The sequence below is a fragment of the Oryza glaberrima genome, chromosome 12, assembly GCF_000147395.1.
Source record: "Oryza glaberrima chromosome 12, OglaRS2, whole genome shotgun sequence".
In the NCBI taxonomy this organism is placed as follows: domain Eukaryota; kingdom Viridiplantae; phylum Streptophyta; class Magnoliopsida; order Poales; family Poaceae; genus Oryza; species Oryza glaberrima.
In genome coordinates this window covers 20,655,663-20,779,574 of record NC_068337.1, presented here as the reverse complement: position 1 = coordinate 20,779,574, position 123,912 = coordinate 20,655,663, and the positions used below count along the sequence as shown (strand labels likewise).

Below are 123,912 nucleotides of genomic sequence, written 5' to 3'. Positions count from 1 at the left end.
GTCGGTTCGCGTGCGCCACGGTGGCAGGAGGACGGCGCCAGAGAGGCTGGCGCCGTCCCGTTGGATGACGGCGCCAGCCACTCTGGCGCCCCAAAAAGGACTATTTCTGGGATAAGTTTTTTCAGGGGTCTATTTGCGAAATAAGTTTTTCAAAAGGACCAAAATGTGAAAAATCCAGACAATCAACATACACGGACAATCTACACAATCTACACCCACCATAGACGGGAGGGAACAACAGAAGCCACAACATACAAGCCAACATACGCCAAGACAAGACGCCATATATCGACTTCAGGGATAAGCACGGCTAGTCCCCTACGGTGTCTCCGGATACTGTCAGGAGAGACGAAAGCTCTATCTCTGATCTCGCCGGGCACGGATTCGAGGAGGAAGACTACCATGTTGTCGACTACGAGTCAGACCTTCAGACCGCCATGTCGACAACAGTTAGATAGGCTACCCCAAATATTGTACTAGTGTGATTATGATGAATAAGAGCAACGACCGGCTTCGGCCAACAGGATGTAGAGTTATTACCTGACAATTCAGGGGCCCGAACCTATATAAAAATCCTCGTCTCCGTCTCTTTTACCTCAATCTCGCATATACCCTGGTACCAACGATCCCCATACTATGCAAATACCGGAATCGCGACATCAAACGTCGACAGTGGTGCGCCAGGTAGGGGGATTTTTGGTGCTTAAAGGTTTTCGACGAGATGGGTTTAAGAATGGATTCTCTGACAACAAGCTACTCGACGACTTCGCTGTGGGGAGATCCAACCTGACCGGAGTATGTCTCCCGACGAGATTGGAACCATCGTCATCAACAATTCGATCTCTCGAGATCGACCAAGCCTCAAGATACGTGGCGTACCAAAAGACGTCAGATCATATGATGTCGAACGAGTACGCAGTAAGGTATTGTCGGATCCCAAAACTAATGATTCGGAAACCGACATGTTTAACTGTATCAAGCCCTGGATCAGTAAGTTGATACAGCTTCAACAATCTAGATCGTCTTTGCATACGTTTAGACATAGCTTTGAAGGAGATATTATTACATAAAGTAATAGGGTGTTTACGAGATTGTGGCTAACTATTACAACAGAAGCTTTAGAATGACCTAACTCTGCTGTTTTACTATAGACTTAAACCATCTAAATAACCTAAACTTGAAGATTAAGTTAAAAGGGAATTAACTTATGTGATTGAACTCCTGACTTCGGCAAGAACATCAAATGGACTCTGAAAAAGGAGGTTGAAGCAAGGGTGAGTACAACGTACTCAGCAAGCTATTATATTAATCAACAATGAATACATGAAATGGTAATATTTGTGTAGAGCTAGGTTTACTTGCAGAAAGCAAAGAATATAGAGGGAGAAAGCCTGTAATGTTTTAAATGCAACAGTATTTAATAAAGTTTGGAATTAAGTTTCTAACCAAGATGCCATTGTGAGTCCCAATGCCCGATAACCGCGAGCACGGCTATTCGAATAGTTTTGAGAATATTCATACTGCAGTAGATGTACGCTTTACCCGCAATCCATGACGTGCCAAACACATTAGCCTTGTCATGGCAAAGCTTTTTGGTTACTAACATCAGTGGTACCTGTTCCATGAACTATAATCCCCATGTGCTCTGAACGTAACGTTATCAGCAGCGAGAGGAGTTCTGGCGTTCCCGGGGTCTTTAGAGAGAACTGATTGTATGACACCATGTCATCGCAATCAGGGTTCACAAACAAGTTGACGCCAATAAATCTCATATATTTACCTGCGCCTCGGTAAATATCACAATTGCCCTTCGCGGCATAAATTTGCCTCCTGCGCGAGGACTTAAGAAGAACCACTATACAGAGGTACCATATTTGCTAGATAACTTAATCAGCTAGGTCTATGCCCATACTTCTTCACATGTACTTGGCAGTCTTATGTCGGTTGGAACAGTACTAGCCACCCAGAAATCAACCGTTTCTACCGTACTGTCCCAATCTAAGTTCATTAAATTTTATGCATAATCTAACTAGGCAGGGCTAAGCAAAAGCTAGCATATCTGGTTTGCTATATGTTCAAGTTATGCATTCAAAATCATGAATGACTAATGCATAGAAAAGAGATATAGAATATAGGGTAATTATGCTCAAGGGGAGGAATAATAACTTGCCTTGCTCCAACGCAAATAAATCCGAGATAGGCAACCTGATTATCCGATGCTCGAAATACCACATGTTGCCATCCAGAATAAAATAGACTCTATTAAAGAAAAGGAAGAACCAAATTGAATAAAAGCCATAAAATAGCAAGAAAACGATGAAGCGCGAGAAAGGCTAGGTTTGGGGTATAACTATCTCCTTGATGGGTTATTGAGCTAGTATTTTATGTGTAGGCTCTAAGGGGTTGGAGGCTAGGTTGGAGAGGGGATCAAGATTAGGCTTTGGTGGAATAGTGGCTAGGGTTTAGTTGTTCTCGAGTCGATGCTAAAATAGGATAGCATATCGGCTCGTATTTCATGTTTAAGCTATGGGTAGTTGGAGGGTAAATGGCTGGTATGGAGTTTGGATAGCAGGCTGGCTGGCTAGAGTTTCATTTGATTAAGCCAATATCGAGGTAGGATGAATATCGGCTGGGATTTGGGTGTTTGCTAGTCGTCATTAGAATTGGGTAGTATGATGACTAGGTTTGATGTCTAGCCGATGTCAACAGACAATATAACGGCTAGAGGGATAGGAAGTTTGTGTAGGTTTAGCGGGGTGGAAGTGTTACTCCGACAACCGTGGGTGGCGACGGAGCGGCTAGGATTACACAGAGCTTAAAAGCTAACTGTGCGGTGTACAGCTGAGGTCGAGGGAATAGTGAAGCTCTGCTCGTTATACGCATTGAGGCGTAAGGTGTCAGAAGCAACACTTCGACCTTAGGTTTGAGTTTTGTCGAACTTGACATCCAACGGTTCGACGTTGAGGTCAGTAGACCATGCGAACGTCCTCATGGAAGGCGTAAAGTTCCAAACGGTGGTTGTTTAGTGGCTAAAGAGTAATTTTGGGTAAAAAGGAAATATTTGAAAGTCAAACATAAATTCAAATGGCATTAAGGAATTTCAAATAGTAAAATAGCAAATTTGATATCAAAATGTAGCTTTTGAATTTAGATGAATTTAGGTCCAAGTTTCATCGGAATCGGATCTACGGTTTAGGAGATATGGGCTTCTAAAGATTGGGATTTGAATTAAATCTAGAAAAGTATGAAAGGCTACTGTTGATGGGCCCACCTGTCAGGGAGATTCTTTTCTTTTCTTTTTCTCTTCCTCCCGTATCCTCTCTCCTTCTGCTTCTTCTTCCAGCCGAACACAGAGAACAGGGAGAGGAGGGGCGCCGGTGCTCTAGTTGGCGGGGAACGGCGACGTTGACGGGGAAACATGTCCGAGCGACGCGCACCCAAGGAGGCAGTCGTCTGGCAAAGGGAGTGAGGGAAGAGGCTGGAACGGCGGCGGCAAGTGCTTACCTCCGGCCGACATGGATGGTGGTGGTGATGGCTTGATTCAAAGGGGGAGAGAAGGTGGAAAGGGGCAAAATGGATTCACCTCATCGAGGCCGAGCTAATGGCGCAAGGTTTTGGGATGTAGGGCTGTGGAAGAGGAGATCGGCCGGTGGCAATGGTGGTGGCCGGTCATGGTAGAGAGAAGACAGCGAGAGAGAGAGAGAGAGCTCGGATGGATGGAAAAAGGAGGGAGGTTTCTCTGGCTATTTATAGGGGAGAGGGGCGGTGGGGAGAGGCGGTTCTGGAGGCGGTCGACGGCTTGACCACGGCGACGCTGGCGTGAAGAAACAAAAGACGGCGCCGATTACTTCGTGACGACGGAAAGCGTTGGCGGCGGCGTGCGCGTGCACGGCACGCGCGCTTGCGGGAGGAGGGGCGGCTCAGCTATGGGCCGACTTGGGCCGGCTCGGCTTAGCTGGGCCGGCAGCCCAAGAGGGAGGAGGAAATAGAAGGTAAAAGGATTGGACCAAAAAGGAAGAAGGAAAGGAGTTTCGGCCCAATGATAAAAAGGAAGAAGTCTAATTTGAATAATTGATTTGGATGGCTAGGTTTCGCAAAGAATTTGAATTCGGAGAGAATTCATAAAAGAGATTTCTTAATTTATTTGAGTGCAATATTTGGAGGTGGAGTTTGAGGGAATTTATTTGGAAGCACTCAAATAGGAAAGGAAATTAATAATATTCCTCAAAATATTTTTGGGAATATACAAAGGAATTAGTTGAAGGGAATAGATAGGATTTGAATTCTAAAATTGGTATTATGTATATTTGTGGCTAAAAGGGGAAGTTGAGTGAAGAGTATAAGTTGGAATTTTCTTAGCACAAGAGCAATTATTCACAATATTTGCAATAATACTATTCTTGTGCCGAAGAGGAAATCAAGCCACAGAGATTAAATTGGTGGCTAGATAAAAAGGAGGAATTTGGATATTTGGATCGAGAATCAAAGGATGGGCTAACAATTAATTTCAATAAAATTGGAATTGGAAAGGATTTGGTTTGGAATATTTTCTTGGACCATAATTCGTAAAAATAGAAAGGGTTTTCAAACTAAATTTGAATAAAAGAATTTTAGTCGAAAGAAGGTTTTAAATTAAAACCAAATCAAATAAATATCTCAAGATAAATTTTAGAAGAGAATCACAAAGAAATAAAAGAAGAGGTTTTATGCGAGTTAGTTTTAGGAGGTCTCTCTCTAATTATATTTTCCTAGGTTTAGAAGGTTATTAAGAACATAAGACCGGCATGATGCAAGATTAGAAAATAGCTAATTTTCGGTATGTTACAGGTATTTAGTAAGATTAATTTTTTAAATTGATCTACTAATTCCGTACATATATCCGGCATATATCTACAAAGGTACGCAATATTTTATATGTAATTTATCGTACCTATTCAGATCATACAGCATTGTCAGATTAATAATTTATTATGTTTACCTAGAGCATGTTTTTGTACAATATCTATTGCGAGAGTGTCCCCGATGTTAAATCGACTACGGTTTAACGCTGGGGGCTCGCTTCATTTCCTTCCGTATAAATCATGCTTGTTTACGGTTTGCATAATGCCTGATATTTCATCTGCTCGTTATATCCTAATAATACTAGAAGATCCATGCAGTCTTTTGAGTACATGCTCGATATTCTCTGCTATATATCGTGTCTTCTAGAAAATATTTTTTCAGGAACAATTGAGCACTCGAGTAGGTTGTGGTCGAGTACACCGCATTATCGAGAACGATCTCAACAAATGCAGAGTTGTCGCGCCCAACCCACCAACGAAGACCGACGACCTATCTCATGGCACCGGCCATGGCTGGACTACTCGAGAAAAGGTTGTTAATGGATAATTCTCGCGAACGTCGTCGGCTTGATCACCCGACATGATTGCGAGCGGACATCCGGATATGCTATAAGTTGGGTATGTGAGTCATGCTGGCCACATGATATGCACATGTAATAAACCAACTTTAGCGCCCCTATAGGTGATTGAGAGATTCCTAGTCCTGGTTCTCAAACCAGTAGGACGTAGTGATCTCTCTCGCCTCATTTCTAGTGGTCGAGTTACGACTACTATCTGGTCCTCGACCAGCGGTGTAGCGATTCTCCCACTATTTTCACTACTAGTGGTCAAGTTACGACTACTATCTGGTCTTCGACCAGCGGTGTAACGATTCTCCCACTATTTCTACTTCAAGTGGTCGAGTTACGACTACTACTTGGTCCTTGAACAGAGGTGTAGCGATCCTCCCACTACCTCTGCTCCAACAAAGTTGATATCAGGTACACAATATCGCCAAGTATTTTACCCAGAGATCCCTTACCACGACGACACCTAGCGTTGAAACCTATCCTCATGTCCCTTTACGCCGTCCTTACAAGGCCTCCGAGGAACCTAAGGGAACTTTGGCTGGGGACGCCCAGAGCCGATAAGGCCTTGTCGGATCCTGTAGAGACAAAAGACCATGTAAGTCTGGTCATGTAAGAGTTCTCGCCGTACGTATTAACCAAGCCGTGTAATCGGAAATTGGGTTTTCCAACTTCACGGCTGGGGGCTAGGATCAATGCTTGTTCAACCAAGGCAGTTCAAGGGTCCAAGAGCCTTATGCTCCGAGAGCGATTCTCCGACGACAAGGCTGGGGGCTAGGGAGAGTGTATGACTCACCAAACTGACTGATCGAAGTGGGTAAAAGAGAAGACGCTCATACACAAAACATTGGTATGTAAATTTAATTCATTTTCAATTTTTCATACATATTATAACATGTCACCCTTTGAGCGTTCACTCGGGGGCTATTTCTATCTAATATTCTTTTCTGAGTATTGATTTCAGGAAAATTCTATTCAACATTGACGAAGACTCCATGTCTCTATGGTTCTACACCAAGATCGACTAAGGCGAGTACGACAAATGTTAACAAGGCTCCGTCGCAGGCTCTGCACCTTCTCGATCTCTCGAGAATAGTTGGGGGATCTCGACAAGGAATACGGAATGAAGAAATGGTGTACCCGCCGAGATAAAATTTCTTTACTTCAATCCAAATTCTTGATTACGGCAAGACAGGAGACTTAGTCGTATGCTATGTACTTTCTTGGTTGACGTCGGAGATTGACTCAAACAAACCCTTTAGGTGCCCGCACGAGGCTGATAAAGGAAGTCTAACGTTATCTCTGAACTCATCGAGAACGATTACGTGAGCTCGATAACAGTTACTCCAAGGTCTGCGGTTGAGAATATGAATTTGTTCATTTGCATTGAAGTCGGGGCTACTGTCAGGGTTATGGATACCACATACCTAATAGTAGTTGTTTAAATCTCGTCAGGACCCACCACATACCATGTCTTATACGGAAACAACCTTCAGATATAGGAGGAGTTCCGGATAAGGAAAGACAACCAGAGTTCTACATGGAAATGACAAGAACTACTCGGATTGTATCCATATTGGTTTTCCTAGTTCTACTTGGACAAGGGAACACCTATGGGTATAAATACAAGACCCTAGGAGGAGAGGGGACAATCAACATACACGGACAATCTACACAATCTACACAATCTACACCCACCATAGACGGGACGGAACAAAAGAAGCCACAACATACAAGACAACATACGCCAAGACAAGACGCCAGATATCGACTTCAGGGATAAGCACGGCTAGTCCCCTACGGTGTCTCCGGATACTGTCAGGAGAGACGAAAGCGCTATCTCTGATCTCGCCGAGCACGGATTCGAGGAGGAAGACTATCCTGTTGTCGACTACGAGTCAGACCTTCAGACCGTCATGTCGACAACAGTTAGATATGCTACCCCAAATATTGTACTAGTGTGATTATGACGAATAAGAGCAACGACCGGCTTCGGCCAACAGGATGTAGGGTTATTACCTGACAATTCAGGGGCCCGAACCTGTATAAAAATCCTCGTCTCCGTCTCTTTTACCTCAGTCTCGCATATACCCTGGTACCAACGATCCCCAACTATGCAAATACCGGAATCGCGACCTCAAACGTCGACATAATATTTATTTTGTTATGATTTGTGTTATCACTAAAGATATTTTAAGTATGACTTATATTTTCACTAAACATTTAAATAAGAGAAACAGCTAAACATTAAGTTCAATATCAGCAACGCCGTACGTTTGAAAACAATGGTCTTGTAACTTTGGCTTATGGCCTGTTTAGTTCGCGAAAAGAAAATTTTTGGGTGTCGTATCAGATGTTTGACTGCATATCAGAAAGAGTTTTCAGACACGAATGAAAAAACTAATTTCATAACTCGCCTGAAAACCGTGAGACGAATCTTTTAAGCCTAATTAATCCGTTATTAGCACATATAGGTTACTGTAGCACTTATGGCTAATCATGGACTAATTAGACTCAAAAGATTCGTCTCGTGATTTTCTCCCTAACTGTGTAATTATTTTTTTAATTTATATTTAATGCTTCATACATGCATCCGAAGATTCGATGCGATGTTTTTGGGAAAAAAAATTTTAGGAACTACACCTACTCCTGTACTCCTAGCTTTCAATGATAACAGTGCAAGACGGTGCCTAACGTGGGCCGTACTAGAATGGGGATGGGCCGACAACCAATCCATCGATTACTCGCAGAGATTGCTTCCCTACACCTGTCTCACCTTCACACCCCTCTTGATTAACACAAAGTACTAGTTAATCAACTCCAAATTTTTGTTTCATTTTTCGTTAGCACATTTTTAAAATATTAAATGGTATGTTTTTTAAAAAACTCTATGTAAAATTTATTTTAAAAATCAAATAAATTCATTTCTCAAATTTATAATAATTAATACTTAATTAATCATGTACTAATAAACTTTCACGATTCGCGTGCACTGAAAATCTCCCTCCAATTTGAGAGATAACGCAGGCATGATGCATCTCTATAGTACATTGCAAGTTTGCAACAGAAAAAATAGCCTACACCAACTACAATCAAATAATGCTAGCCATGTTAAATTACTTTCTCCATTTCAGAATGTAAGATGCTTTAATTTTGTCCCAAGTTAAACTTTTTTAAATTATATCAACGTTAAAATAATTTGGACCAATTATTGAGAAAGATGTAGTGACATTTAACCCCAACTTAATTTCATCTGATCCACAGTTGAATAATTCTTTTTATCATATATTTATTTAGTGTTGAAAATATTGCTACATTGACTTAGGATGCAAAGCCATCGTCTCCCTTGGAGAAAAACGAAGTACTCCCTTCAAATCATAGATACATATATTTTTGACACAACTGACTTTTCAGTCATTCATTTTTAAAATGCAAATATTAAAAAACTAAACTATTTTTTAAAATATCTTTAATATTGAAATAAATCACTATAAATAAATAATGTTTATATACATTTTCTGAATATGCCGAATGATCAAACTTCGTAGTAAATCATGATCCGAGTACCTCCATGTATATATATATACACAGTGAATGGTTACACATGAAAAATAAGATAATGACCGCATCGAGGAGGAGAATACAAATCAGGCATCCGATGCCCCCCCCCAAAAAAAAAAAACAAACAAAGAAAATCGGGTGCTCTTTCACTTCCTGTAGAAAAATGTTTCACCACTATAAATAAAAAATGTTTCAACTATCAAAATGCTGAAACATAGTTGCATCACGATAACTAACAAATGGAACATCGAGCTTCAACCGTTGAATCATCAACAGATATGCAAGTATCGATGAAACAAGATCAGATTATGAAGTGCAACATTTCGATCCAATACCAAGAAACATCAAAGATATATTAGTTGAAACATAAAAAAACATCGGGTATATTTTTTTCAAAAGTTTTTTTTAGAGAAATTACTTTTAAAAAATCATATTAATCTATTTGTAAGTATTATTACTTTATTAATTATGTGTTAATATGTTGCTCTGTTTTATGTGCATGGGGATTCCCAACTCACGTGGTCACATCAAAGAATACAGCCTAAGGGCAAGTGCTATAAGCACCTAAGCACAATCCACTAGATGCCACATAAGTATAAATGATGAGGTGGAGAAGAGAAGAGAAGAGATGATAGAGAGGATGAATCTATGCAAGGAGCAAACTCTTCACAAATTTTAAGAAAGAAAGGGAAAAGAGTGAGTTGATTGGATAAGAGTGGATAAATAAATAATTATGTTACATTCGGACTAGTATATTAGATGTAATTTGGTGTATGATCTGCCCGTAATAAATTAATTGATGATGTGTATAATATTAGATGTGATAATTACATCAACTGTAAAACTTGCCCTAAGCGAAATAAGTGGATAAGGTGCCTAAGAGAAATGAGGGGATAAGGTAAATTAACCCGAAAGCTATTGGCTTGATAAAGTGAGATATATATTTAACTATTTATCACATTTAGATGTGACAATTAACTATTTACTACTGGACCCATATGTCATAGATACACGTAGACTCATATATGATTGAGATAGGGGCAATCTCAGCCGCCGCGTCCGATCCACGATGAACGAACGAGGTAGTAATTGCTACATTATGGGTGAACAGTGAACCGTCACACTGTTTTAACTGTACCTACAGCGAAAAAATTTCAAAACACAGTTTGACGGTAAAGCATCGGACTCATTCTACTGTTTGTGTCTGCCAATTTGCTCCTAATGAGTAATGACAGACCATGCGAAAGGTAGGATGTCAGCGTCCGATCCGATCACGTCGATTTTGATTAAGGGCCTGTTTGAAAATTTTTTACCCTATCACATCGAATATTTTGACACATACATAAAGTATTAAATACAAACGAATAAATAAATAACTACACAGATTGCGTATAAATTACGCGACGAATCTTTTAAGCCTAACTGCTCTATGATTTGACAATGTGGTGCTACAGTAAACATTCGCTAATGATGGGTTAATTAGGCTTTACAAGCGGAATTTGTAATTTGTTTTGTTATTAGTCTATATTTAATACTTTAAATGCGTGTCCGTATATCCGATATCATACGCTAAAACTTTACACCCATAGATCTAAACACCCCCTAAATAATAAATACTACATCCGTTTTAGGTTAGAAGACTTTCTAGCATTGCCCACACTCATATAAATGTTAATGAATCTAGACACACACATATGTCTAGATTCATTAACATATACTCTCTCCGTTCCATAATATAAGGCACAACTATTTTTTTCAGACGTTCCATAATATAAGACGTGCATGCATGAATGCAATTAATTAGTACCTCTTTTCCATTAAATTATGATTTTTTAAAATCCTCCACCGTACCCTCATGATCTCTAATTCTATTAGGTGCGTGCATTTTATTTATTAAAGTGATATAAATTAGGAGGTGATAATAATTGTTTTTTTGTCTTTGGATTAAGGGTGGTTATGTCTTATATTTTGGAACGGAGGGAGTATATGAATGTGAACAATACCAGAAAGTCTTATAGTATGAAATGGAGGAAGTACTCCCTCCATTACGAAATGTTTGACGCCGTTGACTTTTTAACACATGTTTGACCGTTCGTCTTATTCAAAAATTTTAAGTAATTATTAATTCTTTTCCTATCATTTGATTCATTGTTAAATATATTTTTATGTAGGCATATAATTTTACATATTTCACAAAAGTTTTTGAATAAGACGAACGGTTAAATATGTGCTAAAAAGTCAACGGTGTCAAGTATTTTGAAACGGAGGGAGCACAAGATGTATAGACAGCCCCATATAAATATCCCGTTACAAGCAAAGATGAAGTGAATAATCGCCATGGACGCAGATGGGTCGCCGCCGCTGCGGGTTGTGATCTTCCCGTGGCTGGCGTTCGGGCACCTGCTCCCGTACATGGAGCTCGCGGAGCGCATGGCGTCGAGGGGCCACCACGTGTCCTTCGTCTCCACGCCGCGGAACATCGCGCGCCTCCCGGCGCCGGTGGCGTCGGCGGTGGAGCTCGTGGCGCTGCCGCTCCCGCGGGTGGACGGCCTCGCCGACGGCGCCGAGTCCACCAACGACGTCCCCGACGACGAGCAGGGGCTCCTCATGGAGGCCTTCGACGGCCTCGCCGCTCCTTTCGCCGACTTCCTGGCCGCCGCGTGCGCCGACGACGGCGGCGGCGGAAGGAGGAGGAGGCCCGACTGGGTCATCGCCGACTCGTTCCACCACTGGGCCGCCCCCGCCGCCGCCCGGCACGGGGTGCCATGCGTGGCCCTCCTCCCGAGCGCCGCCGTCATGGCTGCGTGGGTCGTCCCGCCGCCGGCGACGTCGTCGCCGTCACCGGCGGCGGCTATGCCCAGCTACGAGTGGGAGAAGCTCAAGGCACGCTTCCTCGCCGCCACCAGCCATGGCGCGTCGTCGCCGGCGTCGGGCGGCATGTCGCGGGCGACGCGCTGCTCCCTGACGCTCGAGAGGTGCACGCTAGCGGCCATGCGGAGCTGCGTCGAGTGGGAGCCCGAGCCGTTCCGGGCGGTGGCCGCGGGGCTCGGCAAGCCGCTCGTCCCCTCGGCCTCCTCCCGCCATCGCCCGCCGGATCCCGCCGCCGCCGCGCCGTCGCCGGAGAAGAAGACGACGACTCCACCAACCCCCTCCTCCGCTGGCTGGACGCCCAGCCGCCCAGTTCGGTGCTGTACGTCGCGCTGGGGAGCGAGGTGCCACTGCGCGTCGACCAGGTGCACGAGCTCGCCCTCGGCCTGGAGCTCGCCGGCGCGCGCTTCCTCTGGGCTCTCAGAAAGCCCCGCTCCTCCTCCGCCGCCTCCGCCGCCGCCGCCGCCGCCGCCGCCATCCTCCCTCCCGGCTTCCAGGAACGCACGGCGAGCCGCGGCATGGTCACCATGGGCTGGGCGCCGCAGATCGCCATACTGGAGCACGCCGCCGTGGGCGCGTTCCTGACGCACTGCGGCCAGAACTCGCTGGTGGAGGGGATCTCCGTCGGGAACCCCCTCGTCATGCTCCCCATCGCCGGCGACCAGGGCCCCAACGCGCGCCTCATGGAGGCGAGGAAGGTGGGGCTGCAGGTGGCGAGGGATGGCGCAGACGGCTCCTTCGACCGCCACGGCGTCGACGCCGCGGTCCGGGCCGCCATTGTAGACGAAGAAACAAGGAAGGTGTTCGTCGCCAACGCCCTCAAGCTGCGAGAGGTGGTCGCCGACGAGGAGCTCCATGAGAGGTACATCGACGAGTTCATACACCAGCTTAGATTAAGCTCTCCTACGTACCTCGCCAGCTCATGAATGAACCCCGTCTTGGGCCAATGGATCCCTACAAATAATAATGTACTTCCTCTGTTTCAGAATATAAGTCATTTTAGTATTTTCCACATATATATTGATGTTAATAAATCTAGATAGATATATATGTCTAGATTCATTAACATCAATATAAATATGAGAAATGTTAGAATGATTTACATTATGAAACGGAGGGAGTACGTATGTACGTGTGTGTATGTGTGTCTGTCTGTCATTTTGGATCATGCCATTGCAAATTTATTGTATTAAAAAAATGCATGCATGTACGTACGTACGTGTGTCTGTCGGTCATTTTGGATCATGCCATTGCAAATTTTACTGTATTAAAAAATACCACTATTATTTTGATTTCTCGAAGGGATCTCTCTTATTTTTTTTCATGTTACTTAAATGGTTATCAAAAAATTTGAAAAACTTTAAGAAGATGTATTAACATATAATATATCACTCCACAAACATACAAGTTTAAATTCAACTTATATATCTCACAACGAAAAAAATAAATTTAACTGTGAATATACGTCTACAGCGCTGTAGTTTAATTTGTTTAATTTCGTTAGCGAGAGCACAGCCTGTAGCGAAATGAAACCTGCAAAAGCGAGTATGCAAGAGCAAAAAGGGAAACTGGAACACAAGTGTTTGGTGCTGCGTATCAAACTTGCTGCTTTTCTTGGACACAATTGCATCTTAAGTAAGAGCATGCTTAGATCCCTTGGTAAAATTTTTTCACCATGTCATATCGAATGTTTGATACATGCATATAGATGGCTAAAAGACCCGAGGCCCGACGGCCCGACCCATGGCACGACATTTTGGCCCAACCCAAACACGGCATGGCCTGACGGAGGTCAGGCCCGTGCCGGCCCGGCCCGACCACCGGGCCGTGCCTGGGCCCCTCCACCGGCACGTTGGGCTGGCCCGGCACGGCACGATGGGCCGGCAGCCAGGCCCGATACAAAAAAAAATAGGGGAGTAAAAATAGACATATTATATGCTATGGACGAAAGAATAGGGACGTAAAATAGACTTAATTTATCTATACATATGTCAGCCCAAAGAGGAGGGACGAAAAATAAACTTATTTTAGCTATACATATGTCAGCCCAAAGAGGAGGGATGGAAAATAGACTTATTTTAGCTATACATATGTAACAGCCCAAAGAGGAGGAAGAAAAATAGACTTATTTTAAAAAAGGCCTGATGGGCCACCTGTGCCTTCGGGCCGGCACGGCACGGCCCACCAGCCGGCCCGACAGCTAGTGGGCCGTGCCTGGGCGGGAGGTGCAGCCGTCGGGCCGTGCCGGGCGGGCCTTTTGGCCATCTATATACATGCATGTAGTATTAAATATAAACGAAAAAAATAACTAATTACACAGATTGCGTGTAAATTGCGAGACGAATCTTTTAAGCCTAATTGCTCCATGAATTGATAATGTGGTGCTACAGTAAACATTTGCTAATGATGGATTAATTAGGCTTAATGAATTCGTCTCGCTGTTTATAGGCGGATTCTGTAACTTGACGTCAAAATTTTACACCCATAGATCTAAACACCCCCTAATTTGCAAGATGAAAGAACATGGGGTCCCTGACATGCTCGGACATGACTCCTTCACAGTGAATGCCATCCCAGACCAGAACAAAATTCGGCCATGCAACAGACTCAACAGAGGGGAGAAAAACAGGGGAGGAGATAAAGCAACAAAAAAACCGACAACTAAGCAAAACACAAGATTTATTCTGACAATCTCCCCCTAATTCTTGTGGTGCTCATGTTTGGCATTGATGACACCAATAAGCTTGCGTAACTCCTGGAATCTAGCCCGAGACAGTGGCTTGGTCAGCAGGTCAACAAGTTGCAGTGACGAACTCACATTGTCGATGTCGATTTTCCCCACCTCAACACATTCTCGAATATAATGATGACAAATTTGGATGTGCTTACTTCCATCATGGTGGACGGGGTTTTTGGACAGTGCAATGGCGGACTTGTTGTCCACCTTCAACATCGCCGTCGTAGGAGGCGCTCCCATGATTTCTTCAAGCAACCCAGCCAGCCAAACACCTTGGCACGCCGTAGATGTTGCTGCAACGTACTCAGCTTCGCATGAGGATAAGGCCACCACCTTATGTTTCTGAGATTGCCAGATGATGGGACTTTGTGCGAGGAAGTAGATGCCGCCAGTGGTGCTCTTGCGATCATCCGCGTCCCCGACCATATCGCTATCGTTGTAGCCACATAGTCGAAGTTTTCCTGCCTCTCCTCTAGTGTATTGCACACCATACTCCAGTGTCCCAGCAATGTACTGGGGTATGTGTTTGACTGCCACCAAGTGATCCTCATGAGGTTCGGCCATGAACCTGTGAGCTATGAACTTGCTCACATAGCTCACAGAAAATGCCAGGTCCGGCCTGGTATTGACAAGATACCGCAGTGCACCTACAATACTGCAATAAGTTGTGACATCAAAGGTGGGCTTGTACTTGTCTTGATCAATTTCAGCTTTGGCTCCATCGGCACGCAACAGGGATTGCAATTCTTCATGCCATTCTTCTGCAGCAATTTTAGAGCATAGGAGGATTGACAGAGAGATATGCCATGACCACCTTGGCGTACCTCCATCCCCAGGTAATAGGTGAGCAATCCCAAATCGCTCATCCTGAAGTGTTTCATCATCTCCCTCTTGAAATGCCTGATGTCGTCGTTGATGGGCCCGGTGATCAGCATCGTGGTAGGTTTCACTACTACTGCTCAAATTTGCAACTCTGGAAAAGTCTCCTAACAACATAATTGTTTGGGAGTAACTATATTATGGCGCCATATTTTTCACTAAAAACTAGTTTGCATGTATTTACAATGTAAGTTCCTAAATTACATATGTAATTTTAGTGTATTTACAATGTAAGTCTCAAAATTACATATGTAAGTCCCAAAATTACATATGTAATCAGTATGTAATTATAGTGCAAGTACGATGTAATTAGTATGAGTAATTTATCCATCAGTGATATAGTTTAATCTCCAAGTGAAAGCAAATACTAGCACAAATGTTGAAGATAATCGACTGCAAATACTAGCAAAACATGGATGGTCTGTGATCTGACTATAAAATTAACAAATTTGTGGCGACACAAATATAGCAATTTCGTAATTGTTTTGATAATTTATAGGTATTAGTGCATCGATTGTTGGTGCTTTTAGTGGATTGTGTTCTATCATGGGCCTTGTTGTGACATTCATCTCCTCAAGCTTGGTGAAAAGAGTTGGAATTCTTTTTTTTTCAAATGGCCGGTCATATTTGAATGGAGGATAGTGAGGCTGTGGCGGATGTCGTTGATCCATCTTCCATGTTGTAGGGCCTCCTGGACAGTGCGGTTTTTCCTCTTAGAGTGTCTACAGAGGTTCGGCGCTAGACTTTTTAAGCTTTGGCCACCAATCCAGTTTAATTCCCAGAAGCTTGCCTATTGTCCATCACCAATTTGGATTCTTGTCGATGCCGCACTTAGATCCTTATCCAAATCATCACAAGGTGTTTTAGATCCTATCCAAGGCTTTTCTAGCGTCCTCCATTCAAAACATAGCCATCTCAACCGAAGAGCTCTAGCATTTTTTTCTAGGTTTGGAACCCCTAGACAGCCATACCAAATGGGAGAGCAAACCTTAGTCCAATTGACCTTACATTTCCCACCATGCATGTCCTCATTACCTACCCATATGAAGCGTCTCCTTGCTTTATCAATTTATTGGAGGTATTGCTTCAATGGTTTCAAAATCGTGAGGATGTATGTCGGAATGGCACTGAGGACTGAATTCACCCCCCCTCCCAATATGTAGCAATGATGGTTTCCATCCCGACAGCCGACCCTTGATCTTATCCTGGAGGGGCTGGAAGTGTGCCTTGCGCAGTTGGCCAGGCGTGAGTGGAAGTCCTAGATAAGTCAGTGGGAAGCTGGTTCTTGACCCAGAAAAACTGCGCAAAACGACATCTAGATCCACTTCCTGGCATCAGATTGGTGCTACCAGAGACTCTTTTCAAGGTTAACATGCAGCCATGTCACCTTGCCAAAGTCCCTAAGAATGCTAATGAGAACATCCACCTCGTTTTGTGCAGGATTGAGGAAGACAGCTACATCGTTTGCATATAGTGAAGTCCTTAATTTGACATGGCGACTCCCAATGTTAGTCAGTTGTCCGCGCTCGGTTGCCAGACGTAAAAGCCTTTGAAGGGGGTCAATTGCCAGGATAAAGAGATATGGAGAGAGGGAGTTCCCTTGCCTTAGGCCATGTCTATGTGCAATGCATTCCCCATGGTCTCCATTCAAGACTACCTTAGAGGTCACGGTGGCGAAGAGCAAACAAATCCAATTTCTCCACCGGGAACCAAAGCCTATGTGTTCCATCACTTCAATCAAATATTCACATGAAACCAAGTTAAAAGCCCTAGCAATGTCTAGCTTGAAAAAGAATGTCAGCTTTCTGTTGGCACTTAGGTTCCTGACCACATTTTTGACATACAGGAAGTTGTCTTGGATGCACCTTTTTTCTGATAAAGGCGCTCTGTGCAACCGAGATCAGGCCATCTAGCTGTTTAGCAGGTCTCATTGCCAGCACTTTGGATATCAGCTTAGCCACAGAGTGAATGAGGCTAATTGGTCTAAAATCAGTGACCCATGTAGGTGTGTTCCTCTTTGGAAGCAAGGTGATTGCTGCTCTATTGAGTGCTCCAAAGTTCCCTACTGCTAGATCATACAAGCACTAGAAAACATCCATAATATCTTGCTTAATTAGCTGCTAGCATCTCTTGTAGAAAATACCATTAAAACCATCTAGGCCTGGAGCCTTTTCTGCCGGCATCTGCTTTATTGCGGCCCAAATTTCCTCCACTATGAAGGGTCCGTCTAATTCGCCTGGGTTCACCTGGGGCAAATCTATCGCTTCCCAGTTTAGAATACAGTTTCGTGTCTCCTTGCTGCCTAAGATTGAGTTGAAGTGGCGGAAAAGTGCCTCACTCTTCTCTTCATGTTCTGTCAGGATAGCATTTGTTGTGTGGAGTTGGTGGATGTGGTTTTTCCTTCTCCTTGAGTTGGCATGTATGTGGAAAAACTCCGTATTGGCATCTCCTTCCTTTAGCCATGTCAGTCAGGATCTTGTTTGGACCTGCACTAAAGTTAAGCAGATCTTCCAAGCCTCGTGTTTTTTTTATCAACAGATCTCTGCCTCTTCTTTGACTTTGCCATTGCTGCCAACCCTAGGATCCTTAAGTTGAGGTCCTTCCTGAGCAGGTGTTCATCAGAAGAGAGGATCATGTTCTCCTGGGCCAAGTCCAACCGAAGGATCGCTTCCTGAGCCATGTGGAATTGTAGTTTGATCTCTCCAAATAGACTTCTACTCCACTTTCTGAGAGCTTTAGCCGTGGCTGTCAACTTGTGGCTAAGCTCTGTAAAAGGGTGTCCACCGAAGGCGTGGGAGGACAAAGCTTGTTGCACAACCTCCATGAAGCCCGGGATTCGGACCCAGAAATTCTCAAAACGGAAGATTGCCCTTGTGGATGGGCTGACCATGGAAGCTAGCAGCAAAAGACAATGGTCTGAGCAAGATGAGGAGAGTGCCTGCAATGTGTGGTTGGAAAAGAGGATGTCGCCATCGACATTACAGAAAACTCTGTCATTTCTTTCTACGGTGGGTGCTTCCCGTTCATTGCTCCATATAAACTTCCTATTCTTCCAATTCGATAGACTTTTAACAAAACTAGAGTACTAATCCATGTGCATGTTCCGTGTTGTTTTTGCAGGCATTATCTCGGTTGGGGCACATGTCATACGATGTTGTGGGTACACAGATTCTCTAAACATGTGTTCCTGCTTCAAAAGCAAATCTTATTGGTGGAATGGAGGTCTCAATATCAAGCCTTGCAGAGTTAGTCATGCTCGGTTATGGCCATCATCGCAAACGACGTCTCTCATTTCGGTTTCCTGGCAATCCTGTCCGTGTCATCGGTTGCTGGAGCAGCATGGATGTTCTGCCAGTGGCTGGGAAATTCTACAGATGAGCAGAGGGTACTCTTCATATTTGATCCCCATTTCCAAGTTGAACCAATGTAAGTAAAAAAAAAAAAACACCATTCATGCCATCACCTTGTTAGTTGTTAAGAAAGATACTAAAGTTCAGACTATCTGACTTCCATACTGGACTTGGCAAGAACTTTGTGCCACTTTTCTTTTCCAATTTACCATATGATCTTGAATATTGAAATTACAAAATATCAAACTCCATAGAAAGTGCACCACATTTCCTCAAAAAAGAAAGTGCATTGAACAGCCCTAAATTCCTGGTATGATTTACTGAACATTACATCACAATTCGCTGATTGCGCAAAGAAATGTACTATATGAAAACCATGTAAGGTGTCCCTTAAATATAGTAAAATGGCTGAATTGAGCTCCTGTTACATAGAAATGAAACTTACAGAAAACACCACTATCTCATCTTGCAGATAATGAACAAGGCATGATGTTCTAATGCAGCCGGGAAAGTTGCATGCTGCGTGTGCTTGGCGTCAGGAAGAGGGTTTTGCAATGCCCTGAAGATGCTGTGACATTTTGATTCAATATACAATATACACTTAGGATACACTCATTTGTTACTGTTAGCCCCCAGCCATGCGTAGAATTCAACTTGTACACCCATTTTTTTTTCACCTCACATGTTTGTACAGTTCATCTACCATCGGCTTAGTTTGTTTCTTGTAGCCTTGTAGCTGATGTAGAGCACTATAACAATCAGTTGCAATAACAAAATCAAATATCATTTTTCTCTATGCGTGTGTGATACTGGAAACATGCATCAGCATATCATGATGAACTAAAATTGACTACTCCATCGGTTCCAAAATATAGCAACTTCTAGCATTCAAAATTTATCTCAAAATACAACAATTTCACCTACATTACCTTTTTAACCAATCACAACATTCCTTCCATTTGATTACACCTATTTTTTTAATACACTTTAGTAGCACTTTTGCTCTTAATCAATTGAAGTACTGCCAATATGGAGCTTTCTGGATCAGCTGGTCATTCAAAACATAAAATTGAGACTTTTAACAGCAGATGAGCATAAGAACATCAGATGTGTCCCCAAACTAACTGCTCAGTACCTTTACTGGTGTTTTTCTCCACTTCAGGACTTGTAAAAAAGTGCTAATATATCATATTTGCATATGAAAAAAATGACAGTAACCTATTCAAACATATTATTCTAAACCGGCAATTTTAACTTGTGAGCATAAGTAATGAGCAATCATCCATCAAAGTTACATCATATTCCCTAATCCCAACAAAGGTAGACAGCTAGGCCCAAACGAATTACAAAAGGTCGATAACAAAATGAAACCAAGAATGTCTCTTGTCATTGAACAAGTGGATTAGAAAATAAATTTGGATTATCATGACTTACAATATTGATCCTGGCACAAATGCCAAGGCTTTTTACCTGATATGATGAAACTGCCCTTGTGATTCTCTCAATATTCCCTTGTGATTCTCTCAATATTTGTGCAAGCTACATTTTTTACTGGACATTCTAGAGATTTGTTGATTGTGTCCAGGTCGGACCGCGGACAATGGTGGGCCCATTTTAGTTCAACTGAATGAACTGATTTTCAGTTTTGAGGGATTCAAAATAAAATTTAGTTTATTTGATTGAACTAAAGTAGGCCAACAGTTACCCGTGGGTCGGCCCACGCCCATCCCACCATCAGACATCAGTGGTGCTCTACAAGTTTCCATCTCTATAACATATTAACATGGACTCATGGAGGAAGGGCAAAGGAAAATAAAATAACATCTCATGAAACAAAAATTGGAAAGTATTGTGAACATAGAATGTGATCAAAACCCAGACAAGTATGAAGGGAGGGACATGTTCTTGAACAATGGGCTGTTAAGGTTAATGGCAAAGATAGAATAGAAACACTAAAAGAAATTATCTACTAGGGCAGGCCAGTAGTGCCAATTTGATTAAAAGTTTCTCATGTTAGAGTGATTGCAATGGGGCAATCTCACATCATGTTGTGTAGGGGGGACCTTGGTCCTTGGACATTCATCTTTGACAGCCAAGCTGTGGTGATACATGACATTGGATGACCGCTTGACCAGAAGAAATGAACAGTACTGATCACCACTCACCAGCTGTACCATCACATCACACATAGTGAGAAAATGCGGCTGCAGTTGAAGAAAGCATTACAAATTTACAGTACTAAATTAGAAATACAAAACTTCTCTAGAGCCAAGATATGTAGTTACAGGTGCCTAAGAACTTATTTCTGGCACATTGTACAGAAAATTAGTATCACAACTGTTCAATTCTGATACAACCTTACCATTTCAATTATCCTGAAACATTGCATACAAAATATGCTAGGAACTAGGGCTTATTTAGTGTTAGACAATTAATCACTCTTGTCAATGAGTGATGGGTATGTCTTGCATAATAGAATCATTTGTTACTCAGAATTTTCAAATCCCAAGACAAGGATTCCTGATTGATGCATGTGTTTTTGATTGGTTTGCCGCTTGCAACCATGGACTGGATATCCTGTTGAAATTGATGCTTCTTGCATGCCGAGCAGTAGAAGAACTAAGCGTGGTGGAAGCGATAATTAGTTGAACATCAATTCAATCACTTTGGAATTCACTGTTGAAATAGGAATTTAGATTGATGTACTGTTCTTGTAAATCGTCTATGACAGAGTATTTCTCTGCCATTGCCCAGTGAATGTTCTCATATCATGCAGGCTAAAATTCTTGATGAGAAGTGTTTCCATCGATTTGCCGCTGTAGAAGCCTTTTGCAGTTATTCTTTTTCATATTCGGGGAACACGCAAAAGCCTTGCGGGTCATTTCATTGAAGAGAAGAAAAACAATTTATGAAAAAGTTTAGCTCCAAAGCTGCTGCGCCAAATAGCAACCGACAAAAAATGGTGCTGTTTCTTCATTATTTGAACAGCACAAATTGCGGCGCTGCAGCATAGGTCTGCTGTTCAACAACTCGTCTGAACTGCTAGCCATGCAAAGAATTTAACTGTGGAATCAATCATTTTAAGTTAACATTAAATTTCTTTGGAAAACACAATCTTCATTGGAGGCAACAAACTTGGCACAACATTTTGGCAGGTAAGGTAATTTTGTGATAGTTAATTCTTTGTTTCTGTTATAACCTACTCCTTATGATAGTACTTTCAGATTATCAGGAATCACTAGCTTATGATAGATCTTCATTGTTTCAGAATTCAAAACAGAAAGAACATTTCCGGTTCAAATTATCCACTGATTCTTAAAGAAAAGAAGAATCTGTTCTTGATTTTCTGTGCTCCAGGTCAGAATCGTTTTGTCCATTATCTTCTTCAAAACTTAACCTCAAGTCCTCAATGGTGAAGGTTCAGAAACAATCTTATTAGGCTAAAAATTGAACCCCTGGTGATGGTTTTCTCCTTTGCTGTAAATGGTTAATTGGACAAATTTGGTACGACAAATCGCCAAATCCTGACAAATCAAGAATGTTTAAGCACAATGATTTACCTGAACATGATTTGTGGGAACTGAGTCTAGCTAGTTCAAATCCTCCGGCTTAACTTTGGCACCTATTTCTTCCCTATTAATTTGATGCCAAGTTCCTCCTTGGAATACTTATTTTTCTCTAACATGATTAACACTTTGCAGTGACAAAAAGATTACTAAGGGTTGTGTCATCTGGTCAATCCATTGGTCCCATTCAAAGAATGTAGTCCTGCTTGGCTGCTTTTCGTCAGTTTTTTTTTTCGCAAAACTTTCAGAATATGACTGCAAAGTAAGGCAGGACAGCTTCACATCACATGCATAACTGTGAGCCCTCATGGGAGAAGGACTTACCTGGATTTTACACTGCTCCACCTTTTTCAAATTCATCTAACCAGTATGTGATGTTTGATGAATGTGGTAAACATCAAAATCAGTACTTTTCAGTGGTAACGTTTAGTAACTTCATAAGCTGCAGAAATGCAGAACTGAACTTGTCGGTAAGTATCAGAAATACTTCCCTGACTACCATAGAGTTTTGAAAGAACATATTTTGTTCTTCACAGAAAAGAAAGAGCATATTTTGTTATCATTCTGGCATAGATAAGTTCTTCCATTGAAATAGGATGTTTGTCAAAATTGGACAGAAATAGAATACATGTGCCAGTGAAGAAACTAAGCACAAGCTCGGGTTAAGGCTTTCAATATCTATACAATTAAGTTTATTTCTTTCAAAAAAGAAATGCATAAAGTTTAGATGCAATAAAACTAATGGATAAAATAGAACCATGTGAAACATCGCATACTGCTCAGTACTCACAAGTAAATCAAATCAACCAAATCTTGACACTGTGAATCTGACTCATGGTGGCAAGAAACATTGTCAGGAAACAGTAGCCAGACAAAACAATATGCAGAGTACAATTACTGATCTGGATACTTAGCTAGTTTACTTTTATATGGTCTTTGTTTACTTCTGATGCTTCACTGTGCAGAAATAATTGAAAGCATTCAATTAAGTCTTAGCTGTCCTCCCAAACAAAAAAAAGTCTTAGCTGCAGAAGACATTGACAGGCTGATTAGTCTGACACATTAACCTGCAAGTACAGTTTCTTATCAGACAATTTGCATCAATACCAATCAATTAACTGATCAAAATGACATTCCCGCATGCAACAAATTCTGCTGAAAAATTGAATTTACAGTTGAATCCAGGCCAATTGCTGGGGTTCATGATCGTGGGCCGTCAAAAGGAGCCCCGTTCCTGAAACTGAAGCCGACTGATGGGACATGGTAATAGCCCACTGCATCAGATCATTCATGGTGTAGACACCTCAAATCACAAACTTTTGCTGCCCAAAGGAGGATACACAGCATAGTGCTCTGTACCTTGGGTTCTTTGACTGTGTTTGACCAAGCTGCGAAAGCGAAACTTTTATGTAAACCTTGCTTAACTTGTTCACAACTCTTATGAAGGATGATGAGCATGCTTCATCCAACATCCAAAATATGGAAACTTGTTTGAATGCTGCAAGTAAGATTGAAACTTCTTATATACCACCTCCGGCTAGGATCCCTTATATTTTGGGACGGAAGTAACAATGTACAAACGATTCGCTTCTAGAAGTAAGACTAAATTGATTAGTGTCATGCAAACTCTGCTATCAAGTACATTCCGATGAAAAGATTTCTGATTTTTTTTTCAATAAATCCGAGAATTTCCGATGATAAAGAAATCACCGATTTTTTTATTTGTTCAATACAAAATTGTATTTATGCATTCTGACTCTGAGGTATGTGTGTAGATGCCACTCTAATATGAGCAAAAGATTTGGATGAAGTATTTCATTCCAATAATTTTGTTCTAGAGAAATTAAAGGAATAACTTTCTTTCTGCAATAAGTTGCAGTTTGACTTTGTTATAAATTGTACAATGCAAAAGCCTGATGGCTCTACTAGTCCAGAACATAACTAAGATTCTGTATTACTTGCTGTGATATTACTATAAAGACACTCTGACAATTGACATAGATATATTAGCAAGGTTGCAAGTTTAATCAGAAAACAATCTAGTTCTTGTGTCATTAACATCATCACTATTAGCAAAAGTTGCTGATTAGTTCTTGTTGATGTGATCTCTATAAGAAGCAAAGGAGGTGCATGTGAGCAGCCTCAAGCAAACATCAAGCATTTGAAACTACAATTGAAAAAAGGACCACAGATGACAAGCCATCCATGTGCCACAAGACCAAGCAAGGGCAGCATCAGCAAGAAAAACAAGAACATGGCTCTCAATCTCAATGACAGCACCACCGCCATCGCCATGGCGAAGAGCGAGGTCTCGATAAGGGAGTATGACCGGGAACGCGACATGGAGGCCATCGAAAAGCTCGAGAGGAGCTGTGAAATCGGCGCGGGGAAGGGTTTCTCCATTGTCACCAACATGATGGGTGATCCCTTGTGCAGGATCAGGCTCTTCCAGCTCCATGTCATGATGGTATGTTTCTAGACCATATATATATATAGACATGGGTTAACAATGTGATTTTTGTGTGTTTGCTTCATGTACCTAGCTAGCTAAAGCTAGATCTTTGACATCATAAGCTTGACATGATCATAAGCTAGCTATGATATGATACCTCTTGTCTACAATTCTATAACTGCCCTAAAGAGTGGTCTTCATAAGCTAGGAGTTACCTTTTCACTTTAGGCTTTACATGCCCCCAAATATGGAAATGGAATGTTTGTTTCACCTCACTGGCTACTTGCTAATTGCACAGTTACCCTAAGTATATAGCCAATCTTGCAAAGGCTAGTCATATGAATTAGGTTCAGACTTACATGCTACCATCTCTGTTCTTTTCTACTTGACTTTTTTAAACTTTGACATAGTCTTCAATGTCGCAAGTGTCCGACCGTTACATTTCTGACAATATGTTTACATAAATTAATAAAAATATAGTTACATGAAAGGATTTCTCATGATAAAGTCCCATTTGTAAATATTAAATCATAACATTTTTATTGTATCGATGATTTAATATATCGAGGTTTGACTCTATTCATTTTAGGACGTTATATATTTGAGTTTTTTTTTAAAAAAAAATCTATTTGAGAATAGAGACACTTTCAATCAAGTGAGTCTTTGATCTTAATTAGGGATTCCAACTAGGTTTGACCATGCTTAGAAGCTAATAGGCTCATATGAATTCATATGCATGCGTGTTCATAACTTGTAGCAATTAATTCTCAAGTTCTCTAGGCTAAAACATTCAAATCTGTACAAAAATTAGTGAACATTTATTCAAATTTGTCTGAAATTTTCATTATAAATTCTGGCCCTTCCATAAGTAGGTAGCTGAGCTCACAGGGAGAGGAGGGGAGCTCGTCGGCGTGGCGCGAGGCTGCGTCAAGCGCGTCGCCACCGGCGTCGTCGACGGCGACACCGTGCTCGCCGGCTACGTCCTCGGCCTCCGGGTGTCTCCGGTGCACAGGCGGAAGGGCATCGGCTTGAAGCTGGTCGAGTCCGTCGAGGCGTGGGCGGCGCGCCACGGCGCGCGCCACGTCGTCGCGGCGGCCGACGCCGCGAACGCCGCGTCGCGGGGGCTCTTCGTCGGGCGGCGCGGCTACGCGACGGCGGCACGCCTGTCCATCCTCGTCCAGCCCCTCGCCGACGTCAGGCCGCCGCCGGCGGCGGCCTCGTCCAGGAGCGACGTGAGGATCGAGAGGCTTGCCGTCGAGCAGGCGGGGATGCTGTACAAGCGGCGGTTCGGCGGCGAGCCGCTGTGCCCGTCCGACGTGGACGCCGTCCTGGGCGCGGCGCCCAGCCTAGGCACGTGGATGGCGCGCTTCGCCGGCGGCGGCGGCGGCGACGGCGGCGACGGCGCGTGGGCGTGCGTGAGCCTGTGGAACACGTGCGCGTCGTACAGGCTGCAGGTGGTGGCGCCGCCGCCGAGGCCGGCGGGCGGCGGCAGGGCGCTCCTGGCGCGGCTGGCCGCCGTGGCGCCGACGCCGCCGTGCATGGGCGGCGCGGGCGCGGGCGCGGCCCCGCGAGGCGCGACGTGCGGCGAGTTCGGGTTCGTCCTCGCCTACGGGATCGACGGCGAGGGCGGCGCCCCCGCCGTGCGCGCGCTGGTGCGCGCGCTGTGGACGCTCGCCGCCGGCGTGGCGCGGCGCGTGGGCGCCGAGTGCAAGGCGCTGGTGGTCGAGGCCGCCGCCGGCGACCCCGTCGCCCGCCACGTGCCGCGCGGCCGGCTCGCGTCGCGCGTCGACGACGTGTGGCTGGTGAAGCCCGGCGGCGGCGCCGCCGCGCTGCCGGCGGGGGCGGCGAGGCGACGGTTCGTCGATCCCAGAGACTTCTAGAACATCATCCATGGTGCTTGGCTGCCATTTACCAAGCGCGCGAATTCAAGTTCCTTTCAAATTTGCCGTGGATTCCGTGTAATTTGCTGGTTTTTTCTGAATTTACCACGATATTGATCCAAATATCCTTGAATTCAAATTCCTTATGTGTCCATCTTCTTTGGCTAGGCTCAACTGAAGTGATTGGTCTTTGGCCAGTGAGTCCACTCGTTCACAGTTCTTAAATATCGACCACTTCAAATATTATTTTATTATTTTCTATAAGCTTATTTTCGTTTTAAATATTGGGTTTAGTCTCTTGCCCATTTTATATTTTACTCAGGATTTTGACGCTCCCATCGTTTGGCTTATTGGCTTATCCATGGAATAAACCAAACGACATAGTTGCAAACAAAAAAATAGTTTGTGAATAAAACTTTCATACATGTTCTTAGTGATCTAAACACAAATGCATAAAAATAAACTTTGATGAAAAACCCCGAAATCAACTCTAAATTTAAAGCTAAAAATATAAATTTTGGCTTATAAGTATAAGCATAAGCGAAAAAATGAGGAGGTGAGCTTTCTTGAATGACCATTTACTCTTTTCCCTTGTTATTGTGATCTTCCCAATTCTACGGATCAATGATAATCTACGTCACTTACCCATATCATCTTGATGAAGATAATAATCTCAGCTAGGAAGCTACTCCATCGCGTCCCAAAATATAAGGAATTTTGGGTGGATGTGACACTTCCTGTCCTAGAAAGTGTTACATCCACTCAAAACCCTTATATTTTGAAACGGAGTGAGTAGTTAATTGGGATGGTGTTAGGAGGGTATTTAATGCAGCTTGAGAGAAATTGTGAGTAGAGGAGTATACGTGATTATTTGATTTTGGTGGGTCTATTTAGTTCTGGTCATTTGAATGGGCATAATTGACACTAATTCCTATGTTAGTATATAGATGTAGAATATAGTGTTAACTACTCATCTTATCCTATACTAGTATGTACTACCAACATAATTCCTTTGATGTTATTAATTGGCTATGTATTTATTTGGACCTCACCCTAAAGATATGTGTATTCACAAGGCTATGTATTCACAAGGCTATCTCTCTTTGATTTCAAAAAAAAAAAACAGAAAAAAAAAAAGAGAACAAGGCTATCTTTCTACGGCCAATGTTCAATCTACCTAGGCCAGCATGCTATGCCTTTTTCTGTCTTTCTAGTTTGCATTTTTAGCATTCCATTACTACAATTGATCTCCACTACTTCAATTCCCTCCTACATTCATCAAGAGCAATTAATCACCAAGATCATATAGATCCAATATATCCAATCCCTTCCCCTTCATCTTCCTCTGCAATAATCCTCTTAATCTTCTCATTCATGCCAATGATACAACCAAAATGGCAAAGTTAGGCGCCTAATCACCACTTTTACTATTTTTATCCAAAAATAGCAGTTACTTACCACTGGCCACCATTGCCCCCACTTTTCCCGGGAAAAAAAATGCAGCCAAAGCCAACCAATCTCCTCCTTTCCCTCCATATTCAAATAAATACAAAAAAATCCATCAAATTATTATTAGTAACAGTTAATCACAACCACTGCAATTTTGCAACCTCCATCTCGTCGCCATGGCGTCGTCGCCGCCGCTTGTCGCCTGCGTCCTCCTCGCCGCCGTCGTTTTCACCGCCGTGGCGCCGCCGCCGGCGGGCGCCGTCTGCGTTCCGCGCAACGGGAAGGCGGCGCCGGGGAAGCCCGGGATGTCACCGGCGCCGCCGAAGAAGCTGACGCCCGCGCCGCCGACGACGCCGCCGCCGAAGGCGAAGCCGATCCTTCCCGGCCCCGGCGGCGACCTCGTGAAGGCGCTGTGCGCGAAGACGGACTACCCGGTGGTGTGCCAGATGACGGTGGTGCCGCCGCCGGCGGCGGGGGCGGCGGCGAAGCTGGACGCCACGGCGGTGCTGCGGCTGGCGATGGGCGCGGTGCGCGCCAAGGCGGCGGCGGCGAAGAAGGCGGCGGGGGCGCTCGCCGCGGACGCGAGGACGCCGGCGCTGGCGAAGCCGGTGCTCCGGGACTGCATGGACTCGTACGACGACATCGCGTACAGCCTCGACGAGGCCGACAAGGCCATGGCCGCCGGCGACAAGGACACGACGGGCACCATGCTCGACACGGCCCGCACCGACGTCGACACCTGCGACCAGGGCTTCGAGGAACGCGACGGCGACATCCCGCCGCTCATGTCCAAGCAGGACGCCGAGCTCGCCAAGCTCGCCAGCAACTGCATCGCCATCGCCGTCGCCGCCGGCCTCCGCTCCAGCAGCTAGACGCACGCCGCCGGCCGGCGACCGATCGATATGATCCTATATATAATATACTACTACGTACATATATATATATATACCGATAGAAAGAAAACCTAGACTTCGGCACCTTAATTATTATTTCCTCCGTTTCAGGTTATAAGAATTTTTAGTATTGCTCACATTTATATAAATGTTAATAAATCTAAACATACACATATATATGTCTAGATTTATTAACATATATTATCTAAAAAAGATTTATTAATATATATATGAATGTGGACAATGTTATAAAGTCTTATAATATAAAATGGAGGAAGTAATTATTATGATGACCGTGTATCAAATCCATCCTTTACACCTCACAAATGTTAGTGGAAGCGTCTTGATTATGTTTGTGTGTTCATGTATTGTTGCAATGTCTTGATTTTCTCTCAATGTTTGTGGAGTTGATGATAATGTGGATAATGACAAAATGACATTATATATATATATATATATATATATATATATATATATGTAGTAAATTTGTTTGGTGCTCCATATATATATATATATTCCCCTGACAAAAGGAAAAGTATAATCTCATTTCCTCTCAAAATACAACTAATTACTATGCATTTTCTTAAAGAGATTAACGTTGAGGTGAGAATGAGATGGGAAAGTAGGTGAAGAAATTAACTTGAGATTAATGTTGAGGCGAGAATGAGATGGAGTAGTAGATGAAGAAATTAAATTGAGAGGGTTGTGATTTCTTACGATGAATAGGTATGTCCGCAGGTGGAGAAGTAGTTGCGTTTAAGATAAATGAAATCTTAAAAGTAGCTAACATATTACGGAGGGAGCACCCAATCTCAGTTTCTTGATATTGTCATTGTAAGTGGCTCTTTGAGTGTTCTTCAAAAAAACGAGAAAATTTACAAAACTACATATACATTGATAAAACTATCGTAAAACTATACATTTAAGGTGTTATATCACAAAACTACGTATTTAACATAAAATTTTCACAAAACTACAAATTTAATCACAAATATTAAGTGTCAATTTAATCACAAAACTACAACATTTACAACTCTTACATAACAGGAGTGCTATGGATTTAAACTCTAAAATATATAGTGTTGTGATAACTTCAACGTTAAATATGTAATTTTGTGATACTTAGCCTCAAATAACACATTAAACATGTAGTTTTGTGATACAACGCCTTAAATCTGTAATTTTGTGATAGTTTGGTAAAATTATGTTTAGTGTTATGAAATTTACTTTTAAAAAAAGTTTTGAACATTGGTGTGAGTTGTCTCACGGTGGAATTGTGAATGCTCTACTCGAGGGAAACGTCCTGAGTATGACTTAATAAATTTAGAAGTGATGAGCATTTGCTTTATTACACTGTTCATGGTAAATTGGTAACCTCGTCATGAGTTTGATGTATTATTCTTTCTTTTTTCCTGACTGATCTGTTGTCTTTGCATTTCTCCAAAGTTTTAGATAACATCCTGTTAACCGTGTGGAATGTCAATAATTCCTTTGGAGTAAACAGCTAATTGGGACGTGGATTATTCATGTCACACTTCAAAATATACGATGATTTTTTTAAAAAAAACAACTAACTTTTTAAAGCTATTTATTGGTTTTATATATAATATTTGATTTATCCATATGAGTAATTTTTCTCTATTTATATAATCTATCAATCATCCAGTTAAAAGTCAGAACATTGCGTTCTATAGCAAAGAAAAGATAGAAAAGATTTATCATTTTTCACGCACATATTTCCCAAACTGCTAAATGATACGTTTTCTTTTTTTTAGAAAACATTATGCAAGAAAGATATTTGAAAATAAATCATATTAATCATTTTAAAGTTGATTAATATTTAATTAAACATGTGTTAATAGCTTACCTTATTTAACGTATTTTACTATTCTCTTTTTTCTTTCACTCAAACAAAACCTTAAGGGCATGTACAATGTAAGCCACGCCTAGTAGTATCCTCATGTGGGTCAAATGAGCCAAGGCATGGGACATCCATCTCCGGATCTCCCAATGGAGGGTACTCCAGCCAGTACTACCAAATCTGAGGCAACACGCTCTAGCCCACAACGGCCGTATCCTAGCTCATGAAGGTACACGTATATTTTTTTCTAGCCCATCCACCGACCGCCCATTTCTCTCCTCTTTTTTTCTTTGTTGCCCGTCTCTCTCCCACCTACCTCTCGCTCGTCTCTCTCTATCCACCTGCCTGTCGCCATCGCCGACTTCCCTGCCTCGCGCTGCCACCATCCACCACGCCGCCGACCAGATCTCTCCACCTCGCACCGCCTCCAGTTCCACCCTGTTGCGACGCCGTCGGCTCCGCCCCACCGCGACCGTCTCCAGCTCCACCCCACTATGCCCGTCGCTGGCTTCGACCACCACGATGCCTCCGGCTTTGCCTCGCCGTGCCCGTTGCCGGCTCCGACTCACCACGCCAAGGTGAGAGAGGCAAGAAGGGAAAATATAGGGGGAGGAGGTGGGGGACAGGGTACAGCTCGAGCCGTCCCTCAAGAAAAAGGAGTGAAGGAGCCAGAGGCACGCATTCCCCTCCTGGGGGTCGCATCGCGCACTCGCACCTCCTTCCAGGGGCACGGCTCGGGGACGAAACCGCGACGCCGTGAGCGAAGGTACGAGCTGGAGGTACCTACTGTAAGAGGGATATTTAATTATTTGCCACTTTTAATATGTGCCAATTAAGGACTTGTCACTCGATGTCATAATATGTGGGCCATCACATACCTATGACATGTGAAACTAATAAAAAATTATTTAAAATCACTCGTCGTAAGAGTGGTAAATAGTTAATTATTCCACTGTAATAAGAGTCCCAAATCCCAATGGCTAGTATCGGGTGCAAAGTACAGAAAAATGCCACACGCACAAGAAAAACGCCAAATATTTACATCGTCTCTCCCTCTCCTTCTCTCTCTCTCTTTCTCTAGTATCCTTGTGTTCCTCGTCGTCGGCGACGAGGACAACTGCGGCGGCGGCGGCGGCGGCGGCGGCGGCGGCGATGGCCGTGTAATTCCTTCTAGGGCCGTCTCAAATCGTCCCTCGGACCTACTCGATTTTCGTGGCTTTCGCGACCAGCCTCTCGTGTCGTGGTACGTGCTTCTTGTCCCTCGAGGTAATCTCCCCACCCCCCAAATTTCGGGTTCTTGATCTACATGTAGCTACCAATTCCGTCGATCTTGTAGCCAAAAATCAGAATAGGATTTAGGAGATTTAGACCTTGTGGATGGCGAATTCGTTGATCTCTGCCTTCCGGGAAAACCTGACATGACATCGCGAGATCCTAATGTTTTTTTTTTTTTGTGTGTGTGAATTTCTCGATTTAGGGTTCATGGTCTCTTCCCCTTTTGTGTCCCCAATGTCTAGGTGATGAGAGAGAGGGGCGAAATGGAAGGCCGTGAGGGCTCTAGGTTGGACAATTCGCTCACGAGGAAGCGCCGGAGCAGCAGCACGGCGAGGCGGCGGCCGAGGCCGGAGAGCAATCATGTCGTGGATGTGGAGCAGCAGCAGCAGCAGCAGCAGCAGCGAGACGGCTACTCCTCGTCTTCTTCGTCGGCGATTGGCTCGGATGAGGATGCCAACTCCGATGGGGAGGAGCACCAGAGGCGAGAGATCCATCTGAATGCCCCTTCCCCGGATCGTGCCGCGAGGCGTGCGGCGATGGAGGGCGGCGCTATGTCCTCCAATCCTAACCCGAGAAGCTCGCACAAGACCAAGGGGAGCAACCAGCTGCATTCCGAGGGCTCGGGTGGTGGTGGTGGTGGTAGCTCCAGGAAGGGCGAGAGCGGCCATGGCGCGGTTGTTTCGGCAGGGAATCGTGAGTCGTCGACCGGTGATAAAACAAGGAAGTTGAAGCTCAAGATCGGCGGAATCCGCCGTAGCGTGCCGGCGAAACCAAGCCCTGATATGTCGCATTCCAGGTCTTTGCCTGTGAAGCCTCCGCGGCCAGGAGATTCGCAGCAATGGCAAAAGCATTCTAGTCAGGTATGTGCCGAGTCATCCATTTCGTTTGTTTTGTAATCTACTTGCACTTTGTTGATTCATTACTTGATTTCAAGATAAATAAAATTTACATAATGGAAATTAGACGATGCTGCTATGACATAAATCTAGGCTGTGTACCTCTCCTGGTCAATTGGTCATTGTTTTGATCTTTTCCAATTTAGGGGGCATATGGGTTCTTTGCAAATCTCCTCCCTCTATTTTCTTCAACATGTGAGTATGTGACCTGTAATGATAATTGATGAAAGAAAAGATGAATTACTTTCAGGCTGAAGGAGTAAAAGATTCCAGTAGGTTGGCATCTTCCCGAGACAAGAAAACCAAAAAGGAGAAGTCAATTGATGACGCGCTAACTCCAGAACAACCAGCCAAAGTTCACAGGGAACCATCTTCAGATCCTGTCCGGAAGAGTAGGAGGATTGCTAAGAAATCCATCTTGGACAGTGAATTAGATGAGGACTATGATACAAATATTCTTGATGATTTTGGAACTTCTGAAGGTGTGGAAGTCCATACTCGTGAGCCTGCAAAAAAAACAGGAAGTAGCTCTAAGAAGAATGCTGCAAAGAAAGCTAAAACTAAGAGCACATCGTACGAGATCGATAATGATTTTGTTACCTCCAGATCAAAAAGGGATGGCAATAAAAGGTCTAGGGAATCTACTGATGCTGATAATAGTGAAGAGGAACCTACATCTGACAGTGAGCTTGATGCACAAAACAGGAAGCAGAAAGCAGTCACTGAATCACCTGCTAATGTAAGAAGCGAGCCTCTGACAACACGTCGCCGTGCCCTTCAATCATGGATGGATGGAAACAGCAACAGCGCTATTGAGTTCCCTGATGGTTTGCCACCAGCTCCTTCAAGAGGTACATATGCTGATATGCCTATCCTAGCTACCCTTTTTTCCATTAGAAAAGTGACACCTTCACCTTCAGTCCTGTGCTGATTTGTTTTGATTTGCGTTTTTTGTCAATCCAGGCAAGAAGGATAAGCTTTCTGATGCGGAAATGCTTGCCAAGAAGGCAGAGGCTGCTCAGCGGCGCAAGATGCAAGTCGAGAAGGCTACTAAAGAAAGCGAGGTCAGAAAAATGTTTGCCTGCCTTCCTTTTAAGCATATATTAAAGCCTCGATTTCAAGGTGTTCTCAACATTGTTAATCTCTGCAGGCTGAAGCTATAAGGAAAATTTTGGGCCTGGATTCTGAGAAGAAGAAAGAAGAAAGAAAGCAAAAGGAGCGAGAAGATAAGGTTTATTGCATCATTCGATCATGCTGTTTTTGTACCCTTATTTTCTCTAATGCGTTTTAGTACCCTTATCAATAATAGTACCCTTATCAATGTATCTTCTGCTACTAGCTTCTGAACTAGACTCTTACTTCCCCCTTCCAGGAGAGAGCAGCCAGAGCACAAACTATTCCTGAAAACACCATCAGGTGGGTCATGGGCCCAAAGGGCACCGTGGTTTCATTCCCGGAAGAAGTAGGCCTTCCCAGCATCTTCAACTCCAAGCCTTGCAAGTAATCCTCACAACCTCTGTACTCTTTCTTAAAGAAATCGCTCCAGAAATGTGCCCTCATGACATATCATTTCTTATCACCGTTCATCCATCACGCAGCTACCCTCCCCCGCGAGAGAAATGTGCCGGACCATCATGCACGAACGCATACCGGTATAGGGACTCCAAGCTGAATCTCCCTCTCTGCAGCCTGAAATGCTACAAAGCCGTCAATGGCAACGCTTGATTGACGGGACGCTCGGGCCGTGCCTATTTCCCGGTTTCGCAATCAATTCTGATCTATAATGTTTCCTCAAGAAAGCATTCTCGTCTATATACTGGTGGAAATAAGATAGGATGATCATCAGCCGCGGAGATGCACATTTTTGGTTGAGTTGATAGAAAGATACAGCTGTCCAATAAGTGCATATACATGTGTATCATGTATGCATATTTACATACATATAGATTTGTCAACCTGTTTTCAGGGCTTGTGAGCAGATGTACTGCTGCTGCCCTCTGATACCTGTATTGCAGATAGTAGACATATACACATATGAAGGAGCAGAAATGTAGAATAAGTTGTTGTACCAAAGTTCCTTGTGTTTGTTCACTTCTTCATTCAGTTTATGCACACACTCGGACATCATGTCGTTTGTGTATAACCCGATTGTAAATGCTGCAGAATGCAAAAATTTTAAAATTTGAAATAATGCCGCAGAATGCAAAAGAGAGAGGGAGAAAAAAAGAAAGCTAGCTTAAGTTAATTGTAAATGCTGCGTAATGCAAAAAAGGAATAACAATAATATTAAATATTGAAATAATGCCTCAGAATGCAAAGATACTAAAATTGGGAATAATGTTTCAGACGGCAAAATATATCAAAATTCAAAATGAAGGCAAAATATATTAAAATTGGGAATAAAATTGCAGAATGCAAAGATATTAAAATTGGGAATAGTGTTTCAGACGGCAAAATATATCAAAATTCAAAATAAAATCTGGGGCATTCCGAGAATTGAAGACGGGACCTCGCACCCTAAGCGAGAATCATACCACTAGACCAAATGCCCTTGTCCCATCAACCTATTTAAAACTATTTTTATCCGAGCCGAGCCGAGCCGCTGCGCTGAGCTCGAGCCATGAGCCGGTGGCCGATCCAGTGGCCAAGTGGCGGGGGGCGGGCGCGTGGACTGGGCCCGCCCGCGAATTCGGGCCCTTTTAAGGGCCTTTCCGCAAAAACTCCCCTCCTCCACGCAGAAATCCAAAGGCTTCCTCCTCCTCTCCCTCGCGGCGGCGGCGCGGCGTCTATCCTCCTCCACCGGCGGCAAGGTCAGATCCCCCTCCTCCCTCTCCACCCCCGCCGATCCGTTCTCCCGCCCCCGATCGCTCGGCTGTAACCTGTTCCGTGTGGCCGATCCTAGCGCGCGAACCCTAGGTGGTGTTCTTTTTTTCTTCTTTTTTATTCAAGAATCGTCTGGATCTGGTTTCTTGGTGAGCAAACGTTTAGGTTCGCGTGGGCGATCCGTTTTGTGATGCGATGTTGAGGGATTCTAGGCGGGGAGGATTTAGGTTTTACGTTAGGGAGGGGGGATGCGGCAGGTTACGCCTCGAATTTGATTTGCGTGGAGGGATTTGGTTCTTGGGATGTTGGGAGTTGTTAGTATGATTAATCGGTCACGCGCGAAGCTTTTTGTGTGAGATTAGTTCGTGTTCTTGCGAGTGGTGATGATAACGAGATGGTCTGTATTGTTCGCCTCCGCGATTCGGATTGGGGAATTGGTGGCGGAAAATGGGGATTTTTTCGCTGTGATAATTGGGTGTGGAAATGTTAGTAGTGATAGTGGTGGTGCTCGTTGACTTTGGTTGATGTGTCCCTTATGTTGACCTTCCCGAATCCGCATCACGAACGGAACAGCTCTGATGCATGATGGCTTGCTAGATAGCCTTTAGACAATGGAATGGCTATCTCCACCTTTCGGTGCCGCGCGTCATAGGATATAGGCTCATGCCCTCTGTGCATTGTTCATAGGGGGGCTTCTTATTCTTTGGTTCTGTAGTGTTGCATACCTGGGTTTTATTATGTGCATCATATAGTGTTACATATGTAAGGCTGCCATGATTCGTATCTTGTGCCAACTTGGCCTTTTTTGTCTTAGCGAGTTATTAGCTTCTAGTATTTGAGAAAGCATCCATGACGAGTGCTACCTTTTGCTAAGCACTTACATCATCGTATCCTTGTAGTGTTACTTTGTAAATTTATATCTGTTCTCGGCATGTGCATCACAGGCTTTGGCACGACAGTGCTTTCTTAATAGTTTCAAACTTCTCAAAATTGTTCAAAAACCCATGTTGTTTCCACAACAGTTAAGCACATTATGATTGGATATTCTACTTTCATCTGATGTTTGTGCAGCTTATAAGATTGGTCGAACATCATTTTGATTACATTGTTTGCACTTGTGCTGAACTGCTGATATTTACAGCCATCAGCAGTGAAATTATATGTTGATTGTGTTCTATGAGGTGTTAGAATTGTAAATAGCTTTTCTGCTGTTTAACCTTTCATGGGACATTTAACTTAACAAAGCACTTTAGCAAAGCTCTTGCCACGGTGGTGGTATCAATCTCTCCTATTGAGCACAACATAAACCTATAGACATCTTGGTAGATCTCTGTCAGTTATACCTAGCTTCACTATAAGCATACAGAAGTTAGCTTCCTGTTGTCCCCCTATTCCAAAATAGGAAATTTCTTGGTTGTATGAAGCTATCAACTTTCTAATGCAAACTTCAGTGTAATGAATTTGTCATGTATCCTTTTTTCTTTGGGTCTGCTTTGTTGGCAATGAATTTCCTGTTTTCACTGTAGTTGGCATTTGTTGGAGCTTGTCTTTAACTCCTAAAATTTGTATTAAGGTGCAAGAAAATGACTTACTGCTACTCATTATAGTGACCTAATATACCTAATGATGTTGCATTGCACAAGTTTGATGTTGTCATTTGTTTAATTTGGTTCAAGGCTTCGTGTTTGAATGATGTGTAATTTGAACTGTAATTGTTGCATATGCTGGGATTGTGACTTGGTGAGAACCTGTGATCCTGTTTGTTTGATGTTAAGTGATATGGACATTCCTCCTAACAAATTTGCTTTGCATCGTTTGTGGCTGTGTCTTTCACTCTTTGGATGATTGGCAGGTTAGGTGAAGGGTATACTGTATACATTCGTTTTTGCATAGAGAAGCAATGATTAACCATAAGGCTAGAAGTGTTTGTTGTGCCATTTTTTTATTCGAAATGCTAAGATATCCCATAAAAGCATTTGTGGTGGAATTTGTTGATATTAGGAGATGAACTTGAGAACATGATTCTTTCGGTGATTATTGTTCTTGAGACAGGTTTCTGAGCATTGAGGAACCAGAGCCTCTTTCTTTACCATGTCTAAATATATGTTGGATTTAACATAGCTTCACTACTATTTCAATGGTTTTATTTAAGTTTTCTTCCAGTTTCAATCTGAACTTTTATGTCACTTCTGTGAAATTCACTCCGGTCACCTTTGGAGGGGCTTTTTATATAAAAAGAGTCATGGAATGGTGAACTAATTGTTTGTATGGACATTTTGCATTTATTAAAAGTATCTTGCTGCCCTAATGATATTCTCTCGGCCTGTTGCTGCTATGAAATCAGCTCACAGAATCTTATCATTTTCTGTAGGCATCTGAGCTCAACAGCAAGCAAATGGCAGGTGGCAGAATTGCACATGCGACCCTCAAGGGGCCGAGCGTGGTGAAGGAGATCTGCATTGGGCTCACCCTTGGGCTGGTCGCTGGTGGTCTGTGGAAGATGCATCACTGGAACGAGCAGAGGAAGACTAGATCCTTCTACGACATGCTCGAGAAGGGCCAGATCAGTGTTGTCGTCGAGGAGTAGTCTTTTGTGTTGAAAGTCTTGTCTTTGTTTTTTGCAAGTTATTTCTGAAACTCTCTGGAGAGCATGACAAAGCTAGTGCCGTGGAGATTGTCATGAAAAATAAGCATAGCAATTTGAGAACATTTGATCTCGTTGAATTTGCTTCTTTTCTTGTATTATCTTAAAATCTGTCTTTAATATATGCCAGTAACAGCTTAAGGGATTGGATGGCTTCCCCCTGACATTAATCTGATTTAGTTTCTTTTGCTTATTTTCCTGTCACCATTTGAGATTGTGATTATGCCCATCCTTTTCAGTGTGGATGCGATGGTGGAAGTTGGATACCTAATGAGTCATTTGAAAATTTATTGTGTGTCATTGTGAGTGGAACAGGCACACCATCGCTCCTGACCTATAAACCGGTTCTGTTTTATTTGGTGATGTCAATGGTTTGGCCAAAGATAAGTTTTTGAGGTTTTCATGTGCTTTTCACCATCGCTTTTGCATGCATCATGGATTTGGTTTCTTCCCTGATTGATGTCATTTTCATTTTGCTTGCTTACATAGCAGACATGAACAATTATTGCTTGTTTATTACTGGGAATAGCTAAAGTGAGCAGGCAGTGTATGCTGATGCCCTTTGTGGCTATACCTCCTTTGTGCCGTGAAAAAACAGAATATTTTTCGACCTAGTTGGTTTAATCTGTTTTTGCTTAGATGCCAAGCAAGAAATCATAGCAACATACTAGAAGTGTTATCATCAAGATTTCAGACAGAATCCAGGAAGATCTTTGAAACTGAAGATCAGCCCCTGCTTTATCCAATCTGATTGTTCATCTAACCAAAAACAAATTAAATTTGTTCACCTTGTTTTATGATTTGATATGAAGTCACTGTACTTTTTTTGTTTTGGCAGGAGCCCATGTGAAGCTGCAAATCTGGCAGATTCTTCAGCCAACAACTCCATGAGCCATGAACAACACATACCGTCAGACCAGATGAATTTCCAACGCAATTTTACATTGATGATCACAAGAGGAATTGATATAATGACATAGTTTATAACATTACATAACACAAACAACATAATTAACCCTTACAAAACACCACATGGACACAGACAAAAGACCATCACTTATTCAGACAGAAAATCATCATCAGAAGAGTAGTAGAAGAAGACCATAGAGCAGCAGCAGATTAAAGCCTTGAAATTCTCAAAGCAGCCAAGAGAAGAAAAAAGATGAAGACTTCTTGATGCCAACCACAGCTTAGCTCAGAGCTCACTCTCCCATGGCGCGGCGTTCGTTCAGTACTGGAGCATGTGCGCGGCGGCGGGGCAGGGGATCTGCCATGGCCGGAGCAGCGGGTCGTCGGGGGGGCACTCCTCCTGGATGTCCATGGCGACGCCGCTGAACTCCTCGACGACGCGGAGCACCTCGTTGACGCTGCGCAGCCTGTCGCCGAGCTCGGCGGCGCGCGCCCGGAGCACCGTGTTCTCCTGCTCCACGCGCGCGTACTGCCCGGCGATTTCGCTGGCGCGCGCCAGCACGCGCGCGTTGTCCGCCTGCAGCCTCGCCACCTCCTGCACCAGCTCGTCCAGGTGCTGCTGCTTCCGCAGCCGCGACCGCCTCGCCGACTCCCTGTTCGACAGCCGCCGCTTCTCCCTCCGGTGGTCCGCCGCCACCACCACCCCCGCCGAGTCCCCGTCCGACGACCCCGCCGGCGACAGCGACGACGACGACATTTCCACAAACACCTTGTCTACAAACAGCTGCTTCTTCTGCTGCTACGATTATTTAATCAACCGAAGAAGAACACGAAGAAGAAGAACAACAACAAGAGAGCTCTACTACTACTAGTAACAATGGCGGATTGACGCGGAGAAGATGATTCCCCCAGAATTATGAGATCACATAAAACCAGTAGAGGAAGACAACCGAGAAGGAGTGGAGGAAGCAGGAGCGGCGCAGGTGAGTGGCGATCTTCATAAAGCTCAGAGATTTCTTCTCTGCTCGCCTCGGCAAACCATGGCCAGCGAGCTCAACTCCTCCCTCCAGCGCAAACAATTCCTCCCAAATCCCAACAACAAAAATCACGATCTTTCTCACCACCAAGATCCAACCCAAGAACAGCAACCACAACCAAAATTCGACACCGATTCGATCAGCGGGAGCTGATCTGCTCGAAGAGGACGGAATCGAGCTGATTTGAGAAGAAATTGGGGGGGAGAAATGGATCGAGAGATGGAGATGAATGGCAACCACCCAAATCAAAGGATGAGGGGAAGAAGGGGGAGGGGATCAGGTTCAGGTTGGAGGGGTTATTTATTGATGAAGCGAGGGTATTTTAGTCATTTTACACCCCATGGGTGTTTTGGTAAATTGTGTGCAAAAGAGGTTAGTAGTACAATATATTTTTTTTTGTTCTGGATGGATGGAGCAGAAGAAAGGTGAAGGAATCTTTACTAGTCTGGTCTTGGGTGGCTTTCCATGGCCCTTTGGGGATGCATTGCAAAATGCTAGTATGCAAATGCAAGGGTTGTTTTCAGTGATGGATAGGTCCATTTGTTAAGGTTACCAAGGGTGGTGTACCAGGGTGCCGGGGGGAGGCGTCATGCGTTTTTATGTGTCGCTTGGCGGTTTGTAGGGTTTGGTAGACCGTGTGACGTGTCTGATTGGTAGAATATGATATTGTATTTTATTTGGCGTTTTTGGTATAGTGTGTTTCGTGGGTTTGGATTTATGTGATAATTTATGTGGGGTTATTTATGTATTATTACAAGCTTTCAGCTAATAAGAATTGTAGACGAATTAATTGCAAGGTTTATTTAATGCGAACAACTTGAGTTCTTCAACATATTTTGCCATTAAATTGCTCCATAATTTAGATAATATTTTTTGCTTGGTTGTGTCAAAATAAATTCATAATGCATTTAAAGTATTATTTTGACATTTATGCATGCTTGTAGTGTTTATGTACATTTTTTTTCGAAAAAAGTGATTCCCTTGTTGTTTAGCCTTAGTTCGATCAATTAAATTTAAGCCTTCCAACAGTTTTCACATGAAGGTTGTGATCTGGTGTAAAAAATATAGATTGCTCCTATTGTAAAACTTATCTTAGCTAGCTGGAACGATTCTGTGCTGCTAAACATAAAATTATACCTAGATTATTTATCCTACATGGTACAAGTGATCACTTATAATAATAACCAGCTCGGGTGCACGGTGCACAAACCACTTGTGTAAAACTTCCATGTGTCTCATGGAACTGTGGGTGCCTTTCCCAAGAATGCCCCTGCAAGGAATCTTGCACTTTTCCAAAAGTGCAATCAGAACCAACTAACACCAAGTGATGAAAGGAGATTTCTCTTGTACTTGATTTAGATATTTTTCTTCTCTCTTTCAGGCTAAGTTACCCAGCATGAATGTTGATGGCCAAGAATTTAGGGAAGTACAACATGTATGTTTTGAAATTCCTTTGTTAGAGATCAAAATTTAACAAATAGCAAGTATGCAGTCGATTTTTCTCTAAACACGCCATATTATCATTTCAATCTAAATTAAAAAAAAATCTTGCTACACGTACGACCGAGCCGTCTGCGTCCGACTGTGTCATGCAACCAATCACTGGGCTTGTTTACTACCATGCGGACCCAAACAAGCAGCATATATGTTTATACATACACTACTCGGATGGATAGGTCGGACGTATAGCAATTTCGTTAAAAAAATGCCTTAGATCAACTATATGTCTATACCTTTAATTATGTATTTAAAACTACTTAATCATACAACAAATAAAAGGTTCATACAGATGGTATACCTATTCTACTGCAAATTTAAACTAAGGTGATATAAATATGAATATACAGTTAGAAGCTCGGTATGTTTTTATATAAGAAATTTTACTGAGGTTCTTCAGTTTCCACACCTTCGATTACTACAGAGAACAAAAAGAATTATGTCCCGATCAAGGTAAGTATCTGTACATGGTTTGATGATGATATCTTTGTACTGAAGTAGTCAGCAGACATCATCTAGGTTCAATGTATTCTCAAAGTGCAAAAATAGTAGTTCCTGTTCAAATTGAAGAGCTCCAACATTTAATAACACATTTAATTACTACTGTTTTGTGGGATAAGTACCAAACACTTGGAAAAAAGGACCCATAGCATTTCTCCCACTCTTTCCAGAGGCTCATGAGAAAACCATGGTTTCATTTGTTTTTTATTATAATTGAAATGACCCAATTATGAAAACCAATGCTGTATTTTTCAGTTGATAAAAATGAACTTAAACCACGTTTTTGATCTCCCTGCGTAATGATACGTGTCAACACACAAGATATATCGGATGGAATATTTTCATCAACAATAGTCACATCAAAAGATTAGCTAAATTATAAATCCTTCTGCAATGCATAAAAGAATTGAGAGGATACTTTTAATTGACTTTCTTGGCCAACAGTTCAGTGTACTAATCATTCTTGAACCAAACTTATAAGAAATTATCTACCAAGACCCATATAAAAGAATAAAGAGGACATCATACTCATCACTCTATATCTTCAATATTTTGCTAATGGCTTCACATGACTTCAAGAGAAAAATAATTATAGAGAGAATCTCTCACTCAATTCATAACCACTCAAAAATAATATTTGGGAGAGGAAGAGTCTAGACTCCAAAGTCCAACCCATGGTAGTATAGCATATGCATGCATGCATTAGACAACTGACAAATTTACATGAGCTGGAAATTTTATTTCTCTTCTTGTTCATTAATCATTATTTTTTTTGAGTGACAAAAAAACAGAGACAAACGTGGCCACCCCTCTATTATTTCGTTGTGCAGGGTGTTATGTTTGGGCCTAACATTGTGGGGCCCACCTTGCTTGAATGTGATCCCTCCATGATTGCTCATGGGAAGGAACATTTTGACATCTTGTGCATAATTTTTGTGCAGAATATGGTTTTGCTGCAGTGAAATGTGTTGCAATGATTGGAGTTTAATTGGGGAGAGAAACCGAATGAGAATGCAGCTAAATCATACTTGCAGTAGCTAATTAGGGACATGCTTATTCCCTTGTATAAGTGTGGCGGTTAATTAGTGAGATACTTAATTCCTCACTTGTGTTATTGTATAAGCATATATGGTTTTAGAGTGTTCGAGGGAAAAAAAGTTGAGCAATGCTCCGGTGCTTTCTACTGGTAGTATTATATTACGAGTAGAACTAATCTGAACCGTTTATTTTTAAGGATAGATTAGTAAAGTTCTGAGATAGATTTGGGATAAATTTGGCATTTAATTTATTTCTCGTCGTGGATCGCTCGGATGTTTCAGGAAAAGCAGCGCTGCCACCGCTTCCTCATCCATCGCATTCGAGCAGAGGTGGAGAGAGCGACTCCTTCCGCCGCTGGCGCTTGTGCATCACGTTCCCTTCTGCCGGCGGCAATACTCTCCGGCGCTCCCTCTTGTTCTGTTCCCTTCTCGGCCAGCGTCCGCTTCCCCGCCGCAGGAGCTTCTGGCGCCGCCCTGACGACTTCCGGCGTGCGCACAGGGGCGGCGGTGCAGAGGAGCCCCGCGTGGTTCTACCTCCTCTCGCGCGACGCCGCCGGCGGCGGCGGCAACCGCGACGACGGCTACAGGCGTGCGTGGAGCCGGCTGTTGAGGAGGCTGGTGTAGGAGAGTAGAAGTTTCTGTAGCCTCAGCATCAGCAGGCACGGTAATGTTAATTTTCGTGGATGACTTCACCAGAATCAAAAATCTGATTCTGAATCTGAATAAGAATTTAATTTGGACATGGACAGTATGCTCTATTGCTATACCAGAATCAAGAACTTGAATTTGCTATGAAAAGAAGTAGCTCAACTTCCGTGAGCCTGGTCCATTAAATTTGTGCTTTGCTTCCTCTTTACTCGAGCTAATGTAACGTGAATAAGCCCATCTCGCTGGAATTCTGCGTGAAACCTATTCCAGCGATCCAGTTCATGAAGCTTCCCCTTGTGAGTCGTCGCGGTGGCGAGCGGGTGGCGGTGGCGACATGGATGGCCAGCAGGAGGAGCAGCACGTGGGGCGGCGGCAGCTGGAGCCCGGGAAAGACGAAAATATCCCTCTGCAAATAATTTTTTATAGACAAAAATATCCCTCTACAATTCTACTACCATTAAGTGTGATGGTAATAGAAATAGATCTGAACCCTATGATCAAATGAGATCAATGGTTCAGATTATTTTCTACTACAAGTAGAAGGCACCGGAGTGGATCTCTGTTTGGTTATATAAACTGGGTCATACATTCAAACTGCTTTTGAGCTTGTGTTTGAAATCTGGATGATTTTATCGCACAATTCTAGCAACTCCTGGACCCATATTTAGATTTAGATGGAGGAGGTCTTTTTAGAAAAACTAATGGCGTAATATTTGCAAAACAATTTTGTAAGATTCTGACAGATCAGTGGCGGATCTATTAATTTTCCAGAGTCCAAATAAACAAATATATACAATCTTAGACATTGTTGAACACTAAAAAAATACAAAAAATGTGATCCGCCGACAAGCCCGAGCAGCCTTGGATCCACCGTTGTGAAAGATAATAACCTGACAAGGATTTTCCTACCCAGTAAAATATCCTAATACTAACTGGTTGTTAACCATACAATTGCATACTTACAAGGCAGAATTACAGTGTACTTCGGGGCTGTTCACTTTGGTGCTATTTTCAACCTTACCAAATTTTAGTAAAGTTGTCAAAAAAGTGGCTACATTTAGTTTGCTGCCAAATTTTGGTAACTATATAAGAAATCCTACCAAAATTTTGGCAAGTTACCAAAATTTTGGCATTGGCAATACCAAAATTTGGTAAGGTTTTTTTTGGCAGCAAAGTGAACAGGCCCTTCATTCACACTCTAGTAAAACTCATTTTAAAGTATTCTCATAATAAAATGATTTAACAAACTTCAAATGCCAATGTCGGCGGGCATCCACCAACTCATATGCTACGGCCACATGTTCCTACACTTAAAAAAATCCTACATCGAAAGAAGGCCATTGCTTATGATTCTGAGGTATATTCTACAATATCAATTTTTATTATGGACTTGTCAGAAAAAAAAAAGTTTGCCTCCCCATGTTTTGGCCAATTGATTGGTCCACACAAGAGTGGACAAATAAATCCCAAAAGGAATTTTGATGCAAACATGGCACCAATAAATTGACCTCCTTTTCATGCTATATCTTTTTCATGTATATATTTTGCAGCATGATTGTAGTACAATTTGAATTAGGTAAACACGCATTGGTTTATGCACATTATGATCCCACCGAGGAAATGGGAGTATGTAACCAGGAGCAGCTGATTTGTTAAATTCAGAAAAGCAAAGTGGAGATTGTACTGTTGTGGTAACACTAAGAACTCACTAACATTAAAAAAATGCTTTTATAGAGTCTGTTTACTTGGGCCTTGTTTAATTCTCAATTTTTTTTTTCAAACTTTCAACTTTTCTGTCACATCGAACTTTCCTACACATATAAACTTCCAACTTTTCCATCACATCGTTCCAATTTCTTCAAACTTCCAACTTTGGCGTGGAACTAAACACAGCCTTGATGAGAATTCATGATGAGCTTAGACGGCAAGTAAATTAATGGCCATTAAGAAAAGGCTATTAACCATTACTATACTATTTCAAACAAACAGAAGACATATCTAGTGCACATTGGCTATCTGCAAGAGTGTGTTTATTGTCCTAACCTTCTTGTAAATGTGATGTGTGTTTTCAGACAAACACACATGATGCTGAACTTTTCCCCTGCAAATGATACCAAATGATTTGCCATCATTTTCTTTTTGAGATGAGATGGAAAGAAAATAACTATTCAATTATCCTCCATGAGAAGATGAAATTATTTTAGGAAGTAACTCCATGGGGATACCGGAGAGGTAAGCCTGATGGTTCTTTCTTTCTGAAATTATCCTCATCTTTATTTCTGAATTTCTGAAACCATCTGTCACTTAGTTCTTGAATGCTTTTCAGTGGCGGCCTTATTGGTCAAACCGATTCAGCTTCATGTTAGAAATGGATAAGACCAAGAAGGAAGAAACTAAGAAAGATCTAGAACAATAAAAAGATACTAAATTGAAGATGAGATTAGACATGAGAAGAAGTATCCCAATTGACCACCAATTCTATTGGAGCTAAAACAGTCAGCTGCTATTTTCTCTGTCAAGTGTGTCAAATACTACCAGTAGCTGCTCAAATACAGTGGGAACTTATTTAATTTTCCTAGCTCTACTTTTTCTAGAACACCTGTTACATTGATGCAACATGGGTACATAATTAATATAATAACACCTGATTTCAAGAGGCTTATCCAACATCAATTAAGCAAAAATAATGACATGGTAGGCAACCCATGCATTGTGGAATTGGAAAGTTCTCAGCAAGCAGAGTATGACACCTCTTTCAGCACTATGTATTAGTACTACATGTTTTTTGACTTAATTTTCTTATGGTACAGCCATCACTCAAAAGTAAAAGGCAAAGCCCCTCTCTTTTGATTGTGCAAAAGGAGCTTTGCTAAGCAGCCACTTAAAACACTAACTTCTTCTTTTCTCCACAAAACCACACCTTTCTGCATTCTTTCCAACTGGCATTCTTCTGATCAAGAAACAAGAGGAAAAACCTAACAAAAGGATCAGAGGACAGGAAACAGAATAATGGTGATCACAATCTCCATGAACAAAAATAGGAAGCTCAACTTGAATACACAATCACACAACCAGATCAACACACTTGTATTATTAGAGACCATCAAGGAATTAGTAGTACTAATTAATTTAAATTAAAAAAAACATTTGCATGACAAAGTACTCCTAGCTAGAGCTTAGAGAAGGACTAAGAAAGCAAAATTAAGAGGAAACTAAGCAAAGAAAACTGAGAAAGTCAAGTGGGGCCATGGCTTGTCTCTGAAAAGATCACCATAAACGTGCTTGAATCCAGTGGCCACTATGGCTTGCTGCAATGCACTGATCTGCACAATCTCTCTCTTTTCTTTTTAAGACACGTTTAAGGTCAGGTTTAACTTCAGGACCAGTCGCTGTTTTAGATGCTAACATAACATACTGAAAGCTATATTTCAGTTTTCTAGAAGCAACTACTATACAAGATATCATATTAATTTGTTATACCTTTCTGATATGTTTTCTAATTTGAACAGGATATTTTTGCTGTCATGCTAATATACTATACCAAGCAAACCATTTTTTTTTGGAGTTTTCGAGGAGTTACTGCACTATAAGATACCATAATAATTTGTTATACCTTATGATACCTTTTTTTTCTAATACCACAAAAACTACATAAAAATACACAAACTAAGCATAATTTGTCATGGTAATTGAAAAGAAAAATTCTTGAACGATGGCAAGTGGGGCCAATGGTTTTGGAAGTTTTGGGTGGATTGTGATTATGATATCTCAGGTGCATGCACTGTTCATGCTTAGGCATCCAGGTTTTATCTTTTTCTTTTTTTTTCTTTTAGGGTTTTGACAAATCGACCAACCTACCCTGTCTCCATGATCTTATTCGATTCCTGGATGGATAGGAGATTAGGAGTTAGACCAAAGATTGAAGTTGACATATGAGCTAGGATGAGGCTGTGGAAAATATCACTACACATAAATAAAAAAATCTACATGGAAATTCTATGCATCTGTAAATCACAAACCATTGGCAGATTGGCTGCTGCAACATTGTGGGTCTTTACCATATTCATACAGAGAAATTCATGCTTGTTCATCTTTTGGGTGAAAAATATTACAATATATTTCACGGTCTCACCAATTTTCCATGTATTAGTGAAAATATAATAAAAAACTAAATAAAATATCAAATTTATAATATTGCATATTAGCTATTGGTATCCCTAAGAAATACATAAGCATATCATAACAGAAGTGTACAGTGTTGTTATGGTTAGATTCTTGCAGATTAGACTAGGTACAACAAATCCACATTTTTTACAAAAGTGAAAGTTTTTTTTTTAAAAAAAAGAATTAGTAACAGAAAGGCAATAAATTGACCTAACGCAGCCACACAAATTACTACACTATTGGGCCTTAACTCACCAAACATCCAGAACAAAGTAGCCCAAATCCAAGCCCATTTAATCCAGGCCCAACTAGGCCCACCTAAGCTTCCCGCCACTGCACCCCCTCCTTTCCCGCCAAAACGCTCCCTCTTATCCCCCTCTTCCCGCCATTTCCCCCAACCCCTCTGAATTTCCCTCCCTTTCCCTCTCCTCCCCTCCTCCTACTCCCGCCTCCGCCGCCGCCGCCGCCGACTACGCCATGGCCACCACCGCGACGAAGACCATCGACTTCGCCGCGGAGAGAGGTACGCGACGCGCCCCCCTCCCCTCCCCTCCAGAACCTTCCGGAACATCTCTTCTTGGAACCTTCCAGAACAAATCCCAACTCACGTTGTGATTTGTTCGTCTCCGCAGCGCTCGCCAAGGACTTCCTCGCCAACTTCGCCGGCCCGCGCGGCGAGCCCAAGTACCTCAACATCCTCGTAATGATCTCCACCTCGCGTTCTACCGATTGAGGATCTGAATTTCTTTATTTTCCACCGATTTGTTACTGTAATTACTGAATTTACTGTTCTTTTGTTGTGTCCCAACTCCAGCAAGATGTCGCGAACCGGAAGATCCGCGCGGTCCAGATCGAGCTGGACGACCTGTTCCACGTACGGAATCTCTGAATCCTCCATCTCCTCCAGATCTACAATTATTTTGAGATGCAAAAAGTCTGATATTGTTTTTGGGGCGTGGAATTTTTTTTTCTTGTGTGTTTGTGTAGTACAAGGATGCGGATGACGAGTTCTTGCAGAGGGTCACGGAGAACACGAAGCGCTACATCGGCATATTCGCGGACGCCATCGACGAGCTCATGCCGGAGTCCACCGAGGCGTACGCCGTCGACGAGGACAGGGACATCTTGATGACGCAGCGCGTCGACGAGGGAGCCGATGGCGGCGCAGACGGCACTGACCCCCTGCAGAGGATGCCGCCGGAGATCAGGCGGTTCTTGTGAGTGTGCTGCCTCTGAATTTCTCATGAAAATGTGATTTCCCTTTTTGGAGAATGAATAGTAGTAGCTGTGATTAGGGATGCAAGCGGGCAATCCTACTACCCGTATAAGAACCCGCTTAATAGTTCATTTCCTACTTGCTAGCACAAAAATTTGGAAGAAAAAAATGAAGTAGAATTATGATAAGGAGGCAAAAAAAAAAAAAAAAGCTGTGCCCGCCCCACTTGTAGAAGGAAAATAGTGTCGCGAGAGTTACGAAGTTGTGCAAACAGATTTTTAGATGGTCTTGGTTGGTGAGATTACATAATTTAGATGGTCCTAGGATTGCCATGTCCCACCTTGACCTAGGAACTGAACAGTGAACACTACCTAAAAGATGCTATTGAGCACAGTTTGGTATGTTAACAACAGTTGGTGCATGTTCTGCAATTATTTGTGCTTCCATGGATTATGTGATAATGTAATGTGACAGATTCTTGAATGCCACCGGAACGTTTGCCCATCTTATATTGAAAGCTAAAATTGTCTGTGCTCATGCATTGCTTATTATTTTTGTCCTTAAAAAATCATTGCTTGTTTTTGTACTATGATTTTGTTGGTTTTGTGTTGAGCTTTTATCTGAACACCAAGTGGTTTTGACATTGCAGTGAGGTGTACATCAAGGCTTTCTCAAAGGTGACTCCACTCACCATTAGGCAAGTGAAGGCATCCAACATCGGGCAGCTTGTCAAAATATCTGGAATCGTGACTCGCTGCTCGGATGTGAAGCCCTTGATGCAAGTTGCTGTTTATACATGTGAAGAATGTGGTTTTGAGATATACCAGGTATTCATCTCTTCCAGGTTCCTTTTTCCATAAGTAGTTTTGATGAAGTGATGACTATGTGTTGACTGTATCGATTATTTGCCCCCCTCAAGGATTAGCGCTTTAATGATTTTCCGCTCCACTCCATGTGTTAATCTTTAGCCTATAATCCTAGACCACTTTAGCCTATAATTCATTGGATACTCTACTCCATGTGTCAGGCATATTGTCCTTAACTTTTAGCCTATATTCCTAGACTAGTTTAACGTCTAATTCATCGGATGCTATTTTTCACTTTGTGCTAAATTTAATTGAGCTGTGGAGCTAGTGGTTTTCACTTGCTGAGATATATTTATATGTGCCTTCTGGAAGAAAAATTCTAGAATGACTATTAACATTGTATTGTTCTGAATTTGACAGGAAGTGACTGCTAGAGTATTTATGCCTCTCTTTGAATGCCCATCTCAAAGGTGCAAGCTGAATAAAGCCAAAGGGAATCTAATCCTTCAACTGCGAGCATCAAAATTTCTGAAATTTCAAGAGGTAATAACCCTTCTCCACAATCTGTGAAAGTTTACCTTCAACAGGCAAAACTATTCTTACTTAGGCATATTCCAAATTGTACTCAATCGTAGAACTGCAACACTTTCTTGTAGGTGAAACTCCAAGAGTTAGCAGAACATGTACCAAAGGGTCACATCCCACGTTCTCTGACTGTTCATCTTAGAGGAGAGCTGACTAGAAAGGTACATCAACTTGCAACTTTCCCTTTGCTTTTGTTCTCTGTGTTGCTTTGTGAGTGGGACCACAAAATTGATGTTTTTCCATAGGATCCACCTCTGAATTTGAGAAGAGGCTGCTATAAGATTTCTGGTTTTCATTTACTAAATATCCATTATCTTAATGCTGCCACATAAGCAGGAAATATTCATTAATGGCTCCAAGTACTAAATGCTGTTATTACCAGGTTGCACCTGGAGATGTGGTTGAGATGTCAGGCATTTTCCTCCCCATGCCTTACTATGGATTCCGAGCCATGCGTGCAGGATTGGTTGCTGATACCTACTTGGAATCAATGTCTATCACCCATTTCAAGAAAAAATATGAAGAGTAAACCATCTCAGCCTAGCCATCCAGTCTATTCAGCTTGTCTCTCAGCGCCATTTGACATTACAAATTTGTTGCAAAAAATCATTGCAGATATGAACTTAAAGGTGATGAACAAGAACAAATTGACCGTTTGGCTGAGGATGGTGATATCTACAATAAGTTGGCAAGGTCTTTGGCACCTGAAATATTTGGACATGAAGATGTCAAGAAAGCACTGCTGTTGCTACTTGTTGGCGCACCTCATCGGAAGCTTACAGATGGCATGAAGGTATGCATGTTGTGTTGCCAGGACTTGTGATCACTTGTATTCAGTAATAAAACTTTAATATCTCCAACTGCTTGTATACTTAATGTTAACCCTCTTAATGTGCAGATAAGAGGAGACTTGCACATATGCCTGATGGGAGATCCTGGTGTTGCAAAGAGTCAACTTCTGAAGCATATCATCAATGTTGCTCCAAGAGGAGTGTATACCACAGGGCGTGGAAGCAGTGGTGTTGGTCTTACTGCTGCCGTCCAGAAAGATCCAGTTACAAATGAGTTTGTTCTTGAGGGAGGAGCACTGGTACGATTCAGATCACACTTTACTTCTTTTTGCTGCTGGTTAACTGTACAATAGTTTGGTTGTATCAAGTGTTTATATGAAACTATGTTCAAGTCCTGACTTGGGATGTTAAGAGAATATGTCAATGAAAGTTGCTTTGACATCAATTAAGATTTTTCATACTTAAGTTTCACTGATGCAAATATTTTGTTTCACTCATGCGAACTGAAGCATTTTATTTGAGAGCATGGCACAGCCTGTAATCCTCAATGGTTAATCTCTATTGCGAATTCTTGGGTTTCAGGTACTGGCAGATATGGGTATTTGTGCAATAGATGAGTTTGACAAGATGGAAGAGTCAGACAGGACAGCAATCCATGAGGTGATGGAGCAGCAGACTGTTAGTATTGCGAAGGCTGGAATCACCACCTCCCTCAATGCAAGAACGGCAGTTTTGGCTGCTGCAAATCCAGCATGGTAAGATTTGATCTCAACATTTTTCTTCTTGCTAGACTCTAGAGGATAACAAGAAAGATACCAGAGTTGTAACAATTGCAATTGCTTTTAACCATTCAGGGGAAGGTATGATATGAGGAGGACCCCAGCTGAAAACATCAATCTACCTCCAGCACTTCTGTCTCGTTTTGACCTCCTTTGGTTGATCCTGGATCGCGCGGACATGGAAACCGATCTTGAAATGGCAAGACATGTTGTTCATGTACATCAAAACCTTGAATCACCAGCTCTGGGGTTCACACCACTTGAACCACCAGTTCTTAGGCAAGTACACTTTCCTTAGGGTCTTGTTACTTTGTCCTGATTTTATGTAAAAAAATGTGCATTACAATTTACAAATAGCTAAAAGTTTTTCCTTGAAAGCAATCTTGTAAATAGGCTGAACTAGAATATTTTAGGAGTTTGTGTTAACAATCTTGATCTGATCACAGGGCATACATATCTGCTGCGAGAAGAGTTGTTCCTTCTGTTCCTCGAGAGCTTGAGGAATACATTGCAACTGCCTATTCGAGCATCCGCCAAGAGGAAGCAAAATCAAATGCACCACACTCCTACACAACTATCAGGACACTTTTGAGCATACTCCGGATTTCTATTGTAAGCAAACTTCATACTTTGTCTTTTGTTAACTGCAAGCATATGAATCTCTTCTCACAAAACACAATGGTACCTGTTTCTTTCAGGCCTTGGCAAGGCTTAGATTCTCAGAAACCGTCGCTCAGAGCGATGTCGATGAAGCGCTTCGGCTGATGCAGATGTCAAAGTACTCCCTATACTCAGATGACCGCCAGCGGTCTGGATTGGACGCGATTTCTGACATATATTCCATTCTGAGAGATGAAGCTGCAAGAACTAACAGCATGGATGTCAGATATGCTCATGCCCTTAACTTGATCTCCAGAAAGGTACAGTTCCTGCATTTCATACATCAATCAGCTGGTGCCATTGCTAAAGCTCAATGGGGCCTAAATTCTAACAAAAGCAATCTTCTTCTGCCTGTATGGATGTAACAAAACAGGGTTACAGCGAGGCTCAACTGAAGGAATGCTTGGAGGAGTATGCTTCCCTGAATGTTTGGCAGATCCACCCCAACACCTTTGATATCCATTTCATCGACGCGTAATGCAGGAAGAATTGATCGATCGATCTCCTCTCCTTCAAAGTTCTAACATACCCATGATGAGCTCATGATGGAAAATCTAGAGTTTGAAGCTCCAGGAAGTTGTGACCATGGCTAGGGAAGCCATTGATCAAGGTCTAACAAGGCTGTAAAAGTACTAGGGATCTTAGATAAACTATAATTTTCAATGTAAAAGTACTAGGGATCTTAGATAAACTATAATTTTCAATGATGTTATTCTGGGTAGATGTAGCCTGTGAGAAATGTATTAGTAGAGGGAGCCATTGCTATCATTGTCCACCTTGTGAGAAGCATTGTGGTTTTTTCAGCCATATTCTTGACTCTTGTTCAACACTTGATACTGAAGTGTATGTATCATGTTGTGTTTAGTTGCTGGCATTTATGTTCTCAGACAGCAGCGATTAAAAAAAACAGAAAATTTCAGAAGAATATCGGTTTTTCTATTTACTACTCACCTGAAGTCCTGAATGCCCCTGGAGTTTAGTTAGTTCCTCACCATGCAATGAGATAGTTTCAAGAAACCAAGATTACCATTCACAGTTTTTAGTAGCATCCAGCACTACAGGAAACTAGTCTATTCTAACTGAAATGTTAACTTTTTATACATTCAGAACGAAGTTAGCTATACTGAAAGGTGAAACATCCTATAGCAGTCAAGTCACATAGAATCTGGCTAGCATAAACAGCAATCATAAACACATTTTACTCTATTGTACATTGTGAACTACACGGATATGAAGGATTTTTGTAATTAAACCATAAAAACACAATGGCTTATTCAGCCTGTTGGAAGGAAAAAATTCTGCAGCATCGACAAGCATCACTTCTGGCTGCTATCCTCAGACCCATCATGCTGGCTTGTAGCACCGCCATTTGGTACAGCACCTGCCCCTTTTGTAGTGGTATCAGAATAGGGTCTCTTCCTTGATGATGACGATGGTTTTTCCGGGGTATCAATCTCCTTGCTCTTCTCACCCCCATCTGCAGCCATGTTTCTTTCTCTCTCTTGGTGAGAAGGAATAGATGTTGAAGGTGGAGGTGGCATCATGTTGATCCCGCTGAGGCGGCAGAAGACACCCTCAATAGTGTCAGTAATCTCTTTCCCCAGTCCACCATTCTCAAGTATCAGATCCCAGACTTCCCTTGAAGCTTTCTCAAGGACTGGATTTCTGCATTCGCATAAATCTGTTAAGAATGCTCTAGTTTTCACCTTTTTTTTTTTTTACAAACACCTTCTGCTTCAGGTGATGTTGAACAAAAAAATAACTGCAAGTACTGGATAATTACATTCTACACAGTAACAAACACATGTATCTTCTGAGGTGCATCAGTTCAAATCTGTGTCAACCAAATGCAGGCCACACAGTATGCCAACAGCCCAACAACAAAATAGGTACAGCAGAAAACTAGAGTCTCTCTATCCCAGTATCCCTACTATTATCATGGGAAGGTAGATAATCACTACTTTCAGAACAGGTAGCATATGTTACTGTGAACTAAAAATAGTCAGACTAATGCAAATTCTCTTTCTCCCAAAACAATTTGCTATTAATACAAAAAAATATACACACATATAGATTTCAGAGTTGCGCAAGTTAACTATTAAAATTCAAATAAAAACCAATCAATGTTCTCCTAGTTTTTATTGAGTTGCTCAATGTGATAATAACGGCATAATGCATTAACAAATCGATTAAACGAAGATGAGTGCTTACTCCAATTCCTGCCGAAGGGCATCAAACAACTCCCTCTTGGTCTTCTTCTCAGCTCCAGGAGTGTTTAGAACTCTGCTTTGCTCCACCATCATCATAGTATTTTTCTTCATATCCTCCTGAAACAATACTTAGAAAGTTCATCGCAAAGTTCCTGTTTCTAAATTGATAGTGTGATTTTGGCACAAAAGCAATGTAAGGAAAACAGCAGACAAAGACATTAACATCATGAATTAGTGAAAATCCCACATTCTACACTGTTAGAAGAATCTTACCATATTACAAATCTATATACACATGTAAATTAGAGCACAATTAGAATTTCAGAAATCACTGATAAATCACACTGACAACGGGTGATAGAAAATATAACTTGAGACATTACATCACCACTCAAAATCAGTTTCTTGACAGAAGTTCAAGAGGAGGGAAAAAAAGAACAAACTAAACTCATACAAACTGAACAGAAATACCAAACCAACCAAACACAAACTTAACAAGGAGTAATTCAGCCACACTTCAAAACCCCACTAATCTAATTCAGTCAAGCCAATCAGGACAGCAAAAGCATGAATCCTAATGCTTCCGCAAAGCACCGGAGTTGCTTACAGTTACACCACCTCTCCTAGCTAGCGCCGACCGCTCTCACTCAACAAGAAAGTGTAGTTCCAGCTACCGCAATGCTAAATATCACACAAGAAGAAGCGATCTTCTATAAACAAGAACAGGGAAGCAAGCAAGCAGGGCGAGGAGAAGGAGGAGGAGGAATCGATTGGAGGGGGGAAATCGGCTGCTGCAACGCACGTTGGCCTTGAGCTGGGCGATGATCTTCATGCGGAGCGCGTCGATGGTGCCGTCGTTGGCGAGCGAATCCAGCACCTCCTCCGGCCGCACCACCTTCGACGACGACCCCATCTCCCGCTCCTCCTCCCCCCCCCCCCCCCCCCCTCCTTCCTCGCGCGCGCGGGATCCGGATTCGCGGGGGGGAGTCGACGGGGGGCGCGCGGAGGTCAGGCGGGGGGAGCCGCGGCGAGGAGGTGAGGGGAGGGTCGCCGGAGACGGAGGTCTAGGGTTTCTTTCCGGTTTCGGTTGGGGGAGAAGGGTAGAACAGGATATACAGTTATACACCCGCTAGGACGTTTTGAGAAAGGAAAAAATGTAAATCTCACATAATTATAGATATTTTTATCAAATTATCGCAAAATCACGGGTTTGTTTAGATTATAGCTAAAATAAACCTTATCAAGTTTTAACAATTGCCAAAATTTTAACAGAATTTCTTATGTATTGACTAAATTTAGCAACAAACTAAACGTAGACATTTTTTTTAATTTTACCAAAAAAAATCATATGGTTGAAAATTGCATCAAAGTAAACAGGCCCCACATATTTAACAACTACAGATTCAATACTAAATTTACTAAAGAACTAAAAATTTAATATGAAATATAGCAAAACTACAGATTTTATAACAAAACTATTAGAAAACTATAGATTAATTATCAATTTAATCCAAAAAACTTGAATATATGTAAATCAAATATAATATTAGTGATAAGAATTTAAATCCTAAATCTGAAGTTTTGTGATAATTTTATTATTAGTAAATATGTAGTTTTACGATATTTAGTCATGTAAACCCCCTTATTAAAAAAAAAGTTTAAACCCAACAAGAAAATCGCATATAGTTTAGGGGCTAAACTCGACTTTATTTTCTTCCTTGGGAGTGGCAAATGACGAGACTACCCCTCCTCCTCCACTCGCCCCGCTTCGCCGCCGCACTGACCACGCCGCCGCCGCCGCCGCCGCCGCTGCCACCGGCGCGCCGCCTCGTCGCTGCCGCTGCAGGAGGAGACCTATCGCTGGCGATGTCGGCGGCAACCGGGGAGTACCCGGTCCCGGTCTCCCCTCCCTACCCGGCGGCGTCCAAGGACGTGGAGCTCCGGCGCGCCATGACGGCCTCGGCGCGCTCCGCCGCCTACTCCTCCGCGCCCGTCGTGTTCGAGGACGAGTGGCTCGCCGTCGTCGACAAGCCCGCGGGAGTCTACTGCGACTCCCTCCTCTCCGCTCTCCCTTGCTCCGCTGCCACATTAGGTAATCCAAAATGTCTTATATACTTCGTTGAGCTCTGCGAGATTATGCAAATGAGGTGCTGATGAATTCGTGGCTAGTGATTTCATTACTTGTTTATGATAATAATTGATTAATGATTCGTGATTACTGTGTTATTAGTATCTCCTAGTGTTACGTTGAGACTTGAGAGGTATTTAATGATAGCAATTAGCGACGCCGAAAGGTTGTTGCTCAAATTCATCTAGAGGAAACGCATAAACATATACTCTTGTTTCAACTGTGAGAGAAAATCCTGGAGGCTGGAGTTAGTCTGGACTTTGGAGGATGGCGATGTACAATTAGTTGTTTGATGGAGTATGCAAGTTTTACCTCCAAAGTTGTAACATTATACTATTATTGTTCGCAATCGTCTAGTGATTGTTAGTGTTTGGTTCATTATACACATTGGATATTGCTGGCATCACCTTGAATTGGTTTTCTGTGAGTGCCGTTGTTGATTCTCGTCGAGTAGTTGTTGTCCCAAATCGTTGTATTTTGGAATATAGGAGGCTAAATATGAGCTCTGTATACATGTGTAGAGGGAGGGAACAGAAAGTGTTGGTCATAGAAATCAAGCTGACCATTTCTCTTCTCAGTATAGATCGTAATAAACGGGGTCATACTGTGGTGCTGTATCAACTTGTTCTCACAAGGGAATTTGTTCTCAGTTGTGTATTCTAGTATTATTGCCTGAAATTGAAATCACACTGCATGGCATTTTGGGCATCTGAACTCCACAATTTGGCGAAATTATCCAATGAATTCCCACCAGTCAGCATAATTCTTTCTGGTAGCATTCTTTTTTTTTTTTTTCCTGTCTGGTAGCTTTTGAATTTTGACCATCACTGTATCCACAGGCTAGGGCACTTTAACAGCAGAGATAATACATTGATGTACCCTTTTTTTTCATCTTGATCTTCACAATTTAGTGCCTTAGCTCAAGCATTTGTTTCAATTCCTACTTTAATGTCCTGGCTCAAGTATTTCTTTTGAGTTCCTAGTATTACGCTTTGCTATTTGTAACTAAAGGTAAATCTTTTATGATTTACAGGGGATGAAGCAACTAAACCTAACCTTCACCTCGCCAACAGGCTAGACCGTGATACCAGTGGGCTCATGGTTATTACCAAATGCAATAAGGTTGCTGGGAAGCTAGTGAAGGCGTTTACAGAGCACAAAGTTAAGAAAACATATCTAGCTCTTTGCATAGGTTACCCACCAGCATGGGAGAAGATTAAGATATGCTCTGGCCATGGTCGATCAAAACATGGTGCTTGGCGTATGTACGCTATGTCTGATGTTGGACGATCACTACCAGGGGGTTCCGTTGTACGCGACATGAGTACACGATTTGAAGTTCTGGGAATCAATGGCAAGGGACAGTTTAGAGAACCATCTAATTTTGAAGTTGATGAAACAGAGTCTATTACCGTACAAGAGAAGGCAGCTGACCTGACTTCAGATGGTGATGAGAAGAACAGCATAATTTTGGTTAGAGCCTATCCTCAGAGTGGACGAACACATCAGATTCGTCTGCACTGTCAGTATCTTGGGTTCCCTATCAGAGGTGATGTGAAGTACAGCGGAGTTATTGAGTGGAATGGTGTGGATTATGATGGCCATGCATTGCATGCTGAGAGCTTGTCATTTGTACACCCAGTCACTGGATTGCCAGTCACCTTCCGGTCACCTCTCCCTTCATGGGCGAATGAATTTATTTCGACGATGGCATAAGTTCTTTCAACTTTATTATGAACTTGTGGATGCATTGCCTCCCAATTGATGCTGATTTTTTATTTTTTAACCAAGAGCACATCCCTAAACTGTCGAAAGCAACTCTTGGAGCTATCTTCGGGGAGAAGTATTGGTCAGTGCCCAGTTGTCATATAACAATCTCCTCCAGCAAAACAGTGCCTTCTTGGTCGTTGTTCGTGGATATCAGTACTTTGTGAAAGAAAAAAAAAACTACCAGTCTTCAACTAGGGCTGTGTTTAGATCCAAAGTTTGGATCCAAACTTCAGTCCTTTTCCATCACATCAACATGTCATACACACACAACTTTTCAGTCACATCATCTTCAATTTCAACCAAAATCCAAACTTTGCGCTGAACTAAACATAACCTAGTTATATGATTGTTGTAACACAATTTTGGGTTGAGAGTTTAGAGTGCTGCAACTGTAACCATGAAATGCCTTTTGTAGCATAGGAGATTCAGATTGTTGTAATAGCATCGTTCCGATGTTGAAAATATAGCCAAGCATGCATTGTGTACTGCTCTACCATTGAACATTATATACACAAATGTCTTCAAGAGATGTTCAAACATCCGTAATTTCAGGATCCCAGATCTAAAGGTGCTCTTCAGTATTCTTAAAATTGAATGTTTCATTTACTTTGGCTGCTTAAATGCAGTTCTGCACCTGAGCAAGACTATTGTGGTTGACGATCTGCAAAATTTTCATCCAGTAGCAGTTATTGCTTACAACGAAATATGCAGCCAGTTTTAATGGCCATATGATATCCAAGTTTTCAAAAAAAAAAAAAAATGTTGCTCATCGTTTGCTTGAGCTGATGAAAATTCAGAACATGGTTCCTGTCAAGATTGTCTACGGAAATTACTGCAGAATTGAATCACCAAGAAAACTGTCCTCATCCCATCCTTTGTTTATAAGGAAGGAATATACCACAGAATGTTTTATCCTAGTAGTCTTGATCCTTTTCCTTCAGAAGTTACACAAAATACCGATGCCTGAATGTGTTTTTAAAAATTTAAACATACAATCAGTCTATGCTTCTATGGAATGTCTCTTGGATGAAATCAAAATCATGTCTCTCTGATCATTTGCATCAATGACTTTCTTCACTTGGTTGACTACAAATTGATCTCATTCTCTCCATCTGTGACCGCAGCTCGGGTTGCAGCAGACGAAGAACAGGGTCATCCCTTCCTCCCCTCTGGCAGTGGCCTGCAGAACAATATGAAGCCATGATCAGGTTTTGTTCATAATTTCACACTTGACTTCTGAATTATATTTAACTGCGATTGTTTGCAACTTCAACTGACCTGGAAGAACACGGCCTCGCCGTGGCCACAGACCGCGCACCGGACCGCCTTGGTGCGAGGGAGAGTCGGATCGCCGGCGACATCCTGGAGCACCTGGGTGAACTCTCCGGCGCTGTGGTGCACCACATTCCGGTAGACGCAGTTGTTGTCTGCAACCTCCTGTGAGAATTTTTCAGCATTGCATTTTGCCATGGCATTAGAACAAAGACAAAATTTTGTTCTACAATAATCACCTAACAAAATGGGTGTAAAGCAAGATTCTTTTCATAATCTTTTTCATTAAATGAACCTCATCTCTACTTCCAAATATAGCTTATCTTCATCCAAATCAATCTCAAAGCTTCAGTCCAATTGTCTTTCAGTACAAAAATAGCACTCTACTCCTAAAGCTTCAGATTGAATTGCTCACACTCTTTAGCTCTTCTAGCTTATCTATGGTATTTCTCATCTTCTAATATTGTTGTAGAGATCTAACTAGAGAAATCTTGCTGGGAAGAGAGAGAGGAGATGAACAAGAAAGAACCTGGTGGTCACAGTTCCTGCAGGCATAGAGCAGAATCTTCTGGTCCCTATCCTCCTTGGGATACAGTATGTTGTTGCTGCCAACAAAAACAAGACCAAATCAATCACCAAAACCTCTTCACCCAAACAAGGAAACAAACTATCAATCAAATATGCACACGCATCACGAATCAGCTCACCATTCGCGGCAAAATTTCATGGTACTCATGGCTGCTAGCTTCTCCTCTGACCTGACCTGACCTTGTCTGCTTGCCTCTTTCAGATCTTTATATTCTCTGCAGTGATGGAGCTGACCTGAGCTGAATCCTATTCTTGTTCTTTTCTCCTTTGCAAGAAAGGGGAATATGGAGGAGGTGAGTGAGTGAGAAGCTAGTGAAGAAGAAGAAGAAGGGATGTTTTACTAATGGCTATACTAGTGAGAAGGTCAAGGAGTAGCTCGCCACCAATAGCATGGACATTGAAAAACACATCCTGGAGAAAAGCCGAGAAGGGAGAATAAATGAATATAATTCTTTTCTGATGCAAGTTGCCAAGCTGTGGTGGCTTCATTGGCTTGTTTGCTTCTGCTGCTCTTTGATGCTGTCTGCCTGCCTGTGGGGACATGAGAGAGAGAGAGAGAGAGAGAGAGAGAGAGAGAGAGAGAGAGAGAGAGAGAGAGATTTGTTTGACCAACCTTACTTCTCAAATCTTATCAAATAAATTCGTTTAGTTTGAGTCTCTACGAGGCCGCTTGTTTTAGCTTCGACTTATAAATCATGGCGAATTTTGAAATTTGAACTTAATTTACGAGTTTTTCATCATATTCTTTTCATTCAGCTTTGGCTTTTGGCGTGTTACGAGTACTTGAGTATAAGTATGAAAATCTTACCATGTAAACTATCTTCAAAGTAGACCTTATGTACAAGTGTGTGTGTGTGTGTATTACAAAGATTGGTAAATAACTATATATTTGACCTGAAACAGGGATACCATTCAGCCCATTCCCTGCTATAGTACTGAATGCCAATAGTTTTTGCTGATGTGTTTTAAACCTGTACAATCTTTGGTGCAAGACATTCCAACCATCCAACGTGTTGATCTTTCAACAAATAGAAGATCTCTGAACAAAATAAAGATCTTTCAACGCGTTGCATCGATCCTCCTCCGTCACATTTTCAGATATCTTGTCAGATCGGTCTTACATAGATTGCTGTTTGGCGACTTTGTCAAATGGTCAGGTTATTGTTTACTTGTTTGTAGTCTTGAATCACATATGATTTGTTTTCTTTTTAGAAAAAAAATTCTGATATTTACAAGCCTGAATTACTGCATAACCACATAAACTTTTGCATTGAACCCCACAACCACATACACAAACATCTTGTAACTATGAAGTTATACCGAGAACTGAGATGAGGCATGAATTCCACTTGATCAGGCCTCGTTTTGGTCGTAGACATTTTGAAGGAAAATCAAGGTCAATAAGGTTTCTGCGTTCCAAAGGAATGCCTAACATTTTCCTTGTCAAAATCCAAATAATAAACAAGCAACTTTGCAAGCAATCTCCAGCAAGTGAAAAGAGAAGCTTCTGCGATTTCCAGGCTGTCCAAGAGAGACAGGCAGGCTGACGAAATGGTAGAGCCTAGAAGGCTTGGAAGAAAAGTATGCTATGGGTAAAAATTTTGGGTGTCACATCGAACGTTTGACCGGATGTTGAAGGGGGTTTTTGGACACGAATAAAAAAACTAATTTCATAACTCACCTGGAAACCGCAAGACGAATTTATTAAGTCTAATTAATCCATCATTAGCAATGCAGGTTACCGTAGCAATTATGGCTAATCATGGACTAATCAGGCTCAAAAGATTCATCTCGCGATTTTCATGCAAACTGTACAATTAGATTTTTTTTATTTATATTTAATGCTTCACACATGTGTTTAAAGATTCGATATGACGTTTTTGGGAAAAAAAATTTAGGAGCCTATGCCGTACAGGTAGTAGCCAAGCACACCTTTTTAATACAAGACATCGTTAACTTTTTTTAACATAATTATTTTTTTTAAAAAAAATTAAATATATAAAATATAAATCATATAAGTCATGTTTAAAACATCTATAACAACAAATCAAAATCACAATAAAATAAATAATAATTACACAAATTTTGAATAAAATAAATAGTCAAACTATCTTAAAAAACAATGAAATCATATATTAAAGAAAAACAGAGAGAGTACTCTGTTCTTCCTCCGTACGAAGGCAAGCTAGGGCTGTTCTCATACTGTACTTGAGAGAGCTTTGATCTTCAAACTTTCCGAGTTGCTAATGACAGGTTGACAGCGTATCACGTGTCAGTTTCCTCGTGGTTTACATTTGATCCCAACACTGATCAAATTGTGGCCTCATATTTTCTCTTGTGCTTAAACTTATAAGCTAAAATTTAAATTTTTAACCTTAAATTTAAAGTTGGTTTTGAATTTTTTTTATCATAGTTTATTTTTCAGATTGTACTTTTATATCGTTGAAAATATGTATATAAAAGTCTTACTCATAAATTAATTTTCATTTGAGAATACGTAGTTTCGTTTTTTCCTCCTATCAGTCAAACATGGTGCTGTTGGTCTACATCCAGACACTGTAGCTGATTCTGTTTAGTCAGCGTAGCGAAAATTATTCAGAGCATGCTTTTTGACGACGGTCCTGCGTGGCTAGGAAAATCGAATGCTTCTTCGTAGAAGCTGGGAAGAAAACAATAGTGATGAATTCACCCAACCAAGTGTTAAAATTAATATCGAATTTTGGTTACCGAAGTGTTTATGTTTAATTTTTTTGACAAATTTATGTTTAATTGTATCGGGTGATATGCATTTTCATTACATTAAAGTTATTAAAATATACTCTATCCGTCTCATAAAAAACCAATCTAATACCGAATATAACACATCCTAATATACTAATCTGGACATACATATGTCCAGATTTATAGTACTAAAATATGTCACATCCGATGCTAGATCATTTTTTATGGGACGGAGGGAGTAACTCGCTAATGTAGCTGAACAGGCAGAAAACAACTTCTATTTCATACTTATCCACATATATCTAGAGTTAACGAAGTTAATACTAAATACACGCACTTTAAACCCGTAAACGAACCGTGAAAAAAAATTCTCAAAACAAAACGAACCGTACAAAAGTCGTCCAAAATGGAACACAATTTTAGCAATTCACACCATTTTACATCATAGTAGTAAAACATTTACACAGATCTGAATCATCATCATCAAGCTTCTAATGTGAACGTTCCAACCCGCGGTATTGCTCCAAAACAACCCAACTCCCAGTCTCCCACCTACCCACGTCTGACAACCTGGCCCCACACCCAAACCCGGGCCCACGTGTCATCCTCTGGCCTCCACCGTATTTCAACCCGCGGGCGCGGAGGCGGAGAGAGATCGCCCGCCACGTCACCACGCCACACCCCATTCGCTCGTTAACGGGTCCGCATCAAGATCCGCTAAGACCCTTCTTCTTCCTCTCCTCCGGCGACAGAGAGGCCACCGGCGGCGGCGGCGGGCGGAGATGTTCCTGGTGGACTGGTTCTACGGGGTGCTGGCGTCGCTGGGGCTGTGGCAGAAGGAGGCCAAGATACTCTTCCTCGGCCTCGACAACGCCGGCAAGACCACGCTCCTCCACATGCTCAAGGACGAGGTTCGCCACGAAGTTTCTTTCCTTTTGTTTTAATTGAGCAGTCGATTCATCTGTTGGTTGTTAGATGATCTGATGCGGTTTCGATTGGGTTGGATTATGTGAGTGTTTTTTTTTTGTTTGAGAGAAGGATTGATTATACTGAGTTGGGTCGGGATTTTTTTTTTTTTGGGTTTCACTCTTTTATGCGGAAAAAAAATAAGTTGGGTTTTTTTGGGATCGATAGGTTTGCTGATGTATGAGAATTTTGATGGATGTTTCTGATTCGAAATGGATTTTGGTGGATAGGAATTGCGACGAGTTTGTGGATCGGGATGGGGGATACATCCATGCAATTTTTTAGGAAATCGAACAATTCCAATTGCAGTGCGTTTTTGGATTGCCATCATAATTGGAAGTCTTTATGCTGGCAATACTTCATTTCGAGGTTCAATAATTGTGAATTTTCCATGTATCATCTAAATAATAATAATAATAATAATAATAATAATCCCCTCTTGGGATTCTATACTATGCTATGAAAAAAAGAGAGATTATTAGATGGAGGCTTAGTTTGTACCTCCATTTAACCTATATTTTGGAGTTAGTGATCTAACTTTCCAGATAGTTTGGTTTCCATTGGTGCGGATATAGAAACCTTCCAGGCTTTATTTTGGTAGCTGAGCCGCACTAGATTGCTTGCAAGATCTGGTCAAGTTCCATATAGTTACCGCATAAACTTTGCCTCTTTCAGTTATGTGTGCACAACAAGATTCCATGCTGCGAAGCCTGAGGCTTGCAGTTTAGAATCTGGTGTAGATGCCAGTCTGGAGAATTTTAAATTGATTGTAACCTTAGTAATTTTGAACAGATATCCATATCAAAATTTGAAACGTTTTTTTTTTATAACCAAGTGATCCTATCGGGAAACTGAATATATTGAAGCGATGCAAGGAAATCATATGAAAATTATTATGATTATTTGCTTCTGTTTACTGAATAAGTTGGTAATTGGGATTTGTGTTCCTTCTGGCAGAGATTGGTGCAGCATCAACCTACGCAGTATCCGACTTCTGAAGAGCTGAGCATTGGGAAGATCAAGTTCAAGGCGTTTGATTTAGGAGGCCATCAAATTGCTCGCCGTGTGTGGAAAGATTACTATGCTAAGGTCTCAGCTTCCTTTTTAATTTTATATTTTTATTTCTGCAAATGAGTAAGTCAACTTATGATCTACTTGCTTAATGTTTCATCTCATGTGGGTTTGATTTCTGGAGATATATGTCATTATCTAGTACTCGTATAGCAATTTGTGAAATATGGAAATTAGTGTGTGCTTTTGCTAGGACGAAAAGGTGTAGTAGATGTCATTATCAGTGGATAGTATTTGGCAGTGAAACACTAGAGTATGTGCGTCTAGCTTTTCCTTTGACATGTCACACCTGATGCTTATTGCTGAATTTTCATCAACTGAGTTAGTGGGGTTATAGCGCATAAAAATGCAAGTAGCCTACTCCCATATGCTGTCCACCTCGGTGTAGCTCTGAAGATTCATAATATAACACAAGTGATGTATGTGCAATTTGGTAATTGTAGCTATGAAGATTCATAATATAACACAAGTGATGTATGTGTAATTTGGTAATTTAGCGACTGATGTAGAATGGCAAACATATGCTTTGGTAGTTGTCTGTCCACCATCATGTTTTGCATGCTAGCGTTCTTCTGTTTTCTGGTACATCGGCTTGTGGCTAGCATTTTACTCCATCCATCATATATTCTTTTTATCCCCAAACAGCATGATGCTGTACTACTGTTCTATGAGATAGTGGCTTTGGCTTAGGGGGTCAAGTGGTCGATATTCCTCATTCATATATGATAGAAGGTTAGAATAATATGCTGTATCAAGAGACTTGATGTAGAAGGCATTTGTACTAGAATGTTGCAGTAGGATCATTTTGGTGAAAATATTTAGTCTCAGGGATTAATGTTCCTAGGCCAGGAAGTGTTAGGACTTACGAGTTTGGTGTAAGAGGGTAAAGTTTAGTTTTTTTTTCTTTTTTTTTTTCACTTGTGCTAGCAAAGGGGCTGAACTCTGAAGGAATAATTAGGTTCCAAGATGGAGAGTTACAGAGTGTTCATATTAAAAACTTCAAATAATTTCATACACATCATATCAGCTCAACGGTCAAACTCATGGTAGAAAACTTTGTTATGAAGGTCACAGTTAGGAATACATTGAGTAAGAAATACTACGTATGTTTTTTATCTGAACAGGGCATAAGATGTTACTGTTGGTTTGAAACAGCTGTTAAGTGAAAATACTTACTACTTACTCCCTCCATCCCATAAAAGATCAACTTCTGGCTACGTCCAGATTCGTAGCCAAAAATTGGTTTTTTATGGGACGGAGGGAGTACCAATTATGTCCCTATCCAGATTCGTGAATTTCAGATATAGTAAGTAGTATTACCTTTGTTGTCATACATGGAGTATAATAGTTCTGCTATAGTAACAAGAATTGGTAGGTTTGGTACTTCGCTTGGTTCATATAGACTTCAATTCAGTTCTATAAGTCTCATAGAAAATGAAATTGGATGGAGACTTGGAGATATCTTCAAATGTTTTCTAGTTTTTTTTTTCCTGCGGGGATCTTCAAATGTTTTCTAGTTGATCTATTTCTTTGCTTATGCCTTTGTTATTACTACTTGATGTATCGCGATCATGTATGCTGGTGCACCAGTAACTATCCTGCCTTCTACATCCTTCTAATTCATCTTCCAACCTTCCTATGATCAGGTCGACGCGGTGGTCTACCTCGTGGATGCCTACGACAAGGAGAGGTTCTCCGAGTCGAAGAAGGAGCTCGACGCCCTCCTCTCGGACGACTCCCTGGCCACCGTCCCCTTCCTGATCCTGGGCAACAAGATCGACATCCCCTACGCCGTGTCGGAGGAGGAGCTCCGCTACCACATGGGGCTGAGCAACTTCACCACCGGCAAGGGCAAGGTGAGCCTCGGCGAGTCCAACGTTCGCCCCCTGGAGGTGTTCATGTGCAGCATCGTCCGCAAGATGGGCTATGGGGATGGGTTCAAGTGGGTGTCACAGTACATCAAGTAGGGTGTTGTTGGTTTTTGCTGGAAAAATGTTGAGGTAGTCTTCATAGTTCATACTCCTGTTTCACCTTACCACAGAGATGATTTTAGGAGGGAGCTAGAGCTATAGCTAGCAATCTGGTCATGGTGGTTCATGGTTCTTCCGGTACATATGTGGTGGAAGCAGCGAAAGACTGGGATTTGTGCTAGATTTTTCTTCAGTTAATTAAAAAGTGTGACTTTTAAAGATATAGAAACATCTTTTTAAAAGCATTGATTTGATATATCCTCGTCAGAGGAATCATCCTGAAATTGGAGCAAAATTGGCGGTGGTGGGGAGCTCCGAGCAGGGTTCGACTTACCGCCCGTAACCGCGCGGTTACCGTGGGGGAACGGTAATATAAATGCCGCGGTAACCTCCTTAAATTCAAATAAATTTAAAAAATAATTTGAATTTTTGATAAATTTTACACGGTTTTGTACGGTTTTTCATGGTTACCGCGGTTACCGCGCGGTAACCGTGCTTACTGCCAGGGCGCGGTAACCACGGCCTCGGCGGTTTAGGAAACCCTGGCTCTGAGACATGGATATTGGTTCTTTTTCCAAGTATACCTTTTCTTTTTAGGTTAATTTGATCCATGCCATTGCCAGTTGCAAATATGCCGATTTAGAAAAATATCAGTACTATTCACGATATTAGCTGGGTGCCATTGAAATTTTACAAAATTAAAACTGTACCATCGCTGTCACGTTTTTTTATCTTCTTTTCTTCTCCTCTCTTCCTTCCTTGTCTTATTCTCCTCCCCGTTGGCCGGCCGTGCTTACTGCTCCTCGGTGAAACGCCACCACGCTTGCTGCTCCCCCTACCACCCCAGCATGCTCCTGCCGCCACTTCACCTAATCACCTCCTCGCGCGAGTTACGAGGAGGCTGGATCCAGGCGCGCGTGCTCCCTGGCTAGCGCCACCACCATCTTCACCTTCTCCTCGTGCGAGCTTTGGGGAGGCCAAATCCAGGTGTTGCCACCATCTCCACCTCCTCATCTGTGGAGGGAGAAGCGGACGGGGAGGTGATGGTGGCCGCCGCCGGCGTCGCTTGCTGCTCCGCCTCCATGTCCTTCACAGGCGCTGGCTGCGGCCCTCATGGCTTGCTGCTCCGCCATCCTGATGCTGCCCTCACCATGTCGTCCCTCTCTGTCGTCGACCTCTCCTATTTCCTGGGCTTTGATGTCGCTAGCCTTGTTTGCTTTGCTGGAGGTCACCGGCCAGCCTCCTTGTAGCCGACCCCTTGACGGGTAGAAGAAGAAAGATGGAAGTGATGGAAAACGTGACGGCGATGGCGCAGTTCTAATTTGGCAAAATTTCAATGGCACCCAGCTGATACCGTGAATAATAGTAATGATATTTTTCTAAATCTGTAAAGTTGCAGTGGTACGGATCAAATTAACCCATTCTTGTCCCCTTGAAACACATGATGAAAGCTCATGCTCATATTTTCAAAATACTTCTCCAAGTATATATTTTCTAAAAAAAAACTTTCTTCTACTATATTGCTTCGATTACTCATACTGCTTAGTTTTCGTTAACTCCCACCTATAGGATTCACGGCCTCTAACCACTTCAATAAGGAGCCTTTCCACCGTCAACACTGGCCTACCGCTCTCCTCTCTCATGGCTAAGGTGGTGCCATTACCGCTTGTTGCCACGGTCGTAAGTGCAGTGGTAGTTACGACTGCACCTGATCTCAATCCGTGGAGGTGGGCTAGTGGTCATGGCAACGGATTGAGATTAGGTGCAGTCATAACTGCGGCTGCACCTTATGACCGCATGCATTTTCAGCCATTCATTTTTGGGATCAATGGTTGCTACAGTGTTCGTCCTACAGTATCCATGAATAGTACTTTATGGCATAGTACTTTGCTACAGTAACCAATCTAATCCTTACCGTTAGATTTAGATCCAATGTAGCTGTTATAACTGCTTAAGTTGCAGTCCATACTACTACTGCATCTGATTCGGATCCCACCGCTGCTATAGCCATCCCTTTTAAGCTGGGGAACACTTTCTACCTTCCCCACACCGATGCCCCCTTGTCTAACCTTGAAACCTAACCACTCGGAGGCCCATGGAGTTTGCCAGAGATAAAGACGAGAATGAATCACATAGCAAATTGCATGGTTACAAAAATTTGTGTGATTTTGCCAAAAAAGGGCCCAAGCCTTGTTTTGAACCTGGAACTTTTTGGGCCGGGCCTAGCTTTACTCGGTCGTTTTCCTCGGCCATTTTCAGGTCACGAAATAGAGGCCCGATCCTGGTGTACATGTCATGCCAGGCCCTGGTCGGCCTTTTTGGGACTGAACTTGGTTTTAACAGGACTAACTGCACTCATAGTCGAATAATAAAAAATGCACCATGATAAAAAAAAAGACATAAAAGGAAAAAAATTATTTTACTCTTTTCTTTGACGTATATAATTAGGGAAATGCTATGCCGTTCAGACGGGATGATACCTCAGAGGTATCGTCTAATACCTGTTAAGTATCCTAATACCTGTTAAGTATCCCCTACACGTACATGCATGGCTCATAGGCACATACATGTAGCTCAAATGGAGATGCTGTTGGGGATGCCCATCTCCATCACCGACGACATGTCCTTGGGGTCACCATAGCACGGCTTTAGCAGCACATATGGCACCACACCAGGGCCCCACCGGTTCCTCCGCTCCGGATCCCTGTTCCGGCGGTCGATCGTCTCCGCGATCCTCATCATCCTCTCGTTGAACCTCCCGAACGCCGCCCTCACCTCCCTGTTTGCCATCCACGCCGCCTCCGTGTGCGTGCCCATGTACTCCTCGCTTGGCGAGTGCGACGACAACAGGTTGAGCGCTGGCAAGATGAGGGTAGTCTGGTACTGCGACGGGAACGTGTCCAGCAAAACCCTGACAGGATCCTCAACGAATGTCGGTTGCATGCCCTCGCACCCGTGCTCCTCCTCCGTCGGCATGTTTCGCCGCGCGATGGTGGGACGGTTGGGGAAGTAGCCGGCGTAGGGGTACTGGCCGAAGTTCACCGCTGCGTGGTGCCCCGACGCGACCCAAATAATGGTGGTCAGGACCTTGATGAGGCTCCCATGGCAGTCCAGCTCTGGCCACCCGTCCTTCTTGTCCGGGTGGCCATTCGTTTGCACCTCGTTCCACCAACCATGGAGCTCCTCATCAGAGTAAATGTCCGACGCTGACGGGTAGTAATGGTTCACATAGTCTGACACCCACTCCTTGATGGAGTCCCAGACGAGCAGGCCGTCGTTAGCATATGGGTAGTCCTCTATCGTTAGCTTCAGCTTTCCATCCTCCCCATGGAATGCCATGCCCCTGAATTTCAAACAAATTATATATCATATAGGAAAAACATTTTTTACCACTTGAGTGGATACACAATAGTTTCGTGCATGTCAAGTAAATAAATATAAAGTATATATCATGCAAGTTTAAAATCGATTTATATAAGTAGCTAACAAAGTAACAAATATTGAACGCAATTTTGACAGCCATATATTTGTTACTACTTGTGTGTATAGGTACGTTTAATCTGAACATATATATTTGCGGAGCGATATATTACATATTTACGTCTTACCAAATCTATTCTATTTGTAACATGCAGGAAACGGGTGCACGTGATTAACACACACATTACCTCCGGATGAGATCGGCGGGCAGAGCCTCCATGTCGAACCTCCAAGATTTGTCGTAAACCGCCGAGCTGAGCTCCATGCTGTGCTTCCCCGGCGCGAAGGCGCTCTCGATGATTCCATTGGCGTTGATGAGCATCCCGCGCGCTTGGGCGTTGATCTCCATGGTGAAGCGGAGGTGCGGGTGCAGCAGCCGGTAGATGGGGTGCATCTGGCTCAGCCGCCGGTTCGCCGCGATCACGTACGGCTCCACGCAGCAGTGCGTCCTCAGCCTGAACACCCAAACATGATCGAAATCTAATGTCAGGATTCGCAAGAAATCCTATGGTATGGAAGGAAGTTAAAGGTTAGACTTAAAAGGTTTCTTTATATATACAAGTAATCCTAACAAAAGGGGAGATAAGCAAATGTTGTTTTTGCATTCAACGTGCAGGAGATAATTCAACACTTGTTTTTTTTTTTTGCCATATTGCTTGTTTTGCATGGCTATGTGTTTTTTTTCCTTTTAATATATATCCCCTCCACAAAACATAAAAACATTTTCACTAATTGGCTTAGGTGAGTGCCTAGATCTATGAAAATAAAAAATCCAGTCTGATGAACAGTACCTGTAAATGTGATAACATCTGATATGAGATGATGCAATTAATGCCAAGTGCAAGCAATGTTAGGGTTGTTTTTAGATCTAGGCTGAAAAGTTTTGGCGTGTCATATCAGATATACGGACACACACATTTGAAGTATTAAACGTAGATTAATAACAAACCAAATTACAGATTCCGTCAGTAAACAGCGAGATGAATTTATTAAGCCTAATTAATCCGTCATTAGCAAATATTTATCAGATCATGGAGCAATTAGCTAGGTTTGAAAGATTCCTCTCGCAATTTACACGCAATCTGTGTAATTATTTTTTCCTACATTTAATATTTCATGCATGTGGCGAAAGGGCCTGTAGCCTAGTGGTTATAAGAGCCTCAGTAGCATCTGAGGTCCTGGGTTCGACTCCCCATGGGAGCGAATTTTTCAGGATTTAACGGCGTTGTGTTTTCAGTGGTAGGCGACGTACCCGTCGACAACGACAGTCTTCGAAGATGCTCATAGGGGTAGGGTTTGTGTGCATGTGTTCATAGGGGTGAGTGCGCGTGCGTTGTGAGAAGTAGTATGTTTCTCAAATCCTACAGAAATCAGCAAACATAGGAAAAACAATAGCAGTCCTTTGATAATGCTATAGGAAAAACAAAGGAAAGTTCACAAAGAGGTCACACCTCTTACTATTTTTCATATGAAATGTGAAGCATAGCAATACAATCCTATGAAAAGTTTCCTTTCTTTCCTTTGAATCAAAGGACATGTAGAAAAAAATCAATAGGAATTTAAATCCTATAAAAATCCTTTGCCAATCCTATAAATCAAAGGGGCCCTTAGCAGGGGATTTAAACAGGCCATTAGTTAATTACCAGTGGTGGACGAGCTGATGGTAGCCGGCGTCGTGGGCGAGGACGTGCGTCTTGGCGAGCTGCCACAGCCAGGACGCCGTGACGCTGGTGCCCGCCGGCGTGAAGACCTGGCGCCACTGCGGCGTGTTGGGGGACTTGGGCCTCGTCAGCTCGATGGCGATCGGCCTCAGCGTGCCCTCCTCCGTCAGGAAGAAGAGCGTCCGCGAGGCGTACAGCGTGGTGTCGTCCAGCTCGCGCACCGCGTGCACGAACGGCAGGAGCACGTCGTGGTAGTCCAGCATGAACAGCTTCTTCTTCTCCACGGCCTGTACAGTGTATTCTCTCCTTTAAGTTTTTAAAGGCAAATACTCCCTCCATCCCTAAATATTCAGAACGGCCTCCTCTGCTGTCATGACCCCATTAATCTGCTCTTCAATCAGCTCTTTGGTGATGAGGGAGTCCCCTGGGCCGTAGGTTTCCTCATCCAGCTTGCTGAATATAGGGAACTCCTGCACACGTACATACGTTTCATGTTGGTGTTACGTTGAGCAATTATTTGATGATGAGGAAATTGAATATTACTTGTCGATTTGGATTAAAAAAAAGACAATTAGTCAATGAATTAACGATCGACAGGATGAGGAACGTGCCGTGTCCCTGACAAGTTGGATGCTGAGAGGGTTCATCCCTGCCAGCGTTTGTCGCGCGAACTCCTCGTCTCTGAACCATGCAAGCTTGTCCTCTGCGATTAATTTCAAATCATAATTATTAAGCTTATATATACTCTCTCCATTCTAAAATATAAGAACCTAAAATCAAATTGGATTTTCCTAGAACCAAAAATCTAGATAGAAAACTTGTCCAAAATTATAGTACTAGGAAATATCCTATCAGATTCTAGCTAGGTTTATATATTTTGGGACAGAGGGAGTATTTAGTCATAGTACTCCGTCGTAGAATAATAGTACTAGTAATATTTACTGTCGTGAATCTCGGGCGTTTGGAACTTGAACACTTTGCGAAGCTCCTCCTTGAACTCCTCCTCCTCGCCCTTGAGCAGCAGCTTCACCTGCTTCTGGAGCACCTCCCTGAAGTAGCCTTCGAGGTTGTCCGCCTCCTGCTGCGACGACGACGGCTGGTTCTTGTACCCGTCCTCGTACAGCGCGTCGATCGCCGCCAGCGACGGGAAGCTCCGCCGCCGGTCGCCGGACACCCTCTGCGCCGTGGTGAACGCCGACAGCACTACAAGATATACAACTTTTACCGACGGTGATAAGTAATAGCCTACGGTTTTAAAAATACTGTTGGTGATTATCAAGTTACCGACAGTATTGCTAATCACCGACCATATAAAAAAAACCGTTGGCCATTTTATAGTCCCCTACAGTTTTTTTATCTAATCTCCAATAGTATAGGTTGTTCCATTACTTGTCAAAACGGGATATCAGCGGCCGGATTATTTTACAGAAATTTTTATTACGTTTTGTACTATTAGACTTCTGTTACTTAGCTTGGAAATTTCAGGAAAAAAGTTGGGCTTTTGTTTACCTCCACATTTATGGGCTTTTGGCCCATAACGTGATAGCTAGGATCAGAGATTGGATCCCCATGCCACTGATTTTTCTAAATCCACGCCATTGTTCAGGATTGGATCCCCACACCTCCGTATCCACTCGCCATCCCCAGAAGCGGCGACGCAGCCGCCTCCGCCTCCGCCTCCGCCTCCACCTCGCCATCCCTAGGAGGGGAGACCAATCATCGCCGGCGGAGGGAACGCGTCGCCCTCAGCTCCGCCTCGACAAGCCCCGTCCTCCGGTCACCTCCGCCTGGACCCGCCTCACCCTCCACTCGCCATCGCTGGCGGCGGCAACGCGCGACCACCTCTACACCGGCAGTGCCCACTCGTGACAACCTCCACTCGCCCCCACCAAGCACTACCGGCTGAGAGGTAACCTCCACTCCCTACTCTTCGTTTCTCCAAGCAATTTTTCCGGTGAAATTTCTCAAATCGCTGTGTACAAATCGTGTAATAAGGCAAGCTCAAATTTCTCCTAATCTCCACCCCCATCTGATCTGAAGCAACTAGTTAGATCCCCTAGTTTTTTTGGTTAGATGTTTGTTGTAGCTCCAAATTTAGGGTTTATGGAATATGACCTAGACATGTATTTCTATGACTGTATTGTTAGATCACCTACTTTTGTGGTTTGAATTTTTTCTGAAGCTCCAGATGTGAGACTTAGGAAATATGACCTAGAGTTATATTTCTGCATTTTTATTCCTTTGCAATTTGAAGTCGTTATGCAATTAAAAATTAGGGTATTTAAATATGTTTTGGCATGAGCTGGGAATAACTAGTTAGATCTGAGTTGCATAGTTCTCATGAATTTTGTGTCTGCAAGCCTGGATGTGTAAGTAAATGGTCATAGTATCTTAACTTTACTTTGTGCAATGATGGACTGTACAGAATCAGAGTTTGCTTGAGAGATCTAACAAACTAATTTTTCAATATCTAAATCAAAATTTATCTGTAGAGCATATCTTTAATGCATATTCTATTTTTTTAAATCAACCAGTGTGATGTGTCAATAAAGCTAGTGGTTTCAGCTGAACATTTAGGTCAAGTTTATTTCCAAATCAAGTACTGATAGAACACTGCTACCTTTCCAAGTGAGTCAATATAGTTGTGCTTCAAAATCTTATAGTACCATATAATATTTCTTTCATTAACATTTTATTGAGCCCTAGAACTAATTCTAGGAATGAGTTTTAATAGGGAACACTAACTTATGAATTGAAGATTCAGTTTCATATATAGAGGAAAACCGTAGTTGGATGTATAAAGAACGGAAAGGTAGGTTATACAGCCAAGTCTGGGCTACTGGGGTAGATCAGTTTGTAGAGCATGCATTTTCATTACCTGAGGCATTGAGTGATGGGACATCAAGGTGTCCATGTAGGAAATGTGTGTGCTCACACAAGAGAAAGAGAGAAGAGGTTACAATGCACTTGCTGCAGAATGGTTTCCAGCAAGGATATGAGCGATGGATCTTTCATGGGGAAGAATTACATCCACATAATGTTGAAGACGATGAGGCTGTTGAGGAGGTAGATAGAATGGATGACATGTTGGTTGATGCAATTGCGGCAGAAGGAGTGTTTCCAGAGGAGGAACCATCACCAGCAGTAGCACAGTTCTATAAATTATTGGAGGATGTTGATCAACCAGTCCATGAGAGCACAACTCAAACAAAGCTGTCCATTGTTGGTAGACTTATGACCATAAAGTGTCGCTACAACCTGTCTGAAGCTTGTTATAATGAAGTCACTGCCTTGATACATGACATTGTTGGGGATGTGGTGGCAACAAAAATCCCTCGGAATTTCCACTTGGCAAAGAAGCTTGTGCAAAGCCTTGGAATGCCCTATAAGAAGATTGATGTGTGCAAAAACAATTGCATGCTCTTTTACAAAGACAATGAAAATAAAGATAAGTGCACTGTTTGTGGGGAGTCCCGGTATGAGGAGACAGCTACTGCAAACCAGTCCCGTAAAGTTCCAAGAAAAGTTCTTAGATACCTTCCAATTACTCCAAGGCTACAAAGAAGGTACATGTCAAGTGAGGTATCCAAACATATGACTTGGCATGCAGACCATGAAAGTAGTAGTTTGATGGTGCACCCTTCAGATGGTGAAGCATGGAAGGAGATTGATAAACTATATCCTACTTTTTCTAGTGAGAAGAGGAATATTCGGTTAGGAATGGCTACAGATGGTTTCACCCCATTTAGCCACACCTCAACATCTTACTCTTGCTGGCCAGTATTCATTATCCCCTATAATCTGCCACCTACTATGTGTATGAAGGAGAATAACTTAATCCTTGCACTTGTCATACCAGGGCCGGAACATCCTGGGAAGAATTTAAATGTTTTTATGGAGCCTTTAATAGATGAGCTACTGCATTTGTTTGAGGATGGAGAAACTACTTATGACAGTCATTTGAAACAAAACTTCAATATGCGTGCAGTTCTGTTATGGACTATACATGATTACCTTGCAGACGGAATGGTGGCATGTTGGAGTACCCATGGGAAGCTTGCATGCCCATATTGTGGTGTAGACACCAAGTCATTTCAGCTACGACATGGTCGAAAGCCTTGCTGGTTTGATTGTCACAGAAGATTTCTTCCACGTAACCATTCATTTCGCAAGAGTGTAAAATGTTTCCGGGCAAATAAAAAAGAGACCGATGAACCACCAAGGCGCTTGACAGGAGGTGAAATATTTGCACAACTCCAAGGACTTAAACAAGACGAAACAGGAAAGAGTACCTTTGAGGGATTTGGTGAATCACATAATTGGCTCGCGGTTAGTGGATTATGGAGGCTGCCATATTTCCGTAAATTGCTAATCCGACACAACATAGATGTGATGCACAATGAGAAGAATGTTGCTGAGGCAATATGGAATACATGTTTGGATATTTCACACAAGACGAAGGACAACATAAAGGCACGTCTTGATATGGCTGAAATCTGCAACCGTCCTACATTAAAGTTGACAAGGACAACAAATGGTGGATGGAAGAAGCCAAGAGCAAGATTTTCTGTAAGTGAGGATGAAAAGTTAAGAATTCTTAAGTGGATTAAGGAATTGAAGTTCCCGGATCAGTTTGCTGCTAATTTGAGGAGAGCTGTAAACTTATCTCAACGCACCATGATGGGACTGAAAAGTCATGACTTCCATATCATCATGGAGCGACTGCTGCCGGTTATGCTACGTGGGTTCATACCTGATAATGAATGGAGGAACTTGGCTGAATTGAGTTTCTTCTATAGGCAACTATGTGCAAAAGAAATCGACCCTAAGTTGATGGACCAACTAGAGAAGCAGATTCCAGTTTTACTTTGCAAGCTCGAGAAAATGTTTCCTCCAGGATTTTTCAATGTGATGCAACATCTGATCATACATCTACCTTATGAGGCTAGAGTAGGTGGACCAGTGGCATACCGTTGGATGTACTTTTTTGAGACAGCTAATCGCAAACTTCGGCTAAAAGTGGGTAATAAAGCTAGGGTGGAAGGCTCCATAGTGGAAGCATACACCGTGCAAGAAGTCACTGATTTTGTCTCTCTATATTTTGCAAGCCATGTACGGACTAATTGGACAAAGTCCTATCGGCACCATACTAGTGGAACATGTGTGCAGAATGATGACTGCACTCTAGATGTGTTTAAGCACTCTGGCACACTTCATGGGAGAGGCACTCCACGAGACCTCACACAAGAAGAGCTTAATGCTGCGAAACTATATATATTGACAAACTGTACGCAAGTTGATCGTCTACGAGAGTAAGTGATTCTAGTATACATCATAGGTACATCTGCCACTATCAGAGCCATTAACCATTCCTACTTTTAGGTCCTTCGAAAAAGAGAAATTGGAGGAGCATCCTGGGCTAGATGCTATGGGCCTAGACCAATTGACACGAGAAGAATTCATCGATTGGTTTAAAGATACTGTAATGCCCCACTATTCTCCTATTTTTAATTCAATGTTCAAGTTATTTTTCTAGACAATAACATATTATATCATTATATTTTAGTGCCGAAATGACCCAAGTGTGGATGATGACTTGCGCAACCTAGCTATTGGCTGCAGCCCACGTGCCTTCTCATATGACTCATATGACGTTAATGGCTATCGATTTAGATCTGAAAAATATGAGAGATCCCATGCAGGATTGAGAACTGTAAACACAGGGGTTTGTTTGACATCCTTCACCTCAGACAACAAGGAAATTGATTATTATGGCGTCATTGAGGATATAATCAAGTTGTCTTACAATGCTGGTCGAAAAATTGAAATAGTTTTGTTTCAATGTCGTTGGTTCGACCCTATCAATGGTGTGAAGTCTATTCCAAATCTTGGTTTAGTAGAGGTCAAGTCCACCTCTAGGCTATCAAATTTCGACCCTTTTGCAATGGCTTATCAGGCAACACAAGTATTTTACTTGAATTACCCATCTGATCGGAGTGATTTGTGTGACTGGATGGTAGTTTACAAGATGCGACCACCGGGAAGCTTTGCTGCCAATATTTTGGATGAACTATCCACTGAAGATGATTTTTTTCAAGAGTATGGCCTGCAAGATGCTTTAAATGTGGATATTGGGGACTTGGTTGATGAAGGTACTATAGCAAGGAATGAATCAGATGACGTGATTGATCCACTTGATCTCGAAACAATTGAAGCACAAAGTGCTGAAGAGGACTCTTTAGATGAGTTATCTAGTGATGATGAGCTTCATGTGAATGATATGCTTATTGATGAATATAGTGATGAGGACAATGAGCATATTAATGAACAAAATGTGTGGGGAGAATACGACTATGATGATTACTAGGATATTCCTGAAAGTTCATTAGGTAAATTATTGAGCATTTTTTAGCATGGCAACTTATTAAATGTTATAGAAATATGATATTTGTTGAGTTATTTCATATTCACAATATATTTGACTTTTGATTCAATAGTACTGTTCAAGATATCAAGATCTTTATTTTTTTTAAAAAAACTAATGTGATGCAGGATGAGTGGACGATTGTGTCATCGACCAAAGTCAACCACTTCAGTTGCTGCAAGACCCTCTTCAACATCATCAAAAGAAGAACCATGTTTATCATCATCAGTTCAAAAGGCACCACGAAAAAGGACAAGTGCTGGTGACCGATTGCCAGAGAATGAAAGGCCACTTATCAAGCCAGTTGGAAAGTAAGTGAGCTGAACAAACCTCCAATTTTTTTTCAAATATAAGGCGGATCTTGAAATCTTTCAGGCCATGTTTTTCCATAAAATAGGAGGCAGCTAGCAGCACAAATCTTGCAGAAAGCAAATTATAGGAAGAAAAAACCAGGATTCATAATGAGAAAAACGTCATTCATTCATAGCCTTACCCATTCTGTAGATGATTTTTAATGTACTACCAAGATGTAGTTTGATATATCAACATTGTCTTTTTTTCCCCCTTATGAAGCACAGAGATGCTTCATCTATTCATTTCATTCTACTAGTGAAAATTAGTTCAGGGTAATAGACATTGGGTGCATATTGACATGTTTATTTCATATATCGACAGGGAGTGGGAAGTTCATCCTTTTCTGAATTCGAGAAGAGTAGCTCCAGTCCTAGGAGCTTTACTGAAGTTGTTCTACCCAGATTTGGTAGGTCCTAAAGGGCAGAAGAGGGTTGCTAAGAGATGGGAAGATTACAAATGGTCAAAGGACGAGGAAACACCATCGGCAGCCTCAATAGTCAAGCGGGAGTTTTGGGTAAGCTTTTGCAATTCATTATGTATTTCAAATTCACATTATTTTGCTGCCCTCAGATTCTTATTGTATAACATGTATGATTTTTGTATAACATGTATTAACTTTGTCTTATAGCTTCGGTTTAGATTAGCTCCTGGTGTGAACTTACGAGAGGTTGACCAAGTGCTTGACGATAATATGAAGAATTTGGTAAGACAGATGCTGTGTGAAATTAAAAGGGAGGCCTTCAAAAAGGTTTACGAGAAAAAGAATTTCCTAGAAGAAGAGGATGAGGAAGGTAACTTATGGCCAAAAGTAGAGGAATTGATTGCTGTGAAACCAAAAGACTTTGCCACTGAAGCTGCATGGCGTGCGTTATGCATGTATTGGAGTACACCAAGTTTCAGGAAGATGTCAATGCGTGGCAAGGAGAATCGGTTGGCAGGAGGTAACACTGTATACCATCGTAGCGGATCGCGTGGCTTAGTAGGGACACAACAATTCCTAGTAAGTTTTCTACTTTTTCTTAATTTGTATGGCTCCTTATCCACACTGTTGTCACATTTTTCAGAATAATTTGTTTAGTACAAAATAATTTGTTCTGCAATAGTTGGCATTCACATGTGTTTTTGTTGTCTTTGTGAACAAATTATGTAGAAGACCAAAAATGGAGTTGATCCTGGGCAGGCAGGAGCATGGCATCATCAGCACCGAATGGAACATGACGGGCCAAGAGGGCTCTGCTGTGAGAAAACTGCTATTTTTTGGGTTAGTTTCCCTTGTTATCTTTTGTGAATTCTTGAAATTGGTCATATTTGTAGGATCTGTACCAAGACTTTAGCTAATGTTGAACATCTTTTTTTATTAAAAGGCAAAATATGATAATGCAATGAGAGAGAAATACGGTGAAGATTGGCAAGCGAAGAATCTAGACATAGATCATGCAGTTGTACATGACATATCAGGTAATAATCAACTCAATTAACTGTAGTGCAAGTAATTCTGAATGTGTATAGAATTAATTACAATTGTTCCTGTTTCATTTATGTTGTATAAAAATTATGTAGTTCAGGGCTGATATGTGTAGCTTGTGTCTTTTCATTCCTAACCTTGCTACATTATATATAGCTACTATATGTTTTTCTGAGCAATTTATTTGTCTAAATTATATTTCTAGGCCTGCCGCATGGGAGATTTGCAATGGGAGATAGTGTAGTCAGTACAAGTGATGCTGATTCTATCAAGTCCAGGAAAAGATCTCACCTAAACTCACAAACTAGTGGTGTGTCAAGTACAAGAACTTCCCTTTGGCATATGGAGTTGACCCCTGAGTGGCGTGCTGGCGTTGAGCGTGTTCTTCAGGTATGATCAAATCCTTTACTTAGGCAAGTGATTTGTTTTTCCAAGTGATACTCAATAAAGGAAACATTTTTACATAAGTTAGGCACTTGCTGAGAAAATTGGGATGGACATTAGCGGATTAATGCAACCTGATTTACAAGCTGGTACTGAGTGGTGTGATGGTGTTGAACGTGTACTCGAGGTTTGTTTCTCTTTACATAGCTTGTCATATTTATTTTGAGCCTAGTTCTTATATATATATATCTATATAATATATGTTACAGGCTATGGCGAATATTATTCCAATTGACATAAGGGCATTGTTCTGTAACAAACCTCCTGGGAAGGTAATAAAAGAAATAACTATGGTATACAGAGTTCTATGAAGAAATCATATGCCCTGATGCTAGATTGGTTGTGTACATAAATGGACTAGTATCTTTATGCTATCTTTTATGTTGTGAATGGTGTTCTATACACATTTTTTAGAAGAAATCATATGCTTTGTACTTCTGATGCCGGTAATAATTATGTTCGCAAAATTATAATAGTTGTACTCTTAGAGTTGATCCCTATTTAACCTGTGCTTTCCTGGATTACACAACATGCTGACTGAGGTCATTATCAACCTGATATGGACTAAGAACATTAACTTTATGTATGTCTGATCATGGGAGAACAATAGAAAATATTGTACTGCTTTGAATGCACTTTATGCTGGCAAATTCTAATGTTCCCATTGACTTTGATGCTCCCTGTTGCTTCCATCAGTTTCTATAGTCTGTACATGTTATGAATTGATGATATGAATCACAATTTTTTAGGAGTAAAATCTTGGTTAAATGTTTGTGTATTGACAGTACTATAGAAGTTGACTTGCCATTATAATCTGGCTGAATTTTATCTATGAATGAATAGTCGTCATCAAGCTCAATGTATGGTGCATCAAGCTCCTCAAAAAGAAAAGCATGTGAATTAAATCATGGAGATGGTGGTTCTGTTCATGATGATGTTAGAGACTATGGTGTTGATCATGTTGATGATAATGGAGAGTATTATGGTGACGATCATGATGATGCTATGCATGGCTGAAGTCATATTCTTGACATTCATTCCAACTGATTAGCTTGAGATTCATTAAGAAAGCTATTTGTATTAAGCCAAATGTTTGGCTAATTTTACTATACTGATTCAGTAGTGGAAAACTCACAATATTTGTTTGGTCATGAATCTTGTTCATATTTAAACTGCATTACTACAAAACTTTCAAAATAAACTTCTTAAATTACGTCGGGAATCCAATTATCCTGTAGGGAATCCTAAAATCCGTTACCGAGACTGTAACAGAGATCCATGAAACCCCGACGGTCTTACGGTCGGCAATATTCCGTTGGAAATTTAAAGGCCAACGGTACATAGAATCACCGTCGGCGAGTTGACAAATCCCCGACACACTCATTCCCGACCGAGAATTCCCGACCGTAAACTGTCGGCTACAGCATTCCCTACAGTTTTCTGGGATTGCCAACGGTAATTTCACCGTCGGCAAAGGTTGCATGTCATGTAGTGCAGCGCCGACAGCGCCTTCTTGGTGGTGAACGCGCCGGCCTTCCGCTCCGTGAACGCCTCGTCCCGTGGCACGTAGATCCCGGCGGCGTCCTTGGCCGGCGGCGACTCCGACGACGGGTCCGTCCTGCAGCGGCGGCGGCCCGTGCGGCAGCGGCGCGGGTAGGGGCGCTCGCGGCCGCCGAGCACCGGCCGACGTGTGGCCGGGTCGTTGTCGGGGTCGCCGAGGTCGTTGTAGACGTCGTAGTCGTAGACGCGCTCCCACTCCTAGCGCTCGCCGCCGCCATCGCCGCGGATGGCCTTGAGCTCTTCCTTGCGCAGATTCTTCACGCCCCTGGGCGTCTGAGATGGGAGGTACGACTGCGATATCGTGCATGCAAGCAAACAACAAGCAGCGTGAATGATTTGCAGCTGAACAACGATCGATCGAGCGGAAATGGAGATTAGGGCGCGTTTGGTTCACGGTCATAAGTGGATGGGGATGTGATAACCCAACCATGTTTTGTTTGATATATCCATAGGCTGGACTCTAGAGGATATATCATGGACGGAATAAGTCAGTGGCACCCATTTGTATAACCATGTGAAATTTTGTTTTGAAGATTAACTATAATAAATACTCCCTCCATCTACTTTTGATAGTTATATTTCATCTTGACACACAGACCAATGATAAGTAATTCTACTTATCATCCATTTAAACATGCTACTAGTCATTCCTCGTAAACAAGCGATTCATTAATATTTACATTTCTCAATGTCCATGTAGCCAATCATGTGTGGAAGAATGGAGAGTCACGCATTAAATTCGAGAAAATCATTAAGAGGATAGGTTGTTGGACTGAAATATGCCTATTAAAAATAAAATTTTCAGATTTGGAAATATGATTATCAAAAGTAGATGGAGGGAGTATAATGATATAATCGGATTATAAATTGGATAATTAGTTTTAAAACAATCAGTTTGAGATTGTTAACGTCAACTTAAACCTATCACAGCCAATCAGCAACATCACCCACTTGGTGTTCTCCTTATCCACTCATCCAATCTAGTGAGAGATGGCTGCCTTATCCCCAACTCCCATGCAGCTTCAGCCACCCAATCAAACACACCCTTAATTAAGCAAATATAATCCTCCACCCTTTTCGATGGTTTGCTGGTTTTTATTTTATTTTATACATGAACTAATTCAAAAAAAAAAACAACGGAATTTTTGGCCGATAGCTAATATTTACCGTCCCTCGCGAATAAAACAGGATTATCTATTAAGTTGCATGTACCAGCCAGTTGTACCTAAAAGGCTAAGCTGATAGGGAAACCCTCACGTGAGACCCCCTCAAGTGGGCTGCAATTATTTTATTTAATTGCGTGCCAGCCAGGATTCGAACTCGAGACCTCTGGCTCTGATACCATATTAAGTTGCATGCACCAGTCAATTGTACCTAAAAGGCTAAGCTGATAGGGAAAGGCGGGGCAATTCACTTTATACACTCTAACATTATCAGTATCGGTATCGGCAATAACGTGAACCCTGACCTTGAGAGGGAAGAAGAAGCGCTGGTCGTTGGGGTTGTAGTCGATCCAAGAGTTGCAGTGGAAAGTGATGTCGGTCCACTGATGGCGGCCGCCGCAGAGGTGGACGTCGATGTCCGAGATGTACACCTCGCTGCTGTAGCGGTTCACGACCTGCACGGCGCCGATGGCGTCCAACGACGACGGGATGCTGAAGCTGGCCTCGTATATGAAGGAGCCTTTGCCATCCATGTGCGAGTACCTGGCGAGCTGAGGCTCCGTGTGCATCCCCTCTGTAGAGTGACGAAAATAGGTGTTTTACAATGTTTTATACCGTCAATTTTTTTAATCCAATTAATCATATATATCTTATATATCATGTCGACCAGTGGTAAGCAAAAAATATTTTTACTGATAATAGTATAAATTTTATAGTTTTTTAGGTACCAAATTTTTAATGTACTCTCTCCGTATCTTAATATATGACATCATTGATTTTTTGACTAACATTTGACCATTTGTTTTATTCAAAATTTTTGTGCAAATATAAAATATTTATGTCATGCTTAAAGAATATTTGATGATGAATCAAGGCACAATAAAATAAATGATAATTACATAAATTTTATGAATAAGACGAATGGTTAAACGTTGAATAAAAAGTCAACAGCGTCATATATTAAAATTAAAATATGGAGGTAGTAGTTTTTTTCTTAACTAGGAAGTATGCGCGGGCACTTTATTTATTTATTTATTGTTTGTAACAAATAATATCAAAGGTACTCGTCAAATTTATTTATTGTTTGTAACTCATCAAATTTACCAAAACGACAGTAGACTATCTTATGATCTTCAGAAAAATAATCTATGCCATGAAATAAACTATAGAATTTGATATACTAAATGATAAGAATGCCTCTCAGAGTGAAAAAAAAAAACATACTTTTTATCGATTGTATTTAAACTTGCCAATCAGTACTATTTATTATCATTGTATCTGTACCGTCAACTGAACTCAATACATCTTTGAAAAAATAAAATTCATCTCCACTTTATATTGAACTAGGAAGGTAGCCCGCGCATTCACGCGGGCATGTGTCGTATGCTAAGTTTGAGATATTTATAAGAGCGAAATATTAAACAGAGAACATCTACCACGATTTCTCCATAAATTGTTTTCATCTGTATTAATTGCTTTTATAATTTTCTAACCTATTAGTTTTATACTGCATAATATTTAAATAATATCTATAAGCAATTTTTTGTAATCTTCTTTATCATTTGAAATTAAGGTAGACTTATTTTTTGAAAAACACATGTCAACGAAAGTAAAAATAAGGTGTTTTTGAAATTGCATATCTATTATCATAGTTCATTAAAGGATTAATTAGATGGAAAATGCTCCACTAAATGTTTGGTTTATATAGTCTAATATGATTGATGTAGTTTGAGAGGCGATCATATATGAACATTTCATATAGGGTGGGTGAGAGGCTCCATGCAGCCTAATATGAATACGATAACGACGAAATATAATTGCGCAGTAATATTTTGAAAATATCATGTACCACGAATACATTCTTATTTTTTTATGTAAGATAGATCTAACGATTATAACTAATAGTTTACCGGTTTAAAAGGCATAGGAGTATTGCAGAAATGTAGCTTAAAAAACTTTATTGCGAAGTGAGCGCACCTCAACTGGTTAGGTTTCCTGTGGTGGAACTTGCCCACCCAGGTTCAAGTCGTAGATTTGACATGGGTGTTCAAGTCCTAGATTTGACATGGGTGTTGGCATTTACGACTAATTATTCTTTCAGTGGTAGGTGACATGCCCATCGATAGCGAGACGCCGTGGTAACTTCTTTAATCTCAAAATGTACCGGCTCAGTGGTAGGTGACGTACCCATCAACAGCGAGGCGTCATGGTAGTCTTTTATATTGTTTCTGTTTAAGTTTTATAGCTAAGAGAGAGGGAATGGACGCTAAAATCTATTTGATTTTTTCTTAAAAATGTATGGATTTGTGAATAATAGCTAGTCCGTAGAATATGTACGATCCAAACTAATGATTTTTTTTAATAATATAGTTAACTTGGTTCTTTAATTTTAAATTTTATAGTAAATAATCTAATTTATCTCCTACTTAGGCTACATTCGATCTCGATCTGCTACATTTGATCTCATCGGTTGAGTTTATGTAGGGCACACAAAACGACATAGGCCATTAGCGCATGATTAATCAAGTATTAAATATTACAAACATGAAAATAATTTTTTTTTTAAAAAAATGTATAGAATGTATTTGCACAACATGCACAGTTTAGTAGTTTGGAAAACATGCTCAAGATAAATGAGGGAGCCAATTTGATAAGCACTTTACAGCTCAACCTTAAAATTGTTACTTATGTACTTAAAAAAATATATGTACAAATCAAAAGCGTATATCAATTTTACGTATTTTGTTCCTTTCTTTTCGTGAGTAGCGAAGTGCGGAAGTACGTATACGTACGTATATATATATGTGTGGAATGCATTTTAAATAAATCTAATCTAATGGTTTAAAAAAGTGGGTCTAATGGTTTAAAAAAGTGGGTCCACCGAATTAAATGAAAATCGAGGTTGGATGTTTTTCTATTTTCTCAAAATTTGTAAGTTTTTCTCTTATTTATTAGAGCGTCACATGACAGTTTAAGAGCGTTTGTAGAAGTACCACGTGGCGGTTTGAACTAATAGGATTAAAAGTGATTAACTCACTAAGGACAAAATTACCTTTTTAAATAACGTTTATGATGTTAGGCCATTCGTATTCTTTAAAATCCATGTGGTTTTTTTTTCTTACGAGGGTATCACAGCACATCTCACATTAGAGAAATGTTTTAGTTAGGTGAATAGTAGGAGTACGTATGTACACAGGATTTGTTTTAGCTATTTCCTTGATGAACAGTACTACTATTGTATTTATATGTACACATGATTTTTTTTGTTTGGGAGGCATTATTTTTTAATAGATCTGATCTAATGATATAAAATAATCCACCGATTTAATTGAAAATCGAGGGTTGGATGTTTTTTTTTTGAATTTGTAGGGTTTCCTATTATAATTACATAATTTTTATACTTAGACAAATGATAAAAAACAAACAGATCATGTGATATAAATATATTGTAGGGTATTATAGATGAAAATAAACGTAAAAGGAAAAAATAGGAAGTAAAAAAAAGGATGGGTACGTACGTAACCTGCTTACTAACAGGATGTGGCCGCAGGCGTACGTACATGCGGTAGATGGGAGGGGGAACTAACTTTTTTTTTTAATCTAATCTAATCCAATGGTCTAAAATAATGGACCCAGTGGTTTAAGTGAAAATCGACAGCTAGATGTTTCTAATATATTAAAATGACACATGGCAGCATATGAGAGTTTTTAGGAGTCCCACGTGGCGGCTTGAGAGTATTTGTAGGAAGTTTAATGGACTTTTAGTATATAATAGATAGATAGATTGTCTTTGTCTCACTTATGGCCAAATCTATGTATAAATATTTCAAAAATTCCCTTATATTGGTTAATGGACATAGTCGACCTTAGCTGTCATGGCTTTCTTCTCTAGTGTGTTGAAACATGGATCCCTTTCTTCTCTAGTGTGTTGAAACATGGATCCCGCATTAACATATCCATACCCCTCAAGGCCAACGTGGTGCATCATTTTAACTCTTAGCTCATTTTAAAAGAACAACATTGGTAAGTAGCCCAATTGAGCTCTATTGCTAATGGTGGCCTCTCATTGGAGCCACTTCAATTTAACCATATGTGTGAACGTATGATACTTACGATAGCATAGCAATCTTGGTTTTCTATGCTTGGTGCTTAGAGAGAAGATGTAGATGATGAAAATGGTTTTTTTAATTAAGTTTTGAGTTGATTTGTAGTATAAAGTAGACACATTTTGATATTAAGGTGTTAATCGGTACTATTATGTAATATTTCTTCTTCATTCAACACTATTAAAAAAAATACTCCCTCTATAAAAAAACTCAATTCTTTAAGTTTCCGTGTCTAACGTTTGACCGTCCATCTTATTTGAGAAAATTATAAAAAAAATTTAAAAGATAAATCATGCATGAAATATTATTCATATTTTATCATCTAAAAATAATGAAAATACTAATCATAAGAAAATTTCATATAAGACGGACGGTCAAACGTTGGACACGGAAACCTAAGAATTGAGTCTTTTTGGGACGGAGGGAGTATTTCTAAAGAAATGTACCACTTTCATCATTATTTACTCTTTGACAACATAATGGTCTAGTACCTAGTTCATTATCAACACCTGCTATTTATTATCAATGGTCAAGTAAGTAGGGTGTATGACATGCCAATCAGTTAAGCCTGACATATTAATATTTAAGGGGTTATATTATAGCAAGATAATTTGCTAAAATATCACATCCATATATGTATCATGTATATTTCCCGGTCCTAAAATACCAACCAAATATTTTATTAACAATTTTTAATTTGAGAATTTGGAGAAAAAAGTAATTTTGTTTGTATGCGCGTTTTTTCTTCTCGCCTCCTGTCGTTTACGTTTACGTTTACGTGTACTTTCACTGTGCACGTATGTACTTATTTTCCTAATGAATAGTCGTAGGATATGGAAAAAATCATGTTGTCTATGTGCATTCCTTTCACCTAGTATTCTTTCTCTCATGCCTCTGTATATATGTACGTTTCTTCGGGATTTTTTCCCGATAAAATTAAAGTACTACCTCTATTTCAGATTATAAGACGTTTTACCTTTAGTCAAAGTCAAACTGCTTTAAATTTGACAAGTTTGTAGAAAAAATAGTAATATTTTAAACCCAAGACAAATTTATTATGAATATATATTCAATTATTGATTTGATAAAACTAATTTAGTATTATAAATATTACTATATTTATCTATAAATTTAGTCAAACTTGAAACAGTTTGACATTGACCAAAATCAAAACGTCTTATAACCTGAAACGGAGGGAGTAGGACATGTTGCCTATGTGTATCCTTTTCTCGTAGTATTCTTTCTCTCATGCGTCTGTATATATGTACGTTTCTTCTCGATTTTTTTCCTGATAAAAGTAGGAGTAGGACTTGGGAGGAGATTAGGGGATGGACTATTTTGAAATAGATCTAATAGATGACGCGCACATATATAACCATATATATGGATAATTTCTGCCATTTGATTAGATTTATCTTCAAAAAATTGAGAAAAGGAAGGCCCACACACGCACCCGTCCTGTACGTGTGCTACATTCAGGTGCACAGACATAAAAATATAAATAAATTAAAAATATAATTGCATATCACTTACAAATAATTATAGCTAAATTAGACTTGCATTTTCAAAAATAAAAAACGACTCTATTTGTGAGTAGCATTCTCAAAATTATGGTGCATATCTTTTGACTAACGTAATTAGATTAGAAAAAAAGAAAGGGAGAATGAGAGGGTGTACTACATCGGCTGGGGGCACTCCTATATACGCAACAGACTATAAGGAATTAGTTTCTTTAAAACAAAATACATCTAACCTAATGGTCTAAAATATCGGGTCCACCGATTTAAGTGAAATCTAATCTAATGGTCTAAAATATTGGGTCCACCAATTTAAGTGAAAATCGACGGTTAGATTAGATAGAGCCATGTGGCGGCCTAAGAGCGTTTATAGGAGTCTCACGTGGCGACTTGAGAGCGTTTGTAGGAAGTCTCATGGACTTTTAGTATATAATATAATATAATATAATAACTAGGAAGGTAGCCCGCGCGATGCACGGGTATATATAACATGTTGTGTTTCGGAAGCCTATATGACTGAAATATAAACCAGATGCAGATGATACCTGCCATGCTTCAAAAGTACTATTTCTTCACGACTTTTCTTCATTAGAATCGCTCAGTAATTGTTTGCAAACTATTTGGTAGCTTGAAATTATTTGCCCTACAAGAAATCATTTATGATCTTTCTTTTTTTTTCTAGGAAGAAGGTTGGAATCTTATTTATTTATTTATGAAAGGAATAATAAAATAAGTCAACTTACCATATCCATTGTAGAGTACTATATATTATCTTATAATAAAAAAAACATTTATACCATCTAAAAAATACTAAATGATAAGGTATCTCCTAAATTTAAAATAAAATCACTTTTCTATTGTCACCTCTTCTTATGACGATTATATTGTTTTAGTGGATACTTATTATCATTATTATTGCTTTTGAAAGCTGAGAGTCTATTTAATAGTTCAAACTACATCGTACCATTACAATAAGATTAATACATCATTAGTTAACTATAAAAATCATCTATGTTATTTAGATGAGTATCCATGTACGTCTCGCTTATTTCCAAATCTGTGTCTAAATATTCTAAAAATACCTTTTCTATCAATTAATAGGATCAGATAACAACGTTAAATCAGATAAGCATATTCATGTATTGGGTGAAGACGACCGCGGGCGCCGAGGCTTTCTTCCCTGCTGCCTTGAAATATGGGTTTCTCATAGCCGTGCCCTTCTAGACCAGCGTGGAGCATAATTTTAATCCCTAATTAATTATAGGTGCCCTCATAGACAATTGCCTCATGAAATAGGAAGTTGAGCTCTATTGGCAAAGGTATCCTCTCATTGGGACTATCTCAGCCCGCCATATGAACGCCCATGCTTTACTTCTGATTGTGTAGCATGCTCTACTGTCATGCATGGTGCCCGTGATGAAAATAATTTGTTTTTATGTTATAGAGTTGTTTTATGGTATAGAGTAGACATAGTTTGTTTATTGTGTTAATTAATATTACTCAAATTTTAATACTATAGATATAATATCCTTTTTCAAAAATAAGTGAGGTTGATCAATGGATATTACTGATAAATATATCTAAAGAGAGATACCACACTAATAATCTCCAAGATTAACCCCTGGTTTGCCTTTAACACTTGTTGTTCCAGACAAATTTACTAATTTCAAAATTTTGTTTATTTTCCGAAACTTATTTACTATAGCTTATTTATTATTGAAGTGCACGTACAGCCACGTTAGAATTTCTCAACTATAGAAAATATATCATGAGTACTTTAATGTTAATGTTACTGTATTGTTGATTTGTTGCCAATACTGTCTTAGCAAAGAAAACAAATTTACATATATGACCATAATTATTGTGATGTATTAAGGGGTTGTATTATAGTGGCTGGAAATATTTTTGATATTATTTTTCATATCTACATAGAATTTATGCTTCTGGTTTTTTTGACCATTATGCTTTTGACATCATATCTACACCAGTCAAATAGTTTTGAAAAATAAAAAAGCTTTCAAAATTAAATTAGATATACTTCAAAAAAGATGATTAAATTCTGTTGTTTTTATTTTACATACGTATATTCAAATTAGTGTTGTATATTTGTTAGGTGATATTTTGCACCATAAAATATGATGTAAAATTATTTAAAATTTATTATGACTATAATTTTTACATGTCAACACCATGTGTTGGGATGTATTTAGCCCTACAAATAACCATTATAATCCGTTCATAGTTCATTTAATGATAAAAATTTGGTGATATATAATTTTAAGTAAGGACATTTTAATGCTACTAGCTCCCAGTGGAAAGCATCCTCTCAAATTAAGATATTTTTTCGAAGGGGAATCAGTGTCCATGTTCAAGATTATGGCGCGAAAGAGGGGGTACGATATCGATCGAGTAACTACAGAGCTTGTCATCACCTGAATGCGAGCCGAAGAAATCAAGGAAAAGCCAGTCTCGATTAACCATGTCCGCCACCTTCCGGGGAGTGGAATCGTCCTGCTTCAAGCTCACCGTCACCGTGGCGCTCAGCGTGTAGTCGGCGACGACCTTCTTGTGCCGCGTGAGGAGGTCGTCGGTCGTCTGTTCTTGGTCGCCGACGACGAGCTCGCCATTGACGACCTCCGACAAGGCGCCGACGCGGGTGCAGCTTACTCTCGAGACGGCGGCGGCGGCGGCGGCGCGGCGCGGCTGGCTGGAGAAGGAAGAAGGGGCGCCATGGCTCGGGGAGAGCCGCACGGCCGGCGCCAGAGTCTGCGTGGCCGTGAGCATTATGGCTGAATTAGTGTCAGTGTGTGCTGCTTACTTACTTGCTTCCACTGATCAGTTCGCTAGCTGCACGTACGAGTTAGGCAAGCTAGCTAGCTAGGAAGGGTGGAGATGTGTCTGAAGAAAGAGCATGTCCAGGATGTCCAATTTATAGGGGACGATCGATCGATCGACGGGCTACGTACGTACAGATGGAAACGAAACTCGATCGATCTACGCGTCCCGTGAAACATGCCTACACGTGGGAACACTTGTGACATGGTCGGGAACGACTTCTTGAGAAATTTTAGCTAGCCTACTTTACACATGTAACTCTAAACTAGGAGTGTTTATCCGTAGTGTAAATACTCGTGTGTTCTGACACTTTGAGAGAGTTTTGACAACTAGAAATATGAACCCTTTTATTTAGTTATGTGCTACCAAATATAGAGAATGTTTTACTTCTGATGGTTTCCGGATTATAGAAGTGGCGTTCAATGCTTCTTAATTGGTACTGCGGGTTCTGATGATTTTCCTTCATTGAATCCAATTTGTAGTGGTTATTTTTTTAAGATGGTGAAAGCTTCATTAAAACTCATCATGTTTGCAAGCACCTCCGCTGCACCCAAGGAGTGCATAGCCAAACAAAAGGAAGAAAATAAAGAAAACTCAACATCCAAGATAGCATGGGAACTAAGGAACGCTCTATCCATCGCCACCGATGTGTCAGGGTAGAAAACTCTTTGGCCATTTGCTTCAATTTTTGACAAGCCAAATGATAGTACATAGCAAATTGACTTTCCGGAGAATAGCCCGCGAGCGGAACCAATTCAACTTGCTTGTCATGGTTACTAACTACTTTGAGTCTGACATAAACTTTGTAAGATCCTTCACTGACAAGAGAGAGAACACTGATACAACAGGAGTAGAGTGTTACACCTCGGAATGTCTTGAACTAATATAATTACTGTTTGTTCATTTGTCTCCGTCCTCAATGGGAACCCGAGCGCTCCCTCACGTGTGATACCCCCCGAACTCATAGGAAGCGGTCCCATCGAATGGCCGCTATCTATGTACACACTCCGACAAACATAGTGGCAAAAATAGTAAATATAGCAAATACTATATACATTTAATTTCTGTAACTCCTGGAAAACCCTTATTTAGTCCCGGTTTGCAACCCCTTTGCTCCCGGGTTGCAAATCGGGACTACGAATCCAGGACTAAATATATCCATCTTTAGTCCCGGTTATTTCAACACTAAGGATGGTAACGGCAGTTCCGGTTGGTTACCATTTCCCCCCCCCCCCCCTTTTTTTGTCATTGTTTCTTTGCTGCTTGCATTTTGATTTTTCCAAATCGAGTTGCTCCCTATGTATTCCCAAATCAAAGTAACATCACAAATCATAGATTCACATAAAAAATTCTCAAAAAAATACATCGCAAATTATACATCTCAGATCCAATGAATCACAAATTCTCAAAAAGAAAAAGAACAAATAAAATCCGGCGCTGCCGCCTCCCGCCTCCCCTACGGCAGAGGGGAGGGCTCCGCTTCCCGCAGCCGCCCTCAGCCACCTGCCTGCCTCCATCCTCCCCTCTGCCCACCGCTGCCCTCCCATCGGCCCGCCGCTCCTGGCGCGCTGCCGTGCACCACCACCCGCCGACGCGAACCACCGCCCTCCACCACGCACCACCACCTGCCGCCGCGCGTCGACTACCATGGGGAGGGCCAGGAAGGGGAGGTGGGGATCGAGGAGAGGTGAGGGCCGGGGGGAGGAGGAGTAGATCGGTGATTTGTGAATCGAGGGGGGGGGGGGGAATAGTGGAGGAGGAGAGGCCGAGTTGATAAGCATAGGAGGATGGGCGCGAGTTGATAAGGACGGGGGCGTGTCACGCGCGTGTGCTGCGGCTGCAGTTTTTTTTTTTGTCCTAGTTGGTATAAACAATCGGGTCTAAATACCCATCTTTAATCCCCGTTAGTGTTACCAACCGGGACTAAAAATTATAAAATGTCGTGCCACTTTTGAACCGGGGCTAAAGATCTCTTTAGTCATGGTTCCTATTTGAACCGGGACTAATGTGATTTTAGGCCAACCCAGTAAAGATGATTCACCGCTAAAAAATGATTTTCCTGCACAGGAACCCATTTAGATTGCAGATGGACCCGATTCCTTTCTCCGCACAGCCTGTCCTCTCCTCCCGACGGCGGCGGTGATGGCGGCGCGCAGGACCTGGCTCCCCTCCCCTCCCCCTCCCCTTCCTTCCCTCCCTAGATCCGGCGGTGGTGGTGCGGCCGGAGGGGAGCTCGGATCCAGCGTCGTGCGGCGTGGAGGTGATGAGGGCGGGAGCAGCGTCCTCGGCCGACGACGAGGAGGAGGGTGGGAGCGACGTCCTCGGCCGATGACAACAACGAGGATGAGGGTTTTCATTTTTTTGAAGTCTTTTTTTTTTCAGATTTTTGTTTTTCCGTGCTGACGACATAAGCACCCGCAAGCGAAATTTTCGTGTGCGGGTGCGCAACCCGCACAGACCCCTGGGTGCGTGCAGGCCGCCTACCCGTACGAGAAAACCGGTTTTGATCACACATAAAAATCTTTCTCGTAGTAGTGGTTTCTACAGTAGTGAATCATAACGGTAAACCAGTACTCCCAATCATTTGGAATGGACAGATATTACAAATAAAGAAGCACCGCTAATAAAAAGAAGTATTGCTAATATAACGAGAGGCATTTTCTTATTTGAAACGTTTTATAAATAAAAAACTATCGCCAATATGGTAAACATCAATTTTTGTATGCCTACCTTAGTACGTAGGCGGAAGTCAGGTAGCCATCGCGGTTTTACCGTGGCGCGCACAGCGACGTCGCAGCCGCCGATGTACGTTAAATGCAAGTTGGTTCCTCCGTTTTTAAATATTTGACACTGTTAATTTTTTAGCACATGTTTACTTTTCGTTTTATTAAAACCTTTTATAAAATTTGTAAAATTATATGTATACATATAAGTATATTTAACAACGAATCAAATAATAGGAAAAAAATTAACAATTACTTATTTTTAATAAGATAAATGATCAAACATATTTTAAAAAAATCAACGACTATGGATATTCTGAAATGGAGGGAGTAGCTAGCTAGCGACCCAGGGCGTACGTTGCCGTCATCGCTCGTCGGTACGTGATGATAATGTGCGTACGATCGATCGCTCGTCGGTTTTTTTCTCGGAATCTCATTCAGGATTGCACACGTGAGTCCCGTGGTGAGACATGATATCGACATACGCATTATTTCTGTTCCGTGAGCTAGTGAAACTTGCCTGCAACGACGAAGCTGCTTGCTAGCCATGCATCCAGCAAGCTAACCAAATTAACGCCAAGATATTCGCTGCCTACTTAATTAATTTGGCGAGGCAAAGGGCTACCTGTATGCTCTCTCTGTTTCTAAATATTTAACGCCCTTAATTTTTTTAAATATGTTTGATTAGTTTGTATTATTTAAAAAAATTAAGTAATTATTAATTTTTTCTATCATTTAATTTATTATTAAATATACTTTTATACATACATATAGTTTTACATATTTCACAAAAGCTTTTAAATAAATATTTCACAAAAGTTTTTAAATAAGACGAACGGTCAAACATTTTGAAAAATCAACGGCGTCAAATATAAAGACGGAGAGAGTATCTATCACGGAGCTAGTACAAACGCACGAACACTGCGTGTTGCACGCCGATGTCCGACCGCGATGGTCCAATTAGATGTACATTAAATCGTTTTGCCCGGTTATTCATGGATAATATTTTTGATGCAAATTTATCCATACATTTCGTAGCGAAACACAGAGTATATCATATAGTTTGTGTATCAAAGCGAAAGGCTTCGTCTCACACATCGCGCACCATCTCGTGATCGATCGAATACGGTTGCACTCACGGAAGAATGGGTCGAAACGTTTGTGACTTACTCATCGTACTGATACGATGGACCTGACCGCGGGGGACCGATATAACGAACGAACGCAAGATTGTAGGCATGCAGCTGATGTGGTCAGCATGGCATGCGTGTGCCACGCCTAGATCCTCCATCACACTAGAAGAATAATTAACTGTAAATACAAAACCTCTTACTAAATTTAAAACTTGAACCGATAATTAAATAGGTTAAAAAAAAGTTACCAGTTAAGTCACGCTCAAAATTTGATGTTTGCAATTTATTCCCTCCGGTTCTATAATTTTTGACGTACGTTTTAAAAAATGATACGGTCTTTAAAATATATGTTTGACTTTCTTATTCTATTATAATATATACAATAAATAAATGCATGTTTACTTTTATCAGAGAACTTTGAAAGACAAATCTAAATATGTTGTTCTACTAAAAATACTTATAAAGTTATTGATAATCAAAGTTACAAAATTTTGATCTCAACCTTGTCCAAAATGTTAAGAATTATAGAACCGTAGGGGTAATTAATTTGTATCTTAATATGAACATTTAATTTGCACTAACATTGATCTCTTTGCAGCTGATCACCTTGTTGCCGGCGTCAAGCTTGGGATTTTCAGAGTGGATGTTGAAGACAGATGTGGGAGGAGGACCCGATTGCTTTTTCTTATTCTTAGATCTTTTTTTTGTCAAATGTTTAAGTAAAAGCATGTTATGCCCATTCACAAGGGGCTTCTTTGTAAAACTAGATGTATCCTAGTTAATTGAGCTCTAAGCATTGTAATCACTCATGTATGCTTGTATGTTTATACATAAATAAAAACATGAATCTTAAAAGACATTAATTATTTTCTCCATATGTATATCGTATAATAAAATTATCTTATAGCTAGCTGCACGGTTAAAACCGAATAGCGATGGTCCAGGCGACAAATCTAAAATGGCACACAAACCACTCGTTGGCAACCTACAAATGACATATATAGCCTTATCATGCGCCATCATTTAATTTGTTTTGATCGAATCAGATGGACATGCCCCTACTAGTTCATATCTTTACCCATATATTTTAGAAAGTGATATTTTTCCAATTGTCCATCGTCCACGTACGTAGTAGACGGTTTTTCCTTTAAAGAAAAAAACTGTATTTTTTCGATCATGGTATTTGCTTCAAGATTTGTGTAGGAGGATGTTTAGAAGAAAGAGATTTTTATGGGAAGAAATATGTCGATTTTTCAACCATTGAATTTGCTTCAAAATTTGTGTAGACGAGATGTTTGGATAAAAAGTACAGAGTTGAGAATTAATCCTGCCGTTCGCAATAATGGTCCTCCCGTTACAACCAAGCTAGCACTACTTTTTTTTTCTTGAAATCAATTTACGTGCTAGTAAATTGATATAGTGTGTTTGTAGTGTAAATACAGTAACTCGGGTGTAGTTACATAATAGTTACATCTATAGATCTTTCACTTAAAATAAACTCTATCGGCGGCAGTATAGATAGACTCTAAGGGAAAGCATGGTGGCTTTTTTCCAATAGTTTATGGGCTTCTTCAGCTTGGATCCGTGTTAGAGCATCACCAACAAAATCTGTATATCATTCCCTGTCAAAAAAATGAGGATTTTTGGTTAAAAATTTGTTCCAACATATTCTCTAATCTCATTCCCAAATTTCTCTATTCCCTACTTCGGGATTATCGTACTCTTTTTCTAGGGACACACTTTGGCTCTCAATTGTGCCACTTCACGCGCGGGAAGAGATCGCAATCGCGTTCCTGCGGGAGGAAGGAGCCCAAAATAGATTTTTCGCTGGAGATTTTATTGTGGCCCACCTTTTTAATATTTAGGAAACCAATTTTACGTAATCTCTTAGAGAGAGAAAAATTTTAACACCTTAAATTATATTTATAATTCCCATAATAAAAAATATAGGAATAAAATTTAGGATATTGTTGGTGATGCTCTTAGTTCGCTCAAATGAAATGAGCATTTTAGCGGAAAAAAAAAGAAGCAAGCAATTAGTACACGATTAATTAAATATTAACTATTTATTTTCTTTTTCTAAACATCTTCTATATAACTTTTTTTAAAGAAAATATCATTTAATATTTTGAAAAACGTGATAACGGAAAATGAGGAAGTTGATGAAAGAAATAACAGGGCCAGACGGTGACACCTATTTAGAGATGGCAATGGGTACCCGGTCCCCGGTCCCCCGGGGAGAATTCTCCCATTAGGTGATGGTGATGGTATCAATTGTGTCTCCATGGGGGAATCAAATGGAGAGAAAGTAGTCTCCGTCGGGTCTGGCGGGGGCGGGTTTGGTTCACCGTCCCCCGTCCCCGCCCTCCGTGGAGGCCCGATATAAAAGTATGTGTGTAGTAATATCCTGTGTATTTGGCCCATATGGCCCATAAAAACCAGGCCCAAAGCATAGAGTATATAAAGCAATTGTGTAACCCTAACCATTCCAATCCTTATCCCCTTCGTCCCCATTCCCCAGTCCACACGCCGCCGTCTGCCCCGCTCGTCCGAATCCCCACGGCGCCGTCCATCGGCCACAGCGACTGAGCGGCGCCGGCTCCCGATCTCGCGCCTGCGTGCGCAGGGCCGCCGCGCCCGCCGTGTAGGCGTCCGTGCCAGCGCCGGGCCGCCGCGCCCGCCGTGTTGCCGTCCGCGCCAGCGCCGGGCCGCCGCACCAGGTCCCAGCGCCACGCTGCGCCGTCCCGTTCCCTTCACTCCCAGCCTCCCAGGTTGTTGTAGTTGTTGATGATGTGCATTTGCGAATTTGTGATCTGAATTTGTGAACTTGTGTTCTTGTAGTTGTTGTTGATGTGCTGAAATTGATGGCTGGAATTGCTATTTTGAGTGTTAATCTTTTATTGTTTGATATGAGAAATGCATACATGTTGACTGCTGAGTAAGTTGATAGCGGGGATGGAGGCTCCACGGGGATAAATTACCCGCACGGAGGCGGTGATGGGGAAAGATATTGCCCCGTTGCATTTCACGGTGATGGTGATGGGGAAAATTCTCCACCGCGGAGGCGGGTATGGTGGAGTAACCTCCGACGGGGAATTCCCCGTTGCCATCTCTGCACCTATTCAAGTTCAGATCGCTACCGTTGGTAGCGGCCCAATCAGAAAATAAGATCTCGGGCTTGATAAGCACAAGGCAATGGCCTAGCTTCTTGAAGGCTATAGGCCCAACTGCCTTGGTCCATTTCCCGCGTCTGGGGTGCTTTGGCTACACTCTTCCACTTTGACAGCGTTATTTTCAGTCTCTCATTTGGCAAACAAGACGACATTGAATGACATTAATTCGAGTAGGTTTTTGTATTAACTTCAGTTCTCTTTCTTGAGTAGCTTCTATAATTGCCAGCATTATCGGAGACATATAGAAGCCATCGACACTTCTCAGATCTTTCAACATGCATTGATCTACATGACTCACAAACGACACACATTTGGCCTGATCCATCCAAACTGACCCAATACTGCTGTAGCACAAATGAGTATACACTAGTAGCCTAGCTTTCTGATAATTGAATTGGTGAGTGCCATGCATTTATGATTAAGGAAAGCTTCAGGAAAATATTCCATAGAACAGAAAATTATGTTGTTCGTTGAACAATTACAACAGATGCAAAGAGGAAAGCTAAGCACGGGGTTAATATAGACAGATATAGATATTCACAACAATCCAGAAGCAGCAGAACAGAAGGGACACAACAGTATCATCAATTATTTGCGATGGAGCTCGATCAGCTAAAAATACCCGCTAGTCTTCAGGATTGGTTTCTTTGGGTTCTCGGAAAGCTGTGCCAGCAAGTCCTCCTTCAATCTTCGTGCGGCTTGCTCGTATACGTCATAAAAATAACCATGGAGCTGGACTTCCTTGATTCTTGGGAGAAATTCTAGCCCAGAGAACTTAGTTTCTACTTCTTCAATATAACCAGAAAGCTCCAGTAGCTCAAGATTGTGGAATGCTCCTTGTTGAAACTTGACGCATTTGCTCCCACTGAAGTCAAGCTCGAGAACCACCAGGCTTTTGAAAGATCCCTCCGAGAAATTGAGTTCACCACCCTCAAGCGAGTGAAATGACTTGTGCGGCAGGCATAGGATGGTCAGGTTTCGTAGCTTACCAAGGACTTGTATAGCAGCATCATGATCCTTGAGCCCGGTTTCTGATAGCTTCAGCTTCACGAGATTGTTGAGCTTCCCGATCCATTTTGGCAACTCAATCAAATTGCCGTGCAGCTTCAGACTCTTGAGATCCTTAGGTGGCGAAAACTTTTCTTCAGCATCTAGGCAGCCCCAGAGACCTGGCTTCCCCTTCGAGATCAGTGACAATGATTCCAGGCAGCTGAGAGCGGCAAGGGCAGATAAAAACTTTTTGCTGTTTTTCTTGTTGACACCGGTCACTTCCAATTTGCGCAGTTGGGTGAGCTTCTTGAGATCCTGTAAAACTGATGATTCCCATGAGATGTCCACCACACCCAGCGTGTGCAGGGCTGTCAGTCTCCTCAGCCCTCTTGGTGCTACTACACCATTCCCATCGAGGAGCATAGCAATGCTAGGGAGAAAGCTGCAGCAACCCAAGGTGCAGACATCACGGGTATTAATCTCATCATCCAGCATACCAATTGAACTTGTTGTGCATGCCAGACAAAGCAACAGCAACGCAGCGGTAAAAATGCATAGCCTGTTCCTCATGAGCTCTGGTAGTTTCTCTGTTATGCCTTCATTGACATTGAGGTCTATACTTGCACGGAGATACTTCAGCTTGCGAAGATTAGTGATGGTCTTTGGCAACCTGAGTATGAACGTATCTTTGACATCTAGTGTCTCCAGTTGCCTTAGGTTACCCAAAGAATCAGGCAGGTAAGCAATGTGCATACATCCTCTTAGAGAAAGGTATCTAAGGTGAAGAAGCTCCCCTATTTGCTTAATATGGTGATTACGTACACCTTCTGTGTCTTCCAAGTCGAGCACACGCAACAACCTCATCTTGTCAGAAATGAAAAATGGCCTCCACTCCCCAAACACTGTTAATGATCTTATTCGGGACATGTCTACTGTTGTCTTCAATTCACCGACATCTGTCTCCCGGTCCTCGCTGCTGTTTGTAATGGAAAGATGCCGAACTGTGTCATGATTGTGTAGCCTACGACCCCCTTCGAGTCTAAGAACAAGATTTTCCTCCTTTGATTTCGAGATGGCTATCTCACGCATGATATCGTGGACCTGGCAAGAATCAGCTCCTCTATTGCTGTAAGTTGATTTTTGAGTTGGTAGGATTATGCTTCTGTCTATGAGTTCAAAGAAGTAGTTGTTTGCTATTTCCTCTGCAGATTTGTCCAATAGCTCCCTTGAGTAACCCTCTGCACACCATCGACGCACTAAACGTTTCCGGCTAATCTTGTCATCTTCAGGAAAGAGGCAAGACTCGAGGTGTTAGGGTAATCTTTAGGATTGGTTTCTTTGGGTTCTCGGAAAGCTGTGCCAGCAAGTCCTCCTTCAATCTTCGTGCGGCTTGCTCGTATTCGTTATAAAGTAAACCACGGAGCCGGACTTCCTTGATTCTTGGGAGAAATTCTAGCCCAGAGAACTTAGTTTCTACTTCTTCAATATAACCAGGAAGCTTCAGTAGCTCAAGATTGTGGAATGCTCCTTGTTGAAACTTGACGCATTTGCTCCCACTGAAGTCAAGCTCGAGAACCACCAGGCTTTTGAAAGATCCCTCCGAGAAATTGAGTTCACCACCCTCAAGCGAGTGAAATGACTTGTGCGGCAGGCATAGGATGGTCAGGTTTCGTAGCTTACCAAGGACTTGTATAGCAGCATCATGATCCTTGAGCCCGGTTTCTGATAGCTTCAGCTTCACGAGATTGTTGAGCTTCCCGATCCATTTTGGCAACTCAACCAGATTGCCGTGCAGCTTCAGACTCTTGAGATCCTTAGGTGGCGAAAACTTTTCTTCAGCATCCAGACAGCCCCAGAGACCTGGCTTCCCCTTCGAGATCAGTGACAATGATTCCAGGCGGCTGAGAGCGGCAAGGGCAGATAAAAACTTTTTGCTGTTTTTCTTGTTGACACCGGTCACTTCCAATTTGCGCAGGTGGGTGAGCCTCTTGATATCTTGTAAAATTGATGGCTGCCATGAAATGTCCACCACACCTAGCGTGTGCAAGGCTGTCAGTCTCCTCAGCCCTCTTGGTGCTACTACACCCTTCCCATCGAGGAGCATAGCAATTCTAGGGAGAATGCTGCAGCAACCCAAGATGCAGACATCACGGGTATTAAACTCATCATCCAGCATACCAATTGAACTTCTTGTGCATGCCAGACAAAACAACAGCAACGTAGCGGTAAAAATGCATAGCCTGTTCCTCATGAGCTCTGGTAGTTCCTCTGTTATGACTTCATTGACATTGAGGATTATACTTGCACGGAGATACTTCAGCTTGCGAAGATTAGTGATGGTCTTTGGCAACCTGAGTATGAACGTATCTTTGACATCTAGTGTCTCCAGTTGCCTTAGGTTACCCAAAGAATCAGGCAGGTAAGCAATGTGCATACATCCTCTTAGAGAAAGGTATCTAAGGTGAAGAAGCTCCCCTATTTGCTTAATATGGTGATTACGTACACCTTCTGTGTCTTCCAAGTCGAGCACACGCAACAACCTCATCTTGTCAGAAATGAAAAATGGCCTCCACTCCCCAAACACTGTTAATGATCTTATTCGGGACATGTCTACTGTTGTCTTCAATTCACCGACATCTGTCTCCCGGTCCTCGCTGCTGTTTGTAATGGAAAGATGCCGAACTGTGTCATGATTGTGTAGCCTACGACCCCCTTCGAGTCTAAGAACAAGATTTTCCTCCTTTGACTTCGAGATGGCTATCTCGCGCATGATATCGTGGACTTGGCAAGAATCAGCTCCTCTATTGCTGTAAGTTGATTTTTGAGTTGGTAGGATCATGCTTCTGTCTATGAGTTCAAAGAAGTAGTTGTTTGCTATTTCCTCTGCAGATTTGTCCAATAGCTCCCTTGAGTAACCCTCTGCACACCATCGGTGCACCAAACGTTTCCGGCTAATCTTGTCATCTTCAGGAAAGATGGACAGGTACAAGAAGCAAGACTTGAGGTGATAGGGTAATCCGTCGTAGCTTATATTAAGGACAGCTCTTATGGCCTCAAGCTCTGGGTTTGTCTCCAACTCTGCACTAATATGCTCATTCAATTTCCTCCACTCCAAAGCAGTTTTGGGCCGGCTTGCCAAGAAACCACCTATGGTGACAATTGCGAGGGGAAGTCCTTTGCACTTCTTTAGAATCAGTTTTGCTTCTTCAATCAACTCAAGATCTTCTTGATCCAAATTTACTGACTCCTTAAATACCTGAAACGTGTATAATTTAAGTAGTAAATACTTCTTTTTTTAATTAATTGTGCATAAAATAATTTCTTGCAAATATTTATCGGAGTAACTGGCACTAGTGTAGAAACATCAATCCGAACCAGTGCAATGTAGTTGATTAACCTAAAACCGATGCTCAAATAATAACATTGATCAATTCATGAGAAAAACAGGTAGCAGAAGTATCACTATACCGTTTTTTTTCCAGTTTTTCTTATAAACCCGGAAGTGACACTATATTGCCAGCTTTATCTTCACCCTTCACTACCGTTTCACGAGAGAAAGCAGAAGCGAAGGCCAAGCTGAACGGGCTATGAGACATCCAATGAACTAGCATGCTAAGTCTCTCAATCAACTTCTCACTCTTGGTCAACATCTCTCTCTATCTCGAGCATGCCGCCACTGCTCTCCCTCCATACCTGAGCACAATGAGGGCCAGCACAGGAGGGCTATATCTGGCTGGCCTATAATGCATAGTAGGGCACTAGGGCTACTAGTGACAGTGAAGGGAAATGGAAGCATGATTGGTCATAGGAATGAATCGGGTTGCCCTGAGCCAGCCCAGGACCATCAAATCTAGCCGGTCCAAGCACGGGCAACGGCGATGGCAAGGGTTGTGGGCATGAGCATTAGATGGGAGGTGGGATAGGGCCAGATCTTACCACTCTAAGCAATGCTTGACTGCCTCGAGGAGTCACTGCTCGCACAAAAAGCCATCAAGGAAGTGGGTGACGGTCGGCACTACTGGAGCTAGCCTATGCGTTGATTTTTTTTTTAAAAAAAAACAATTTCTACTCTACAAGTGATAGTACTGCTCAAACATACGGAGTATATCACTGAGGTCCATTTCAATATTGCTGGTTCCCAAACCGACAGTGAGTGCCAGTTTCGAGCTGGCAATATATATATGATGAGGATTTGCACTAGCTAGTGTGATGGTAAGTATTTTTCACCGATTGGGGGGGGGGGGGGGGGGTAACAGCTCATAGAGTCATAGTATGTTGTAAGACATGACAGATGTATGTATCAGCAGGTCAGCTCATAGTAGGAACATATTTGCTTCATAGTAGAACTATATTTGCAAGTTGGCATAAAGTTTTATTGCACATACTACTGATACATGCCTCCCTCACGCACTCACAGCATATCACTTATGTGTTCCTTGTCGGGTGTAGCCAAAATAAAGGAAAAAGTCTGAATTACCCCTATGCGACGGTTCGATTTACCCCCACCCCCACCTAAATTACAAAACCAAACATTTTTTTAACCCTAAACTTTAAAAAATGGACGACTTACCCAAGGCAGTTTTGATCCTATCTGCCACACATGTGGCAGCTCTATTTAGCCAAAACAAATAAAAGAATGATGGGACCCATTTGTCAGCCCAATCCGTCTTCTTCTCCCCATCCTCTCTTTCGCTCGATCTCAGCTACTGTCGCCGATGACCATCTCCACCAGACGTGCACCGAAGGCAAAGCCAAGACAAGCAGCGCTGAGATTTGGGGGTGACACGAGGCAGTGGAACTAACAGAGGAGAGCAAAACTGAGGTCAGAAGAAGTGACGCACCGTGACAGAGATAGTGGATGCAAGCGGTGTTGAGGTTGTGGATCTCGTCGTTGATCTCACCACTTCCACTGTGAGTTTGAAGCCACCCGTCCCACCTCTGCCATGAGTTCACCGTCGCCCGCGTTGAGCCATGGGGTCGTAGGTGCCATACGGGAGCAACAGGTTCGGGCGTTCGATGGGGTGGCGAGGGAGCAGAGGAACCCCGGTGTTGACCATGTGTGTGGAGCTGCTGTTGCTGAAATGCCTTGGCTGTAGATGGGGAAGAAGGGGGTGCTGCCATAGCTGCCCGCACCCCTTTTGCGCTGCCTGCCCACATCGCGGCGGCCGGAGCAGAAGAGGTAGTGACGATCTAATCAGCGATGGAAGAAGAAGAGGAGGAGGCGTAGCGGCATAGTCCAAATTGGTGGTGGAGGGAGCATCTAGATCCAGTCTAGAATAGAGAGGGGTGGAGTTGGCTTTCGCGGTGAGGAAGGGGAGCAGCCTAGCGGATTCCAATAGCAGTGCCTAAGCATTGACTGCTCTTGTGTTCTAGGTGAAGAAAGGAGATAGCAGCTGATAGGTGGATCCCAATAGCCTGATAGGAGGAGGATGAGGTGGAGACTGACTTGTGGGGCTGATACGCCACGTAGGACCACAACCAACATCAAACCAACTTTGGGGGTAATTCATCCGGTTTGTAATGTTCAAGGTTAAAAATGTCAGGTATTGTAATTTAGGGTGATAAATCGAACAGCAGAGGGTTTGGCTACGACTGAATTTTTCTGAACATATTGTTGCAGTAATTTACCGTATAACATCTTGATTTGAGAATTAGAAAAATATTGTCTTTTTTTTAATTACATAGAAGACGTTGTCGACGAGTGATACTCACGGACCGGATGAGTAGAGTATTGGGGTACGTTGGAATGAGGGTCTACGTAATACGACATCAAGCAGACAAAAAACAAGGATTATACTAGTTCAGGCCCCTTATCAGGTAATAGCCCTAGTCCAGTTTATATGGGATTGATGATGACGAGAACAAATTACAAAGAGAGTAGTCGAAATAGGCGATACCAACAAGATCGTGGTCGAAAGATTCGACGAGATCTCCCAGCGACTTGGCTCCGCGTACTCCATCTTCGTAAACTTTGGTGGGTGTGTTGGCGATAAAATTAGATGCCTGATACCCCTCCCAGGGGTCCCTTCTATACCGTGGATCATGTTGACCCCCAAGAAAAGTCTGAGGATATGTGATCTGATACAGCATAACCGAAATTCTATCCCCTCCGTGTAGGACTTTGGAAATCACTTGACTCGTGGAGATATTTTCCATAATTTGGGGCGTTTTTTGTACGATATTTGCAGGAACGATCCATATACATGAAGGTATACCTTATCGGTATATTCCATAAGTCGTAGGTTAGGAGGTATGCCTTATCCGTAACCCTGACAGACGTGCACATCACTAGGCATGCACACCATGCATAACTATGATTACCTTGGTGGGTAGGTGTTTGCTAATACGCGTACTGTATAGGAGGTAAGTCACATCTGCAACCATGCGCTAAGCTGCCCGGGCAACAAGTTTCGTCTAGTTTTTCTTCATCCAATTAGATTGTCTGAACTTTCTCATTGATACTAACTTTCTGTACTATATAATAAATAAATATGTGAGTACAAAGTTTTGAATTTTGAGTTCAGAGTATCATATTTTTCATATAGTTTTTATGGGTATGTAGTTTTGAATATATGACTTCAAAGTTACAAAATTTGACTTGAAAATTTCAGAATTTGAGTTGAAAGTTATAAAGTTTGGGTAGAAAGCCTTAAAATATGAGCAAGTTTGTTATTTTGAGTTGATGTTTTGATTTTTTTTAGAGTTTTTTAAATTTTCTATAGCAAGTTCTCAATTTGCATAAAGTTTCAAATTTTGGTTAAATTTTAAATTATAATTTATTTCAACTTCAAGAATAAAAATAAAATTAAATATTTTAAAGCTGCATAGAGAGTTTTAGGTCAACAATTTTGATTTTCTTTTCCACTCAAATAGTAAGTATCCGACTTACAACCCACTTGCAAAAGGCCTAAGGTGCGCCCAGAACCACATGGATCATGATCCACTTCTCATGCTTCATGCAATCAACAACAACAATAAAATAACGAGAACAACAAAAATCCCAGAACCTGTGAAGCAATAGTTGTACATCTAGTGAAGAAACGTGTGGCAAGGTAGAATCATGGGAACCACGACTTTAACACCGAACCACTTGTGGTCCCCCCACCACACCCCACCACACCCCCAAGTGGTGTTTCTTTAACTCTACTGTAGTTTAAGCATACAAGTTTAAAAAATGAAATGAAGTGTATCTCTTTTTTCTATTGTTTAATTTGGATTATGTGTATTATACATAGTTTCAAAATATAGTTCCGGCATAGCCTATCCTGGGCTAGATTCAAAATATTATGCTACAATAAGATTAGCTAACCATTTATGACCAATATAATTGTTAATTCTAATATAAAGTAGTTAATATGATACAGTTGCTATGATTGGAATCTGGGTTTTAATTCCCTATTTCTTTCCATTGTAAATTGCTCTTTTTTTTCTATTACACTGAAGATCCAGACGCACATTAAGCAGACGCGCGCGTACAAGTACACTCCCTTAACACAAGCTTAAGAGAGATAGAGGCCAGTGGTATTTAAACCCCTAAAAGTGCACCCACTACCCATATGTGTAATATTTGTAAATACTATGATTGAGTTATACATTCACAACTCTACCGCACCACGTACCTCTGGTGGTGAGGCATGTATGTCTGTTATTTGTGTGTAAGTATGTACGTATGGTTGTGTACAAATGTTTTTGATGTTGGTATGCAAATAAGGAGTAGTACATTTGTAGGGGTTAGTAAAACTAGAAGACTAACGTACGTACGTATGTACGTATATACATACATACATACATATATATATATATACATATACATATATATATATATAGATATATATATATATATATATATATATGAGCTGGATAATATGATCCGTGGTGCATATGCACCTCAATCCCCTGGTCGACATGTGTGCATATGACTCCAATGCAGTTGTGATCCATCATGTTTGCTAACCACCATCAAAATGTACCTATCTGATGGAGTTGCTATATAGGGCTGTGCATTGGTGGGTTCAATAGGTACATGTTGTGTACGTTTTCTACTGTAGCTTTCCCAAGATGCCCTCCAACTAGTACTTCCCTCTCTCCATGTGAAAAATTATGCATGTATGTGCATTACAAATTTTAATAAATTCTCTTGATCACCTAGTTAATTTGTTGGCTCTGAATGTCAATTAGAGAAATATTATTTGTAAACCTACTTCATTGACATATGTCTTTTGCAGATGACATATACTTTACCGATATATTTGTTGTGAATATATCAGTTAAAGGTTGAGTCACTAGCAAAGGTTCATTAACAAAGATATCGGTTATACATATCATTTAACAATATATCATTAGCAAATTTCGTTTACAGATACATCATTAATTTGCTAGTATCATTTGAAGATTCATCAAGCTCTCAAATGTTATTTAAATATATGTTGTCTGTAGATGTAATGTCATTTTTGCAAGTTATATTGTTTTCGTCAACATGCCCTTTGTGAATGGAGATAGTTCCATTAAGTCAAATGTCAAAATGGAGATATAGTAGATGCACCATTGTGTAAATGTCATTTTGATGATGGATAATCATTTATAGATGTCCTTTTGGAGGATTGAGGGGTTTTTTTGCAAGTGTCAGTATGGATATATATAGGTATTAAGATATGATCTGTGAACGTCATTTTGTACCGATAAAATGAGAATAAATAATTTTTCTAAACAATGGATATGTAACATAAGTCTATTGTATAATGACACAATATATTTCATATTCAGTTGTTCTTCTTATGGGAAGATAATTGGCTATTTCATATTTCGCTCTTTTCTACAGTGTTATCTAAACTTGATAGGTGGCTTAATTGTTTTGGAATGTCGCTGTTTGAAGCTCATTTGCAGATATATCAATGTATGACAAGTTCTATTAACAAAAATCATTGTACTAGGGAAAGGTCTAAATGTACATATAGTTATATAGGGGCACAAAATTTGGCATCCTTAATTTATATGCATTAGAAAAAAATGGAATGGAACCATGTCAAGGGCAAACTTGGAAGGCTAAAAAGTGGTGGCAGGAAACACAGTACCTTTATGTATTATTCATGTCCCTTCCTTCCTTTAATAACTATGATTTGAGAGGAGAAAGAGACATTTGCTAGCACACATCTTAGAGCATTCAAACGGTACAGATTGGAGGTGCAAATGAACCTAGGTTCATATTTGCACAAAAATTTTGAATAAAACGAATGGTCAAACGTTGGTCGAAAAGTCAACGACGTCATACATTAAAATACGGAGGGAGTATAAAATAAGATAATGCAAATACTTGCAATTGTAAACTACTTTTTAATATTAACCACCAATAGTTTTTAAATGGTTAGACCGAAATAAATAAAAGTTTCATGCTTATATATGCTTTTAGGAAGTAGGAATGTGCGTAGCAATGGAGAGAAGTATATATGCTTTTAGGTTACCTTTTTTGCAAAAAGGTTCTTTGCATCGTTGTCTCCTAGACGATTGAGTTGATATATTTTTCCTTGTTGATCCCCTGAACAATGCTTAGCAATACTTTGATGCCTTGTGGTGATTATGATCCGGCTTCCTGTTTCCATTGCTGGGAAATATGATTCTATAGCATTCCATTCTGTTGTGGATAATACATCATCAAGAACAATCAAGTATTTCTTTCCTTCTAAAATGCTAGCCAACTCCTTTTCTCCAGAAGTTTTTGAATCTTCTAGTTGCCTAACTAAGCTCATAAGAAGATCATTAAGATTGAACGGGCGCATGATCGTGACACATGCATGCTTATCAAACATCTTCTTAACCTTTTCGCTTCGGTAGACATTTTGAATTAGAGTGGTTTTCCCAATACCACCCATTCCCCACACTGAGATCTTCTCAAGCTGTTGGCTACCTTTTGAAATCAGTTCAATAATCTCCTTTATTTCATCAACTCGCCCAACGATCTCAGATTCCTTGAAAGCAGTTACCATTGAATATGTGCGAGGGAGGCTCTTTCCTTCTACAGCGTTGTATGTAGTGTCTTCGTTTAAGTTAGATGAGTCCTCCATTGAATCTACTCCATCTTTAGCACACTGCACACACAAAAAAAAATATTATCAACAATATTCTTTTCTTAAACACGCATGAGAGGTGTGCACCATTATATTTTAAGACGAGACGAGAGTTAAAAAGGAATCGTACATGCCCTTAATGGAAAAAAGGTTGCAAGAACTTTTCAATGAAACAACAGCAAAAAAATGTAGCCAACCGCTTGAGAACAGTTATTATTTAGAATATTAGATGATGATGATGTCTAATTGTCTACTTTCCTATGATAATACTTAGTTGTTTCCCAAGACAAATCTCTTGTAGATGTATAAATAGGTTACCATTCGTTAATGAAAAGACAATCTCAATTGAACTACTTAATTTTTAAATGCCTCCCGACCCATAAGTGTTACTCCATATATTACTTGCCCAATCAATTAAAAGATTTATCAATCTGTAAATTTGGTGGAATTCTGATTATAGTACATAATAATCAAGTATCCTTGGGAATTTTCAGATAAGTGCAAATGCACCTATCTACACATTTTTGAACTTCAAAATCCTCTAAAAATGTGTTATGTAGGATAAGTTAAAGTTGAGCTCAAAGTATTACCGTATTGCATAATACTAAATACAAGCAAATTAATCACAGTCTTAGTATAGTATGCCTATAAGCCGGCATTTTGGCTTATATAGCTTACAAATTGTTGGCTTTTAAGCAGTTAAGTTTAAGATGGAGTTGCCGTTCCAACATGCAAAATAAAATATGCTTTCAACAGAGGTTGGAGCTTGACGGGGCAAAGAGCAATGGCCAGCTAAGTGGTGGTCGCAGGAGGCGAAGGCCAAGCAAGATGAGGGATGTGGGGAGGAGAGGAAGGTGAAGGATGCAGTGAAAATGATAGCGATCAACAGTGGCGGACACAGGATTAAATTAAAGATAGGGCGAAGATGCTCGTGTCAATAAGAACAACTAAATGCAACAAATACTATATTTATGTTGTAATCACATAAACATATAGTATAATCAATAAATTAAAGCAAACAAAAACGATATTATAATAAAGTAATAATTTTTGCGCCACAAATAACTCATCATACATAAAAATATATTGGTAAACGTATCAATTTGCAAATATGAGTCAATTCATAAAGCATGGTTGATAGATATCTTTAAAAAAATAAATATATGAGAAGACATACCCCGAATAAGATGATTATTATTTTGCTTAGAAGGGAGAGAGAGAAAAACGTTAGGCACCTAACTATAGTAGGGGATGGGGGTGAGCATTCGCGAGGATGCCCGATGGCCGATGCTAAAGCCGCCCCAAGCTACTGGGCTACTGGCTGTTGCGGCCTGTGGTGCTGCGTGCTGCCGATGGCCGGGCGGCGGCGTTGGCGCGGGAATGGCCGGAACTCGGTAGGGATGGGGCGATGGCGAGGTAATGTCGTCGAGTTGGCGCATGTGGCGCCGAGCAAGAGGAGCGAATGGTGTCGGCCGTCGCTAGGCGCCAGCGGGCGGCGGCTAGCCTAGGCACGCTCAGGTAGCGAAGCGACGCGTCACGTGCGGGTAGCGAGGCGTCGCGTGTGGGTAGCGAGACGCGGCATGCGGAGATGATGGCGCTGGGTACCGAGGCATCACGGGCGTGAGTTTAACTCTTGATTTCCCAGAAAATCTGAATTGGACACTTGGGCTGCTTCTTTATGGGCTAATTGTGAATTGGATGTGGTGGTAGGCGGCCCAAGAAGGATATGGGGAGTTGGGGCGGCGCGGGCCATAGCTGGGCCGGCCGCCCAACCCTGCCTAATGGGTGGTTCCGCCCCTGGCGATCAACAAGTCTTGGCTGGCATAGGGAGTGGGACAGGGGCACCCAAAATTTGGGGTCGATTATACTCACTATGGGGAGTACCTAAAATTGAGTAGGGCGATTTATTGGAGCTGTTATTTTTTAAAAGAGAATTGTTGAATTATAACTATAGCGAATATGATATATGTTTGCTGGAGATGCTCTTAGAGATGAAAGAGACAGAGCTATGTCGTACTATTAATCAGTGTTAGTTTCTTTTGTACATAATGACATAGATAAAACATTGATTTAATTAGCAGACAAGTTGAATGAAAAGAGTAGGCTTTCAACGGATGATGATATATAGAATATTTCTTTTTCAGTGCATTTTTGAGGATTTTTTTTTTTAGTATTACTCCTTCCATTCCAAATTGATCTACATATTTCATAGGTACACCAATACCAAGAAAAGCTAATAACTCTCTCATACTATATTTACTCTAGCAACAAACTCGATGCATGCACCATTCCACTATTTCCTAGCCAATAGCAAATCAAGATATTGCATGTGGGTTATAAATACTTGTGTGCATTGATACATGCATCAATGTCCATTTACTCCAATGCACAAATAACGAATAGATCTAATGAATGAACACAAATATGATAATTATTTAGAAATAACTAAAAAAACTATATGATGATCATTTTGGAACGGAGGGAGTACCTTACAGCGAAAAGCATAAAGAGTCTGATCAGCAAACAGCTGCATGTGCTCGGGTGCCACCTCCTCGGTCCTAGCACAAAAGCTTGCAACTTCAACATGTTGTGTGAACACTATGATTCGGCTCCCTTTCTTGTTGTCTGGGAAGAGCATTTTTATTTGCTTCCATTCTTCAGCGGTTGATAGGTCATTAAGCATAACGAGGTAGCACTTGTCACTCAAATATTCATTGAACTCATCGTTCAAATGATCTTCCTTTAACCCCAAACCCTGATCTTCCTTTATCAGCATGCTACTCAGAATTTGACACGACGGAGTTGCTTTGCCAGCCTCCTGAAGAGATCTTACATAGAATTGCCTAACAATGGTTTGCAGGAGCTTTGTTGGGTTCAGAGGATGCATCAAATTAACCCAGGCACAGCGCTCAAACTTGTTGCTTCTCTTGAGATGATCATAGGCCCCTCCAACGATGGACATTTCCCTGATATCACCACTCGTTCCCCACACCGCAATCACTCTAAGTTCATCGACTTTGGTTTTGATGACCAGCCGAACCAGACCAGCTACTGCCTTGTCATGCTGCCACCGTTCTTCATGCACGCCAGACATGGTCGCACGGGCAGTGCTGCTGGGTGCGACATTGGTAGCTACGGTAGGCTTGGAGCCCTTGATGAGTTGGTAACGCATGTTCCTCTGGCTCACATCCTCAACCTTGCCCCTCAGCTCCTTCATCTGCTTGGCGATGCGGCGCCGCTCCCACAGCGTGTGAGGGCTGCGCCACCAGGATGAACTCTTCCTCCCCAAGCGGACGGCGAAGTCCTGGAGGCAGTCCTCGACGTCGTAGGCCACGTCGCGGACCTGCTTCACCCAGGTCCTGACCACCTTGTTGTCATCTTTCTCATCATTGGCGGCCATCAGGAAGGAGTTCATCATCTCCAGCTCGTCCCTGATGAACGCCTGGTCGCGCTGGACGCCGAGCTGCAGGGAAACCTCCTCCACCAAGGTGGATTTGGCGAAGCCAAGCGCTCCCTTCAGCACGGACCTGCCAATGCTCACCGCCGTGGCCTCCATGGCTTTGCTCTCCTCTCCTCGGCGTTCTCTCGTGGATTGCTAGTAACTTGTGTGATGGATGGATGAGTAGACAAGTTGCTATTGCTGGGGAATGAGTTTTAATGGTATCCTAGATTGCATTTGTGCCGATACCAAGAGAAGAGAGAGCAATTTGGTAGCAATGCCACACCCAGCACCAAAGTTAGGTATAGCACCCAAGCTTGGCACTGCAAACAAGCAAGGGACTGATGCTAAAGAGAAGAAAAGCACCTGGGTCCATTTGTTACCGGAAGAAAGGAATGGAGATTGGAGAGAAAACTTGGGGGATCATGGGCTTAAAGCTCCTAAGATCTGTTGTCAAACTGCTTTTTAGATGTGTGCTGAATACTGCAATTATTACTATGTATTTATGTTGTTTTAGTTGAGAGATTTTTTTATAGTCTTTTAGAGGCACCGAGATGTATTATATTTTGTACTGAAACTGTTGATACCTTCGGTATTTCCTTTAGTGTTACGTTACCATAAATTAATTAACACTAAAAAATGTGGCCTTCTCCATGACCTTAAAACTATGTATATATGTGGTTTTAGTTGAGAGATTTGTTTATAGTAGGCACCGAGAAGTATTATATTTTGTACTGAAAATATGGATTCCTTCGGTATTTCCTTCAGTGTTAAGGTACCATAAATTAATTAACACTAAAAAATGTGGCCATGACCTTAAAACTACTCTTAAATTGAACCTTTGTTGGCAATTTGTAGTGTACATTATAAAGGGTGGAAGTTTCATTGCTCCGTGCTTTTGTATAAATAGAATTTGTTTTTGCTTTTTAGTTTTGAGAAAGAGGGCCACCAGCAGGTTCCTCCTTTAATAGAAAGCAAAAGCAAATATAGAAGGAGTTTGTTAGTTGCTACATAGCGGAGACAAAACTATTGTAGCCTACACCAAAGAAAAGTATCCTGCAGCCAGTTGAAGGCTTGAAGCTAGGAACTCTCTAAGTCCAGCATGGAAAAAGGAATGTGCTGCCAGCCAATGTTTTCTTTAAGACGGCCCCATCCAAACCTAGCTAATTAATTAATTAATAAGAGAAATTGAAAAAAAATATGATCAGGGTCTTCGGAGTGTGACCAAAGATACAGTTTATATTTCCTGGCCAATGCAATTTCTCTTGTTGAGACGATCTACAATGCAGTTGGGTGATTGGTGCAGAATTATTCATACTTTGTGAATGTATGTCTATTTGTCAAAATTAGAAAGATACAACCGTTGATTTAATAAATTGCATTAGCTAAACCATAGATTATACTAAACTTTAATCAGCATTAACGTTATGGGCCTCCTTTAAAGCCCAACAAGCCATAAGTTGAATTTATAAGCACATAATAATTTAATTTATTCCATAAATAAATCATGACATTGCAAATATAAACTAGTATAAACGCATCATTAGATCTACACATGTAAACTAGACAGTAAAGTATGAACAGATCAAATATGCGCAATATGCTGAACACGTATCGAGGGTAATGGAAGACCGGTTGCTCAGCATGAATTACTCGCGGTTGCGAGCGTTGACGACCGCACGCAGCACGCGAGGAAGACGAGCCGTTACGGTCGAACAGGGAGCAGTCGCGCGAAGCGCTTCTCAAAAACATTATTGCTGCCTTCTCCTGGTGCAGGTTGTCGAAGGTGGAGGTTCCGGAGACCTGCTCTCCCGATTGTCGGTGCACGCCGACGAGCAGGATGGAATAGACTACGAGCGACGATGCATTACAGAGGAGGAGGCAAACCCTAGATTGATTTCGTGTGTGTTGCGTGGAGGCGGCGGCTCAGCTTATATAGAGATATCAGGACGCCTGCAGAATCTCCACTCTGTGTAACCGAACCGGATAAGTCACGCGAAACTTATCCGGACTACACGCCATTTCATGCACCGAATTTTTCGGAGTGCTTCCAAACAAACAAATCCAAATTTCACGCCGCAAAACAAAACTGCAAAAGAAGGCTGCATCTGCGCAAGGGTGAGGAGCCAATTTTCGCGGACCATTCGACGCGTACACCTTGCACACGCGCCGCCAGGCCAGGCTAGGCTAGGCGAGCATGCATGTGTTCCCCCTCTTCTCTCCACCTCATATGCTTCAAATGGCTAGAAGAGCATCCTCTCTTATAAGGAGGTCTACCTCTCCTAGAATAAACAAGGTTGTTCTAAACTCCGTATACATGCCATCCTATGAGGTGGCTTTTATAATTTTCAAAAGAATTAATCTTCAAATGGGCTAAGGCCCATGTATTAATTCCAACACCATATATGTTTGACAGTAAATTCGAAGAAAACTATTGATCGGCACCCGATTCCTAAAAAAATTCAAATAGTCAAATGTTTTAGTTGATCAATGAGTGCAACATTAAGTTATATACGCTGAAAAAAATAGCAGTTGAAAACTTTAAATATTTTGTGAAACAAACGAAAACACATGTTGAAACATGTCACTCTCACATATGAAACAACGAGTTTTAACGATTTGAAACATATATTTTTCTTTCATCAAAATATAATCATGTGGCACCTTGTTGTAAATATTTAATTGCAATGAATATAATGATGTGGTCGAATTATAGATCAGATAATTAGTTTAGGAGAGATTATTTTGAAGATCACTATATGCATGCATGCATAAATGGTGTGGAGAAAGAGAAAGTAGTATGGCATGAGAAAGAGTAAGAGTAGTTGCATAATGTTTGCAAAACACGGTGAAAACACATGCTGAAACACGTCGGTGTAGCCTATAAAACATGAAGTTTTAACAATTTGAAACATATATGTTTATCTTTAGTTAAAATATAAGCATGTGATATCTTGTTGTAAAGATTTAATTACAAGGAATATAATTGTATAATCAGATCATAGATCGTATAAGTTGTTTAGGAGAAAAAATATTTGAAACATTAATACATGTATATATGGATGGATGGAGTGGAAAAAATAGTGTTGTAGGTAGTTATTGGAGCGGCCGATAATTCTTCTTGCATCGGTCGACCGATCGGGAGTATTCTTACTCCGTAGTTTTTTCCCAGGTGATTGCCCGACAAACCCTATTTATACAGTCTACACGTACTGAACTAACCGAATTTTGTTCAATCAAATCGGTCATGGGCTTTGGTTAACCAAATTGACCAAATTAACCGAAATACCCTCCAAGCCTAATATACTCACCCATTAAGCTCAATAGAGAAACCCTAATTTCCTACCCCTATCAAGTCCAAAAACACCCCATGTCGCCACCCACCTCGCCTCCTGGTTGCTGCGTTCCTGCCTCCTTCTGCACCACTTCTTCCTACCTCTGCCCGACGATCGAGCCGGCTACCGCCTCTTGCTCCAACTCTGCCCAACAAGAATCGCCTATCGTCGCCGCGTCGCACTCCCGCCTTCTCCTCGCACCATGCCGCCACCGTATAGCACGCGTCTGTCTTTCCCTCTAGCCACGAGTTCTGTGATTTTCTTAGTTTCTCTCTTGATTATTTTGATCATGACCTAGACCGAATTTGCTGCTTGACAACTTTTCCATTGTTATTTGGTTTTACCTTTTAGTGACCGAACTGACTGAAAGACCAAAGACCGAGACCAAAATTTTTAGTCGAACCGAATGCCCACCCCTACGTTTTGATTTTTGTGGAAATTGATTTTTGTATGTGGGGCTCTTGAGGAGCCGTATGCAACCGTATGCAAAAATACAAGCCGATTTTTGCAAACTCACCAATTACGGTCGGTCTGTAATTGTAATCTGAAGAGGGTCTCGTCCAGAAAAATCATTTCTCTATTATTATTTTAATATCAATTGAATTAATTAGTTTTTGATAAATAAATTGTATCCAAACACATGTACAATTAAATTTTAATTAAAATATTTGCATTACAATAACATGTGGAATGAACATGTCGAAAATTTGTATTAAATAAAACATGCCATTGGAAATAGTATGAACCCTTTTGTTTTTAGTTTAACTAGAACTCAATAATATTAAATTTAGAATTAACAAATATGAAGTTGTAACTATGTTGGACCCTCGATTAAGCATTTTATTAACTTATTTTTTAATTTAGAATTAATTAATAATTAGCAAGTCGGTGGGCTCTTCTTTTGAATAATGCCTCCAAAATTTGGAAATTGACTAAAAAAATGTAAAAGATTAGTATAATACAAGTAAATCGCCTGTGCAACGCACGAGTTTAGTGACTAGTATCATTAATTTGTGTTAGAGTTATAGCACCTACTACCAAGAGTCCAAGACTAACAACTAGCCATAACCGTACTTTTACATAAGTGAGTTTCCCATACATCTTGTACTACGTGTAGATTGTGAGAATTGTGAGAGAAAGATGATCCAATTAAGGAGATCATGCAAATAGGAGAAGCATTGGCCACACACCGAGTGAAGCAGAGCTTAGAGGCTGTCCTTGTCCTCTTTCTCTCTCTCTTTCTATCTCTCTCTCTCTGTGTGGGAACAGGAGCTGATAAGAAACGTGACTCAGGCCGGTGTGCTAGCCTGAGTGAGATTTCGGAGAGCCGACCGAACGTACGTATATACAGTATTACATACCGATCGGCAACGGCGACAGGCTACTCCCTTAGTGTGATGCCCCGAGTTTTATATTAGTATATTTCGGGGAATATTAGAACAAATACGTAAAAGTTTAATTTTTTAAAACCGTTGTTCGAATAGGCGATCAGGAACCGTGGATGTGCAGAGCCCGCCGAGTAGTGCAAAATAGACTATAAGTTTATAGAAATCGTAGTCCGAACGAAGTCCCGGGGATTGAAATGATGTGGGCCGTTGGATCTCTTTTTTTGTCTCTTTATATAACTAACAAAAAGAAGAAATAAAAAACTATCGCTACGGCCAGCCCTAGACGCTCCTGCGCGCTTGCCGTCGCCGCCCTCGTCCCGGTTGCCGCCGCCGCCACGGCCATAGCCGGAGACCGCAGCCATCATCATCCATCACAACCGATGCTTCCTTTCCGTCTTCCGGGTGAATTCCTGCAGCTGCTCCTTCTATCGTTGCCGATCTGCTGTTGCTGCTGCGGCTGCTGTCGATCTGCTGTGCTGCTATTGGGCGCTGAGCCGATCTGCTGTTGCTGCTGCTTGATCAGAGAGAAGGGTACAGAGAGGTTGTATAGGAGGAAGAAGGAAAGCAAAAGACAGAGTAACGTTGAGGAATTTCAGCGATTTCGCAAATTAGGGTAATTTGTCGCAAGGTAGTGTTCCTCCCCTGCAAAGGCAACTTCTCTTTAGTCCCTAGAAGTATAAGATTCAAATAGAAATTGATTTGATAGCTACTCGTGCAATTTTTGAGGTGCTTGAATATAGGCTGAAACCATATTTTCAATTATGGTATTAAACCATCATGATTTAGGTTAGTTGTCCTAAATAAAGTTTGTAGTCATCGCCGATGTCTTTCTAACGCCGCTGGTTTCGCTCTATTCTGATAAACGGTTTAGGAGAAACAACATAAATAGTACTACTGACCGGGTCCGGAAATCAGGACAGCAATTCATTTTCCTTAATCTGGGATTTTCAGAGGCATAATCTGATTTTGTGCTCAACATGAAAGTGGTAGACAATTTTGTCTAGATGTCCAAAGTTGTATTATTTGCTAGGTTCCGTTAGACGATTTGTGAGTTACGTATAAAACAGTAATGGAACAGCTAAAGGTTATTTAATACAAATCGGTAAAAAAAAATTATATGAACTGGGTTTCGATTTTAGTAAATATCCTTGTAACTATCATTAGTTGGATATAGTGGTTTATGCGTAGTTTTGGCTCCACAGGTGTGGAGGGTTCCAACATTGGAGGAGTTGAGTCGGATTATCGAAGGAGTTAAGGCAAATACAATACGGACTTGTGTGATGGATAAACTGTGTTACTTTGCTTGGTTTCACTTACTCAATTATTATTCGAAGCTTCCTATTATCAATTGTGTGGTGTTGGTATTATGCTACGTATTCATATTTCGTTTCATGTTCAAGTTCACGACGTTATTCATGTTTCATTCTTCCGGAAGTTTTTTTTACATTATTCAAGTACCATGTGTAGTCATGGGAGTGCAATTTGGATCTTTATTCATGATCCTTGAGAAGTGCTGATCACACTTGCTCGGCTTACCGGTAATGCTAAAAGAATATTCACACCTGCCCGGGAGGGAACTACTACTTTTTGCCTCCTTCGTTTTAAATTAAAGGAAGTCAAATGTTCCATATTGGTTTTCTTATTGAATTAAACCTGTGTATGTTTTACTAGTTCAATGTTATACTTGTTGAGTATTCTTTACTCACTCTTGTGTTTCATTTGGTTTCTAGGTACCTAATGATATTGATTGGCATGGAACGGGAGTAGCACCCTTGAACTACACATTATTATTGTACACTATTAAAATTTAGTTTTAGACTATGTTTCTGCTTAGCATAAGTTTTGCGTAGACCTTGTAACGGTCATTTAAAGTTCTCGTCCTTATTTTCGCGTGGAATTTATTAAGCTAGGATGGTTTGGATTGCGTGGATTATATTGTTATTGAGTTATCTTATAACTGCATGTCATGGTTGTCCGTATTTTTAGGGGAGACTTTACCGAAATTTCTAATAATTTTTAGAGTTAATAGTCTTTGAGTGTATTTTGGTGTGGCACTCTAGGTACGTGGGTACCTGGGGTGTTACAGTTAGCAGCTCGTCCGAGACCCATCATTATTTATTTATGCTTATGTTTACAAGATAAATTTTAAATCGTAAAATTTAATTTAAAGTTGATTATAGAGTATTTGCATCGTAATTTATTTTACAACATTCGCTTTTAAATCGTTAAAGACACGTATATACAGATTTCACGTAAAATTATCTTTTAAATATCAATAAACTATATAGATATAAGCATTACTGGCTAAGTTCGTTAGAAGGAGATGGGAACAAATATCTTGCGCACAGAAACAAAGTGGTCCATTAGCACGTGATTAATTAAATATTAGCTAACTTTTTAAAAAAAGGATCAGTTTGGTTTTTTTAAGCAACTTTCGTATATGAATTTTTAAAAAATACACTGTATACCAGTTTAAAAAATATTCGCGTGGAACAAGAGAGAAGTTGGGTGGAACAAGAGAGAGAAGTTAGGAACACAGGTTGCTAAACACCGTTAGTGTTGGTTGGTAACCTTCCCCTCCAGCACGAAAAACGGAACAGCTCATTAGTACATAAATTAATTAATTATTAACTAAAACAAACATAAAAAAATAGATTAATATGATTTCCTATAGAAACTTTTTAAAAAATACAACGTTTAACAGTTTGAAAAGTGTACACAAACGAGCGAAAGGAGATGAGAACCCAAACAAACTAACACAACATAATAAATTGTATGATGAATAAGCAAAAACTAAATGATGTGATAGTCAATCAGTGGAGAAGGAAGGAATCGTGTGCCACGTAACGTACACAAGCGGGCTGCGACGTGTCGACCGATCGATGGATCGCCTCGGTAGAAACCGGCGGTGCCTACCTGGACGGCTTTGTCGGACGCACGAGGTTTTTTCTTTTGTTGGGCCTGTGTCGTAGTAGAAGTACTTCCCACCACTCATCGGCGCGCACGGATATTATCCACTCACAAATTCAACGCATTTTTCATCTGCTCGTACGATGGAGTCATGTCATGTCTTTTTAATCTAATTGCTCTTAAAAATATTTATCGTTTTATACCATACTTATATTGAACTTTAAAATATTTGACTATGTATAACTCATAAATATATTATAAATATATTCTAGAGAATATAGATTAATATTAAAAGTAACGATGAATGAAGCCCGCGCACATCTTATTTAGTGTTATTTACATATGATTTTTTAATGCATATGGGATTATTAAAAATATATTATAAACTTAGGAAAGAGTACGAATTACCCCCTCCCCCAAACTATCGCGGTCATCCGAATTACCCCCCTGAACCACAAAACCGGACATTCTTCATCCCCAACTATACAAACTGGATGAATTACCCTCCTCGACCCAATCCGTGGTGGTTTGGTCTACGTGGCGTACGCGTGGCAGTCCAGTCAGCATTCTATATAAAAAAAATTTGTGGGACCCACCTGTCATACGCTCTTCTCTCCAATCTCTCTCTCTCGGGGTGATGCAGGGCAGGAAGAGGGCGACGGGGCAAGCGGGAACGGCGAGCGCGGCTGGCGGCGAGCGGCAGCGGGCGCGGCTGGCAGTGAGCGGCGGTGCGGGTGCGCGGGCGGACGGGCGGCGGGGGTGCGCGGGGGCGGATGGTCGGTGGGCGGCGGTGGCAGAGGTAGGGATGATGGAGACGGCGGCGGCGGCGATGCTGGAGACCGGGGTGGGAAGGTTCCGGGGACCGAGCACCGACGATGACGACGACGAGGAAGAGGGATCCGAGGCGAGCTCCTCCGGCGAGGAGGAGAAGGGGCGGCGGTGATAGAGGTGGATTGTGTACTACGAGGGCGCTGTCGCCGCCGACGACGACGGCTGCTTCTCTTGGGGTGGCGCCGTGGTGCGAACGTGCAGGATCTTCCCCGCCGCATCTCCGGCAGTGCGAGGCTGCTCGCGTCAGGGACCTCCTCCGACGCAGCCCGCGCACCCACGCGCGCCATCCGCTCGTCCACCCCCGCGTGCCGTCCGGCCATCCGCCGCCGCCCTCCACCAGCCGCGCCCGCCGCTACCGCTCGCATCACCGCCCGCGAGAGAAAGAGGAGAAGAGAGAGGTGGGGGCACCGCCGTCCTCCCTATTCCCTCCTCCTCGCTTCCGCTTCCGGCCACCGTTGGTCATAGCGGTGGCGACGGGGTCGTCTAGGCCGAGCGGCGATGCGGCGGCAACACCACCACCGGCGGCACCTCCGTCGCCCTCAGCCGCCGCCTCCGCGTTACCGTCCGACGCCACCGCAGCTCCGCGCCGAGGCCGCCGCCCTCAGCCGCTACCCCCGCCTGCCGCTGACCGTGAGAAAGAGAGGAAGAGTGAGGAGAGTGAGAGAGAAGAGCGTATGACAGGTAGGCCCACAATTTTTTTACATAGAATGATGACTGGACTGCCACGCGTATGCCACGTAGACCAAAACCACCGCGGATTAGGTCGAGGGGGGTAATTCGTCCGGTTTGTATAGTTCGGGGTGAAGAATGTCTGGTTTTGTGGTTCAGGGGGTAATTCGGACAACCACGATAGTTCAGGGGGTAATTCGTACTTTTTCCTTTAAACTTGTTATCTTTTCTCAGTATAATTTCTTTCAGGCTTCTTTGAATTTGGATAAGACGATTTTATTTTAGTTACCCTGTAGCATATAAGTTGTAAATTATAATTACTCGAATCCGTGGAATCTTAAACATATTATAGTATTTGTCACAAGAATGGAGTTGATTCCATTA

The 123,912-nt window shown here is 41.6% G+C and overlaps 12 protein-coding genes, 1 long non-coding RNA gene and 1 pseudogene across 14 annotated transcripts; 8 read left to right on the top strand and 6 right to left on the bottom strand.

The window, feature by feature from the left end:
* Nucleotides 1-11,305: 11,305 nt before the first annotated feature.
* Nucleotides 11,306-13,137, top strand: LOC127756870 (UDP-glycosyltransferase 91C1-like; annotated as a pseudogene).
* A 4,209-nt stretch (nt 13,138-17,346) lies between these two features.
* LOC127757795 (uncharacterized) lies at nt 17,347-19,588 on the top strand. Its single transcript, XR_008013536.1, has 3 exons — nt 17,347-18,460; nt 18,573-18,878; nt 19,275-19,588. It is a non-coding gene; the product is annotated as an uncharacterized LOC127757795 (long non-coding RNA).
* Nucleotides 19,589-24,559: 4,971 nt separating this feature from the next.
* LOC127756389 (probable N-acetyltransferase HLS1-like) lies at nt 24,560-26,883 on the top strand. The gene is made up of 3 exons (XM_052281732.1): nt 24,560-24,835; nt 25,693-26,274; nt 26,869-26,883. Exons 1-3 carry the CDS (start codon nt 24,560-24,562, stop codon nt 26,881-26,883), a joined length of 873 nt encoding a protein of 290 aa, XP_052137692.1.
* Nucleotides 26,884-28,180: 1,297 nt separating this feature from the next.
* Nucleotides 28,181-29,466, top strand: LOC127757897 (pectinesterase inhibitor 10-like). The gene has a single exon (XM_052283489.1). The coding sequence runs from the start codon at nt 28,326-28,328 to the stop codon at nt 29,019-29,021; it is 696 nt and encodes a 231-aa protein (XP_052139449.1). The 5' UTR covers nt 28,181-28,325; the 3' UTR covers nt 29,022-29,466.
* Nucleotides 29,467-31,940: 2,474 nt separating this feature from the next.
* On the top strand, nt 31,941-35,147 carry LOC127758062 (uncharacterized). 2 transcript variants are annotated; one of them, XM_052283682.1, is made up of 7 exons: nt 31,941-32,146; nt 32,421-33,038; nt 33,325-33,925; nt 34,038-34,138; nt 34,225-34,305; nt 34,447-34,574; nt 34,673-35,147. In XM_052283682.1, exons 2-7 carry the CDS (start codon nt 32,424-32,426, stop codon nt 34,797-34,799), a joined length of 1,653 nt encoding a protein of 550 aa, XP_052139642.1. In that variant the 5' UTR covers nt 31,941-32,146; nt 32,421-32,423; the 3' UTR covers nt 34,800-35,147. The 2 variants fall into 2 exon arrangements, with proteins under 2 accessions (XP_052139642.1, XP_052139641.1); XM_052283681.1 differs by having other exon boundaries at nt 31,941-32,169.
* A 4,317-nt stretch (nt 35,148-39,464) lies between these two features.
* LOC127757105 (ocs element-binding factor 1-like) lies at nt 39,465-40,761 on the bottom strand. Its single transcript, XM_052282531.1, has one exon. The coding sequence runs from the start codon at nt 40,205-40,207 to the stop codon at nt 39,770-39,772; it is 438 nt and encodes a 145-aa protein (XP_052138491.1). The 5' UTR covers nt 40,208-40,761; the 3' UTR covers nt 39,465-39,769.
* A 7,981-nt stretch (nt 40,762-48,742) lies between these two features.
* LOC127757496 (DNA replication licensing factor MCM7) lies at nt 48,743-54,156 on the top strand. Its single transcript, XM_052283011.1, has 15 exons — nt 48,743-48,857; nt 48,967-49,034; nt 49,149-49,208; nt 49,322-49,551; nt 50,200-50,377; nt 50,777-50,899; nt 51,013-51,102; nt 51,324-51,466; nt 51,557-51,734; nt 51,840-52,031; nt 52,315-52,487; nt 52,587-52,790; nt 52,958-53,123; nt 53,210-53,431; nt 53,545-54,156. The coding sequence occupies exons 1-15, from the start codon at nt 48,812-48,814 to the stop codon at nt 53,647-53,649; spliced, it is 2,178 nt and encodes a 725-aa protein (XP_052138971.1). The 5' UTR covers nt 48,743-48,811; the 3' UTR covers nt 53,650-54,156.
* Nucleotides 54,157-54,263: 107 nt separating this feature from the next.
* On the bottom strand, nt 54,264-56,505 carry LOC127757497 (uncharacterized). The gene is made up of 3 exons (XM_052283012.1): nt 56,184-56,505; nt 55,383-55,498; nt 54,264-54,836 (listed from the first exon to the last, which is right to left on the bottom strand). Exons 1-3 carry the CDS (start codon nt 56,292-56,294, stop codon nt 54,488-54,490), a joined length of 576 nt encoding a protein of 191 aa, XP_052138972.1. The 5' UTR covers nt 56,295-56,505; the 3' UTR covers nt 54,264-54,487.
* A 581-nt stretch (nt 56,506-57,086) lies between these two features.
* Nucleotides 57,087-59,931, top strand: LOC127758154 (RNA pseudouridine synthase 1). The gene is made up of 2 exons (XM_052283776.1): nt 57,087-57,473; nt 58,543-59,931. The coding sequence occupies exons 1-2, from the start codon at nt 57,113-57,115 to the stop codon at nt 59,223-59,225; spliced, it is 1,044 nt and encodes a 347-aa protein (XP_052139736.1). The 5' UTR covers nt 57,087-57,112; the 3' UTR covers nt 59,226-59,931.
* Nucleotides 59,932-60,237: 306 nt separating this feature from the next.
* Nucleotides 60,238-61,555, bottom strand: LOC127758155 (DNA-directed RNA polymerases II, IV and V subunit 9B). Its single transcript, XM_052283777.1, has 4 exons — nt 61,259-61,555; nt 61,081-61,156; nt 60,558-60,716; nt 60,238-60,459 (listed from the first exon to the last, which is right to left on the bottom strand). The coding sequence occupies exons 1-4, from the start codon at nt 61,285-61,287 to the stop codon at nt 60,379-60,381; spliced, it is 345 nt and encodes a 114-aa protein (XP_052139737.1). The 5' UTR covers nt 61,288-61,555; the 3' UTR covers nt 60,238-60,378.
* Nucleotides 61,556-64,519: 2,964 nt separating this feature from the next.
* On the top strand, nt 64,520-68,109 carry LOC127756198 (GTP-binding protein SAR1A-like). The gene is made up of 3 exons (XM_052281590.1): nt 64,520-64,771; nt 65,784-65,915; nt 67,544-68,109. Exons 1-3 carry the CDS (start codon nt 64,643-64,645, stop codon nt 67,862-67,864), a joined length of 582 nt encoding a protein of 193 aa, XP_052137550.1. The 5' UTR covers nt 64,520-64,642; the 3' UTR covers nt 67,865-68,109.
* Nucleotides 68,110-70,261: 2,152 nt separating this feature from the next.
* LOC127756388 (lipoxygenase 2.2, chloroplastic-like) lies at nt 70,262-84,987 on the bottom strand. The gene is made up of 8 exons (XM_052281731.1): nt 84,945-84,987; nt 84,724-84,873; nt 73,951-74,211; nt 73,620-73,711; nt 73,368-73,478; nt 72,991-73,295; nt 71,536-71,802; nt 70,262-71,210 (listed from the first exon to the last, which is right to left on the bottom strand). The coding sequence occupies exons 1-8, from the start codon at nt 84,985-84,987 to the stop codon at nt 70,442-70,444; spliced, it is 1,998 nt and encodes a 665-aa protein (XP_052137691.1). The 3' UTR covers nt 70,262-70,441.
* Nucleotides 84,988-100,345: 15,358 nt separating this feature from the next.
* LOC127756607 (disease resistance protein PIK6-NP-like) lies at nt 100,346-102,053 on the bottom strand. The gene has a single exon (XM_052281958.1). It carries the CDS (start codon nt 101,982-101,984, stop codon nt 100,518-100,520), a length of 1,467 nt encoding a protein of 488 aa, XP_052137918.1. The 5' UTR covers nt 101,985-102,053; the 3' UTR covers nt 100,346-100,517.
* A 127-nt stretch (nt 102,054-102,180) lies between these two features.
* On the bottom strand, nt 102,181-114,725 carry LOC127756606 (disease resistance protein Pik-2-like). Its single transcript, XM_052281957.1, has 3 exons — nt 113,445-114,725; nt 110,354-110,977; nt 102,181-104,151 (listed from the first exon to the last, which is right to left on the bottom strand). The coding sequence occupies exons 1-3, from the start codon at nt 114,510-114,512 to the stop codon at nt 102,181-102,183; spliced, it is 3,663 nt and encodes a 1,220-aa protein (XP_052137917.1). The 5' UTR covers nt 114,513-114,725.
* Nucleotides 114,726-123,912: the final 9,187 nt, after the last annotated feature.

Coding starts and splice junctions, on each gene's coding strand:
- LOC127757497 (XM_052283012.1), bottom strand. CDS start 56,294: ATGGGGTCGTCGTCGAAGGTGGTGCGGCCGGAGGAGGTGCTGGATTCG. Junction 55,499..56,183: donor TCGCCCAGCTCAAGGCCAAC/GTGCGTTGCAGC, acceptor GTATTGTTTCAG/GAGGATATGAAGAAAAATAC. Junction 54,837..55,382: donor GCCCTTCGGCAGGAATTGGA/GTAAGCACTCAT, acceptor ATGCGAATGCAG/AAATCCAGTCCTTGAGAAAG.
- LOC127756607 (XM_052281958.1), bottom strand. CDS start 101,984: ATGCGTGAGATAGCCATCTCGAAATCAAAGGAGGAAAATCTTGTTCTT.
- LOC127758062 (XM_052283682.1), top strand. CDS start 32,424: ATGAGAGAGAGGGGCGAAATGGAAGGCCGTGAGGGCTCTAGGTTGGAC. Junction 33,039..33,324: donor GGCAAAAGCATTCTAGTCAG/GTATGTGCCGAG, acceptor AATTACTTTCAG/GCTGAAGGAGTAAAAGATTC. Junction 33,926..34,037: donor GCCACCAGCTCCTTCAAGAG/GTACATATGCTG, acceptor TTGTCAATCCAG/GCAAGAAGGATAAGCTTTCT.
- LOC127757105 (XM_052282531.1), bottom strand. CDS start 40,207: ATGTCGTCGTCGTCGCTGTCGCCGGCGGGGTCGTCGGACGGGGACTCG.
- LOC127756389 (XM_052281732.1), top strand. CDS start 24,560: ATGACAAGCCATCCATGTGCCACAAGACCAAGCAAGGGCAGCATCAGC. Junction 24,836..25,692: donor TCCAGCTCCATGTCATGATG/GTATGTTTCTAG, acceptor TTCCATAAGTAG/GTAGCTGAGCTCACAGGGAG.
- LOC127758155 (XM_052283777.1), bottom strand. CDS start 61,287: ATGAGTACCATGAAATTTTGCCGCGAATG. Junction 61,157..61,258: donor ATGAAATTTTGCCGCGAATG/GTGAGCTGATTC, acceptor TTTTGTTGGCAG/CAACAACATACTGTATCCCA. Junction 60,717..61,080: donor GCAGGAACTGTGACCACCAG/GTTCTTTCTTGT, acceptor AAATTCTCACAG/GAGGTTGCAGACAACAACTG.
- LOC127757897 (XM_052283489.1), top strand. CDS start 28,326: ATGGCGTCGTCGCCGCCGCTTGTCGCCTGCGTCCTCCTCGCCGCCGTC.
- LOC127757496 (XM_052283011.1), top strand. CDS start 48,812: ATGGCCACCACCGCGACGAAGACCATCGACTTCGCCGCGGAGAGAG. Junction 48,858..48,966: donor CGACTTCGCCGCGGAGAGAG/GTACGCGACGCG, acceptor TCGTCTCCGCAG/CGCTCGCCAAGGACTTCCTC. Junction 50,900..51,012: donor AATTTCTGAAATTTCAAGAG/GTAATAACCCTT, acceptor ACTTTCTTGTAG/GTGAAACTCCAAGAGTTAGC.
- LOC127756388 (XM_052281731.1), bottom strand. CDS start 84,987: ATGCACACGGAGCCTCAGCTCGCCAGGTACTCGCACATGGATG. Junction 84,874..84,944: donor CAGGTACTCGCACATGGATG/GCAAAGGCTCCT, acceptor GGCGCCGTGCAG/GTCGTGAACCGCTACAGCAG. Junction 74,212..84,723: donor GCTTCTTCTTCCCTCTCAAG/GTCAGGGTTCAC, acceptor TATATCTTGTAG/TGCTGTCGGCGTTCACCACG.
- LOC127756606 (XM_052281957.1), bottom strand. CDS start 114,512: ATGGAGGCCACGGCGGTGAGCATTGGCAGGTCCGTGCTGAAGGGAGCG. Junction 110,978..113,444: donor TTTATGCTTTTCGCTGTAAG/GTACTCCCTCCG, acceptor TTGTGTGTGCAG/TGTGCTAAAGATGGAGTAGA. Junction 104,152..110,353: donor AGAACCTTTTTGCAAAAAAG/GTAACCTAAAAG, acceptor TACACGTTTCAG/GTATTTAAGGAGTCAGTAAA.
- LOC127758154 (XM_052283776.1), top strand. CDS start 57,113: ATGACGAGACTACCCCTCCTCCTCCACTCGCCCCGCTTCGCCGCCGCA. Junction 57,474..58,542: donor TTGCTCCGCTGCCACATTAG/GTAATCCAAAAT, acceptor TATGATTTACAG/GGGATGAAGCAACTAAACCT.
- LOC127756198 (XM_052281590.1), top strand. CDS start 64,643: ATGTTCCTGGTGGACTGGTTCTACGGGGTGCTGGCGTCGCTGGGGCTG. Junction 64,772..65,783: donor TCCACATGCTCAAGGACGAG/GTTCGCCACGAA, acceptor TCCTTCTGGCAG/AGATTGGTGCAGCATCAACC. Junction 65,916..67,543: donor GGAAAGATTACTATGCTAAG/GTCTCAGCTTCC, acceptor TCCTATGATCAG/GTCGACGCGGTGGTCTACCT.